At 38.8% G+C, this 115,698-nt stretch overlaps 8 protein-coding genes across 15 annotated transcripts; 5 read left to right on the top strand and 3 right to left on the bottom strand.

Annotated features, from left to right (window-relative positions):
- Positions 1-204: 204 nt before the first annotated feature.
- Eip78c (Ecdysone-induced protein 78C) lies at positions 205-88,160 on the top strand. 2 transcript variants are annotated; one of them, XM_076374734.1, is made up of 7 exons: positions 205-622; positions 71,490-71,614; positions 83,310-83,451; positions 84,616-84,983; positions 85,587-85,886; positions 86,261-86,657; positions 87,346-88,160. In XM_076374734.1, the coding sequence occupies exons 1-6, from the start codon at positions 340-342 to the stop codon at positions 86,651-86,653; spliced, it is 1,611 nt and encodes a 536-aa protein (XP_076230849.1). In that variant the 5' UTR covers positions 205-339; the 3' UTR covers positions 86,654-86,657; positions 87,346-88,160. The 2 variants fall into 2 exon arrangements, with proteins under 2 accessions (XP_076230849.1, XP_076230848.1); XM_076374733.1 differs by having other exon boundaries at positions 85,569-85,886.
- Positions 88,161-94,845: 6,685 nt separating this feature from the next.
- Positions 94,846-96,950, bottom strand: LOC143177462 (uncharacterized). Its single transcript, XM_076375370.1, has 5 exons — positions 96,811-96,950; positions 96,327-96,701; positions 96,154-96,257; positions 95,723-96,048; positions 94,846-95,634 (listed from the first exon to the last, which is right to left on the bottom strand). Exons 2-5 carry the CDS (start codon positions 96,519-96,521, stop codon positions 95,168-95,170), a joined length of 1,092 nt encoding a protein of 363 aa, XP_076231485.1. The 5' UTR covers positions 96,522-96,701; positions 96,811-96,950; the 3' UTR covers positions 94,846-95,167.
- A 43-nt stretch (positions 96,951-96,993) lies between these two features.
- Positions 96,994-99,489, top strand: LOC143177463 (putative protein phosphatase 2C T23F11.1). Of its 4 annotated transcripts, XM_076375371.1 has the most exons (6): positions 97,005-97,140; positions 97,236-97,292; positions 97,936-98,138; positions 98,385-98,590; positions 98,659-98,884; positions 98,959-99,489. In XM_076375371.1, the coding sequence occupies exons 2-6, from the start codon at positions 97,270-97,272 to the stop codon at positions 99,288-99,290; spliced, it is 990 nt and encodes a 329-aa protein (XP_076231486.1). In that variant the 5' UTR covers positions 97,005-97,140; positions 97,236-97,269; the 3' UTR covers positions 99,291-99,489. The 4 variants fall into 4 exon arrangements, with proteins under 4 accessions (XP_076231488.1, XP_076231486.1, XP_076231487.1 ...); XM_076375373.1 differs by lacking the exon at positions 97,236-97,292 and having other exon boundaries at positions 96,994-97,140; XM_076375372.1 differs by lacking the exon at positions 97,005-97,140 and having other exon boundaries at positions 97,245-97,349.
- Positions 99,490-99,543: 54 nt separating this feature from the next.
- On the bottom strand, positions 99,544-104,699 carry Arfgap3 (ADP-ribosylation factor GTPase activating protein 3). 2 transcript variants are annotated; one of them, XM_076375364.1, is made up of 9 exons: positions 104,674-104,699; positions 102,349-102,533; positions 101,858-102,049; positions 101,636-101,767; positions 101,508-101,540; positions 100,851-101,156; positions 100,468-100,742; positions 99,988-100,327; positions 99,544-99,903 (listed from the first exon to the last, which is right to left on the bottom strand). In XM_076375364.1, exons 2-9 carry the CDS (start codon positions 102,421-102,423, stop codon positions 99,646-99,648), a joined length of 1,611 nt encoding a protein of 536 aa, XP_076231479.1. In that variant the 5' UTR covers positions 102,424-102,533; positions 104,674-104,699; the 3' UTR covers positions 99,544-99,645. The 2 variants fall into 2 exon arrangements, with proteins under 2 accessions (XP_076231479.1, XP_076231480.1); XM_076375365.1 differs by lacking the exon at positions 101,508-101,540 and having other exon boundaries at positions 104,674-104,698.
- Positions 103,036-104,428, top strand: Alg3 (Alg3, alpha-1,3- mannosyltransferase). Its single transcript, XM_076375368.1, has one exon. It carries the CDS (start codon positions 103,036-103,038, stop codon positions 104,344-104,346), a length of 1,311 nt encoding a protein of 436 aa, XP_076231483.1. The 3' UTR covers positions 104,347-104,428.
- Positions 104,700-105,023: 324 nt separating the features above from the next.
- On the top strand, positions 105,024-107,094 carry LOC143177461 (zinc finger protein 277). The gene is made up of 9 exons (XM_076375369.1): positions 105,024-105,051; positions 105,158-105,380; positions 105,446-105,623; positions 105,700-105,902; positions 105,981-106,143; positions 106,227-106,436; positions 106,510-106,652; positions 106,714-106,815; positions 106,888-107,094. Exons 1-9 carry the CDS (start codon positions 105,039-105,041, stop codon positions 106,898-106,900), a joined length of 1,248 nt encoding a protein of 415 aa, XP_076231484.1. The 5' UTR covers positions 105,024-105,038; the 3' UTR covers positions 106,901-107,094.
- A 325-nt stretch (positions 107,095-107,419) lies between these two features.
- LOC143177458 (uncharacterized) lies at positions 107,420-113,570 on the top strand. 2 transcript variants are annotated; one of them, XM_076375367.1, is made up of 11 exons: positions 107,420-107,535; positions 107,601-107,789; positions 107,886-107,948; positions 108,012-108,159; positions 108,264-108,450; positions 108,514-108,664; positions 108,769-108,958; positions 109,026-109,219; positions 109,296-109,441; positions 109,530-109,677; positions 109,945-110,081. In XM_076375367.1, the coding sequence occupies exons 2-10, from the start codon at positions 107,616-107,618 to the stop codon at positions 109,648-109,650; spliced, it is 1,374 nt and encodes a 457-aa protein (XP_076231482.1). In that variant the 5' UTR covers positions 107,420-107,535; positions 107,601-107,615; the 3' UTR covers positions 109,651-109,677; positions 109,945-110,081. The 2 variants fall into 2 exon arrangements, with proteins under 2 accessions (XP_076231482.1, XP_076231481.1); XM_076375366.1 differs by lacking the exons at positions 107,420-107,535; positions 109,945-110,081 and adding an exon at positions 113,415-113,570 and having other exon boundaries at positions 107,616-107,789.
- On the bottom strand, positions 109,694-114,138 carry Mei-9 (DNA repair endonuclease XPF mei-9). Of its 2 annotated transcripts, XM_076375363.1 has the most exons (11): positions 113,841-114,138; positions 113,629-113,753; positions 113,382-113,498; positions 113,154-113,310; positions 112,917-112,984; positions 112,663-112,842; positions 112,388-112,568; positions 112,152-112,304; positions 111,952-112,065; positions 111,739-111,887; positions 109,694-111,665 (listed from the first exon to the last, which is right to left on the bottom strand). In XM_076375363.1, the coding sequence occupies exons 1-11, from the start codon at positions 113,868-113,870 to the stop codon at positions 109,931-109,933; spliced, it is 3,009 nt and encodes a 1,002-aa protein (XP_076231478.1). In that variant the 5' UTR covers positions 113,871-114,138; the 3' UTR covers positions 109,694-109,930. The 2 variants fall into 2 exon arrangements, with proteins under 2 accessions (XP_076231478.1, XP_076231477.1); XM_076375362.1 differs by lacking the exons at positions 113,382-113,498; positions 113,629-113,753; positions 113,841-114,138 and having other exon boundaries at positions 112,917-113,090; positions 113,166-113,302.
- Positions 114,139-115,698: the final 1,560 nt, after the last annotated feature.

The raw sequence follows: 115,698 nt of genomic DNA, 5'->3' as shown, positions 1-115,698 counted from the left end.
CTCCCCATCCGAGGGATTCTCCCAGAAACTCGTAAAAACACTGGTAGCAGTGTCGTCAGGGGATAGCTACCTAGGAAGACACTGTAAACAAAGGAGCCATCACCAGTTTCGACATAGTCGATACCTCGAGATTACCCCCGCCCAAGGACTCCCTTGCTGGAACGAAAACACTGTAAACAAAAGAGCAACCCTCGACCTCGACGGTGTCAGTAGCGATGAGACCGCGACCGCGGGAAGATCGAGACGCAGATCGATTCGAGTAACGGGCGGAGTGCACGCGAATGGTGGCCGCAGTTGGCATAGGTGCACCATCGCTGGCATCAGTTTCCTCCCCGTACAATGGACGTTTTCAAAATCGATCAGTCGCTGAGCGCGGGTCTGGGTAGCGCCCCGGCGCCAGACACCCTTACGCCGGAAGTGTCGTTCGACGCCGGTAGTGAGTTCAATCTGAGCTTCTTCGACGGGCCAGAGGAGAACAGCACCCAAGGCTTCAGCGACCCAGGATCCGTGGGCAGCGCCAGCGCCTCGCCGCCGCCAGGAACACCCGGGAGCATCCCCGTGAACCCCCCCAACGCCGCCCTACCGATAGTCCAAGTGCCCTCCGGCATCGTCATTAAGCAAGGTTTGTTTCATTTTGTTTATTTTTTTTTTTGCCGATCGATTTTTTTACGACCCCGAGTCCCATTCGTCACGGGACTCACGGTTTACTGTGTTTAGTCTCTTTTTCTCCGTTCGATTTTGTCGACGATTTCTCTCGTACCTCGAACTCTGTTTTCATGGAGTTCGATTGTTTTTTTTTTTTTTTCTTCGATCGGTAGGCAAGTTTTTACGCGTATGCGCGCAGGAAACATCGTTACGTGGAGTGTCGCAACGTTTCCGCGTCCGTTGTTACGTTTTCTTGCGCTGTTATGAAAGCGAACTAGGGTAAAAAGCTACGCGCACCTGGCTACTTCATTACCGCACGAGGAGAGGTGTAATTGAGTGATTCGATTTCATGGTTGATGGCTGTGGCTTGAAGGGGGGAGTAATTTAGATGTTGTTGAAAGTGAATCGAGTGGGCGGGTGGTGTTTGGGATATTCGTAGTCGGTTTCATGATAGATCGTTCAGCTCGATCTTTATGAAACTATGCAGGCTTGTAGAGTAGCCAAGAATATTTTGGCACGTGCTTCTTTTATTCACCGTTGTCCTCGTTTAGGGGGTGAAAACGCCTGGCAGCCTTAGAAGTTGGAAACCTATTTCGTTCGGGATGACTGAATTTGTCAGTAAAACGTACACAATATTGCAATATCAATCTTTTAGTTATAACTACTACTTTTCAAAATATTCGACCTCAAATGTAATCTACTTTACAAATTTGCATGGTATTTCATTAACATGAGGACATCTAACTATCTCTCATACATCTAGAGGATGATCAGTTTAACTGGAAACCCTCTGAGTGTTGGCAGCATTCATTATAATTGCTGTTAGCATTGTAACTGCTGTCAACGCTCATTAGAGGGTTTCCAGTTAAACTCATCACCCTGTATATCATTGTACCATATTCACTGGCATAATAATCCTGATAAATTGTTCAACTTTCTTCGCAAGAAAAAATTACGATAGGTGACCTCCCCTACCTAGGGAATCCTCTTCTCAACTTCTTAGGGAGAGGGATCTCGGAAGGCCTCGTTGCAGCCGCTGAAACTCAAAAGTTCCAATTGTTCTAATGATATCGTCTCCCGTTTTGCAATTTAAATTCGCATCCGCGTTTATTCGCGTCTCTAGACGTCTCGCGAGGGGGACAAAGAACGGCGCGCACTCGCAAAGGTTACGATACAAATTGGAAAGGTCGTCGGGCGTTTCGCAATGCTCGCAATTCGTCTTGCGCGGAACGCTATCGCCGATATCACTGCACAATCGCACAATACGAGCCCGCGTCGCGTCGGCTACCTTCGGCCTACCGATTTCTCTTTCGATTGAGTTTTCTTTCCCCGTCGCCATTGTCTGGAGGAAATATCGGATCAAGAACTGGTTTCTTACGTCCGCGCTGTGAATCCAGCATCTAACCCCCAACTCTCCTCTCCCTATTTGCAAAGAGAGCGGCTGACATTTCACTCGAACCGAGAGCGCACGTTTGCGACGCGTTTCATCTTCGTATCTGCTCCCTGCCGATCTGTTATCTTATTTGCGCTGGGAAAATTGGGCAGCTCTGGGTTACAAGAGATAGCTTAAAACAGATATACTTTAATACTGCAGTTAATCTATTTCGTGAGGAATTTTGTCGTCTGTGTTTTTCACCCTTTCTAGTTCTTGTGTAATTTAACTTTAGAACTCGTACAGGAGTTTATTTTATAAGGTTTTATGTAGAAAAGTATGAAGATTCTTCTGAATATTTCTAACTCAGTGTTCTGACATTCAGACACTGACTACTGAGTAATTTTTCCGAAATTTACCTGTATTAAAGTAGCTTAAGGATAAATTTTGAACATTTATTACGAGTGTCTCAAGGAAGCTTCTTTAATGTAATGCATATGTCACCAGTGACCCTCACGATACTCACAGAGGTATATGTGTATATTATGGTTTTCAGAGTTTTAGTTGCTTCACCTAATTTTTATGAAATATGCGAAAAGATTGATGAAACCTGTTTCTCCAGCATTGCACGTCAATGCACAAATGTCAGTCATATCACTTGTTAGACTCCTAACGAGAGCAACGTTTCTCGAACACTCAGGTCCTCCCTGTTTCCCCTGGTACACAGAGGATTTTTCCGTCGAGTATCCGTGTCCACGGTGGAGGTCGCCGTTTAAATTATGCATTCGTCTAAAAGGTTCGTGGCGTCGATCTGATGGCAACTGCCGAAAATCCAACTTTGAATTTCAATCTCGAAGCGGTCAAGGTCTGGCGCGCTTGATTCTATTCGAGACTATGAGCGCCCCTCGAGGGGCACATTAATATACGCAGTGCTCGATGTCATCTCAGCCGAGTTGCGAGAAATTTCGTTTCTTGGGAAGCTCTTCTAGTGTTATTGTCGAGAATCTTCGTACTAAAAAAATTTTCTCTAGAAGTCCAATTGTAAAAAAAGCTCCATCAATTTGTCTGTAGTTTGAAGCTGTGACGTGGAAATCTGGCTTATTTCCTGGAATCTATCTACGTTATACCTATATATCTACGTAATTCGTTCGTCGAAGCTTCCCGAGTTTTCGCCCTTAAACTTTCCAAGAAACTTGGCCGTCTCACCCTCTCTCTATCCTGAACAATGAACTTTCGTTCTCTTATGAAAGTCGGGAATTCACTTAATCATCGCAGCCCCTGCGGTCCTTTTTCATTCCAAAGTCTCTCTGACCGAGAAGGGAGGTATTTCGAATTTCGCCTCGGAAAAGTCAAATGTCATTAGTAATGACTCATTACCAAACGTTTATTAGTGCACTCGAGGTCGAACAACCAGGATGAGCAGTATTAATGACGATCCTTTCCTTGGATTTTTCTTCTCTCTGTGTTCTGCTTCTTGGATACTGAAAGGATCGACCTTAATTACCTGAATCAAACCGTGTAACGTGGCGATCGGAGGAAGAAAGTCAGCGGTGAATTACAAAAAGTCTTATCTCTTAGTTCTGGTTATTGTTTTGTAATTCGCTAGTAAAGTAGGTAATCATGAATTCTTTAATCGCTTCGCGTTTCTTCTTCTAACTTTCCTTAGAAAGGATAACGAGCATTGTTCTACTTTATTATAGAGGTAAAAAGTAGTCTACATTGTTACCATTTCTCGATTAATACTCGCAAGAAGTTCGATTTAAAGTATTAAACTAATAGTTATAAACGACATTAATGAATCCTTTGTAAAAAGATCGATTAAGTACCGGATCAATAAAGAGCAGAAAGTAGACTCTAAATTGATAAAAGAAGTGTACTATACAGACCATAGTTATTTCTGTCAAAATCAATACAAAGTTTACCAGAACAATTCAGAACGTGGTCTCCAAAAACTCGAAATAATACAACTCATATTGTCAACCACGCCCATGTTTGAAACCAGTTCTACTGTATTTATTTTATTACGTAAGCCTTTCACCAACATGTCGTGAACAATTGAGTTTTTCGAAAACACCTTCAGAAATAATAGGGTTCGGTATGATTCGAAACGTACGTGTATGCAATTTCGTTCCGAGGTGCGCGTAATTCACGGCAATTTGACGAAAGGATAGGCGTAGTCGTTGGAACGTGGAACCAGCGGCGATGACCGTTCGCAATCATTGGCGTCCTGCTCGTGTCACGTAAATCGTCTTCCTGGAACGAAGGCCACGAGAAAGTTCGTGCCGCTGGTTCAGTGCCACGGTCACGCTACGTGCGTGGCATCGACACCGACGAAAGTAAACTAAATCCGAAGGATTACGCAACCCCGTTTTAAAAGTCGCTTAATGTACTGCGTTGACCGCCTTCTTTTTCAACCTTCCTTCTACCATCATCCTCCCTGAGATACTTACCCGATACTTAAACATTGTTCAATTAAAAGTCTATCTTAAGACTCTGTGCTACTAGAATCCCGATGTAAATTACATGGATAGAATATTTGCATATAAATTATTTTACGGGTTTACAAATCTCGGAAAATTGTGGTACGAGGTTTGAATTTTTTATTAGGGACTGGTATTTCGATGTAACATTCATTTCGATAATTAGTTGGTTTTGGAATATATTAAATATCTTTTGAACTTCAATTTATTTTGAAAAATGCGACAATTTTTTCTGGAATTTGAGGGTTTGCCTACTTGAGAAAAACCTATCTAGCAGAATAGAAAGAGAAGGTGTAATAATTTCGCTAATAACTTCACTCTTCAGTAGTAAAATTCAGTAGACAGAATTTAGATTATTCCAAAATAAGTATTTTCCAGGTCCATGTGTATTATATCTTCCTTCTTTGTTGAGTAATTGTTTGTCCCAGAATTTAACAACATTTACACATCACAAAGCTGATGGTATAAATATTCAGTATTCCAACGAGGGAGTAATTATTTAAATAAACTTGGGTTTATTTAAAGGGATCGTTTACCGCGGTCATGCGTTTTAAATAATTACTGACTACTTCCGAGTGTAGTAGGTATAGGTAAGCACTGCAAAACCATGGGTCGAGTTAACACGCTTTATTAATATTCATGCGACCAGATACACGTTCCTTGTCTTCGTATGGCGTTCACCTTTTCGATACATTTCTGGATTTTTAACGTTTATCGGTGTCGCAGCCGCTGGTCTGTTTTGATATTCCAGTTTCTTAGCCAAAGAAAGCAAAACGGGGACGGCTTTCAAATTTATTACCCTTGCAAGAATTCGAGCTTGATATATTATTTCACGCTTGGTCACGTCGCTACAAAGAAAAGTGGGTTTCGCTAAAAATACGTGAAACGAGAGTGGCAAGAAGAATCAATGTATTCGCTCCTAATTGAATTACTCCGAAGTTATCACCCACAGATACGTCTAAAGATATACGTATAAACTGATTCAGTTGCCCTACTTATACGAATTTAATCTTCTATTCGCGTTCAATTGTAAATATCCTTCAATTCCCGCGGCGTTATAGACAAACCAGTTCTTGAAACCGATCGTCCTGTATATTGTCATTCGATAAGCGCAACTCGACGCTGAGAATCTCATTTGCTCGTTAATTTATTCATTTAGGTATCAGATTATCGAATTACCGTCAATGGTTAACGAAATTATAGTGCTCGTATAAATTGCCCGCAAACATCGTCCCAGCCGATACTTCTGTTTACATTCGCGCTATAAATGGTACCCGCGTTACTTCATTTCCCTATATAATTATCAACCGTTGTGTAATTATTTAACTGCCATGCGGTCATGAGCGACCATCGTCCTATTATTTACCCTATGTGAGAAGAGTAATATCATCTCGTATCGCTTTACCGCGATAGGGTGGCCAACAACGTGCACCAGGGAAACAAAGTTGATTACCCAGATCGGTATCTACTAGTTATCCCACTGCGCCGTGTGATAAAGTCGATTAGTTTCTTCACAGTATAATTACAGAATAAAAGGAAAGGGAACATCTCGCTCAGGGTTTCCGTAAAATCGAGGAATCGCTAACTGCGCCGGCGCTAGGTACGCAGAGGACGCCACGATCGCAGCCTGCGCCGCGATCGGGCACGTACCTGGTGCGGGCACAGAGCGAGGAGCCAGGGCAAAACGCGCGGATATTAACGCGAGGAAATATTCCGTGCACCGGCAAAAAGTGATGCGGTATTCCATTATCCTCGTCGGCACGATGCAAAACCGGTCGAAATGATTGGATTTTTATCTCCCATCTCGCTCGCTACCTTATCGCCCCTTCTCTGTTCGCACCAAGCCCTGGCCACCGTGCGCCTCTCTCGTTTCCTCGTCTGGCTCGCGTCAGAAAGAGACGACAGACGCGCGCACACGAACGCGAATCGCGCCGCGTAGACGCATGTGCGTACGCGAATGTGTGCGCTGTTACCGTGTGACTCATCCAGGTACATTGCACCCGGTACGTGTCCGGTACAAGCTCGGGCTCGGTACGCTCGACGCGCAACCACGTCCAATATTTCCCGATTTTTCGTCGCAGCATTGTGCTTTCGATTCACGTACCCCGCGGTGGTCCTAGATAGGATAATCGTTGCTTGTTTAGGGGAATCTGGGGAATCTCCGATCGACTTGACGGATGTTACACGGTGTCTTGCAAAACTTTGGTAATACAGACATTTCTTCTTTTTTTAATTTTAGAATTTTGTAGGGGAGCTTGAGGAAAAATTACTTGATTTTTTTATTGAGGTGAAGTGTACAGTTATGAAGTTTTAGGAGAATCAGAATTTTCGGAGTACCCAGTTCCACATTTTCGGTGAGATAGTGAGAAATGGAGAGTATTAAGGTCCGTTTATGGAATTGATGAGTCGAGTTGAACGATTACACTGACGAAACACGTATTGATAGTGTTTTATCATTTGTAATTGTGCATTTGTGATTTTTAGCTAATATGTATAATATTTGCCCGACTCGTGTTCGGCTCGTCGGTTGCATAAATGGACCTTTATTCGTGTCCCACAAGAAGTCCCATGCATAGCTTTAGGAGCAGTAGCTTCTAGGAGATTTCTCCTTAGAATATGAATAGTACCTCAATTTTTGTATCACCGTTAGCAGAGTCTCAAGTTTGAAATTAAATACTTCCTGATTATTGTGGAAACTATTTTCCTAGTGGTTTGTAACATTTCTAACCGATATTCCAAAACAGGGTTCACTCAAAACGCGACCCTTAACACCCTTTATAACATTAAGAAGAAAATGGTGTTCCCTTTGGACCCTGGACGAAGTACTCAGTTTCCCCTAGATCTAGTTCCTTGCAAAGGTGCTCGCAGAAAACGAAGACATCGAGAGCGGTCGACTTCGCTCGTAGCGGCGCCTTGGGAATCGTGTGTGAATTATTAAGAGTCGCCGAGGCGTGTGGTAAATACTCCGCGATCCGTCTTCCTCGCTCCTCCTTCGACTTTTCAATGCTCCTCGAGTGCGTCTTCTTCTTGCCAGTCGGTTTCGTTTGCCCGCTCCCCTTGCTCGTTCGCTTTCGTCTTCCGCGCGTCTCCGTTTATACGCCTGTCTTTCTTTAGATCGCGGCAATGCCAGTTCGCCTCTCCCTCCATCGTCTCCTCTCGCTCGAACGGTCGTTCGAATCCCCGTCGCTGCTCGTTGCACCTCAAGAGCAATGAACTCTCGGTAGGGTATATCATCAGTGAAGTGATGCTACCAGTGCGCGCGCGTGCGCTCGTGTGCGTGTGCCTGTCAGGATTACCAACACTGGCGCGCACGGGCCGTTTCCATCGCACCTTTCCTCTTCCTTTCTTTTTCGCTGCATACGCGTCGAATAAAATGAAATCACGGCGCACGGGGGTATACGCGATGCGCCCTGCGCGATCGACGCGCACGCAGCGGGCAAACGGGCACGTGTAGAGTGCGCACGAGCGTAGACCACGGTGCCTCTGCACACAGGCTCGTTGCGTTGTTGTGAAACGATTGACCTTCCGGGTACATTTTAACGAGATAACCCGCGCGCGGTAATAATAGTCGAGCGTAGGTGTTCGCGGACTCGTAATTGAAAAGAGAATTTTCTGCGTTGCCTTCGCGCTGCCGCGGCAATTTCCTCGCGCAGGGCCCGCCTGCCCGGAAACCGTGATCCATTCTGCTGCTTTGTTTAACGCTGCGCTCAATCTTCCCCGACAGCGCGCATAAACAGTCTCTGTAATATTGCGTTTCGAGTAGATTAACTCGGAGGATTCGCCCGCGAGAAAGTTGCCGGCGGTCGTGTCGCTCCGGAGAGAAAAATAGCGCGCGAAATATGCACCTCGCGTTTATTATATCACAGGGCTGCGAGAGAGGAAGTTCTGTGTAGCGATACTAAAAGCGCGACTATTATGTAAGAGTAATGTAATTGCTTTCAGATCGGGCTCGATGGAGGAGGGGTTGCGTAAATATCAAAGATTATCGAACGTTTGAAATTGATTCGTATCTGGAACGGTAGTTCCCCGTGACGTACGAGACTTAACCACACGGTGGCGATGCTAATGGCGGTGCAAGTGGCACTACAGATCTCCTTAGGGGAGGAGGGAGAATCAAGCTGGTGTCGGTACATAGTGCAGCGCCATTGAACTGCCTACTGTATAGAATGTAGTGGTCATGCAACGGTAAAATTAAGGGAAATTGATTAAGATCGGTCGTTTCAAGTGTATCTGATCGAACTTGTACATTCCGACTTCCTGGTACCAGCGGCAGCTCACGTTCACTTGTGCAGCGCGCATCGACTCGCTGGTCTATAAACTAAAATTCACACATTTCTGTGCTAATTTATTGCAGCCAACTTGCTGACAGGCAGAATTTTGATATCTAGAATCTTCAAGGAAATTTCCATCAGTCGTTTCACTGTAAACCTATTGGCTATACCTTTAAAACCTTAAGGTGGGTTATTTATCTCCACCATGTTTTGGAGTAAATAAGTCTTAAAAAGTCTGAGAACATTTATGTAACTTCTTTAAGCATTCTACATACGATATATTCGATAGCATGTGTCAGAAATTTTTAGGTGCAATTCTACTCATTAAAAGTAGACGAAAATAAAGATAGACGAAATTGCATTTCAGGTTTCGTTTTCGAGTTATTGATTATTGAGAAAAACTGTGTCTGGCTCGGAACTTATTCTACTTACTTTTTGTGTCTGATTCGGGATTCGTTCTACTGGCATTTCTGTGCCTGAGTCGGTGTTTATTTTACTGATTCCGCTGTCTGGTCTGGTTAGTGCACGCCTGCAGTAGAATAAGTCCCAAGTCAGACATACCTCTCGCAAATTTTAGACGCTTCTGCAACAAATAGTAACTCTGAAACAAAAACCCAAGAGCAAATTCTTCCGTCTTGATTTCCTCAGCCTCTTAAAATTTGTGACACTTACTGTGGAAAATTTTGTATAAAAATTGCAATAGTAATTTTTTTAAGTTCAAGGAAACACCTGTTATCTACTCCTATTAGTTTCCAAAAAAAGCATAGCCTTGGAATTAGCCCACATAAAAATAACCAACGTCTGCAGAGTAAGACTTAATTCTCCCTCCGAATAAAATATGTCACTGAATTTATCCCCGCTGGCAAAGGAATTGGCACCATTGGTCCTGCAGAAACTGCAATATTTAAACGGAACCGCGGACCAGCAGTTCATGCAGACTGTTGGGCACCCTCATGAGCATAGTCACTCTTCCCGCAATGGGATCGTTATTCACGAGATAAAAGGCTGGCTGGAGGTTCTCGTGAAGCGATTTCGTTGCACCGACGAAAACTCGTTCGGCAGGCACAAATAAGCGCGTCGGAATCGCACGTGGGTCTCAGCTTGTGTACGTTACATCACACATATTACGTGTCGTGCATCGTCACGCGCACACGTACGCGTTCGTCGACGCGTTAAACGCACACGAAGAGTGATTATTTCCTTTCTTGCTGACCCGCTGGTAGTCCCAGCCTGTTGTACACTTGTTTTTTGCGCGGTGCCACGTACGCGCACATCCTCGGCGGCGACACGTACGCGCGCGCACGTTTGAACTGGTCCCAGCGTGTTTCCCTCCTTGCACCCGTGAACGACGAGGAGGACAGGAACAAGGGGAAGGGGGAGGGATGAATCGTACGTGTATGGGTCCACCGTGAGCGAATGCTAATAATATTCACTTCCTGTAGCTCGGTTATATTAAATCACTGCAACCGCCTCTCCCGCTTTTCTGCGTTATTACCGTTTTCCTCCACGCATTAGCATTGCCTCCTGCCAGCACCGACTCGCGCACGCGCGCGCGCGCGCTCTCGTTCACCGTCGAGTGGAAAGGTAAAAGAAACCACGTTTCCTCTACGCGTCCTTTTCTTCCCCGCCTGACCGTCGCACGCTACTGAGGCTTTTCGTTATTCGCGGTATCGTCGATCAGTCGGCGCTCCCTTTGCGAACTTTATTTCCATCGCGTCTCGCTCTACATATTTGCCGTTCCGAGCGTGGTATATAATGAAGCAATTTGTGAAAATAACGACCACGTGTTTTCGTAGTCGGAGAAAGCCTGGAAAAGATATCGAAATATCTTGGTCGAGTGGGATGGTAATTTGTATCAGGTAAACTTTATTGTTCCCACTCAGCGCGATTAATTATTCATGAGGGGCGAATTTCTAGATCGATACTTCACATTGATTTGTCGTGTCGCTGGTGACTGGTGTATTACTGTGTTCCTGTTTTCCAGCTGCGATTTTATTTGAGAGGGACACTCGCTTATCTTGCACTCCATGGCCATTCGAATTCCATTTGCAAGTACCTCCCGAATTATCGGACCCTTAATAGAATGTTGAACGCTGAAATGATCAAAAACGAACATTCCGAGCCTGGAGCACTCGATTTCAAAATGCGACCCTCTCACTCGAAACGATCAAACGGAATCATATTTTTTATCTCGACTCCCACCAGTTGGCATTTCCGGGCGATCCGGTTTCGCGTACTTGTCCAACATCGACGACCAATTTTATTCGTCCCCCCGTGTGATGTCGATAACATGTTACTTTCATCCCCTTTTTTCAAAAACAATCGGATTAAAACTGCACCGAAGCTGCTATTGGTTGATACTGGAGTTAAAATCGGTACTTGTTTGGCACTGAGCCGCTGCTAGAATCAGCAACCAATTGACTAGGGAAATGTGCGAGATTTCAGAGGGTGATTGCAATATGCGGGAGGGGTGATAAGCCAGTAAAATGTAAATTTAGAGAGGAGCGGTTGGCAGAGATGGATGTCTTAAGGAGGGTTCGTACTTTTTATTTTATTCACAAGTCTGTTCCACTTTGCTTAATTCAGCAATCGTTTTCTTTGCATCATTAATTCCCATGAGCAGAAAATAATCAATGGTTCTTTATTAAATATTTTGAACTTTGGGAATATCATGATGAAGATTTAGGTGAAAATCGTCGTAGACCGTGTTGAATAATATAGTAGTTCTTCGGTAATGTTTCTATTAACAGTATTTATTACAACTGTATATTAGACTAATTAATCTGACAATAGGTAAAGTATCTGATGTATCTATAAGTGGAATACAAGACTGAATACTCAATGAAAATGAGATCGTAATAATACTACTCTTAAAGAGAAAATCCTTGATAATTTAGTGGATGAAAAGGTCCTATATTTGGATGAACAAGAACGAATCTGCTACAAGGCTGTCATCAAGGGGATGTCTAGTAATTCCTGAAGGGCTCTCAGGAAGTTAGTCATCCAACAATCATATTCACTGCAATACTCTCTCACCCTCTCATAAATTATTCCTACAGAGAAATCAGAATCAAGGTGACGCGCAATCCCCGGAAATAGAAAGAAAAAAAAACAAAACGAGGCAGGTCGAGGCGCAGTGGGAGCCCGCCTTTACATCGCATGCGTGAACACACTGCCCCAGCCGTGGCCGTGTGTGCACGTATACGTATCTAGCGGTAAGGACGCAGGCCTTGACCATGAATACGAGTTGGTGGATTGCATAACTATAGTTATGTGCGGTGGCACGACGGTGGCTCTCCCTGCGACTGCAAAACGTGTGTCAGTGCGCCACGCACACGCTCTCCCCCCGTGGTGTGCTGCGCGCGCGCACACGTGGGTCGATCGACTGTCGAGTCCTCTCGTGCAACGAGGCCTCCTCGTGTGCTGCACACGCGAAACGATGCCTCGCGCAAAACCGAAGGTGTGTGCGTGACTGGCGGATACACATCGCCGTGAGGTGCACTGCACTCGAGGCGTCACGCACTCGCTGGCCCGCGCGCGAGCGTGCACGTGACACGTGCACCGATCGCGTGTACGTACACGCTGTTACATGCGCTGGTAGCCCCTTGCCCACACTCAGCTGTACCCTCGCGCACGCAGGAACGAGCGGTATTGCGTACGCAGACGTAAGGCTGCGACCTTGCCTTTAAGCTTCAAACAGCTGTTCGAGGCGGTGTTTTGAGCCTTCGCGAAATGGAACACGCTGGGGCGTCGAGAAGGTCGCATCGACTGACGGGGGTTCGATGAGTTTAGTCGGAATATGATTGTTGGAAACCCTAGTGAGAGATGTCGATCGATTATACATGAATGATGATAATAATATTTATTCACAATTGTGCGGGTGTAGTACCCTTCATTGTAATACATTAGTAAAATAATAGATAAGTACGGCAGGAGAGCATTACAGTTAATGGTTTAGTTATGCTATGAAGCAGTAGGAGCTTCTGACTTGTCTTTAGATCTTCTAGCAGGTTTCACGACAGAATGAGCAATGCTTTCTTCTATCGGGACCGACAGACATCTTTGGTTATTATCTCGTCACCCGAGCTTTGTTTATGAGCTCAGCTGAGACAGCCTGGCGGTTATTAAGGAATGAGCAGACTCATTTACGAAACTGATGTATGAGTTGCTTCAAACCAACAAGTACTTGTTAAAACTCGTTCACAGTATGTGCAGAACTTTTGGAAGAACAGGAAGAGCTCTTGAAGTCAAGAATTGTAGAAATAATAATATATTTCTGCACTGTTTTTATGAACAACGATTATAACTATACAGGGCTTTCGACAGCAGGTTTTAATTTCATGTTATTAATTGTTAAAGATGCACCTACAATGCGTGTAACGTGTGTCTGACTTAGAGACTTATTCTACTGCTGTGGTACAGGAGCTTGGCCAGGCGCAGTGGTATCAGTAGAATGAGTCACCCACTCAGACATATTTCAGTTGTATTCTAGGAGTTTTGTCAAAAATTAATAACTTGGAAATGGAGCATCCAAGCAATTTCTTGCTGAGATTAGGACATGAATAATTCTAGTTCCGTACGAATGTGTGCTTTGCAATGGAAAGTGTGGTATAGAAGTTGTTGTAGAATTTCGTTTCATGAAACGTTTCACGAAATGTATTTATGAATCACTCTTCTCAGATTCCTATTATACGATGGTGTTATAATTGATTCTCAAATATAACTTGAAAGCTATTTCCATCGTTCCTAATCTTCTGCCTCTAAAAGTTCAAACCCCATCAACATTGACGTTGATCTATTTTTGGTTTCTATAAAAATACCTAATTCAAGGAAGCATTATTCACTTGCATTTTGTTCTAACTTTATCCAACCTCAATTTAAACCAAACATAATATTCTGAAGAAGCAACTCGTACTTTACTTTGATAGCTCTAATGTTAATGTACCCAGAGACGTGTGCCCACAGAGGCTCTTACAATACTCTCGCACAAATTATGCTACTCATGACACGGAGAAACATCAACGATAATTGTGTTTCTCTAATCTTTGAGAATCTCCCGTCAGCTGTCACGTTGATGGATGAAGAGTTACTCGATGGAACGTAATGATCCATGCAGAGGCGCGCCAACTCGCACGCCGGGAAAGCGGACGGTCGTGAAAATGAGAAAATAAGAGCGACGAGTAGCAACGAAAGGGACCTGAAAGTACTTAAAGTAACGTGAAAAGATGGAAGGGAACGACGGGCAAGGAAGGGCGGGAATGCATTTAACTCGCGGCATTCAAAGTGAATAGAACCCTTCTTGAATGGACAGAAGATGTCATACGTCACTCCCCTGTTAAACGCTTGTCAGCAGCGCGAGCTAAAAGCCGTTTTCTTTTCTTAACGTTGGTTAATAAATTCTCATCGATACTGCACATCATGACCAATAGCGTGAGCGAAAATATTCAGTTTGATCCCAGTTTATAGGGTGTTTCATAGATGTATATGAATATGAATATACATGTATATTTGAATACAAGAAAAACTTCCTTTCGAGTTTCGAACATTTCATGACGTAAAACCTTGCGAAACTTGAGATGCAATACTTGTTAATATTTTCAAGGTTTCTCAAATTTAATTAATTTCCAAATGTTTTAGACTTTTTTTCTGTCATAATTGAAGATACATCTGGAGACACGATTTTTTCTTTACTTAGTGGATAATTAAAATAATCAAATTTTTGACCACTTATTTCTGAGACACCCTACATATTAAAATCGTTTCTATCTGTATCCATCTACTGTTTCCACTTGGCTGGATGAAAATTAGGAACTTCTGTCCGCGCGAATCAGCCATAAATTACCGTGTATCGCGTCACCCCCTACCTGCTAATTCTCACGCTTAGTTCCTCGAACAAAAATCTTAGGGGAAGCAGTCGTTCCTCGTCTCCTGTCGACGTGAGTTATCGGCTGTACCACCCACCGGTCCTGATTTTCCACCCACTTGAACGCACCTCGGACCTGCCCCCGCATAAATTCACTCTCTCCCCGATTGTTATCTGCAGGATGTTACGGCCTAAAGTTGCTCGCGCCGAACAAAGAGCGATTCCCCAGGTGAAAGAGAAAGTCCGGCTGAATTAAGACGTTTCTATTAAGCAAGATTTACAAGCAATTATTTTTCACTTAACCCTTGACGCTCGATTAATATTCATTCAGTAGCAAGGCTCCTTCCAGCGGAAGCAGTGTAACAATGATATACTATGTATGTGACGGACGTCAGAAGTTATCAGATTTCAAGGAAATAATATTATTGGAGTCTATTTGAGATATAGTATCGTTGAAATGCTTTAAGATTCTAAAACTGTTTAAAGTTAGCAATCAACATTTAGAATGTTTTGTGAGACGAGTTTATTATTCAGTCTCTTCTGCAGCGGACTTGTATCATGTGATAGCAATTTGCCCTCAGGCAGAACTCAAAAGTTATTTCTACTACACTGAACTAGATCCGAAATTGAACCAAATCTGGAGGCTACATCAAGTTTCACTTCGTGTCTAACTAATTAATAATTGGACTTTGAAGTGATGAGTATTAAAGCTCACGTTACCTGAACAACCTACCTACATAATGCTTTGCAGCAAAAGTTAGGCCGAGCAGTTACGGTCAAATTTTGAACACTCCTTCTGAAAGCATGGAGCAAAGTTTGTCAGTATTAATGACCAGTAAAAGTGTCAGTGTAGCAAAATTTAATACTCGACGGAGTTAAATAAACTCATTTCAACCGAAAAAAGCGTTCCTCTCCAGTAACTATAAACAGGATACCAGCGCTTGATTACTTTCTTCAAACGACACTAGCCACATGTAAGACAAATGCCTTGAAAATCAAAACCTCCGCTGACATTTGCAATCAAAAGCCGTCTTCCATCAATGCCTGCCTCGAAGCAACAGATCCACTTGGAAACCGTAAAGGTTCGAAAAGCCGCGCGTTAATTCACGTTATCGTCGGACATCGCTGATTTTCCACCTGCACGCACCCAGTTCGAGCCGACGCGCATAAATTTGCCCCACCCTCTCTCACGATGGCTATCAACGGGAAGTTATTCGACGCGGTTTCAGCGGCGAATAGCCATGATTCTTCATCGGGAAGAGAAACGAAGCCAAAGGGGTATCATTTTCACCTATCTTTGGTGACCACGACGGTCGAAAGGCCATCCATCGCTTGGGACAGCTTTCGATCCGTCGATTCGTCCGTGGATCGAGATATTCGATGTAAATAATATCATATAACAGTATCACAAACATGATGGTCCAACAAAATGTTGGTTCTTAAAATATTAATATTTTTTTAGTAGCGTAAATTAATACTGTGATAAATTATTCAGATTTCTATGTTTATTTTTCCATTATAGAGATATTTAAAATTGCAATGGAAAAAGATAGCAATTGTTTCAAATCTTCAACTCCTTTCACTTAAGCTACGATTACATTAGGCAACTTTTGGTCGGTGAATCATTCAACCAGAAACATACGAATGAACTAGTTCTAATCGAGCGATCAAAAATCACCTGACCTTGATTACAATTGTGCTTACACAGACAATTTTCATCGACTTCAGGTTGATCAACTCCGTTACCCGACCCTGTCTAAAGTAAACATACCTTAACTCTTCATTTTCTCCTTCATATTAACGACAATTCTAAATTGAAGTCTCCCACGAGCAACAATGTTCAGTACCACACCTAAATCACTAAAATACCCTCGCCTCTGATCCTATTAAAGATACACTATCGAGGAAACACTGTGTACCAACGTGTTCAATATCGGGATGGGGGAAAGGTGGACTGTTCGCGACGATGATGGCCGCGAGAGTTGTAACGTTGCGTCGAAGGAGAAGGGAAGGCTCATCAAAGAGGCATTGAACTCGGGATTCCGTGCGAGGACCACCGGTGGAATAAGAAGCCAACTACTCGCACGATTCGTTCATTCGAAAGACGTGTGCGAATCACCGGTTTTCGCGGTGGTACACGCGCGCGCGTCAGCGCCAGCGTCAGCGCCAGCATCGCCTCGTCTGGTTCGACGGTCGAGGAGCTCCCCGACTCGTCTGCCACGCGGACAGCTCTTCCGTCTCGAGTTTTGATGGACGTTGATGTATTAAAGGGTTCAACGAACGGCACGGAAACGAGGATTCTCTTGCGGGAGATTCTCTTTCTGCTCGGGAACGCGAAATCGTTTCCTTTCCATTGTGAACCTGTTTCCGGTTGCAGCCTGGAATTCGCTCCTCGACCGTTGCGGCTTCGAATGTTACGCGTTCGTTTCTTCTGCGATGGACGGCGAGCGATGCTTGCGAATGAAGGATTGCCCTTTCTTTTTTCTTGTTGCGGAGGAATGGGCTGGTTGGTGATGGGAGATGGATGAAGAGTATGGAGATTGTTGCATAAATGAGGACGGTGCCTGTTAGCTATTTCAGATGTTGAGATACTCGAATTTTTTGCTGGATTGATTTAAGCCCCGAGATTCATCCTTTTAGCGATTCTTCTTTTACGGTCTGCAGAGACAGCTGTCCATTCTGTCTGTCTTTCTCGATGTAGCAGCCGTTTTGCTAGATAATGATTAAACTGAGGTTTCCTGAAGTGCAGCGCGCGTAGGTTCGCGAAGGGTAGTTTTCTTTATAGCTTTGTAGTATCTTTGCTCATTGAACAGCCATCGCATCTGAGAGTGCAGCGTCATCGATAATAGTTTTACTGGACGTTCGGAATACAAAGCAGCATGCGTGCTCGTTGAAATTGTTGTACACAATGACCGAAAGCCCGAACAGGCGAATCACGTAGCCAGCTCGAATCAGGCATTCTCGGTACGTCACGGTGCATTGCAGCGTGCAGGGGTCTGCTGCTAATTTAACGCATTAATGTCTGCGCGAATCGAGGAGCCTTTAAATTTTAGGCATTGCGATTTTATAAGCTGCTTTGCAGCAAGAGTATCGAACGAAAGTGAAATCTCAATCTAATTGAATTCGATTTCAAATTGAATTATTTCCAACGCCAACAGTACCCTTAAAATAACCAGAAATGAAATTTCCCGATAATCTATACGATCGATGCACTGTCGTACATTATGCAACAGAAAGTTTCGATAGGTTTTAAAACACGAGAATCATTCTCGCCCATTAATCATTTTCCATGACGTTCGAATACGCAACGAGACACTGTTGGCAAAACGATCGAACACGTCCTAAGCAGAAAACGATAGACACTAGAGAGTCCATAGCAGTCGTGAAAGATACAAAACGGTCAATCATGCACCTGCCGTAACGTTGGTCATCGACCAATGCACTCGATGCATTATTATCGAGCTAACAAGCGAATGTAAGCGAACCATCGTCTTCTCTTCGATCGTCTGCGTATCTCCGTCCTCCTTTCGCCCATTCAATCACAGAGCTACCGTGGAATCGATCGCTGGAAAGTGCCCCCTCGCCGTCTTCCCTAAACACCACCTTCCTCTGCCGTAACGAGCAAAACTTGGCGAGGCGCTTCGCTGCAGATCGCTCGTGACGTAATTTTCGAGCGCGGGAGGATAACGAGCGAGAAGCTGTGTCTCTGTCGATCGCGTGCTGGCACCCTGGATCTAGAGAAAGGTCGTCGGAAAGGCGTGGATGAGGAAAAGTTATCAGACTTGAAAAATTCGGACCGGTTGGTCTGGTTTCATGGGTAACCAATCGTGCAGATGTTAACAATGATCGCTCGAAGTCATTCCTACGTGACTTGTTTCTATTCTGTCTGCTGCAATGAGCTCGCTTAGATGAAGTGTTCGTGGAACGATTGTCGAGGCGTTGAAACAGGAGGCTTGGGGGGTTTTATGCGGACTTGTCTGTGAGAGAAATTTGGATGTATTAAGTCGAGGTGTATGAAAGTGCATAGAAGTGTTTGAGTAATGAAATTATTCGTCCTTACTGTTTCATTTAGAAGCAGTTGTACACTTAAGATTTCTTCGATATTAATTGAGAGATACTTTGAACATTTAATAAATTTGAAACTTTAAAGGTTTGTAGAGTCGAAAATGTTTAAAACTAAATCCTGTTATTTATTTCGATTTCTACGATAAACACATTTGCATTCATTTACTGACACCGTAAGACTGTAATTAGATGGCTATCATGTTATTGTGTAGGGTCGATAGATTGCACGCGTAAGTGTGAATATCAGACACCAGGTGGTAGTAACTTGTTCTCCGTACTTACAGTTAGTTTAGTTTACATTGAGATTTACAAACGAAATCAATTTAGTATAAAATAGGCATCAAACACTCATACTGTTGTATTTTTACTCTGCAACACGCTTAGGTTCTTACAAAACTTAAAATACCATTCCTACGTGTAAATGTGTCGTGTATAACGCGCGATAGTGATAAAATTGGCCGCAAAACTCTAAAGTGTTGCGAGAAGTTCCCATTTGACATTGAGAATAACACGCAGAAGTTGCGGGACGGATTAATTATTCAAAGTTTGCCTAACTAGTTAAGCGGTTACGACCCGACAGCACGTCATGCCACAGCCCCAACGAAATGGATATAACGTGTAGACGTACTATGCACGTTTAGCAACCTCTTTGCGATTAGTATCGTGACTATTGCGAGTTTGATCGCGACAGAGGAAACGTTCGCTTAGTTGCATCCATTAGATTGCTATTTCTGCGAACCACCAAATATAGATCCCTACTTCTGAAACAAAGTAGATGCTCCGCGTTCATGCGCGAGGCATCTTAAATCCAGCTGGCTCGAGGCCGTGCTCTGCATTAGGGAAACGGCATGCAACAATGCGAGAGCAATGGAAAGCAACGTTCCAGGAAGAGCGTTCTCCGCGATTTTTCCATTCCCTTGAAGAAGGAACGTTGAATCCCACCGAGGCAAAACAAAGGCAGGGAGCGAAGAAAAACTCCGCTGGGTGAATCTACGCGACGATAACGAGCCAATCCTGTTTCATGGACCGCAGAACAGCCGGTATCAGCGATCGGACGAGAGTCATCCGTGCGATTCGACTGCTCGATCAGAGCACTCGTGCCAGTTTGCAGATCTTCCTAACAAAGAAACCAGTCCCGCGGATTAGAGTGTCTGCGCCGCGACAATTCGTTACGCAACTCGGCTAAGTGAATCCTCGGGACTTTCACGACGTCGCACGGTTGTTGCAGCCTCTCCCTCGGCGTCGCAGGTGATTAACAGTCGAAAAAGAAGCGTCGCACGGCCAAGCGTCTCTAGCGGTGACAACGTCGGCGACGTCGTCGGTTCCCTAGGCTAGTCACCGTGAGGTGCCTTAATATGGTTACGTAAGGAAAGAGTCAACGTTACACCGCGGTGTTTCAGCGAGGCATGCATACACGATCGCTTCGTATAAGCCATAAGCGGTTGCGCGAACACGGAAGAGAACTTACGTCTCCTTCGCTCCCTTTCTGTCGTGTCTATCTCTCGGCCTGCCTCTCCTGATTTCCTTCTCTTTCGACGAAACGATCCGGCAGATACGTAACGCGACTGGTAAGGGATCCGGGAAGAGACACGCTTAGAAAATCAATCCCGATCGGTCTCGCGATTCGCTCTGGAGCGGAACTTTTTTGCCTGAGGGTTTGGAGGTAATATGGGCAGAGGAGGCGAAAGGATTCTGCAGTTGAAGTTCTGGGATTTGTGGATCCCTGAGAATTCGAAGGAATGACGGATAAGGAGGATATATTTTGAGTAATCTTGTTGATCTAGGCCAGCATTCTAAAGATGCAATCCGTTGGAGACCTTCGAGATGGATGCTTGAAATATAGTATCACTAGAAATGTTATTTGAAATTTGGCTTGGTGCATGCAAGCAAACACTTTCGTCCACTTTGATTCGTGTCTTCGAGGAATCAAAAGCAAGCTACCGGCACATGAATGAGATCCAAAAATACGTCTCGCTAGAAATTCCTCAGAGAACTGTGGACCTACAGCAAGACACGCTATAGAATGTTGAACTGATCTTCGAGTACTTAGAAATGATGTAACTGATATTTCATTCATAGCTAACCTTCTATAGGAAATGATCTCAAATAGCCATTATCTGATTCCTGAATGAAGAGATGACCGATTCAGATGCCTAAATATTCCAAGAGCGTCACATTTCGTAATGCTTCAACTTAAGTGATACGACTGTTGAGATCTGAACAGACCTGACGCGCATCCAATTCTTCGAAGGCATGCATCTCAGGAGGCGGGACCCTCTGCAGAAACTTTCGCCGTTTCTGCATCTGGAGGCAGCTCCTTTGCCAAACGCTTCCCTGAGATCGATTAGTCACCAAGCTCGTAACCGCTGCTCGTGTCTTCCATTAGCGATAGATTCAAACCGATTCGTTGGCACTGCCCGAGGTCTCGGTAGCCCGGCTGTAGGTATTCCTGCGGACGTATAAGGTATCCGACATTAGCAACGGTGGAAAGGCGAATCCATCAAGGTATCCATCTAAGAAACGCCCGGTATCCCATTTCTTCCATTCGTTCTACGCGGTGGAAACGTATATTTCAGTAGCGTATCATCTTGTACCGATGCAGAAGCCACTTGCCGCTTTTACTCCTTCGCCGGCTCACGTAACGCATTCTCTCCTCCTGCACCCCTCTTCCCATTTAACCCTCTACTCAGCAGCCCCCCTCCCTTTCTACTCCTCCCCGCTTCCTTGGTCCCCGTTCCCTCAGTCTTCCCTCTTTTCCCCCTTTTCTTCTTTTCCCGACGCGGTGTGTAACAAGGGTGTGCAGGTGTGCAGAGCTTTCTATCTTTGCTCTCGCGTGCACACACGCGCACGAACGTGCCTCCGTGAACAGTCGCGGATTCATACACGGTGTATGCCACGGAATCGCACGCGATTCTACGCGGCTCGCTGCCGCCATCGCTGCTCGACCGATCCCTCGATAACGCTGTAAACATCGCGCGAGAAACGCGGAATTAATCCTCCTCGCGCACGTCGATGATAACATCTCGCTCGCTGTTTTCGCATTTTCCGACTTCACGCGGAAGGGGCTTAGGATTTCAGGATTCAAGAGTCTCTGTCAATCGTTTGCTGTCGCTAGGGTTCACTGAATAGTAGGGACTTTATAAATTGACTGAAGTGTTCCCTAGATGATGATTTACCTTACGACATGTTTCGAAGCAAGCGAGAAGTTTGAGACCTCGTGAAATTATTTTGAATCTCTTTGCTCTTTGAAGATGGAATAAGAGTCGAAATGATTCGAAGTGGTTTCACGAAAATGTCACAGATGTTAAGTTCAAGTTATCTGGGTCTCTTTTAGAATTTACAAAAGTATTCTAACTAGCCTCAGTTTAATAGAGTTAGTAAGAATTGATTTAGGAGATTTAACAAAGTTGCTGTAGTCAAACTACCTTTGTCAATTTTATAAAGCTCCATAATAGATTCTACCCTGCTTAAATCTACTTAGGAAACTTTTGCAAGATCCGTATGATCATTTTTTCCGTGTTGATCCCATCATTTTACTACTCGCTATGCTGCTACAAATCAACTACTAAATAACAGTATCCTTTTAGTTAAAGCACCAACTCGTTTGCAAGAATGAGACACGAGTGTGAACTCTTTCAGCAGTTTAAAATTAATCTACATAATTCTCTATTAATCTCGACATGATCTTTTTTGATTAAAAAATCTTATGAAAGATAATGAGATTTAGCCACTTCATTCATGAATACGAAGGACACAGGCCGATTTGGAAGAGGGTAATTCATCAGATTCGCGATTCTCACCCTATACATTGAGCGGAACGATTCCGTGTGCACGTCCACAGATATGCAGGCATTCGCGCGCGCGTACCCTCGTGATTAGTGTCCCCGTGCGTCGTCTGCGAGCTTACGTCGTGATCCATGGCCTGTCCCAATCTATGCTCCTAAGGCAAAAGGAAGCAAAGCGAAACGCGGGCAAACACTCGGCTTAACCCAGTGAGGGGGCCTCTGCTACCCAGAATAACTTGTTCCGCATTGCATTATTAGACGGTTATTTTGGAGCGCGCCTCGCGATGACTCCTTCGAATAAGGATCTCGCTTCCTTTTATCTGGTCCTTTGCGTGATCTGTCTCTCTTATTTTGCCTCTTCGAAAGTCACAACAGAATCTTCTATGAAATTTTTTAAAGTCTTTTTACACGGAGCAATTGGTGGGTGATAGAGTTCATACTTGAATTGTTTGAAATAAATTGGAATCAAGTTTAGTTGAGTACTTTATTGAGGATTAATTGATGGTTCCAAAGGATTCTAAATGAAGTAAGGATTATTAAAGGTTAATATTAACTACATAGATGAATTATTTAAATTACTTTTTATTAAATAACCTTATTCTGGGAAATAAATGTATGGATATTGTTGATTAATTTAATTCGCTGATTATTCATTATGGACATCAATATAAAATATTGCATGGCTACAAATTTATGCGTAATATAATTAAGGATTAATTAATTCCTAACTCCTGCGCAATAATATCCTCCAGTTAAACAAAAACTCAGGCATCTAGGTCTAAACTACAATAATAATCAGATTCAAATAGCGGGATTTTCAAAAATACAAAAATCTAAAATTCGATGTCGTCAGCTCATTTGCCCATTGTCTCCTCTTAAAGACCAATACAGTTGGAAGTCTTCCATATCGCACAGAGACGTCTTAAAAATATTTTAAAGACATTCAGTAAAGTCCTAAAAATGGCCAAGACGTCCATGTAGTGTGTCTTTAAGCCGTCTTAAGACATCCAAATTATGTCGTAAGATATTCAGACACAAAATGGACATAAAATAGACGTTTTCAAGACATCGTATACTATCCACGCTATAACTGTTTCACCGACGAGAAGTTCCTTACTTCTTGAATGCCTACTTCCCTGAATATCCAAATTCCTTCTGGCTCTGTTCAACGATGATTTGCAACTTGCCAGCTTCTCTAGAGTCTCCTAACGCGCTCTCCCAAACATCGTTTTCTCTTTATCCCCTAAGTATTATTCCTCTCGGTGCGATCACGGCATAACGTGCTTAACGTTAAGCTTCGTCAGCCAGGCGCATGGGTGTGGCTGGCGCGGATCTATGGGAAATGGCAGAGGTTAGAAACCGCGCAGGGAGAGAGCTCTTCGGCCCTCGTACACGTATGCACGGATCTGATACACTCACGGTAAGCAGTATATAACATTACACGGTATCTGAAGTGCTCACCGTGGGCAAAGGCCAATTCGAGCAGAGCCACGAGCGTGAGGCCTCTTCTTCTTTTTTGGAGCAAAGGGACGAGAAAGTCCGACTTTCCCATAGGCACTGTTCTGTGCGATTGCCCTCGCAACACTGGCTGATTAATCGATCGACGATAGTTTTGGAGTGAAATTGTGAGCTGGATCGTTGCTCCGGCTATTCACGATCGCTGTTCATGACTGAAAGGTGGCGGAGAAAAATGATCTCACGGGGCGAATTATTTGTCAGGTTTTCTTGGAGTACAGTGCATTGGGTGATCTATTATTAATTGGTCTCTGTAAAGGAGAGGATTGAGAAAGTCTTGAGAAAAGGAGGTTTACCATTTTTGTTCTCCAATATGAGTGGTCAAAGTTGCATGTCTTGAATTTCCAGCGCGTGCTATTTAAATGACGATTTATGTACTCTAGAAAATAATAGTTTTGATATACCTACCTATTTGTGATTATATTGCAAAACGAGGAAAATCATATACTTCTTTATTTAAGAAAAAGGTCATTATAATCTAGTCTACTTATACTAAAACAACAAATTTTATCTCGTAGACTTCAATTTAGGTCCATACCCAAATTACTTGAAAACGTGAATTATCTTATCTTACCTTGCTTGTTCCAAAATTTTTTACGACTCCGTATACCTGCAGAGATAATTTTAAATACGATGAAGTATTACACAATAATGCGGTGATAGCAAATTTCGTTACGCAATTTTATTGCGCAACAGTAACCGTACATTATTATATTATATAACGAAATAGCACGTCATGGAATATCTGTTTAGAGAGCAATTATCGATCAAAGTACTTTCAGTTTTCCATTAAAACCAGCGTACAGGGTCTGCTTTCTTTTTATCGCGACAGATCTGGGAGGAAAGCTCGCGCGTGCCGCGGAGTCGAGTGCAAATTAAATCGATTTGCGTTAATTTACTGAATCCGGCTGTGTTAAACGAATCGGCGGGAATTAACGAAATAGGATCGTCGCGGCAGCAAAACGAGGCCGTCAATCAGATCGATTCATCGGCGCTAGTGGAAACAGAATTGCCGTGAATGCGCGGGAACGGTTTTGCGTAACAAATGAAATCTCTCGGCGGTAAAAGTTCGAGCTGCGGCGATTAGAATAAAAGTGGAAAATGAAATCGATCAGAAAAGCTGCGCATGACGTGTCCCACTCGCGAAGAGGACACCGAATCGCGCCAGAATCTTGGAATATTTCAGCCTATTGAGCAGAATCCAGCCATTATCCGTAGTTACGTTAATTAATCCTCGTTAACCCGTTTGACATCCTGCGTTACGTAAATCAGATAGAATACGTCGATTTCAATTTAAAAAGCCACTTTCACGGTAGCTATGCAACAATGCCGTGAACGAGCGTTTTCCTAGTGTAACACAATCTCTTAGCCCGTCTCGCGTTACAAATCATTTCATTATCAGCTTGTTTAACGTTACAAACGTTTCGACATCCCTACAATTAAATTAACGCTGCTTCTCCATCGATAACGCCTGCTCGCGTTAATTTCTCGTTAATTAATTATAGAGGTTCGGTGGCTGGTGCCGCGGGATGAAAGCGGGACTCGTTTTAAAGATCTGACGGAACAAAAAAGCGTGTCACGAATCTCGCTTTCGCGGCTACCATTGTGCCACCCCCTAGCGAATTAGGCTGAACGAAGGGGGTAAGCGGTTAATTCGCGAGCCGGTAGAAGCTCGACATTATCACGGGCAGAGGTGAGAGGAGGATCCAACGACGAGTACACGGTGACGTTTCTTTAGACTGGTTTTATTCAAAGAGCCCTTTTCGCCCGAGGATATACCGCGGCACAAAGTGTCCGTCCGTGTACAAAGTATCTGCATATTAAGAGGGTTGACGGGGCTGCCGAGGCTCCGCGAAAAAAAAGGAGCTCAAGAGCCGTGGAATTACGAGCGAACTATGTATTCTGCGACGATGTCTATCTATCTCATTTACGGAATTTAGTTGCGCTGATAAAAGGGAATGGCATTAGCGCGGGATGGGAAAGCTTTTGTGTGTTTGGTGTGTGTAAAGAGCGTAGACGGTTTCTGGTGGAGGGATACTGCTTTGAAATTGTTGAATATTCGCTGGTGGGATGACGTAGGTCGGGTAATAGGATTAGCGGGTGATAGTGTTACACGTGAGGTTTTATAAGATTTCAGTTTTGTAATATACTTAAGAGCGAAGAATGATGTAGAGAGAACATTTCCTTTTTTCGATATACTTTTTTTAGGGTAGCTTGAGCAAGATCAGTTCTATCAGCTTATTAAAATTAAACCTGTATGTATAAATATACTGATTCGATCAGTGCTGTCAATTTAACTTGTCAGTTTTTTGACAGATTCGCTTATAGCAAGACTGAAATTATCAACAAACTGCTATATTGATCTTGCATAAATTGTCCTCAGAAAAAATTGCAAATGTTCCCTCTATATCTTTCTTTCCTATAACATAATATATTTTGTTATTTGTTTTTAATATATATGTTAATAATTCACCAAAAAGGTGAATATTAATGTACCTCTACATTTTTCAAAAAGTCGGTACAAATTTTTCAAAATTACTCATAATTATCAAATGAAAGAAAGTGAAGAGAATAAACTAATATTAATAAGATCTACATATATATTCATCAGAAATCCAGCACCTATTAATAGAGATATAATTTAGAAATATCGTCGAAATTATCCTGACCCACATTTGGATCATACATTGATGATCCCGTTAATGCTTGAAAATTCTTGCACATAATAATTCACTTTTATATTTTTATTACAATCTAAAATTTATATACGCACCTCGCTCTGAAGCTAAAATCTCCCATAATAATTGGAACTTTCTTAGTTTCAATCTCCATTTCAATCAACGAATACAATTAAGTGTATAAAATTACTTAAAGTAAAATACCAGAAATTCTTTACTTTCTCTGATTCTTTTGCATTTCTGCTTAGCGTCGAACCTTCTTACGACCCAAACAGAAAAAGCCCATCGCATCCTCTTACCACATTATGTACCTACCAATCTCAGTGTAATTATCAAGCACCTCTAAAGTGCGTCTAATCACTTTAATAACCCCTTCAATATCTCAAGAAACACATAGAAGAATGTTTAGCCAGCTCGCCTAAGTTTTCGATGCCGCAAGAGTAGCTTATCCACGGTGTGCATTTAATAAATCGGCGAAGAGGATGTTGTGGCGCACGCTCATGGCACGGGAGTCGAACCCGGAAATCAGGACGATCTCGTGTTCACGGTGGGTCCTTCACGTGACGTCACGGACTGGTTCTACGTGTTTCACGTGTGCGCGGCTGCCAGTGTGCGTACGTGCACGGGCCCCATCGGTGCTCGCGCGACGAGCTCGCGAGCGCCGATCGTCCGGGTGCCAGCGATTCAGGAAACTGCAGCTGCAGCTGCAGCCAACTGCGAGAGCGGTCATCGAACGACAACATCGGCGACGATGCCTGTGACCAAACGTAAATCCTGCCAGGTGAAATATAGACAAACCGAGCAGAAAACACCTGAAGAAGGGACGCTGATCCGCGGGGGAGGAAAACGGGGAACAGGAGAGAGCAGGATTTATCGCGTCGCGATCGAAAGAGATGGAGAAACAATGGTACGTGCTTGTCACGGGAATGGCCACTTCGGATCGCTTCTGAGCGAGTTATTTGACAGTGTCCAGAATCATGATTTTGTATTTCGGTATTTAAGGGGGAGGAGGGAGATTGCTTTACTGAGGGATTAGGGTTGGAGGAGTAGCGTCTGATGCTGGGTTTATGGAATTTTGGTTGACAGTTGGAAGCTACTAGTCTTTTTTGACAAAATTGTCTCTCAGTTTTTATTATGAAAGAAAAATTATCAAACTTGTAAAGTAGTAATAAAAAATCAAGTCATATTAATACCGAAGAATTTCGCCAAATAGTATAATTCTACTCAGAACCATAAAATAATTTTAAATGGACCAAAAATATAAATTACTCATGAATTTTCTCCTTATTGAATCTTACTTTCCTCATCCTTTCCTCTACCCCCTCTACCCCACCTCCCTCAATCTCAGAGTTCTCTACAGAGACAGTGATTCCCTCTGTCCAGTAGAGAAATATGTTCCACCTTGTCTATTCTCCGTTATCTCTCCACTTCGACAAAATTCCTCGCCCTTAAAAGTGAAATTGCTCGTGCCTCGATCGGCCAGCGTTACTCCAGATCGCGTCGTTCGGGATACTCGCGATCATCGAGGGGTAGGAATCTAAAAGAGAGCTTCGAAAGAGCAGAGGAGCAAAGGGTGGCAAAACAAAGGGAAGAAGGTGGCCACCAGGTGCTGCATTCGTTCGGGGCACAAAGGAACCGCTCGGTCGATCTGAAGCGTCCGATGAATCTCGAGGCGCGTCGCGATAGGAAAAACGCGAACGAAAGCGTTCCTCGCCACGGGACCCCGCGTCGTTTCGACGACGTGATGGAACTCGGGCTCTCAGGGGAGAAAGATCGTGGACGATCGAGTGACAGAGACGAAGAGGAAGAGGACCAGCGGTGAAAAGGTGGCAAGGTGGAGCGAAGAAAGAGACGTTGGGCTGAACGTATGAAAAGCGACGAGGAGAGATTAAAAGTGGATGAGAGGGGGCTGGAAGAGAGAAGAGAGAAGAGTAAATAGTGGAGGGGAGAGGAAGGGAGAAAGAAGGGTTACGTAATGCTGGGTTGCGAGGGATAGATATAACGAGTTAATTACGCGACTGCGATCCACGGGATCAATGCACCGAGGAGAAAGAGAAAAAAACACGAATAAGGAAGAGAAGAGAGAGGGGGATCGAACCGGACTGGATCGACGATCGAACGCGCGACCAATCGATGACGAGATTCCTCGTTGCATACTGCGAAGATGCTGCTCGCGCCGCGCGCTTAAGTCCATGGGGATTAATGGACCGAACGGTGTCCTATTATCCCCCTTTGCCTTGGGATCCTCTCGCTTTGCCTCTCAAGCTGATTTCGCGTTTCCCTCTGCGTCGGGGGAAGCGGAGGACGATGACTAGAACTTTGACACCCAGGATCTTACTTCTCGACGTGAGAGAGATCTCGGGAAAGCCCCTCTGGTTCGGGGGAAGGAAACTCTGCAGCGAACTCGAAATCAGATTTAGAACGATTGTCAGAGTATGGACGTCTCTGACAGCGGATGCGACACCGAGAATCGCGGAAGCTGTTTCTGCAGACGTCGCGAAGAAAGGCGTTTCTTGTTCGATTTAAAAATGCAGTATGTCGTGATACTTGAAGTTGATCACTGAATTATGAGCAGACTGAAGCGAGTCTCTCTGTGTTATTTTAGAAATACTTTTGTGGAGAATGGTTTCTGTCTGTATGGAGTCATAACTGTTTTTGTTAAAAGTGCTCCGTGTACTTTATTTTTTTTAAATATTTGAAAATTTAGAAAGTTTTAATTTTGAATATTTGAAAATTTAAAATTTTGAATATTTGAAAATTTTAAATTTTGAATGTTTGAAAATTTAAAATTAAAAATGTTGAATATTTAAAAATTTTTAATTTTTAATATTTGATTGTACTTTAAATTTATGTGATCTGTACACTAACTTCTGGTCTTCTGGAAGGTATTTTTCACCACAAATAGAGTATGCAGAGTAAAACCTAAAAAAAAGCTTCGCAGGATTAAATTAATTAAAGGCCCCAGTGAAAACAAAGACAGGGTTATCGTGAATGATGAGAGGGAAACAGAATCTCTCGTTTCACAGTAACAACGTCAGGATTCTCAGGTTTCTTGGACGACACGGCGAAAATTGTCTCAACTTTGTTTGCAAGTCTCGATCCGTTCTCTCGCTAGAATTTTCTGCATCAAATTTCCCTCTCTTCCGAAACGAACGAAAATCCCTTTCACGAGAAATCGACGAAAAAACGTGTCGACCGATATCGGACGCTTTCCCGTTAAAAACGAAGCTTTTACGTTAATGGAGTCTACAAATAACGAGAAAAAACGGTGGAGAGCCATGAAACAGAAGCATTAGGTAAACCGTTGATTGGACATTGTGTAAACGCTCGGTAAATTGAAGTTCCATTGAAAAATCCAAGGGAACTTATTACACAACCCAATCAGCGGTCGTTCCGCGATCGCGAAAGTAACTGCTGGCCAACAAGGCAAATGATCTTTGACGATGAAATATTCGTTTCCTCTTTGGCCAGCGTACCGCGAACGTTAACTTCGCCGCGCGCGCGCGAGTGTCCCGAAAGACACACACTGTAACGAGAAGTATAAATTCCGATGGGATCGGCTCCTGCAAAATTGCAAGGAAATATCCGCGTGCGCGTGTGCAGTCAGCTGTATCGATGCACGTATCTGATCCCTTTCCCGTGTGTGCCCGCGCGCGCGCGCTCCCGCTACCCTATCTACATACAGCGTTCACGAAGTTGGTGTGTATTTTATTGAGATCGGGCAATTTCGAACGGCTCTTGCCGGCTGCACGCGGAAGCGTGTTTGCAAATGAAATGCAAACGTTCTGGAGCGGTTGCGTCGATTAGCTTTGTAAACCGCGCGTTTAACCCTCCAGCGATTTCGCCTAGTCATTCCGATATTTTTGCATTAAAGTAGCTGTCGCGAGATGAGACACGGGATGTGATTTATTTCAGGACATATAGAAGCGTAGCTAATTTGAATAATTCTATTAATTTTTTACTTATAAGGATGGAATTGTGTAGAATATAGTGGTAACATAGAATCAAGAGTAGCTTCGTTATGTAATGTGATTCTAATAGGTCGACCGCAGACCTTTTACGTTTATGGGAATTTTGAATGTGTAAAAAGCTGCAGAATGGTTATTTATATTATGCAAAGGTATACAAAATATGAAAAGTAAAAGGCAGATTATGGTATTTGAAGTGTGAAGTAAATTTTTATTCAAGCTCCATTTCTTTGGCTGTGTTTATGTATTTACATGTTACTCCTGCGTAGTTTGCTAATGGAGTACCTTTGTTATCGGAGCTTTTCATAGGCTAATAAATGATTCTTTATGAAGTGCCCGCCTTCTTCACGCTCTCACATACTGTTTACTCTCTATCAAAGTGTCAAACATTCATTCCACTTCTCGTTGGCACTCGTGGTGTTTGGCATCGAACTCTGCATACAAAACCTTCAACTGTGTCCGCATTGCGGAACGCATTTCGTAACATCTCCAGCATTCTTTAATTCTCGCAAATTTTCCCCTAACGACATGCATCTAGAAAGCGTAAAATGATTTTTAATTGTTTCATTAGCAACTTTATCGGCGAATGCTACATGTTGAAACTGAATCGCTTTTAATATGTATCACTAGATCCATTTATCCGTAGGTATTATTTTGTCTTTCGTTTTAAAATCGAAACAAAGTGCCAATTACATGTTACAGTCATAAACACAGAAATTTGTTTTTATGAAGAATTTATATTTTTCCTAAATAAAACAGAAAATTCATGAAAAATTCTAACAGAATATTATTCCAACTCAACAGAAGCGAAATTGTATCCGCTTATAAAACAGTAGATAATGTATGAGAGATTGAAAAGCAAATTACTTTTACTGTATACCTCGAATCCAACGCATTGAGATTCACAATCTCTAGCATTCAATCAACCGCGTCGAATTTTCTATAGCAGAGAAGTTCATTATCTTACGAGTTCCTAGGAAACAGAGAACAGAAATTTCCTCGGCTGGTTATTATTTCGAATCACGCGATGGAATGCACGATGCGCCGTGCACGCTTCCTGGACACCCTGTGCATCGGTTGGCGGGGATGCGCGTCCGCCCGAGGCACCATATGTGCAAACGATTTTCTGTTGAACGCGTCCCGAGGGGATTTGACTTACGTTCCAGGCAACCCCCTGTTCATAAATCTGCGTGTTGTAATGCTCGAGGCGCAATCGCAATCACTTTGTGGACGGGGCCCGCGGAATGCTTTACGGTCGAGTTAATGCCGATATCAGGTATCTGGCCGCGCACGAAAGCGACCAACCATCCTGCGGGATCTGTCTCTCCTAGCATTTTCCAGGCTCGCCACGCCATGGCAACGCAGACGCGCTTCGCTCAAATGTCCGCTAATTTCATTAACGCTGATCGAAGATCGACCTTTGGTCAGACGTTGTTCATCACTGGACTGCCGGTTGCATACGCTCGATGATGGATTTGGCGAATTTCTTCTCCTTGTGAGATTATCGTGAGAAGTAGAGTTGTTAATCTGTTTTTCAATTCTGGAGTTAGAGAATTTTAAGGCGATTTTTCAAACTTTAGAGGAGGAGAAAGGAAAGATGCTGTAATTTGATAATTTTGAAATCTGTAGAGAGAAAATAGAGAAATTGTGTGTGTACCTACTGGATATTGTGACTTTTTGGAATAGAAAATGAATTAGACTTAATACATCTTGGCTCTTAGTCTCAAATTTATGAGCATAATCTTGAAAAGAAATAGTACCTAGGTATGTCTAATTAAAAGCAAAAATCAATTATTATTCTCAAAGCAAAGTGAAAAAGTGGTTATGAAAGCAAGGGTGGAAATGACCCTATGCATTAACACTAGGGCTATTAATGTAAAATTGCTGACTTAAAATCATGAGTGAAATTAGCCTATTTCATGAATGTTCATTTCCCGAGATTTGCTGTAATATGCAGATCCTTGGTTCTCAAATTGGAGGGTCTACTTCAGGGGCAGTATGCACTCCAAGTTTCTTAACCAGGTGAAAAACTTGAACAGAATTTGTTGAAGTGTCGCTTTTCCAGCGATACGTTCACCCTCGAATAGCCCTCAATTAAACTTTTAAGAGCGAGGAGGGCATTTTTCAAAGAGCTGCAGTTTGCATTGCAAAGTGGGACGAGGTGCGCCGCGCGTGCACGCAACGTTCGTTGAAATAACTGGCAGATGAATTTGACTTACACGGTGGAAAGTATATACACGGTGAAGCTAAAAATTCATTTTTAATCGATTCCCACGTTTAATATTTCTACGTAGTTATGTTTATCTGGAGGTGTACTGTGTAATGACATTGAAGAAAGCTATGATTGCAGCTATAAGGTGAATCGATTCAACAAACTATTCTGAAGATTATCAATATGTATGAAGACCACCGAGTGCAACTTAAATGCAAATATCTTAGCAGCCAGGCAAATCATGACTGTCCTCCTGGGACTATTCTAATTTGTTAAAGGATGAAGGGTTAATTCATCCTGGTTCATTCTTCTTGAAGTAGATTATGTCTGTGTACGATCTTCCATTTTATAGACACCACACCATAGTTTTATTTTAAAGATTCTTCTCAATATTTTTGCAATACTTGTGAAATACTTTCGCATCGTTCAACTTAATAAACACAAGCTTTCTAATGATACATAGGATAGTAATTCTGCATATTCCTGCAGAGTTAATAATTATCATGAGAGTTTTGTTGCCATTATTACAGCAAGTTCTCTAAAAGGAAATTCACTGTGACCATAGCATATTGCAAACTCGCGGTGAAACTTCCTTTAACGCTCGGTAATTATGTGTACAGCTGTGAAGAGGGCCGTGTAAAGTTCTCCCTGTATTTACAACATGTGTACACGTAGACGCGTGGAATAAGTTCCCAATTAATCTCGGCGATTCAAAGCTGTCGGTTGGTTAGAAGCGAAGGAATCACGCTAATAGATGCGAATCTTGTAAATAGGCGCTTTTTCGAAACGACTCGCTCGTTGCTCTTTTGCATTCAAGCAAAGGCGTCTACCATGTAGTTTGCTCTTGAATATTTCAACCAAGAGGTCGTATACTTCTCGCCACTTTATTCGATCGCGCAAAAAGTTTAGACATAAAGAAGTCTCGGAATCTGGCTCGAAGTGAATTGCTTTAGAAACTTCGAAAGTCTTAATAAATTATAGATTTTTTAAATACATAGTACGTAATTACGGAAGGAGTATTGATGCTGCGCTTTCCATTAAATTGTTTTTATTCTTCTTATTTAGTTTGTTCAGTGAAAGTCGGTCAAAGGATAAAATAATTTGCCATACAAAAATTGTTAACTTAAGGGTAAAGCATTATCGGTAGTGCGCTTACTTTCCGCTATAAAAGTTGATAAAAGAACAACCTTGCCAGGAAATACGGTTCGAGCAGAAGTTTCCGTCGCTTTACAGCTGTACACTCGTTACTCGGCCGAGTCACGGATATGGCCTTATAAAAGTTCCGTCTATACGAACTTCTCGATGCTGAATCGATATCGTAGGAGTTGTATTGCTGCATCGGTGCGTGTGCAACGGTCGTATGCCGATGGAGATCGCGTGAATGAGCAATTATATCGTCACGCCCAAGGAATTTCGAGTAATGTTGCTTTCGATTATTTATTCGTCGAATTATCGTAGAAATTTGCGATCTTCATCATACTTTTCTTTTCGATCGAGTTACATCAAACACTGTTGTTTAACGTGTTCATAAATTGAAACATTAGGAACATCGGATAAAAAGACTAGAAATTCTTCTTTACTTATGTTACTGATAAACGTATCTTTGTCTGTATAATTTTGAAAAATTTGAAAATTTTTAAATATTTGAATTGTTGCACATTTGAAAATTTTTAAATATTTGAATTTTTGTACATTTGAAAATTTTTAAATATTTGAATTTTTGCACATTTGAAAATTTTTAAATATTTGAATTTTTGCACATTTGAAAATTTCTAACTCTTCAACTTTTTCAAGAAGGTATTTAGAAAGTGAATGTTACGCTTAGAAAGCTCTTTTCCTCAGACATAATATTATGACATATTGATAGAACAGCAAAATTAGAATCGACAGAGTTCATTTTAAGGTACTCAATCGGGTAATTTTAAATTCCTCAGTAAGATCACATTCGTGCAACGCTAAAAGCATAAAAATAACTTTATAATACCCTATTATTCACACACGATTCTACAAAGTAGGAACTCCCAATATACGTCAGAATTCGATGTCAGTCATAACCATTGCTCCCATTACCCAAAGTACTCGCACAAGCGATCACGTACTAAAATCAAACGTCTACCACTTCAGTTCCCAAGGTGCTCTCACAGGATTGAAGCCCGCCTCATGAGATCCCACTCAGAACGTAACGTAAATGTCCCAGTACCTAAACGCTTAAGATATCAAATGTCCCAGGAAGTAAACACCCTAAAACTGTACGTTCTAACATTTTAATTCTGAGGTTCTAGAAACTGTGGGTACTATTCTATGACACTACTTTTTATTTTTAATTAGGCTACCTAATACATAAGAATTTAAGCCTCAAAATTGCATAAAATGAACGTCAGTGTTCAGGTATTGGGAAATGGTCAACTATTGGGACAATTATCTTGTTCCAATCGCCGCCTACGAACAGCCGCGCGGACACGATTGCTCGCGATCCTCTCGCGAGGAACCAGAACACGAGTCTCGTCCACATTTCCGTGACCGGCGCATTAGAAAGCGTTTCACCGATGTTTTCACGGTACGATCGTCGTGGCTCGGTCCTCGTGAGTTCGTTTAACGCCTCACTCTGCGAATCGGACCGCCGCAGCGCTGCAACCGCAAATTACGCGATGCTGAACTTTACGAGCGCCGTTGCCCCGCAAGTAGAAAGTCTCTCTCGTTATGCCCAGAATCGCGATCGATCCTCCTCGCCTAAGCGCGACTAGAACGGTTCTCCAGGACGAATCGAACCTCCTCCCCGCCATTTCGCTCCCTTTGGCTCTCTCGTTGTTACATAACGCAGGAAAGATAAGGGAACACGTTCAGCACGAGTCGAGCGAGGGGAAAAAAGGCGGCGGCTATCTGGATGGAATCGAACAATGGCGCTGTTAGAGAGCCCGAACCTTCACGTAATATCGAGCTCTCTGCATAAATAATAAGCGCTCTCGGCTGGCTAAATGTTACGGCAGGGCGGACCGCGCGAGCGTAAACGTCGAAGAATGGACGATTTTCAACGTGCGTCGACTCGACCGAGGAAGAACAGGTTTCTTTCTATCGAATTCATTTCATTTGGTGACGCTCGTCGGCGTCGGTGAAAGTTGGCAAATGAGATAAAAGTATTTAATGGATTGTAAATCGCTAAATGAGCGTATGGTTACGTACCACGGTTTTTTCTGGGTATCTTGTTAATTCCTGGTGGAAAACTTTTTCTGTTCAGAATATGCCAACGGGATAAATATCAGTTGTTGAGAAAACGTCTGGAGTACATGTCAAATGTGTCTGTCTGGAGGAGTCGTTCTACTGATATTGCTGTGTCTGATCTCACTGCAGTAGAATAAGCCACCAAGTCAGACGTATGTTGTCAGACATATCCTAGATGCATCTTTAACAATTAATAACTGGGAATCGAAGCCTCAAATGCAATTTTGTTGTTCTTGATTCTTGTCTTATTTTAACATGTAGTATCACTCTTACGAAATTCCTAATTTAGTTAGTGCAACTTTATCTTCTACGCTGGATGACAGACCTAAGTTTTTCTCAAGAAAGACTAGTTCCTTCATTATGAATTTTCATAGGAAGTAAATTTCTCCAGCAATTATTCTATTTCTATGTTTAATTCTTACCTAATAGTTTTTTAATTCTTTTGATAAATTTGGTTCTTGGGACACTCTTGCAATAGTGCAACCAATTTCGCAGCTTTATCCACCTTTTCATTTTTTATTACATTTGAATATAATGGGCCCATATAAATAATACGCAGAGTAAAGTTTTACTAAAATATTAATTTTCACGAATGTAGTAAATATTACTTATAAAATTCTAATTCTTGTTCGAAGTAATTTGTCGTAAACCACATCTTCATACTTTCGTTTCTCTGGTTAAAATTTAAGAGTGTGTATTAGTGGTATCGAAAAGAGAATGGGATTTTCTCCTGAATTTATTTTCTAGATTTACTTCATCATATAGTTTTTACTGCGCCTTAGTGCAGGGTATTTTCGTTCAATTTTCTTCAAACGCCTGCGTGTTTCATGTCGATAAAAATGTCGACGAATCATCGATGGCTAAACGTGTGTATACTTAAACTTGTACGTCTGCTCGTGCAGTGAAACGAGCATCATGAAAAGCTACGTTCGCAGAGAAATTTATACCTCGACAAAGAGTTTCATGGAATGCACTGAAGAGTACTCGTAAAACTTTTACGTTAAAATAAAGCGCTAATTGATTATTTTCTTCTGCACGCATTACACCGGTAATTTATTCAACTGCATACTGCACGCTGTACGATTTCCAAGAAACATTTCATGCTTACTATGTATGCTTTTAAAGGTTCCCCGACATTCAGGGAAAGTTACAACTTCAAAAGAGTACGATGGTGTTCGACCCTTGCCTCTGTTTCTACTTCAACTTTTACAGCCGTTTTAAATATTAAATATCACAATTTCATGAAATTTTAATATTCAGTTAAATATGGGTTACTATAAATACAGCAAAGGTAATACTTGAAATAACACAGTCTTCCAAATTAATAATTCATATTGTGTGACATAATAAATATATTAAAAGCACAATAATTTCTGTTTAACTTAAATATTAAACAAATATTAACACACTGTCGATTGTACACGTTCTACAGCAACAAACATTCGCAGTGGGTTATTTTTCATAAACTCGTTCAAAGATAAATGAACTCGTCATCGGTCAATACCAATCGAGCAGCAAGTAACGAGTTAATCCGTCATCGGACAATAATTAATTAACAATTTTTTCTTCTCTATGAAAATAAAACTAGAAGTTTCGCTAATGATAGTATAATGATAATACCGAGATAAAACAATCTAAATAAGTACTGAGTCCCGACTCAACGAGGTACATGGGGGCGAAAGTCGAAGGGTGCCCGCAACACCGCGTTCGATAGAAAAATTATCGACAATAAATAGTCGTGGGTTCTCTCCCGTTCACGATAAATCATCGCTAAACGACCACGGCGTTGCTGCTGCGGTTGCTGGCTGTCCTGTGTATCGTTTCGATCGTTGCTCCGCTCTGGCACCGACAATTAATTCTTACCGATGCGGCGCTTTGTAATCGATCCTTAATAGACACGGCGAGTATTTATCGTGCCTCGGTTTATAATTAAATGCCGCGATCAGTTGCTTAATGCGAGTCGACGGCCCTCGACGTATTTATTACCGTGATCCCAAGTCGTAGGCGACTCTTTTGCCACTGTGCTGCGATTTATGAAATCTTGTAAAATCCAGGATATACCGATCTTTCGTTTGAGTCATTTTGCTATTTGAAGGTCTTGGTATTCCAAGGTTCAAGGGTTAGAAGATACTTGGAATACCTGTTTGGAAAATTTAGAGGTACTGTGTTTTGCTGACAAGAAAAGGCCTGGGACCAATAGCTCTGCATTACTGCCAGACCTCTTGTTGTCAGAAGAGTGTTATAGTACATATGGTATAGGTGTATTTAAAAGTCTGTATTTTTATTTTTATTCGTTTTTTAGTAGCTTAGTAGTACATACTCCAGTATCTGAATATTTCTACACTTTAGTATATCGATACCTTGGTAACTCAGTATACTCGAGTTCCTGCTATACCAGCATTCTAAAACCCCCAGCATTTGTAGCCACAGAATCACAATATTTACTGGTTCACTTCCAGAAAGTCTCTAACCACCACAATACATGTATAATAAAAATACTGTCAATTACTGTGTGCTACATTTTTATACACATGTATCCAGATACAGCACAGTTAAGCTAAGAATACTTGAGTTTATTAAAAAAGTCTAACTCTTTTCAGTTGAAAAGTGCTGCATCTTGTTACAAGAGAAAACAAAGGAAGGAAGGGACACAGCAATCGCCAAGCATACAGTAATTAGTAACCCTTACCCTAACAGATTAAGGGTGTGTCCACACCCTCAGACTCATCACTGCCGCTTCACTACTAACGAATCATCCATAACATCACATCAACAGTAGAAATCAGCTCTACTTCCTCCACTGATGTCCACTTTGGATCGAATACAGATGGAAACAGTCTTCACCCCTTTCACTCTGTATACATCATCCACGATAGAAATCCAAAGCGTAAAGTTGAAATTCTCCCGTGGCTGACTCGCTGCGGCCGAGAGCGGTGCCTCGGGTGTCGAGTGTAGAACGACGATACGGAACGTGAATAACGGGAATTCGAAGGTGAATGCTCGGGCAAATTGCGAATTACGATACGCAGCGTCGTCTGTGCCGCGTCGGTTGTGTCTCTACACAAGTTGGGGCGCAACACGCATCGGCGAGTAACCGAGTAACCAGTAATTGACTTGGTACGAGACCGGGGTCTCGAATGTACGCAAAGCAGTATCCCCGAGAGAGCGTTGGGGAACGTGATCGCGGAGGAAAAGGTGGAGAAAGCAGGAGAAGGAGAGAGAGGGAGAGGTAGAAAGAGGCAGGGAGCGAGACGTGACCGGTGGAAACGAATAAAAATTTCCGCCGAAGGTTTCGCCGGTTCGCCGTGGAATTTCGAGCGAACGTCGGAAAACGCGCGGTCTCGTGGCGTCTGCTAAGAATAAATTCTCGGGGAACAGTTCCGTGGGGGAGCTCGAGGAATCCGTAATTCGCGGGGCTGCGGCTCGCCCTAATCGCTTTTCTCACCGCTCCCTGCTCGTTTTGATATAATTCTCTTCCCTTTTTTCGTTACCCTCGGCAGCGTAAATGGGAATGTTTCTTTACGCTGCTGGGGATTGCGTGGGATGATACATTTTTTGAAACCAGAAGTTAAAGCCTATATTAAATTAGTACACTTAGCTGAAATGAATCTGACCGCATTGACTCTCTCTATGTTTTTCTTACACGAAATCTATTGAACGAGGGAGAGAGAGAGATAGAGTGTCAGTGCGGCTAGAATTCTTTGAGTTGGTCGCATATATATGAATTACAGTTTTTCCAAAGTTTTAATAATTAGAAGTATGTAAATTAATTGACTTTTCTTCATAGTTTTTAAGCATACAATCAACTCCCGAAGTGGGTCCCACATGTTATGAAACACCCTGTATATGTATAATATTTTAAAGAAATTTCATTCATTTTAAACTCTACCTAAGAAAAAACATTTCACATGCATCATCCTAATAATTCAAAAATGACAGTTCACGAAGATAATTAAAAGAAAAACGAAACTAAATATACGAATTTTTCGGAAGGTGATAAATGCAGGGGAATTAAAAACGAAATGTCCCCTTCCATTTCATGGATGATAATACATATTTCTCAAGTATTTCACGATAGTATGGATTTATCTAAATCCTGGTCCCACGCAGACGATGGTCTGAAAGCGTCAGATATTCAGGGAAAATAAAATCTCGATCTGAGAGGCGTGCTGGCATCGAACACAATAAAACCAATAATCCAGGTTCGCGCGACCAATGCAACGCGTCGGATATTGCAGACCATAATGCAGGGGATGGCAGGAGCGTGGGTCTGTATAACGGAAACAGAACGAAGACTCTAATTCCCTGTTCAACGGGAGATTATAGTGTCAGGATCGTTTACTCTTTAACCCATTCTGTGATTTTACCCGAGAACGCATAGTCGTCTCGTATCACCCTCAAATTTAAATGCTGCATAATTTAGGGAATGAGAGACATCAATTTTAAAATGAAAAATTTTCTGGTTTTTTTTGTGTGGTTGAATTTAATTGACAGAGTGATGAAGGTGCGTTACTTCAAATATTTTAATATTAGAGAGACACAGTTATGACTGAACCGATAATGAAAACGTAGGAAGGTAAGTCAGTGTCTCATTAATTTTTATTTGACACAAGCCGTTCCTTTTATCAAAATTTATCTCTTACAATGACATAAAGGTCACCTTCGAAGACGAAAAAGGGGCAGGTAGGAATGCGTAATATCAAATCTCATATTGGATTGTATGAAATTTATTCGAGCGATTTTCCAGAATAATGTGTCCGCTGAAAGTTATAAGGGTTCCGCGAAGTAGCATTTCGAATATCAATGGACAGTTCGCTCCATTTCCACTAGAATTGAACTCATTTCCCTCTATACTTTACATATAGTATGCACCCCATACCAAAGAACATGGAGAAGGGACACCGTTAATTCTTTTCATGCGGTTAGGGACAAGCATGTGCTTATGTATATTCAAATTGGTGAATGAAATTGTAATGTTACCATGGCGCCTTCTGTTGAATTGTAAATGGGTAATTTTCGCGACTTACTTAATTCAGTATCGCGCGCGGGAAATATAGAATATTTAATAAACTGTAGTACAATAATCTCTCGTAATGAATAATTTAATTAGAGTATGTAAACGTTTCTAAAAGATCAAATGAACGTTGTTTTTAACGGGAATCCTCTAACGAGATGAAAAATAGATATCTGAAATGAATGAAACCGTAATATAATTTCACACAGGAGCCTCTCTAATACTGCAATTAAAATTTATAAGTAAGCAAGACGGTTATAGATACACGTAATTTTAAAAAATGTAGATAGAACGTAAAAACGAAAGTTTTTATATTGCTAGCGGTTTCATTACACTCTTCTTTAATTAATTTCAATTTCGTATTATATAATCGATGTTATGCAATAGCGACGAGTACTTGTTGATTCTAATAAAAAGGAGTCACATCACGGTAAAAGTTCCTTACACGAAAAAGTGAGACTATTCTACTTCAGTTGTATCTAAATTTTAAAATACTGGGGTTATTGAATTTTAAATATGCCTCATGCCAATTTGAAGGTACACGTTGATCTAACAAAAGGAAACAATTACTCTTGCACCCCTTTTTAATCACTCGCGTTTGCTCCCAGGGAACAAGCTTCTTACATTCGTGAAATGATTATCAATAATTACTAAAGACATTAACCTTCGTCTCTTGAGAACTTTTTACATAATTTTATCTGATAGTGATTTAATAAACTATGCCTATAAATCTTGGAATCGATAGGAGAATGTGCATTGCCATCAGCAATGGTAATGACTTGTCTTCGTTACTTGCATAGTTATTTGCACTTTAAAGTTTTATTATAAATATAGGCAATGTTGTGCATAAAAACTGTGGTCATAAGATTATGTAAAAGCTTCGACATTATCAGAAGTATATATACATACAACTAACAAAGTGTCTACGTTGAACATTGCCTATATTTATGATAAAACTTTATAGTGAAATTTCTCAGGAACAAAACCCCATTTTGACGAACAGCATGAGGATTTTATTACATTATGTGTACATTACAAATTATATCCAGTCTTATTCTAAAAGCGACTTCCCCGCCCATGGGCTCTCCTTGTTAGTGGAACTCATCCGAAATTTCTTTTTTTCTTCTTTATCCCAGAAATTGAAATTTGGACGCCACGCGTATTTTGCACGGATCGTCAAGGAATTTCGGCAGTAAAGTTCGCATTGCGGCGGCCCACGGATAACTGTCCAGCGAACTCGGCTGCTTGCTTCCGGTCACAGACGGAAGCGGAACTTAATTAATGCGGGCTCGTTACGCGCTACGAATATATACACCAGGCTTTCCAGAATTTCAGATTAAACCTAACTGCTGGTAGCTATACTTTCCTAGGGGAGTTCCAGCTTCTCCTGATAACGTCAGACTCCTTCGGAGAGTCTAATTAATTGCGAGTTACGCTATCGAATCTTTGGGGAAGGAAGCAATATTGACTATCGATAATTGAGACTCTTACAGCGATAAAAAATGCAGGGTCTGTGGCATGAAGTCGTTGAGGAGAATCTGTAATTCTATTAGAGATTTAGAGGTACAAGATAAGTGAAAGAGGAAATATATGTGCTTCAGCGTGAAAGCGAAGCTGCAATCATGTAGATATCAATTTACGATAAATGATTACAGAGAAGTGCGTAAATTTTAATTAAATATAATACAGTAAATATTGGTTTAACCTTCTATTATCTTAGAAAGTTTGTATCTGTGTATTAAAATATTAACATTAGCTTTATTGTACACAGATGGTTGTGAGATAAAAGTAGAGTGCAAGAACGAGACTTAGCAAATAGAAAGCATGGTGAGTGGCTCTAATGCGTAATTACACCATTAATACACAATTTCTTCTCGCGACTCATCCAAAACCGCAATTAACAATTATCAGCAACATCATTCCAGTAAACCATAAATTCACGACTACATAAACCCGAGACTTTTACAATCGACATCGACAAAATCGCGAACAAAGGGGATTACCGAGCCGCAAAATACCTTCCCCTCGTACAGGATTAAATTATTGAAAGCATTAAAGGGTCGCTAAGATCGTTACACGCTACTTCGGCGAGAAATCGCTTTAGTGGCCTGTAAAACGGTGCAACTAAATGACAATTAAGCGGACGATTTACATCGACCTGCAACGAAAAACGAAATGTTGCATCCAGCGATAAAACGACCGTTTGGATTCGAGTTTTATTCTCATACGCCGCGCACCGACGGCGTGTGGCGTTCATTAATTTTTCTTTGAGAAGGAAGTGGCTGGGTCGTTAAATAACATTGTCGGTGCATTATCGTAACAGCAGGTATATGCATAATAAAAACAGCTACAATTGTGTACGTTGTTGCGATCCCGCGGTGTACGTAAAAGGCATCCCTCCTTTCGGGATCTTGGCGTTCCTAGCAATACCACGGATTCCAGCTTTTCCGTTAATGAGAATAATTAGCAGCCTCCAGTCCCTCTCCCCCTTACCTCCTCCCCTCACCCAGGAGGGGGTCGTTGTACTTGCGTATACGACTTAAGGTCGCGCTAAAGTCTCCATTGAATCGAACGTGGGACTCGCTCAGCGCTCTCGGTTTCCGGGATCCTCGAGATTAAACCAGCGCGAGCCGCGTTGGACCATGCGCAAAACCCCGTGTCGTTTAATTACCATCATTTGTTAGTCTTCCCCCTTTTCCACGGGCTGAACTTTATCTCGTGATTTTTCGACGGGAACGGGCTTACTGCATTTCATGTGCTCTGTCACTGGTTTGCTAACGCATGGAACTGAGCTTGTTTTATGGTAACTTTTTGTTCGTGCGAATGTGTGTTTAGGAGAGGGTAAATGGAAATTGAGGATAAGAATGGTAGATAAGCTTAGGAATGGTCTAACGGAAGATTTCCTTTGAAATAATTGAAATATTTTCACAGAGTTTATTGGTCGTCTGAATTCTTCATTTCCTGGAGATTTCTGAATATCAAGCTTAAGGGGGTCTTTTTGTTATTATGTATTGAACAAGTTGTCGATTATTCACTAAACGTGAATAAAGAAGTGATCGAAATTCTCGTATTAAAAAGTCTCATGATTTCTTTGGAAAAAATTCTCGAAAAGGTCCTCGTTTTTCGTTTTCTCAACTACAAGACTTCATTAAAGGTAGATTTGATAAGAAATATTTTTTGAGAGTTTTATGCAGACAGGACATAGTTTAACTCTTAATTGCTACACCTGTTAAAACTTAAGTAACCACTATTATTTTTCATGTTGCCTTATTATTGACATAAATGTGGCAAATAAAAAATCAAAATCAATTGTTCTTGCTTTGCATATCAATAATGAAGGAAAGGAAATAGATATAAATAATTAGTAGCGGTCTCTCAGACCGACAATTGTAGTTAAGGGTTAAATTTAACATTATTCGAGTTGTGAGCTCAAGAAATCCCAGTCTTTATAGTGATCCTATAGTCAAGATGAATACGTATTCTTCAAGGGTTTCTTTTCCCAATATTTAACTTTCTGAAGAAGAAATTCCCTAGACTCTTTTTCAGCTCTTCTAATTTGCCTCTTGACAGGGTCTTATGAAGAACAATAAATTGCTTCCGCTGAAACGTCTCTGGATACTTTTGTTGAGAGCAATCAATCGACTTTATCGTTTCTCTTGTAACGATGGATGAATCTGAGCTAGCACGAAATCCTGAAGTGCGATTCCCCGTGGAATATGCATAAGCCCGCGAGAAAATTGATCCAGGGAGCGCAACTCGTGCCGACACCAGAGGTCGTTTAATTGGCAGGTCGGCAATTAGGCGATTAATTAAGCGCGATTAAAGCGTAACAGGAGGAACGAACGGTAGACTCTTCTTGCGTAATAATACTCGTGGCAGTGAACCTGAAGCCGAGGCAGCTGGTTTCTCACGTCGACTGCGAGAAGCGTGTACGTGCGGAAAAAGCCGACGATCCTCGTCTGTGATCCCCTTTCTCTTCAGGATTTTACAGTAACTTGGAATGTACATTTTCTCTGCACTTTAGCCTTGTGGTAACGATGGTGTAATTATATTACCTTGAAGTAATATATTTCACTTCAGCAAGAAATTGAAACACACTTCCTTAGTCCTTAGGCAAGACGGTTGTTATGGATACTATAATTTACTATTTAGGTTTAGTAGATTATTTTTGCATTGTTATTAGCTTTCACTTATCTTGAACTAGTTTTGCTTGATCTTTTCTAAAAGATCTTATGTGTTTTTTTAATTCCCTGGGGGGTTATTTAATTGGAATTTGTTCAGAACCTTGGTAAGAGAGGAATCAAGAAAAATAAAATTCGAAAATTCAGTAGGTATTATCTTTTATATTTTAAGGTAAAATAAATTCTTAGAGAATTGAAATAAAAGAGGGTAAGCCTTTAACGACTTACCATTAGTAAATATATACCTACACACTTTTCATGATCATCGTCGTAATTCGTCGTTGACCCCCATCCTTACTCTTACCTCCCCATATGCTCAACAGAACCCTCATCCTTCACAGATAATTTATATTATCTGTTCCCTTCACTCGATCTTTCTATTCTCATTCCGTGTCCCATATTTAACCTTTCGTGTCAGCAAAGTGAGCCATCAGTCAATTTTTCTCATCATTTTTAATCCAGTCAGGTATCATTCGTTTGTCTGCATTTTCCATCCTTTTTAATCCAAACATTTCGACGTAAATTGAAACAGGCCAAGGTCGTTGGAGGGTTGTTTACCATTCGAAGCAGAATTGATAAGAGCACAATGGTTTGCGTTCGAATTTCGGTTGGAAGCCAGTAGCTTTCGCACATTGGGAAAGCCAACGTAGAACGCGTTTTGCTTCCACCGATTCAACGTCCGACGCGAAATTTATCGTGATTGGAATATCCAATCGTAGCTTTGTTCGCTTTTATGTAATTTAGTTATAAGATATTTATTATATAATTTATTGAGACACGCTTGAGAGGCCTGTTGCGCAACTGCCAGCACGAGGCTCGATTTGCCGCGTGAATACGCGTACGACACCGCTCGGAGGCGTTCTAACGCCTCGACTTGTCATTAGCGTTAATCCTGCTTTTTTATGCGCATTTTATGCGTGTACAATATTCGAGGAAACACGAAGACGCTATTTTAGGATCCCTTTGCTATATCTAGGTAACGAAGAACGTCGATATATGTATTTTTGCGACTTGGTCATCGACTTCCTCTTTCTGCGCTCTTCGTTTGCATAGTTAGCAATATGATGATAAATATTAATGCTTCAATATTTTGATGCTCAGAATTTGTATACTGCTCTTCTGAATTATAAAGAATATTTTTGTTGCAATTAATTGTACACGTAGAAGCACGTGAAACGAACTGAAAAAATCGAAATTTTGAAAGAACTTTTTTTGAGAAAAAAAGTCGAAAAATTAGTAGCAAAATTTCCACCGAGATAATAGAGAACTATTTTAACACTAGTAATGAAAAGGATAAATTTTTGTCAAGAATATCAGCGTTTTAGTTCAACCATTGAATAACTCTATCAAAAGTCCTAGCAGCGATAATATTAAAAACCATTTTTTACATTTTCCTTGCCATTTTTCACCGACAGTCATACATTTTTTAGCCCACGCCCTGCTGATATATTTACGAACTTTGCGCGGCAACGTCACCAAGATTGCGGTTTATATTAGACCATATATCTCTTAGAGTTATGTCAACTTCACTGGTGGTGTGAATCAAGCTACGAAACGAGCTCGTTTGCAGCATTCGGTCCCCCGATTTTTTTTCCCATTCTACGTTGCACTTCCACTTTACACGTTCCGTTTCGCAGTCACTCACCCTTGGCATTGCATTGTCACGCTATCGACTTCCTCTCTCACACTCACTCCTCTTTTCGTTGCCATACACCAGCCTCAAATTTCTTTTTTCCTCTTTTCCTCTTTATGTACTTGTGTGTAGTACTTTTCCTCTTAAGGAAAAAAAGGATTCCTCCCATAATCGTTGCCACGGTTCCCCTTTTCCTCGCCCTCTTTTTTCGTTCTGGCTTTTCTGTATTCTACACTCTCCAGAGCGTACACATTTATCAATTGGGAACATCTGAGAAACGAGTGACTAATGCTTTACCCTTGTTACACGACGGCGCACAACTTATACTGGCATCCTACTAGCATCCTACGATGCTAGCTCGCCGAGGATCACGGGAGTTTATGTTAATGCATCCAGGAATGGGATGGAACACCTAGAAGGTAGAATTGAGGGTCGAGGGAACTTAAGCAACGCACAGTTACGATATTAATATTTATTTAACATTGCTGACCCTGTATCGCTGGCTAAAATAATTTTGCAGCTTTTACGTTCTTTTTTACGAGGTCTATCAATTCCTGCTTTTCGTTATCAGTCGAAGGTTTCTTCTTTCCTTTATATTTGAATATTTTTGTAACTTCGAATATTTGATGAATTATATCCAGGGTTGAATTTAGTACTTTTCGTTGCAATTTATAATATATTTAGAATTAGTAAATTTGGTTTGAATTTGTTCAAATGCTTGGATCGTAGCAATTATATGCCAGGAAACGAATATCTAACAAAGTGATACAAGTGAATGATTTCGCCGACGCTTGATATTGGCTTGCTTTTAGACTCACGATTCGTGTCTTCTTTTAACTCTTGGATGAGTAATGGATTAGTAATATAGAGGACTCATAAAATATAAGACTTGTATAAAATTTGAAACTTAATATTATTGAAAATTCCTATTTCTTCAAAAAATAACAGGTATTAGGAATTATTGAACAGCATAAATAGAAAATTTTCTTGAGGAAAAGAATTCTTTCCATCTTTTATTATGGACTGGCATCAGGCTGGGATGAAATATCGTGGGAGACTTGTTTTGTCTTCTACTCCTTGTCGAGGAAATGTTTGCGAAATCTTGGAGTGCTCCGCGCACGATGGTATGCATGCAAAAATATTTCTGCGTACTGTAACGGGAAGAAATGAACATGCAACTAATATTAGCTGTTATCGGATGACTTTAAGCAAGGGAAAAGTAATATTAAAAAACTCACTCAGAGTTTAAGAAAACTGGAAACACAGAATGTGTGCATCCAGAAAAATTTATTGCAGTGGATGTTTTATATTATATTTTAGGATGTCAGTCACTCAAATGTCAGTCATATTAAAAAGTAGACCTGTCTAAGTAACTTTGATTTATATAACCCACTGTGTTTCATTTGATTAATTAGACCAATTTACTAGTTCCATTAAACAACTTTTTTATAGATATTACTCAGATTACTGATATCCAATTTCTCTGCTGATTCATAAAAATAGAAAGACCCCTCACTTCTGAATCAGCCTTCCAATCTCTCTCCACACAAACTTCACTACAGCTCAACTTCATTCTACAAATAGTACCCAAACATCAGCCAACTGAATAGTATCTAAAATCCCACTCGTGAATCAAGCAAACTATCACACCTGTTCTTTTCCTCCTTTCATCGAAGTCGCCCCACTGAACCCTCCCTTTATTCAATTTCACCCATATCATCGAGCACGCCACTTGTACCCCTCTTTTCCAAAGCTAATATTTCCACGTCTCCCACAGTTATTCGGGAAAGCACGAAGCGTTTAACAATTATTTGCCCAGAGAGGTTTTCCCGAATTTCGCGGCTAGCGAAAGATCTTCCAGCCAAGGCGACAAAACGGAACGTCGTTTCCACGCCCAGAGATATATCCAAGCGCATTAGTGACATAATTTTCCTGGTGTTATTTCTGTAACGTGCCAGGGAAACGAGCGGAGAAGAAAGGGGACCGTGAGTGAGAGTCTGGCGACGTTGCTTGTCTAGGCCTCTCTCGTTTAGGCGAGTTTATCGACATCACGTTTCCGCGTTTTCAGTTGCACAACACCTGTTCGTTGCCGATATAATCCCCCTTCGCCCACGCTGATCGCGGGAGCGCGTGGAATCGAACAGACAAATCGATAGTCGAATCTGATTGGATTCTTGAAATCGACTGTCTTGAGGTGAATTTAGACTTTTCACTTTGAGTGATCATCCCAGGTGATTCATTCACAGTGAAAATGAAAGATGAAAGGTGGAGCATTTAGACCAGTGTAGTGATTGAATTCACTTCACTGGTTTTCAATAGGATGGCGAGTGGAATATTGAGTGTCAGAATTGAATTTATAACTTTATCGCTTGTAGAAGAATGTCGTGAAATATTAGGTTTACATTTATCACTGCAGCTTTATTGTGGATAAATTGTCCATTTGTTTCGTGAAGAGTAGAGTGAGGATCTACTTCCTTCACTGTACACTTTCAATTCTTACTTTAGAAAGATGAAATGCAGAGGAAAACAAACTTTACACTTTTTACTGTAGATGAACTATCCACGATGATCACCCAAGATGAAAAGTGTAAATTCCTCTTTATCGATTTTGTTCGATGAAATGAGGTATCGTTGGAAGCACAGAAGAATCTTAATCTGAACTTGATTACGATTTGTGTTTCCTCGATATAATCGAACTCATGCTCATAGTATCCCATTTTGTAACTAAAATTCTTCCACTAAATAATTTCAAATTACAGCGAATGTAACAGCGAGACTATAACGAGGAAATACAGTACTTAAAATCAGTTCGAATATTTTTGCCAAAAATATTTATTTCAAACTACAATGAAAATATTAACCAATGAGAATCGCATTCCAAACTAAACTGGTCCCAATCGTCTGTACTGTTAGCGTGACTAAACTCATTATTTCGATTCATTCTCCATTTACGAGTCACGAATGTGTCCATATAGCAATAAGATTTGTTTTAATGATCTCGATCGTCGCTGGAAGTATCATAAACGAATATCGTCCTCTACTTCGAGAGAAGTAACGTAAGTGCAGTTTGACCTATGTTTCCACACGGGACGCATTTTGAGCTATTTTCCTGTGTTCAACGCGAAACGTAGAATACACTTGCCGCGTTTCTACATATGTAACACGTGGCGCGGAATACGCTTCAGACCCGCGTGTCTACGTATGTAACGAAGGATCGTTTGCAACGCTCCGACTGACAATCGCCTACATGCGAGCGACAATCTTATTTGCATGATTATGAATCACGTTAACAGGAATTTGTAACGGAAGATGGATTGAAGCGCTGTGAAATTAGTAAAACAGAATGGGTTAAAGACAGCTTCGTTTAGGAGTGAAGTCACTGGGCAATGGCCTGCTAGAATTTCTGGGGAATGCGACGTGGCAGTCAACGCGTTAACCTTCCAGTGATTACGCGACTGGTAGCGTAATTAATCGCTCTAATACAATGCTGCTTAAGTAACGAATTCTTACAGTCGGTAAATACGTTGTTTAATTGCATATCAGAGGTAAAACACGATGCTTAGCGTTAATGGTGATCCAAACACAATGACAAATTAAATTTTACAGTTCGTAATTAGTATCTGCTGCTACAACTAACTTGGAGAATTCCTGCGAATAACTAAAACGACGGAAAACATATCTCTGTAAAGTCTCCTTATCGCAATATGCTATTGAGTGAAAGCAATTTCTTCGCCAGAGATCTCTGCACTAGAGAGTGGTTAATAATAGACGCAGAAGTATATGTAAATCGTGATTCACAGGATCGCTAAACCATCTTCGATTAACAAACCGAACCTGTACTTTGAAGATCACGACGGAGTTAACAGCTTCATCAATCGCAATCAAGATCGTCTCGAGTCGTCCTAACCAATATCCCAGCATTCAGAAAGCACACGAGCCTATAGAAACACATACAAAGTAGCGGCTGCATATTTTATCAAGCTGGCAGGCCGACTTCCACCCAGCCAGTCATTACGTCCTGCAGAATTCTAGACTCTGGTCTGGCAACCAGAGGCGTAATCGCGCCGCGACCAGGGGGCAAGGAAAACTCGAAATTACCATGGCCACCCGGTAAATGGTTCCACGCGTGAGACCGCCCGAAGATATTCCTGAAGCAACCATATATCTTTGGAATTGCGTAACGTGCGCCGACAAGGCGAAAAGAGAGAAAAAGGCGGGAGGTGGTCGAGAGGGAGGGAGAGAAAGAGAGAAAGTAGGAATCTCAGAGGGAGAAAGAGAGGAGAGGATAGAGAAGGAACTCGACGACTCTCGGCTCTCGTTGCGGCGAGAGATCGGCCGTAGAAAGTGCATTGGGAAAGCGAACGAGCGAGCGCATGAACGCGACCATAAATTATTTGTCTCGCCCGCGTATACACGCGGAATGCATCGCGTCGTTGTCCCTTCCATTTCGAAGATTAGCCTGGCTCTCGTCCTTTGACAATCGATAATGCTTATTACATCGTGATTCGAAAGCCTCGAACCGAGGTTTCACCGACTACTTAACCTGGCGAAGGACCTCTAACTCGTCACGATGCAGGGAGATGCAACTATGGTGCTGGAGGAGGAGGTACCATGATTAGGAGAAGTTAGTTTGGCTGGGACGTCGAGAGGTAGTTGAAGTATTAATGAAATCATGGTTTTCTGTTATGAAATTAATTTTTAATTTGTTTTCTAAGGGTAGATACATATCTACTTGAGTGTCTTTTGTGATTCCTCTTATTTTGGTAGCGGTGCATGCTGGTCAAGCAGTGATAAACAAGTAGTTCGAATCTCGATTTCAAAACGATTAGAAGCTTTTTTGGAGTATGAAGATTCGAATCACTTCAAACACGATTCGAAGTCTAAAACTCTTCAGTCTTGAAAGACAACTTGAATTTTTTTCAAAGTTTCTTTAATACTTTATATTAACAATATTTATTAAATCGATGAGAAAAATACATATTAAAAATACTTTTAAGATACTGAATTATTATCCAGTTCTCAAAATCTACTGAATCTCTTAAAAACTATTAAGACTTTCAAGACACTAAAACTTCTAAGACTTTAAAGACTCAAGACTTCAAGACCTATCGAAATTCAAGATTCAAGACTTGTCATGTCTTTCAGGAGTTCTGAACTTCGAAACATGTTCGAAGTGATTCGAAGTGATTCGAAGTGTTTCAGTTGCTATCGCGATAGCCAGATGAAGCACAGCAGCAGTAGAAGAAATCTCTCCGCCAGACAAATTCTACATACAGTAAAACTCCATTTATACATGAACTCGGCGGAAGACAATCTCTTTATTTAGCCAGGTACGTTCATATAATAGGTGTCTGCTGATTATCCCCACTACTTATAACATTCGCAGTACCTAGTCCAAGTTCATACAGTTGGAGTAACATGTGGAGTGTAATTCAGATAAAACTAAGCAGAAGTTCGCTACATTAGGCATGGCCCAAAATTTACTTCCAATAAATGGAGTTCAACTAAGTGTAATTCTACCATATGTACATTTCGCCTGATTTCTCATCGAAATTAACTCCATTCCTCCATTTTTTATTTCTATCTTATTTTGTCATCTAGAATCATCTCTCAACATTTCCGACCCTCTCATAAAAGGTGTTCGGGAATAGACCACGAAAAATTGAAGGGGTGGCGCAAGACGTTCCTCAAAGATCCTTCAAAGAGAAGAGCCACGAAAAGGCGAAGAATGTCCAGGCGCCAGAACCCCTGAAACGTCCGCCTAGACGGCGTCAATGGAACCGTGTCGTCTCGACGCGGCCCTCGAAAAGACTCCTCGAGGAAGCACCGGCCCTGGAATTGCACGGCTCGTCGTCATGCCAGCACGTATCGGCACTAGAGGCACACTCGCACACTGCACTCGTGCATGGCGGAGTCGAACGGACGGACGGACGGACGGACACACGGTCGACTGGAATACGAATGCTGTGACCCGAGCAAATATATGCGATGCGCGCCGCTTCCTTGTAAACAAGAGCTGCTAAATGCCGTGAAGTGGCTCTCTCGGGCTCGGGTCGAGGCCGCGTTCCAAACTTCCCTGTAAACCGTTCGTGCCTTGTTCCATCCGCGAACGCACCGTACAGAGAGAACGGAGAGATGGTTCCTATGCCTATTGTCAGACGACGTCGTGACACCAGGGCCTCGGCTGTCGCTAATTTGATTATTCTGGGACCGTGTCCGACTGTGCAGTTTCATGCTGGCGCGTCTCCTTCGTGGGCTGTGTAGAAGGTGATCCAAGAATGGAGGTCGATGTAGTAGTAACCGAAAGAGAGTGAAGGAAAGATTAGTTTTTGGTTAGCGAGAGTAGTTCTAATTTTGTTTCATTTTCTTTTTGGATGCTTGGCGAGGGGAACCTGGAACACAGCATTTGCCTCGAAAAGTGTTCAAGTATAGTTCTGGAGAATTTTGTTATAGATTTAGGTAACAAGTTATGTTATGCTATAGAAGGGTCTGTATCCTAGTATGTTAAGGATATTTAAGCATACAGGGTGTTTCATAACATGTGGGACCACTTCGGGATTTGATTGCGAGAAGACTATAGAACATCTGTTTATATGACTCTTTTTTATCGTTTTTAAGCCTACAATCAACTTCCGAAGTGAGTCCCACATGTTATGAAACACCCTGTATAATTGCTAAAGAAACTTATGTAGGTTTCTAGAAGAGTCCTTATTGTTGAACAACTAGACATCCGAGTAATGTTTGAATAGAACTAGAATTGAATACTTCGGGAAGATTGGAGAAATGTTAACACAGTATGACTTCTCTCTCCATGTCTCGTTTCTCTTTCTTTCGAAGAAGCCTCGGCTCTAGCCTTGGCAGCTGGAGTAAGACTAAACGATCGAGTGCACCGTTCCAGCGACCCGTGCATTTCCTCTCCGAGCAAGATTTTCGCAAATTTCCTCGTCGCGAATCGAGATGCGCCTGCGGCAGTCGGCGAGTAATGCGTTGCGTGTCGTGCTGCATCGCATTACATCGGCATTACATCGACATTACAGGGACGCGTACGTCTCCTCAGCTACACGTAGAGACGCTCCGCCACGGAACAGGAATCCTCGGTAACGAACCATCCATAGAAGTGCTTATTATGATAATGCATCGTTAACGCGTCGAATCCTTTCCCACGGTGCATCGATATTAACATTTTATCGCAGCAATTGAGAGTTGACTAAGCATAGTATAAAATACAAGGAGTGCATCCTTAAGTCGAGTTTCCCTCGAAAAATTCACAAAATGAAATACTGTCTTTGATTGTGCAACTAATTGTACGTAACTGTTGCACGAATTTCAAAGTGTTTAGTCAGCTGGCTGCTATACCCACTGTATGTAGTTTACTAGTTTCGTGTCACGCCACTGTGTAGACTTTGTACATTTTTTCACGCCACATTACATTATGTACCCGCTTAGTCTAATTACGTGAGCGCTGCTAATGTCATGAAAAGTTAGCATGCAACTTTGTTGCGTTTGGAAACAAATGTTATACAGATAGACGCTAGACAATGTGAGCAGTTACGAGTCAAGCGTAGCTTGGGGAATTGACAAATTTTAGTGTCTGTAACCATTTCTACATGTACACTCGAGGGAAATGAATTCGAAGGCAACTTTCGGGGATATATGAAATACGAATTCAAAGAGGTGTATGAGGGGAGTGATATCATGTAGCAGTTTATGCTTTAATTGTGATAGATTTCAAACGAAGACTCATAATTGCAATTCAATATTGGAACTCAATATCGCAATGAAACCCAAAAAATAAAGGATAATCGACATCTCACATATTTTTTTAGAATATTTCCTTACCACAAAAAAATAGAAAATCCTTCTTCACTGAATTAACCCTTAACCCACAGAACTATTCTAAAGAGAAAAAAACACTAAAATCAAATCTGTATTGATTTTCAATTAACTGAGAACAGGCACAACTTTTTTAACGATCTTTCGTGTACATTTTAACATTTCCTACGCGAGAAAGCACTCGCTAGTCTCTCCATTTGAGTTTAATCACGAGGCATTTAAGGTATCGCCGTTATTCGCGACAATTGGTTCCAAGGATCGCGAGCGCCAATTGACGTAGGATTAATTAGGCAAATTTTCCCAGAACTCGTTCTTTTCTCGACGCTCGAGTCCCGATTTAACGAGTCGACGTCGATCCCGCCGCGTATTTTCTGATTCGACCCAATTCTTTCCGCTCGTCGCCGAATATAAATTGCGATGCATAGGCGCTGTGCCCAGGAGATCGATAAGCTTAATAGGGTCTCGATATAACGTTCGGCAATTAATTCGACGTTTCGCAACGAGGAGTGTCCAATAAGCGGTGACGTTAAATATGAAACGTATCTCGATGGTTGTTAGCGATGCGCGTATCGCGGTAATAGGGTACTGCATCAGGGTGCAAGATTATTTCGGAACAATTGCAACTGATGTTCGTGGAATTATAAACTCCCAATATTGTTTGGAACCGAATGAAATTTCACTACGGATCTGTTGCCTGTCAAAACTGAACATTTCCGAGCGAATTCTGCTGTAGTAAAGTTAGGTGCAGCTGATATTGATTGATACCAGCGCACGCAACGTACGCGCATTATTATTTATTACAGCGTTTAAGCAGAATCTATGGTTGTATCTACCATGTACGTGTATCTCGTTCGGTGGTCATGTTGAAGGGAATTTTAGGTGGGAACCGGAAAATGTAAAGCTGAACAACACGATTTAGGGAGAATTGAGGAATACAAATTTAATGAGTGGATAGAGAGGCATGTGAATACGTTTCAACGAGAGAATTTATTCGGCAGAATGGTATTCCTAAGGCAGAGGTTCATGCAATTGCCTTTACATGTAACCAAATGTTCAATTTTACTTTGAATTTGTAATTAATAGGTAGACTGTGGAAATGGTGTTGAACTAGTGGACTTGATAAGAAGTGGTATTGGACTGGGTAGACTCGATAACGAGTGATATAATATTAGACTTGCCAACTTTTACGATGACTTTTACAAAGTTTGTGGTAGCTGAACTCACTAAGATCACCATTGACATCATATTTATAATGGTAAGATAAATATCCCAGTAACCATGTCCCTGTAGCTGAACATGAATGCCAATTTTATTTAATTTTAAGCTTAAATTCCTTATGCACTTAATTAAAAGTGAAAAATAGTATCACAGAATAGTAGTATTGTTCAACTACTGGGACATTTGACACCTTAAGCGCTCGGGTATTGGGACATTTACCTTACTTACTTTCACGTCCACAGTTTTACTCACTTTAGGGTCCAGCCACTATCCCCAGCAGTTCTTAGAAAGGGAGATGTATCACAATTTGATACTCACTACAAAGAAGAGTAAAAGAAAGGCTTGCTCTACGAAGCTGTGTCAGTTTCTTCTCATTCCCATGATCTTCATCAACTCTCCTCCAGTTGAGGCAGCGAAGTGTTTCTCACCTCCATTCAGGCCACCTTTCGGCTATCTTATCCACTTCGAATCCGCAATGGGCTCCCATTATTTAATCAACGAATCGTCTCGTTAGCGATGTGGGTCAGACACGAGCACGTTTCCCGGTCTTTCACGGTTGCAAACGTAAATCTGTGCAACGCGTTTCTGCTCCTCCACCACGCTCTCTCCTTTCGACTTCGTCTTACTTCCTGGCGTCTTGGCGAGCACGCGTCGCTGCCTCTCGACAATGCCTCTTCGATGGCTTTCGTGTACATGTAGATTAGCGTGAGTGATAACGATTCGCGCCGCGAATAGCTTCTTCATCTTAAGTAGAATACACTACACTCGAATGACTAGAAAGAGTATGTAAAAAAACATTCTTTCTTTTATTGTTCCCGCTTTCCTTTTTATTTTCTCGTCCTCTTAGCTTCTACCCTCAAAAATATAACGAATGTGTGCAGTTGAATGCGACCCCGTGGCAACTGATATTATATAATTAAATTACTCGACATAATTAATTGCCAAGAGGCATTCGCTACACAGGAAAATGTTCCCATGAGCGTGGCAGTTCTATCGGGTGGCCCATTAATTACTGTAGTTCTTAATTAATTAGCATCCTAACGCGATAGCCTACGGTATCTGAAACATACGAGACGTCTCGACGATAAACGTCTCGCTGACCGTTTTCTCCGCAGCAAAAACATTCCTTCGCGAGAGAATGTTAATATCAATTTCACTGTAAATAGCGTGCACTTGCGAAATGAAATCTCACGACTGAAAAGGGGTATCGGTTCTACTTCTGTTTATTAAAAGCTCCTCAGCAGCTGAATGAGACTCTTATCCAACCTTTTCGGATCGCGTTTGCAAGAACTGGTCTTTTTAGAAGTGAAAAGGTGAGAGTCTTGAGAAGTAATAACAAGTGGAACACTTTGCTGAAATCTGTAACTCGAAGCTGTTTGGGAATTTCAGAAGTTTATGCCCTATATTTAGGGCACCTGAGATGTCGCTAATTTTTGAAACGAGTTTGCAGGAAAATTATTGATTAAGCAACTTAAATTTGTAAACTTAAGTCACTTAATCGGTAAAGAATTTAAGTGGGTCTTCATATCTTCTGTACATAAACATGATATAAAATTTACAATTTCAGGATTCGATTAGTTCCATACAAATTTCATAGCTAAATATTCAAATTCACGTAAGAATTAAATCTATTCTATTGAGTATAAAAAAGAATTACATTTCAGAAGTCACTAAACCTTTCTCTTCACCTAAATTTACTGCCATAAAAACTGTGTAAACGAGTGTATAAAGTATCCATTCAACATGAGAAAGCCTCAGTACTCTCAACACTTAAAGAGATCGCAAAGAGAACACTATAGACGTTGATACCTCGAAGAGGCACTAGAAATAGCCGCCTCGAGTTTTCCCTTTCCGAGCTAATGAGTGTATCGGTTCCATGGAACGAGCTCAGCCCGCGAAATTCCCTGCTGAACACGATGCAGGAAACAGGCCCGCATAACGATAGAAACCGATAGCGTTGCATGCGATAATATCGTTGGTGTCCCGTCAGAGCGCTTATTCAAACGCAGCCGAGCTTTCGCCACGCGGCTGATTTCGAAACAAAGCCGAACGGATCCCGATAGTATCATCGATATATTATGACTTTGATGGATCATAGAATCCATTGTGGTCAGATCTGGACGCTTTCCAGCGTGGGAACGCTAGATATTCGTACACGATTTACAGAAACCGTATTTTCCAGGAGAAAAGAAAATCTGTGAAAAATAGTGGTATTACTCTACTTTCTATCTGTGTTTGAAAGATTTCACTCAGGTTTCTGTAAATTAGAATTTAAGCTAAAATAAGGGTAATGTCTAAGAAAAAGGAAATAGAAAAATAGTCGTCGAGTATTTAAAATATACAACTTAAATATCAGATATTAAAATTATAGAGGTTTGAAATATTAAGGGAGTTACTGTAAATGTAAATAGTTTATAATAAAATGACCGAACGTATTAAAATTCCTTTGGAAAAGATTACTCGAGAATCGAAATTCCTCAACCTGCTTTGAATCTTGATATTCAACGCCGAACCTCAGCCTGAAGATCACAGGCTTAAATTCCATCGATAATTCCGTGTTCCTCTACAGGTTTTACAATCCTTACAAATTGAAGCAAAGGAGTCAAAGTAATATCAAGACGCAGCAAGTCGTGGCTCGCTGTTATTGACTGAAGCACCGCAGAGAGGTTAAAGGGTAATGGAACCACTGAAGAGAGAGGTGATGATGTCAGGTGCAGAAAAGAGCAAGGACGCGCAAAGAGAAGCGAAGACGAGTAGCGTGCAAAGGAAAAAGCGAAACTGTAGAAAAGAGCAGAAGGAGGCTCAAATGGCTGAAAGTATGACTGAGAAAATACGGGAAAAGTGGGAAGAGAAGTGGCTAGTGGAATAAGTAACCAGACAAACGAAGAAAGGAAGCAAGGGAAAGTCGAGGGACAAACGCGAAAGTAAGTCGAGAATAAGAACTGAAAGTAAGAAAATGAAGAAAAAGAGCAGTCTCGTGTGAAAGCCACCGAGGTTAGCGACAAACAAATACGTCCATCGTTTTCTTGGATGTGTGTGAAGTCAAAAAGGCAACTGTTTCATCCAAACATAGAAAGTTTTTTGTGTACTTTGCCAACTGTAAACTTGGTTTTCTAATATTTTCGTGATTGAGGGATGAAACAATATCCGATGTACCCTTTGATGTAAAATTTCAGCTGCTCCAAGCAACCATGTGGATTATAAGAGCGCGTTTGTACGTTTCTGTAGAGTTGATTGAGGCTTTAGTTCTGGTAACGATGTTGAAGCGTGAAACAAATTCCATGCGATGCAAATTGGAACATTTACGCGGCGTTCTTTTGTTCGTGTATCACAATGGTGGATAAAGATCGCACGAGCGCAGCTCTGCCGTTGCCACGTCGCGAAATAGAATTTCATTTCTGTGTTCTTAAAACGCTGGTAGGTAAAGGCTGCTCATTAACGAGCGTTCGTTAACTATAAAACGATTGCTGCTGTTACAGCACTCTGCTGCTTTGATATGCCATTCAGTGCAGGCTTTTTACAAATACATAGATTCTATTTTCAGTTTGTGGACTTTGACTTGCAAACGTCATCGCATAGTTGCAACTAACTATTTTAGTGAAATAACTACATCTGGATTTCCATTGTCTCCTGAGTAAACTTGAATCGAAACTTAATTTGGGTTTCTAGTGCTTCTTTACTAGTCATAAGTCTAAACCAAACTCAGACTGAAATTAGCTTAAATCCTGCGAACCCGTAGACACGCTCTTCAATAATGTAGTAAGACTTCACATTACATAGACTAAAGAAGACGTAAAACTACTTCACCCAAAACAGACAGCCTATTTATTCAAAATTATGCTCTCGAATGTAAAAATGATATGAAAATCCTCCATCTCCTTATATTTCCTTAAGAAAAAGATACAAAACAATTGAATCGGTGAATTGAAGAATAACAGAAGTCCAAAATTAGCCATTTTCAGATAATCTCAGAACTATATCTGGACCTCAGAGCCGAAATGTAACTTATACAAAAAACAAGTAGATTCAATGCAATCTGACTCCGAGTTAGGATACATAGAATTACACGCTAAGACCCAATATCTTCAAATCTGATTTTTTAGATTTGTACTGTTATTCATCGATGAAATTCAAAAATTCTACTCAGACCAAATCAAGCTTCCTCTCTTTCAAGTCTAAAAAAATCCTAGAACATGAAACCTCATTCCTGAGGGATATCCCACTACGTCCATACCGCAGCACGCGAGAAGGCCGCAGCGATTCGTTCATTTCCCCACAAAAAGACACGGTGTGGCTCGTGAACACATGCTGCACTCCAGAAAAGCAGGATCCTCGGGGAAAGAAATTTTCCAGAGCTGTCTGGCTCGCTAGAATCGTCATTTTACTGTCCCGCGTCCAATCGATGCCTGTCGTTCCCCGCGGCCAAGGCAGTAAAATCCTTGAGTGGCGGGGAACGCGTCGAATAACCCCCGAAAACGGTTCACCGAATATTCGGTCGGCGGGGAATAAAACCGAGCTGTTTACGCGCGCGTGTACGTGGCTCGTTCACTGCCGCGCCGGCGAAATTTCATCTCGTTTCACTTCCGCCGGATCCTAGTCTCCATTTTCGGGGATAAACGACAGACAGAGCAGAGCTTCTGCGAAACGTGGACACGTTTCTCTGCTCGCCCGCCGATATATCGAGCGGCTTTCACTTCTTCTTGCGTAATCATGCCGCGGCGAGAATCGTACGCGGTTCCCTTGCGAGGAGCTTCGCTGACTTTTAGAAATTTTTGCGGTTTTAAGGCAAAACTATGTCACTTTTTCAAAATATTCAAGTTAAGGGCTTAGTTGAGATCTAGAGTATAGAATTTGTATTTTCAGAAAGTAGAAAGGGCATTAAAAGAATTTTTTCATCTAAAAATAAAGGGTCAAGAAGACATGAGACTATGAGATAGTATTGAAGCTGAAACCTTTGCAATAATAATATAAATAAATAAAAATATGTAATTTGCTTCGTTTTGATTTATCACAGATTTTTTAGACGTAATCTAGACGCCATTAAAACGTCTTATGAATGTCTTATAAGACGTTCTAAAGACTGATTTGTAACTTTGGATGTCTCACAGATATCTTTAGAACATTTTTAGGACTTCACTGGATGTCTTTAAGAAGTTTTTAAGACGTTTCTGTGCTATACGAATAGGTACTTAAGAAATCGAATCTAATTATAAGTAAAAATTTGTTTCAGTATTTTTCCGCATTTCTATTATCTCTACTACTCTCTGGGAACCCAAACAATTGTTATTCACGTTCCCATTCACTGCTCTCAATTACTACATCTGCATATTTTATAATCCCTCATTTTCCCATCAGATTGTCAAGAATAAATCAATTCATTCAAAGAATGAACGAAAAAGAAGGAAATTGTGTAAGGGGGTGAAGCTACAGGAAATGTTACACAAACTGGTCCAAGAGGACTCCCCCACGTGGTAGTCGTAGCATCGCGACCTACTTCGAGGATGCAAACCCCGAGATCGCGAAGGAAACAAGAGGGAAACCGAACGAGAGACAGCAAGCAGGGCGAGAGAACAGGCCGAGCTTACTCTGCCAGCTTCCGTACGAGCTTTCGAACTCGGCCGCTCAAAGCCCCCTTGAATATATGCAAGCACTCTGGCGAAATTTATGTATCATATTCTCAGGGAAGGAAAACTTCTCCGCGCTGTTTGCTGAGCGTGTGCGCCAGACGAGAATAATATTTCGCCCTCGAACGATCGACGACAAGAATCGCTGGATCCCCTCGATATAGCGCGATGCTTAGGGGTGAGTTTCTCCTTTTCTACTCTTGTCAAACATACATTCTTGGAAATGGAGTGTGATTCTCGTAAGAGGTTTATATTTCAGGTGATTCTTAGTGAAGATGATTATGAATTATAACAGAGCTCTTTTATCCGAATTAAGAGGGACAAAAGTGTTTGATTAAAAAATTGTTAAATAGTAGAACAATTATTTTTCTAATATTAAGTTTTCTCTATTCAAATAGAAAACGAGAGACAAGTTTCGTAATGTTTAAGAATCCTATATCTTTTTTTGTTATATAAATAATTCTGTGGATTTGTATTCAGCTGTCAATATTGAATTCGAAAATTCCTGAAAATGTATTTCTGTTAAATCCAATGGAATTTCGTTTTCGAATAGCGGTCTTTTCACTGCAAGTAATTTATTGCCCAGCAAAATGCAAGAATCCAACCGCAATATCGACTTCAAAAAGATATAAACCTAAGAGAAATGTTCTAGGCGAGACTAACGCATAGACAATCAACGATCTTCTAAAAAGCGAATCGTGGAAGATGAAAACGTATACCTCGATTGACGGTGAGTATGCAGAAGAAACGTGGACAGGATTTCCTGGCGTATTAATGCCTTGTTACATTCTAATTCGTTACATAATATTATAGCGAATTAGACATAGAAAACGTAACTTTAATACGGTAAATTCCAATGCCCGATATGATCGTACTTTCACGAGCCAGTGTCTAAAACTCGATCGACGGCGCAGAGTCACGTATTACGTATTGGCGATCATATTACGTGAGTGCGATACTTTCGTCGGTCTTTCTTCGCGTAGTATCGAGGAAGTGCTTCGAGATGACGACACTCAACGCTTATTTATTGCGTCATATTAGCGAGCCCATACATGGAAGTGCAAAAAGCTTCCCTTAGAAGGTGACAGGATTCTAAAGTCTCTCGATTTTCTTCAGTGCCAGGAATTCTAATATTCACAAAATAATAATAGGATTAAAATCACATTTTTTAACAAGTAATCTCAAAGTCGTCTCAAAAGAGAGTCACATATAAATAATTTTATGACAACTTCTAAATTTCCCCATTTTTTCACAATCAATCACTAACCACGTGCTTCAACCATAAAATTACAAATTTTACAGAAAATGGTGTTGGTCCGTTAGACTTCTCAATTACTGTATGTGGATATAATTATCGCCATTCTAAAGGTCCCAGTAATATCTGGCACACTACCTAGCCACCCCAAAGCCTAATAAACACGTCAAATAGCTTGCCATCATTAGCAGCAGACTGTGGGAAAGATCAAACGCACGAATTGTCGACAGAGTAATGAAAGTAGAGTGCAGGATAGACAGCGATCGTCGAGCGTATGTGCATGTGCTAGGCTGAGAATAAAACGTTGGGAAATGATTAATTTAGCAGGTTTCACCCCGGCAATTTCGATGCCCATTGCTCGATGGTCAGCTTCACACGGCCGTTTTGGGTTGCTCGTTTTAATGCATATTCTATGTCGAATCGGCGCACAGGGCCGTGTATAAACGAGTAGGCGTTGCGCCAGGGTCCTATACATCGATTCCTCTACGTTGCAGCAGTTTGCCCGCTTGTTTACCAGCTTCAGAAACTGGTGTATTCTTGCGAGCAACAGCTGCTTCCTGACGCGGAAGATCCCTGTCACGGAGGGCATCAATGCAATTCCTGTTCTCTGAATGGAATTTCTGACCATGTACTAAGTTTCCTTCGTTGATAAGTTGCTCAGATAGTACACGACGTCTTGAAGATGTCTATTTTATGTCCATTTTATGCCTGAACGTGTTACGACATAACTTGGACGTCTTAAAAACATCCAACAGTGTGTGTCTTAAAGACTTGCGAACTTTACGTTCATAAGGCGTCTTATAGACGTAATTTGGATGTCTCTAAGACGTCTTATGAATGTCTTTTAAGACATCCTAAAGACATACTGATTTGTAATATCAGACGTCTCAGAAACATCTTTTGGATACTTTTAGGGCTTTACTGGATGTCTTTAAGACGATTTTAAGGCGTTTCTGTGCTATATGGGTAGTGACACGGAGTATTGTTTGGCTGAAAATTTGAAGAAATAAAATTATTGAGTAATGATATTTACATATAAAAATATTTATAGGACTTCTGTAGAGTTGTGGTTAACTTTTTACTAAATTGTAGATTTTAATTTTAAGCGAACTGAAAGAGATTGAAGAATGGAGATTATTTTAATAGGTAGCTGGGTTTTGAAACGTATTTTGTATATAAAAATTATTATTGCAAGGAATAAATTGAGACAAAGTTGAATAGAATTATCCTCCGACTTGACTAATTGCACGTCGATAAACATGAAATAGAGAAATCGACAAGTGAAACGAGCGCAATGTTTCCCACAAAAAAAGAATGGGAAGTCATTTCTGATGAGATTCAGTCTGCAATTAAGAAACAGGCAGATGCATCAGCAAAAGTTAATGAACGTCGAAGTATTAACATCTGAAGGCCACGTGATCAATTTGTAATATGTACAGGTGGCAGATAAATTTGTCTTACTGTGTCTTGCCTCCTGTCTTCCAGTAAACTTCAGCTATTGCGAGATAAATGCAACAGTGTAATACCTCGGAGTGCTAGGCTAGCAATTGAACGATTAATGGTTTAATGAATAATAAATATAGCCTGTGGGATTATTCGTTAGTCGATAAACGATAAATTTCTATCCGTGAAAATTGCTAGAAGACACTCTAGGAAAGGTGAAGCGTACAGACACATCGACTTCGTGCATACTGAAAACTTGTATTACGTAGGAGGATAAACGAGTAAAGTGATAAGTGAAAACTTCGTCTTGAATAAGGAAAGAGGAAGTGAAAGAACATATTAGCACTGAGAAAGCGATTCTAATTGAACATCCAAACGAGAACGAATAAAAGCATGAACACTAGCGAATGAATTAGTACTTCAAATTTACATTATTCATTTACCTATACTACTTGATTTACCTTAAGAGGATACACCACTTTGACGACTTGAAGAAAAGGATCATTTTTTCTCACCATTAATTTTAATTTCACATCTGTAGAATATTTTGACGACAATTTAATCACGTACTCTTATGCAGAATAATATTTGAACCCCTGCATCGCATTGTGGCTGCAGTCCATCTATTTCAAGCTACGCGTAATATTAATTTTAAATATCTCAAATATGAAAACACTGTTATTAACCTTCAGTTCATAAACCATTTAAGCAAATGTATCCCATGAATATACAATTACAATCGATAATACAATATACCACGCGCAGCTTTTAACAGCTCGCTACGGCACACCAGAAAGCACACTTATTTTTCCATCACGTGAGAGCTCCAAGCTTTAATCACCCTTTCCTCATACGAATACCTTGCCATTGACAGTATAATTTTACACAAATATTATCGATAACCTACATAACATTACAAATAAAGAATTGAGTCAAATCGCAAGACGAGACGAACATCGCGCAAGAACTGAAAAGACGCGAGCATCCCACGTTGAACAATATTCTTCGCCTCTCATCCGATCCCGCGAGGTTTTCACTCGAACCGAATGAAATATCCCCGTTGTACGCGCGCACGTACACCGTGTCCATCAATTCGAAGTACTCCTGCGAGGAGAAAGTTCGCCGGCTCGTACAGCCGGTCAGAATTTATAAGCAGAAATAGAAACTGTGCCTCTGTTCCGCGGAATATCACCGACGGTAAGTGAAATGTTAAGTACTGTATGATCACAGGATAGAATATACGGTGAACTATAAAAGATTTACGGACGCGCGGCGATACGAGCCAGCGCGGGCAATCAGCGCGCGTGAAAGTGCGCGAGGACGCGGTGCTGCGCTTCGATGGGAGCTCGCTGCGAGACGTTGAAATAAGGAACAGAGATAAGACGGAACGAGGCTTGCACTCGACAGAAACAGATATGTCGATCGCCGATGGCTGAAAGTCGAAAGACCATCGTTATGCAACATGGGAAAATTGTGGCGTGGGATATTGCGACAGATAGAGTTCTCTATTAGTAAGAGTAGGTACTGTTCAAAGGGAGCAGTTTTCTATTTTTCAATTGAGTTTGAGAAACTTGGAAAATTACTTTCACTAGATTTTTTACTTGGAGTACGATTTATAAATACTGGGACACTGGTGGAACTTGATTAAAATATACAGGGTGACTCATTTGAAGTTTCGCAAATGATTATCTCCTAGACTATAGCTTGTTTCAAAAGATGTTTGAAATGAAATTTGCTCTATTACAGGGGAGAAGAGAGGAGAAGGCATCTGATGATGGTTACAAATCTTCTCTAAAGCTGTGTCGGTCAAATTGCCACAAATCACTTGCATTCAAAACACTTAAATTCAAGTAACTCGACTAATCTGAACAGGGCTTAACTGGCCGTGTTTCAGCGATTTTAAGAGACTGTATTTGTACTATAGCCTATTTGGAATATGTTTTACAGTACTAAAAAAACGAACTGTCACTACAATGATTGACCTTAAGCACGAGTGTACAAGAAAAATGTGCCATATTTCCACTTTCAACGAAATTCCACGTTCAGTAGACAGAGCGTTAAAAGAGTCTGACTCTTAACTTCCCATTCCCCTGTCACGCCCATTTTTCCTAACTAACGTGAAATTGAACCGCTGCATGAGCAGCTCCTCTGGCAATTTATCCAACAATGCGTCGTCAATCTTCGCCCCTTTGCATAGTCAAACATTTGTCAGCAATTTTATTACCTCCCTCGGACTACCTTCCGAACTGCAAGAGCTGTTCCCTTCGCACGAATGGAATATTCAACGAAAAGAGGGCTGCATAATTAGGGGTGCACCGATAAACGATTCAACAGCGCGTGAGGGGCGCGTTCGCACGCCGATACATTGTAATTTATTGCGCCCCGCGGACGGACTATAATTTCAGAAGACGAAGGCGGAAGTGGGCAGCAGTAATGGTGTACACGGCGACCCGTTCGCCGAGCCTCGAGGTTTTTCGGTGCTTCTTCATGGGAATTCGTTAAGGCCGTACCGTATTAACGACGCCTTAAACGGTCGTGCACGAATAAATTTGCCCGCGTTCCGAGCTTTTTTCGCCCGAGCGCGAGCTCGTTTCCGCCTTCGACGACGAGATCTTCCATCAGCCAGGGAACGTTCTTTATGTAAATGCGCCATTCAAGCGCTGCTAACTCTCGTCTTAATCGTACGGTTACGAGTGATTTATCTTCACTTCTCAAATATTTCGTTTTTGCACTGTTGCGTGTAGTTTAAAATAATTATGAGGTTCTCGTGTTGATGCGTGGAGAGGGGTGATTCATGTTTGGGGTTGTAAAGGACGAGCCGAGAATTTTAAGTGAAGGGAATCTAAGAAAAACGTATGTTTAATCATGTTTATTTAATGAGACTCTGTTGATTGTTATTTTGAGCTGTATTAAGTTTTGGTAAAAATGATTGATACAATATAAATATGTTAAAGAATAAATTTGTTCAGTTGAGATCTTAGGTATTTTTATCGTATTCTTTATTAAACTGTTTCTGATACAAAAGAAACAAGATTAGTAGAAGTACTTTTATGATGATTATTATTTAAAATCTACAAAATACTGTTAACTTAAGGGATAGGTATTGTATAGAGCTAGTAAAGTTGCATCTTGAAGAAATGTGGATCTATAGGGTTACAAATTAGTCATAACTACTAGCTGAATCGACGTATCCCCTATATACGAAAAATTACTAGTATGCCAAAATGTGTCTGGGGTGCAAACTTACCAGCTCTGCACAGTATGTAGCCTTTTGAGCAAACTTGTTACATATTTATCCTGGAAAAATTGTTTCAACTCAAACATAACAGCGTTTAAATCATCATTTTCAAACTTAAACTGTATACAAAACTATGTCGTTTTTTGAAAATTCTGTGCAACAGAGGAGTAGCCTAAATTTAACATAATATCTGAAGTTGTGTCCTCAAGAGGATCCATAATCATTTCCTCGAATAAGCTCTCAAGCAATCCCCACCACATAGAGGCAAATAAAGCTCGATTACAGAGAAATCTCCCTGCTCAAACGCCAAGAAAAACTTGCATCCACTTCTGATCGCGTTTCCACGATCAGAAAATCGAAGTAGAACCCAATCCAGAATGGAGGAGCAAGGGGGTGGCTAGACGTTTCTGTGCAGGATGTGTTCGTCATTGTCATCGGTGCAGCAGGAGTACCGTTCGATCCCGAGCACGTTACGGGCGTCATAAAATCCCATCGTTGGACGCAGAGTCGCTGGATCGGGCCCCGTTTCCAGACGCTGCAATCATCCACTCTCTTCTCCCTCTGTCTCCCACCCAGCGATCTCCTTCGCTCTCCGCCATCTCGCCTATCCTTCCCATCGTGGCTGCTGACTCCTCCAGGCCCCCGTCCCTCTGTTCCTCTCCTTTGTCCGTACGACCTGGGCGCCCGTAACGACGTCTTCTCGGGCAGGGGTTTCACGAGAGTCCAACGGTATATATAATGTTGCAGACTGCACCTATACGGCTCCCTCTGCTCTCCCTTTTGCGGCCGGCCCCGTTTCGCCTTTTTCCTCTTCCTTTTTCGCTCCGTCCCCTGTTCCTGCTCCGGCCGCGCTCGCCTCGCTTCCTCCCCGACTCGTGGTTCTGTAACGGTGACGCGGGCTTTCCGTTACACGAACCACCGCGAGGCTGAGGCCGCAGCCAGCCTTTTCCCTTCCTCAGTGGCATCGCGTTCCCGTCCGTTCCGTCCGCTCGTCGTTGCATTATGGATGCAACGGGTCGGCCGCGGACGAAAGAAACGAACCGCTGGACGAACGTGTCCCTCTGCGTGCCGCCTAGGGACCACCGATAGTGGTAGGACTGATATCCCAGGAATGTAGTGACTTAGGCGAGACCCACTCAAATGTCGTGCTGTGCGATACCCTTGGGGGTAAAGCCAGGGTTGGGTTAAGGTTTTGCGAAGCTCGGGGCTGGGAGGATTATAAATATCCTTATAAAGAATACCCTTTATAAGGATATTTAGAAAATCTGTGTTTTTGAGAGGAATTTTATAAAAGGTAACTGTGTACCTGAGAGCCAAGCTGATACAAGTCCATTTTTGTTCAAAATTTCGTTTTTTATAGGATCTTACTGTTTTTTCTTTATTTTATGGTAATAACGGGAATTTAGTTATGTTGCGTTAAGAGTGAAGGAAATTTAATAGTGTAAACTACTTTAAATGCTGTGTTAAGAAATGGATCTGGTTGAAATTGCATTTGTTTTTCGGCTCTCTTGAAAAATAACGAAAAGGAACTTCAATCACGTTGGCTTTGAGGTATAGAATCATTTTCAATCCTTGGGATGGAACAAACTAAAAAGCTCCACAGTAGATGTGACTTTTGAAGGAAACCACTGTTTAATAAATTGGAAATAATTGTTTTCTTTAGTATTTGTAGAAACTTATTGTAGTATATGAAAAAAATGAGGTCCCTTAAGGGGTGAGGTCGGAGGCTACAGCTCCTTCCCCTTAATTGAAGCTTGGATAAAGCTGCCAAATGTGTTCTCTGCTACTTAGTTCGGGGCTGTATCTTATTTAATCACGTTTACTTTCTTAGCCTCCACACAGCCGCGAGTCCTCGTTAAGATAACGCTGCTTAGGGTTCCAAAAAACTAGTACCGTTCTTGAGCCATTCTTAGGTGCTTGACCTATCACCGAGACACTCATTGTAAGAGACGTTAGAGACTTAAACCCCTTCTGTTTTTACGAAGTCACTAATGCAATTCAATTAAAGTAATATTAAATAAATATCAGTATTTGGGTGAATAATCACATGAGTACCAACGATTTCGTTGAATGGGTATTAAACATCGATATCCTCGTGAAGCATTAAAGGGGTATTTATTCCATATAATATTGCTTTAGTATCGCCAAAGGAATATCAGTATTGAAAATTAATGCCAAGTGCTGTCAGGAGTTCAGAAGATGTCAGCAGGAGGCACAGGTGCAAGAAGTATGCTCCGCCCACTACACGCACTTACAAGGAACATCACTTTAGTACATCTTCCGAGCATACGAGTAGAATATCAAAAAATAGTGGACGCGTATTTTTTGTAGGTACTGATATTCATATTTAGGGGGTTGAAAACCACCCCCAACTCAAAAACTCACTGCCATCTTTTGCACTCCCGTAGGTACCCACTTTCATATTAAATCATTCGAGTATCACCACTAATTTCATTAACTGCTGCCACCGCCCTCTTCCTTGCCCTCCAGGCAGACCCTCCCCTTTCCTCTAGCGTCTCCGATTGCTTCTGCTCTTTCTCTTTATTTGGATACAACGCTCAAACGCCCTTTTTCTCACTTCTCTTCCTCTTCCTCTTCTTCACGTCTACGCGTGACCGTTTTCATCGCGCGCTTACGATGCCGTTACCTCCACGCGCGTCATCCCACGTTTTTTGGTTGTTAGAAGGAAACCTTCGCCTCGACGAACCGTGATCTCATCTGCTCCGTTTGGAGCGAAAGACGTCGCGAACACGATGATGTAGCCTGTTTATGGGGAATTGGCGGCTCTTTTGGAGAACCCGTTGCTCGGGGAGGATCGCTCACCTTTCAGGGAGAGACGAAAGTGGCTTTGGTTTTTTGGCGGGAGGGAAGGTTTTGCTACCACGTGGAGTGCAGAGTGGTACCTGTACTGCAGAAGGGTGAATCGTGATGGAATATTATGTAGACAAGTATAGTGTTGTTTTGATGGAAGCTGGAAACTTAAAATCCCTTAGAGACTTCTGGAAGTAATAGTTTGTATTATAGTTAGGAGTTTATTGAAAGGACCTCGTTTCTATGATAAGTTTGCACTGGTCACTTGAGTTTCTCTTCTCACAAGCTGGGATCAGTTGAAAGATAGTTCTAGGAAAATACTTTGTGTGTACCACTGAGCTTACATCGAGGCAACACTGTATTATATTGAAAAAATTGAGACGAAATTTTGAGCAACTTTGGGATATAGGTAAAGATTCTCTTAAAAGCTATTACGTATTTTGTTATTTATATAGTTTTGTGTATACGATATGATATCCAGAAAAATGCCTACATATACTGGCAATGTGATTAGTAGTATATCAACACTAGAGCAGATAGTATTGACTGTCTACATATACTCTACGTATCTTGGAACTAGAGTAAACGAGTTCTACCTTCATGCATCCCCACTCACATCTGACAAGACATAAGCAAGTAACCAAGCACACAAGTTAGCTTGAGTAAACCTTATTAACCAGCAACAAGTTTAACCTTAGAAGCGTATTTCTCGTTACATGCTCTTTATCGATGAAACATAAACCTACATCAAGGAAACACTATACTCCAAATGAATGTTTCTTCTTCAAACTTCTACTCTTTCTGCAACACGAAATTAAGTTACCCCATACGATCGAATACTTATTAATAAAATTCCACCACGATTCTAATTCTACCACGATCTCCAATCCACCTAAAATTGATTATTTAAAAACTCGGTGAATCTACGTGAATATCGTTTCATTGCCACGAACGAATCAATAAGGAGGTGTAGAAACTTTCGAATGGTCATAGAATTTTCCACAAAGAAAGATGACGCTGCTTTCGTTCGAGATCGTTGCGTTGAGAGTTTCTGTGTGGGTTTCTTGCTTCAGCGAAGAAGCAAGGAATAGTTTTAGCGCAACGTTTTCCTACTTCTACGGATGACGACCACGTTACGTAACGTAGCTGCCTATTTTGTTTTCCAGAACAACACTACGCGGCCGCCGATTCGAACAGTTCGACGCCCGCGAAGAGTTTCGTGGCCTGTAGAGTTTGCGGTGACAAAGCGAGCGGTTATCATTACGGCGTAACCAGCTGCGAGGGTTGCAAAGTGAGTATGCTACATTCAAATGTTCTCTCGTTGCATCGATATTTCGAAGGGATCACGGTAACCCAAGTACTGTCATTTTGAATAAATTCATCTTCCTCTTCCTACTATTGCAATCGAAAAGAGGAAGCAACTTATGGTTGAGAGCAGTGACGTTTGAATCTGTTTTTACTATTCAAAATGCAAAATCCGAGGAACAAGATCACTTTATTGGCTTACATGTTATCTAATATCGTGCACAGGATTGAATGATAGCGATTCATCGTGTTGAAACCAATGAAGTTGAGACATGTGCCTCTTAACGCTCTTTGGGTCTTTATCTGCTCCCAACTGTATGATCTGGATTTTATTGTTCAGAAGTTTTAATTGAATTTCGGAAAGAAAATAATGTTGGTCTCTTCATTGTTTAAATAGTTGTTTTTTCATAAGAAAGTATAGAAAGTTAATCACGAAATCGTGAATACGTACACTTTATCCAATAAAGAAGTTTCACCTCAGAAATGTTTTAGCGAAACTTTCTGTATCGAGAAACAAAATGATGGAACGTAAAGTTCTTATCCCGAAGCGTTCTACGAACAAGATCCCTCTTCGACGCATCACTTTCAGCGAGAAAGTTGTCGATATTATAAATACAATTTTTCTCTTTCATCAAGTCTGTGCATTACTGGCTTCGACTCCTTTCGATCGCTCCCCCCTTGCTGTTCGCTCTACAAATACTGCCATCATGTCTCTTTCTTTCTATTTCTTTGCTGTTCGCTCTATAAATACTGCCATCACGTCTCTTTCTTTCTGTTTCTATTCCTCTTCGTTTTCATGTTTTCTTTATATTTCCTGCCGAGTCAATTCATCTGAAATTAACGTTTTACGCGGGAGAATTTACGTAATAGAATGCTTTATTTTCAATTTTTTGCTCTTTATTTTCAGTCGTTCTATTTTTCTATCCCAGTTTATTCCTCACGTATGCATTTTTTTAACACTTCGTGTGCTCTCATGAATCTCTAATTTCCCTGTCATGGATTTTCTCTACAGCTTCCTTGTCCCCGTCTGTTCACCTCCCTTCATTACCACAAGCACTCACGCGATCGATCGTCTTCCCACCGAGTCGAGAACGATACATCGACACGAGGTAAATTTATGGTCGGCGAGATACGTCGCCTATGATCAATCGTATTTTATTAGTTCTCGCTAAGCTGTCTGGCAAAAAAGCAACAGCCTCGTCTAACATGGTTGGGAAGGCACAAGACAAACGATAGGTCGATATCTCCGCGAGCAACACGTTTTACGACTGAAAGTTCGACCGCTCGAAAGTTCATTACGATTTCCTTTCGCCTCTTCTTCTGTTACGCCACTGTCGAGCCTCTACCACAACGAGGAAATCTAACTCATTCGTTCCTTATCACCTGCCCGCCTTATAATCGTGCTCGTTCGTTTTTGCAACGAAAAGGGAAAAGGAGAACCGAAGCCAGAAACGAAATCATTTCTCGTAAAAAGGGGAAAATTACTTGCAAAATGAGCTGCAGCTCCTTGGAGATGTTCTTCCCCTGGTGATGAAAGAGGAAATATTACCCTGTAATGGAAGTTTTTCAGTCGGTGAAAAATGATTCTCCGCATTTCATCAGACAGCATCGTCAACGACCCATAATAATCCTGTAAAATGTTATTTTCCTCGACCCTCGAAGTTGTGCATTGTCTAGCGTCGTTATTAATCGTGCACACCGCACCTCTTGACACTAACGTTTGACTGTAATTAACGGTACCGACGCTGTCGATTCGTCTATCGAAGGGTAACAAATTGCCTCGGCCTCATGAGCTTGCGAAAGAAGTCGACAATTGTCTATAAACACTCTTCGACGTCTATAGATCGTTACTGGCGTTCCAGGCACGGTAATAATATTCCATCAACGTTTTTAATAAAAATGTTAACCTTATTGGTCGGTACTTTCTGTAGTCATCAAATAGTGGTTAATAGTACGCTTACCTTTTGCTTCTTTGATGGAAGAAACGGAGATCGTAGTTCGTGAAGATTTTTCGATAGCTTACTATTTGATTTCAAAATGTCTTTTCAATAAATGAGGCAGAAGGGTAGTTAGAAGTTTATAAAAATAAAGGAAAAAAAAGAGATGATTAATTCAATTACTTTATCTAACCACCGAATTCGGTATTTACTGTTAGTGAAAAATAAATTTCATTTCCGTTGAGTGAAATTAAAACAAATTCCATCGAATATCAATAAATGGAATGAGTCGGACGAGAAATAGAAGCGGAAATAGAATTTTTTGATTGAGGTACCAACTTTCCCAGTGAAAATACCTCGCTTCATGAATATTTTCACAACGATAACTACTTCAAAATGTATCACAGACGGAACAATTCACTGTTCTAAAAATGGTCTATGAATGGGATAAATAAATTACAAATATAACGATTCTATTCACGTCAATTTTATTAACTTTTAATAGTATGACTGAAAGCATGTACTTTAATATAAAAATACGTGTATGGATAAAAGAAGACTGTCCTCATCCTACACTAGTGTGTATTTCACCAAACCTTACCAAATGATTCCACACTATCAGCTACTAGTACAACCCTCAATTAGTATGGTACCAGTATTAAAACATAATGTGATACAGTGGCTGCTTTCCATTATCGAAAATAATTAATAATAGTAAGGAGAGAATTCACGACTTCTCAGTTCATTATCGTCCATAAGTAAATTTCTGATATTTTACACAACTAATATTAAAAGTGAGTCATGTCAGTTAAGCAGTAACTCAACACTCACTCAAACGTAAAGCCTTGTTCAGATTAGTCAAGTTACTGGAATTCAAGTGGCTTGAATACAAATAATGTGAGGCAATTTAACCAATATGAACGTGTTATATTACTTGACTTAGAATACCCTTTCAAACTTCCAATGAAGTTGACGTCTTTCAACTTTTCCTTGCCTTAAAATACACATCGATTGATGTGTACCATGACGTAGATACACTGCTACACTGAATTCAGGCCACTTGAATCCAAGTAACTTGACTTGTGTGAACACAAACTTAATATCAAGCTACTCGAATACAAGTGTCTTGAATTCAGGTAACTTGACTAATTTGAAAGAAGCTTTAAACTCGATTATCAATTTATTCATCCAACTACCTGACACTCACGAATACCTGCGACCCCCAGCGAAGAGGGACGAGAATTCCATCGACTGTTCCATCGACGAATTTCCACGGAGTCGAACAAATGACTAGGACGTCTGAAAGGAAAATCGAGAGGAAAAAAGACGAGAAACGATTCGGTGAAATCGCTGGTTGGTTCGGTATTTCCCGGCGGGACGCATCGCCCCGTGAAGAAGTGCACTCGCGGGGCCGAGTCGAGTCGCTCGCGTTGTGTACGTGCCTTAATCTTCGCGGCGAGATGCACATCCGCCACTGTGCTCTCCACTGGCTGAGATTGAAACACGGAAGCCCTAAGGCCACAGTTAACGGTGAATTGGTACATTCTCGCGCTCTTACACAGACGTGCGCTCCGTGTCCCGCTCCGTGTCCCGCGCCACAGCCGTGCACGGCGCAGCAAACACAGACACGCGAGCTCGTCCGTTTCCAATATGGCGAAATTAATTTCCCGGTTGGGAAATGAATGCGGGTTCGTTGCTCCTCCTGAGTCTCGTGCCACTTGGTGCTTTCGTCGACGGGATTTATAAGGTGTTCGCGAGCAGGGAAAGGGTGGAAGGAAAAGATGGGGGCTGGATCTTTGCAAGCTAGTTTATTCGAGACAGTGGAAGATACAGGGGGATCGATGCAGAGAGAGAAATAATGGGCTGTTTTTGAACGACTGAACTATTTGTCTATTTGTTTGTTTATTCGTTGAAGCTGGAGTTACTCTTTGATGAACGTCACGTGACTTTGCAGAAAAAACAAACGAGAATGAAAAGAGGAAAAATTGTCCTATCTTGGGATTTCATTCCTCTGGTTATTTAATGATCTGTCGTAGTTGGTTCCTCGGTTTTATAAATATGATAGAACTCGTTATAAAGCTGAGGACTCAATTGTCAGTGGTCACTATTTTCCTTATTATTAATTAGTTTACGCGAAAGATGGATAAATAGATAATTACACGGCGATAACGTACACGATTCGTTCATTAAAGAGCAGTAATAGCTGCATTTACCATCGTTTGACATCTCGGATGAAAATGAGTAACGAGCGTCTGACTATACAGAGACCGTTACTACTTGCGCCGCGTTCTATAACAATTTTTCCGCGGCTGGTTCGCAGTAAACGGATCGAAAGGTCTTCCATTGCACGCAACACGTTTATCGCAAATAAACCTACGTATTTAATGCACAGTATTTGCCATGGGAAGCGTTTTGCGTGGAAATAAGAGCAGGATTGATATTAAATGACGATTTATTACGGTTAAACGTTTCCCGAGCGCAATGCAACTGAACACAAATATTTTTTGACTTCTAATGAAATGCAATTAACAATCGAGTCAACCGTTGGATTCAATTGCTAATATTAATCCTATGGCGCAGACGTTTTCTCTGGTAAAACCATCACAAATAAATTGTGAAAATTAATTAATTAATCGGATTAACGGAAGCACTCTGAGTTTGCAAGTAATACCGAGAGTCAAATCTACGAGTTGCCTCCATGGAGAAGGTTTAATGCGTTTCCAGACGGTTCAGCATTTCTCTCCACTCGTCTGATTAAATGTAAGCCTTTCTACTGGCCAGGGACATTGGCCCCTTCTAAGCCTGATTTATTGCGCGTTGTTCCACTACCTAGCGCGTCTATCGAAATTCCTCGGCGGAAGAATTGATTAGCTTAAACGCAATAATTTGTAATCAATGCCTCTGAGGTGATTTAAAAATGCAATTACTTTGAAGATTGTTACATCCCCTTAGATTTTTTGTCTGTATACGAGAAGCTCAAGGAATGCGTAAATAATTGATACAGAAGAGAAAAATGTAAAAAGAGAGACTGGATAGCGTATAAGGGGAAATGGGGTATCAATGATCAAACATATAGTACACTCGCCATGATTGAAAATATTTTCTGTGATTTAAAAAACTAAAATATTAAAGTAATGAAACTGCCACGTAAACAAAAATAACTGCAAATTTAACGGTCATATTTCACTTTACGTTCGGTTACAAATTACTAAATTGATGATTTCATTTATTTTACATTCACATTCTCTCAGTGCTGTATCCAAGCACCCCGTTCGGGAAATTACGCAGCGTTATTTAACGAATCGACCGACACTAAAGCTTGCGCATAACGTTAATGCGTTCGCCTGGAAATTAACAGGCTTGCCCTCGGAATAAAATCAGCATCATTGTTTCCTAATGCAGCGGAAAGTTCGATTCATTTATTTCCCGATTTAAATTCACCCGATACACCGACACGCGTTTCAATCACAAGAAAATTTGCATACATTTTCGCCATTTACGCAGAGAAACATTCCCAAACTTGATTTTCGATCATTGATTCCGCCCTAGCAATACGGTATAACAAGTGGTCCCTCATGGTCAGGCGAACAATACAGTATCGGTGAAAAGAACGCTTAAAATTTTAACGATAACAGAAATACCAAAATACCTGATTAAATTGGTAATGCCAACGATATACATACATATAACATGAATGTTATTTATTTCATACGTTCAAAATCACACAGTGACCACTGAGGATACTCTCAATAACGAATAAAATAATAATATCTATGATCTTAATTCTTCATTAAGTCATTTTTCTTCTGCAAAAAAATATAAATTCTATCTTATCAAATTTCGATTAAAAAATAATTTCAAATTTTTTGTAAATATGACTTATGTCTTTTCTCGCAAACATAGGTTTCTATTGGAGTAGCTCCGAGTTAGTTGACCGTCGCTATCCTTCTCACTTCTCGAAAGTGACTTCATCAAGTGTCTTCAGTGTGACGAATTTAAAGTAAATAAGCGTGACCTCTCTGAACGAGACTCTTTACTCATTATGTTAGCTTGTATCGTATATCGATATCTCATTTATACTCATTTTTTATTACTCTATCCATTTACCCATTTTGAGACAAACGAGTCAGGGAAAAGGCACACTTGAGAATTTCCAGAAGTAGACCACCCTAGATAGCCAGATCTGATCCCAAAACATAGTCAACTAACATGGAACCACTGTATATGCATCTTCGTTACAACCACACATTTATCTACAATATAAAAATATACGATCATATTCAGCAAAGGGACTGAACAGAGCCAGACATCAATGCCATTAAATCTACCCCCAAAAAAACATCTTTGAAACGACAAAGGGATCCTTCATCCCTCTAAAACGGCCAAGATCCTTCGATGTTCATAACCAGGGTCACGAAGCGACGCGGAAAGCTCTCAGATACGTTCGTCACGTGCGCGTCACAGCGCGCACACGCTCTCTCCTCGTTCCCACGAAAGCTCAGAGTCGAGGACAAACCTCTCCCATCGCGGCTCACCCCCGAACAGAAGTGTTTATTACTCGCCAAGAAGCCCCGTCGTTGGCGTTCGAGGTGTGCAAGCTGATACAACGTCACGTATCGATTTTAGCAAGGAGCCGAGGTCGGGCCGCGGCGTCGAATGCTCGTATTATTGACTGTGCTAGGGTACAACTGGTCGCCTTCCGCCCTCGTCCCCCCAGCCCCTCTTGCGTTTCGCGATATCGACGGTTGTGCATCGTCGTCGGTGCAACGCTGCCGCTCGTGCAGCTTTCATTAATTAATACCAGTCGCCAATAGACCAATAAACCGATACGGTTTGCCCGCAACGAGTGGCAAACGCGTCGAACCACCCCCACACGTCTCTTCCATTATTTCGATGCTTTCATTATTCCGATACACCGCCACAAGAGAACTCTTCATCGGATGTCGCTTGTTGTCTCTGTTATCCCACCGTCCCCACCGCGGTCTCCTCTTCCTTTTTTTCAATTACGTTCCATATTGCCGCAGATCGCTTCCGGTTCTCTGGCTCCTCGTCAACGAAACGGAGGCGAGAAAAAGCGAACGCACCGAGATCGCTGTAAGAATGCTCGATAATACTCCTGATGCGTTTCGTGAAATGAACTTAATTGGTCCCTATCGACAATTCATTCAATGATAATCGCGGCAGACTTTCGGTGAATGGGAAGAGGCTAACCTTATCGAATTTGAGATTAGGTATATCACATGTCCCTAGATCCGGTTGAATACTCGCAGAAACTTACCCAGAGAGGAGGGATAATTTTACAGAATTAAACCACTCGCATACAAATGCGTTCTAACTCGAGATACATCGAGCAAATAAGGAAGCAGAATATTCTGGGCATCGCTCATTAATCAATCGCGCAACGGTTCCATCGCAACTGTATTGACCTATACCCGACACTGTTTCTCACGAGTGCCCTTAACCACTTATCGAGTTAATTTCACTGAAATAAATTGCCCCAGTTCACTTGGATGTTTTCGTTTTGAGGGATCTGCATCGACGAATAGCCAGGCTAAATAACTCGACCACGACTAAAATAACGCTCGACGTTACAGAAGCTGGCGAGGGGTGGAGGAGGATCGGCGCGCGGCAACGCTCTGCCATCGGTTTTTATTAATTATCGAGAATTAATCCGAACACTAGAAGCGCGCGGGCGCGCTGGCCTCTTTTGCGCTTGGCAAAGGGCGGCGAGTGGAGGCCCACGATGGAAGTTCTGGGTCGTTTCTACGCAGAGCACATTAATCATAATACGTCGCTTATTAAACGAGCCGTCCTGTTGGCCGCGGCAACGAGGTCAACCCCGACTCGCGACGAAACACAACCCCCCAGCCGACCGTCGGTTAATTTCGAGGTAACGTGCTCGTTGTGCATATACGTGTGTGCATACGCATATCCCGCGGTATATTACGCTCCATATACTCTCCCGTTACAATTAGCTCGGGCTCCGTGCTGCCATAAGACTCTTTCTTCGCCATCTGCGAGATTTCCAAGAAACTCGGCCACGCGAGAGTTTCAACCAGATCTGAATCTCGAGAATTAGAGGTAACTGGAAGTTCTGTACCTGGAACTTGGAAAAACCTGATCGTAATTTGGAGATGTCGGATGCTTTAAGGAGCTTGGAGAAGTTACAGGATTTAGAAGTTTTGAAGGTTTAGGAAAGCTCGACTTGGGGGATTTGGAAAGCTTGACGAGGTCAAATAAATGGGAGAAGAAATTGAGAAGGAAACTGTGGTCCTTGGAGAAATATTTGTACCTACGAGAAGCTGGGAGAGTATCTGAAGTAGAGCGTAAAGGGGACCTCGAAGAGTCTAGCAAAAACGAAGAATTTGGAGAAAAACTCGAAAGGGTATATGAGAGAGATATAAGAGACGAGGTTGTAGAACTTGAAAGATCTGAAGGAAAGGAACCTGAAGAAGGGCTTCAAGGAGACCTCGAAGAAGTTAGGACAGACTTGGGTACCTTGATGACTCTGGAGAGAGGTTCAAAGAATTTCGTAACCTTGTTGAAGAATACTTACAAAACTCTGAGAAAGAGAACTCTACGACGTTTATGAAGAGGAATTTTCAGTAAGAGGAATTTGAAGGAGGAATTCTTCAAGATCTATTCAAAAACATAATTCTGCATAGTATCCTCTAAAATAAAAATTCTCCATTTACGATTTTACACCCAATGATCTACTTCAAACTATTTCCGATAGAGCCACATATAAGGGACCAAAAGTAGCTGCGGCAGGGCCAAGAGAAATTGCAAAATATCGCTCGAGGACAGGATCGATGCAGCTTTCAAGGATACCGGATACTCGCACGATCGGCGATTAATTCTCCCCGTCTGAGCCTGAATTTAGGGATCGTAAAAATGTCGTTTGCGAAGAGGAACGATAGGAAAAAAACGAGCTTTCGAAAGCGCCAAGATAGTCCTGTATAGCCATTACCGCAGCGTTTCTGGGACCTGCTATCCCGCGCTGATTTATGTGAGCCGATTCGTTTATCGCGATCTCCATGTAAACGCACAGTAAATAAACCATAGGAATTACCGGAATATGGAACAAACTAGGACACATTGCATACACAGCGTTTCAGTTTCCCAGAATGATTAAATGTCTTGTTGGACGTAACCACAATTTCTTAATGAATAACAGTACGATATTTGAGACTTTCTAGAATTCTTTAACATGAGATGTTTAGAAACGAAACCTTCAAATAATGGAGAATGTTTTTTATAAGAAATGTTAAGAATGTTGTGTGAGTTTCACCATTTTTTGTCTCCTGCTTTTAACCACTAGAATATGTTCTTACGAAAAAGAATCGTAAAATGTGACTAGGGTTGTTTTTGTTATAAACTCCCTCAATTGAAACATTAGATACAGGGGATTCTACAAAGCTCTGTTTATTGTGAAATAAGTAAAGAGTCCACTATCTCTACTTCCTATTTCCTCCATCCCACATCCTTCCTTATTCTCCTCATTGCAGTGCAATTTCCAGTGCAATTTCCAGTGCACCGGCGTTACTCTTAATCAGCGTCGCTCCTAATATGGTTGCACAGAAGCCTGATAAGAACACACCTATAATTGCAAAATACAACTGCACAGCTATCTGTTCCCACACAGTCTCCCTTATGCGCCTGTTAAGGATCAATAATCCCGCGAGATTTCCAAAAGTCCGCTTATCAGAAGCTTTATCGATCGAGCGGCTTCTGCATGCAAGGGAGTCGAAAAAAAATCGGTAAGCGATCTCGTCGCTGGCTTCCTACTTGCTGGTTCGTGCACCACGGAGTAAGCCTATGACTCACACAGCGGCCGATATCCTGGTGTCAGGTAGCGCCGAGAGATCGGAGGCTTATCTGCAACGAGTAGGAAGCGAATCTCGCGTAATTAATTTTAAACCGAGCCGCTGCAGTGGCTGCACGATGCCTGGCCGACCCTTTCATTTCTGAGTCGATTACCATCCTACCACTTAAAATCTGAATTATTTCGAGCATTTCCTGCCGGTGAATTTTTCAGCCAGATAAGTTGTGTTCTTTCATGTGAACAAAGCTTAAAAAGCTTTCATATTTGTGTCTGAACAGAAATGATGCAATCTACTTGTGTTTTAAATGACCCCCTATTTTTGGTCCTTAAAGGTGGGGTTTCTTACATTCTTGTCCAAGACTATTAGTACATCTGTATTATAAACAGTGATTGGGTAAAATTGAAAACTAGGGTAAGTTAACGCATAGTAACATTGAATTCTTCTTAAAGCTACGTCTACATTAGGCAACTCTTAGTTGAACAACCGAGTTGATCAATCTGAAGTCATTCAAAATTGTCGTTTCAAGTTTCAGCTTCGTTGGAATTAGGTTTACTCGTACAACTTTGATCAACTTCAGGTTGAACAACTCGATTGTCCAACAAAAAGTTGCCTAATGTAAAGGTAGCATAAGAGAGCCGTACTTCTGTACTTTTAAAATTAGAATAAAATGAGTTGCCTCAAATCGATTTCTCAGAAGGGTACGTGTGTTCCATTAATCATATGTTCAAGCTAGGTTTTTAGGGGATATCTTCCTGGAACTCCAGGTCAAACGTTTTTATTCCCTCGAGACCATAGACTTTCCCTATCGAAAGGAAACGTTGCTTACAATCGATCGTTCTTGGGAATTTTCGAATCGGTGCCAGCAGCTGCTGAATTATTTCAGCCCGTGGTAGATTTCTCTCTTTTGGCGACGTTCTATCTCTCTGGGTCAATGAGGTGATGCATAATTCAATTTTATTCCCCATCTTGCACGACGTTCTGAAGGAAGAATATCGACGCCCAATAACCACGTTCCGCAGATATCGTTTTTTTCCTTTCCCTCGTCAGTTCGACGAAATCTCATCTCCGAGAGAGAACCAAGAGCAAGCGGAAGCGCGAATCACGCACCACATGCAAAGTGTTTCGCCGCGAGGGTGCAATGAAGATCGATTGAATTTTTCTGAAACAAGGTTCACTTTGTTTGCGCTCTAAAAATTGCACTGTAAATTGAAATAATGGAACAATGAGAAAAAACTTGAACATTCTCTGTTCTTCATTACCAAAGATTATAATCTTTATTAAATGAATATAAATACATTACTCATCCCCATCAACGAATATTCAATTAACCTACTCCTTTATGCTGCAGAGAAATTCCTTGAATAGGTACGATACTTACTGTCAGGTGTAATAATTCAAAAGTGGTTTTGAAGTGGTAGTTAAAATTATACCAAATTTATTCAGAGTCAACTGAGGAACCAATCTGTTTCTTCCATCTTATCTCGCGTCACGCAACGAAAGGGAATTTCCTTTTCAAGCGAGGAAAAGGATAAGAGCGTCACGAATCGAGGGGGTTTTCGAAGCTCTAACAACCTCTTTTGATGCAAACACCACGGCACCTTTGAAGTTCCCAACACGCCCCAACGCGTTAACGCTTGTCAACGATTTTTTTCGAGCACACTTAAGTCTCACTACCACTGCTGCTGGTTACTGTTGACCACGAGGAGGCATTGAAATTACTTTGTTAGACACTTGTTATTCAAGCCAGCGACAACAGGTAGGATCTCGAGATTGTTGGTAAACGAGGTGTCCTTAATCGCACGCGTCGATAAATGGATGTGAGTGAAGGAGAGAATATTTCTCATAAATAGATTCTAGAGAAAGAAGCTTTTTCTGTAAAACGTGTAGTTGCTACAATGGCATTCTTTTCTTTTTCCAGGGCTTCTTCAGGAGGAGCATTCAGAAGCAGATAGAGTACAGGTGCCTGAGGGACGGCAAGTGTCTTGTCATCAGATTAAATCGGAACCGCTGTCAGTACTGCAGATTTAAGAAGTGCCTAGCTGTCGGCATGTCCAGGGATTGTAAGTAACGACTCACTTTATGGTACAAATTATATAAATATAGTTACAAGTAGCAGTAACAGTAAAAGTAACATTTTACCTCTTATAGACATTTTAAATTATATCTATTTATTCTTCAGATAATCGTAAATTCAATAATCGCGAATTATTCATTTTGTCACTGCAGGTTGCATTATACATATAATGAACAGTGACAGTACACTGTTACTCACTTATTTATTGTAATTTCCCGAGAAGAGATTTCAATCTCCAAATATTTATACGTTTGGTCGACATGGATTGCTAGCTCTCTAAAATTGATATTCTTGAATTTTGCATGCCATCTTCTATTTTTCATGAATAAAAATTGATTTAATACTGGAACAAGCAGACCAGAGGCAATTGTAAAACTATTGGTGATATTACTTCAGCATATTTTTAATTGAAAAAGGTATTACTCCTCGTACCTACTTCGTAGTTGTAACCACGTCTTTTACTTCCCAGAATTTCTGCTCTCTGTCGACGATGGGGAGGGCAAAGTAAACTAAGATGAAGTTGCGTGCATAATTAACGTCAAAGTTCTGCCGTGCAATATGCGGTCGTGTATAATAGCTAACCCTCGGAGCTTCTCGCTCGCAATGGCGGGTCGGAATCGTAATAAGCCCCCATATTCTTGTAATCCGCTTCGAGAGGATGTATTATACATTGTAAAGAGCTAAGCTGTCCGAATTCTACAGAAATCCCTTAAGTAGAACCCAGAGTTGGGTAATCTAAATTCCCAGTTTTGAGAAAAAAAGGATCAATAATTCCCTGACTTTCTAAATAATACTTCATATGAAAAATGCTTCCTCAGAAATCATTATTAAAATTACTCTGACCCACATATGGGTCATAGAACTGTGAACATATTACGATTCAGACAATTGTCCAGACAATCAATTGTATGCTACCTCCACTCATCTATCTTCACACTTTTTATATTCTTAATGAAATATAACAAAAGAGGTTCACTAGCAACTAAAATCAAATAAAAACAATGAAGTTTTTATCATTCGAAACGTCTTAGTGCTGAGACCAAATAAGTTCTAAAGTTATACTAGCAACTTGAGACTTACTTTTACATTTAAGTAACGCTGCTTTTAAGAGACACAAGACTCAACTTCCATCTCGATGCGCTTCTTTCAGCCGTGAGATACGGTAGGGTGCCAAAGCGTTCCAGGGAACGCGGCCCTGAAGACGGTGTACCCACCACTACAACAACAACGACAACAACCACGGGTGTGCAACATCTAACCTCCCCTGGCGCTGGAAACAACAACAACAATAATAATAACAATACCACGAGCCAAAACAATAACAACAACAATCAAGGTCAGAACACCATAGCATGCGTGCCACCAGCTGCAGTAGTGGAGGCGGATCAGTCAGACGCTGACGTGAAACAATTGGCCGTCTATGACGTGATACTTCAAGTCTCTCAGGCTCATCATGCTCACTGCGGCTTCACAGAGGAGTCCACGAGAGGCATCGTTCGGAAACCAATGATAATACCGGTGAGTTTATCGAAAATTTGGGAACTGAGTTAACGTAGATAAGATAGTGGTGGATGCGATGAGAAAGTTTTCAATATGTAACAAATTCTCAAATTGAAAAGTCTACTTAAGAGCAGATATAAGTATCTATGTTCTAAGGTAAAATAGTACGTCACCTATTTTTATTTTTGAGAAATCGATTTTCTGAAATTCAATTCTAGAGATCTTCTCAATTTAAAAAGAAAGATCCTTTAATCCGATCCTTTTCTATTTAAAATACAGATTCTTACTTATAGACTTCAATTAAAGCATAAACTCAAATTTCTTCAAGATTTAACTTATACCTACATGTATCCTTTTGCTTCCCAGCGACGGATATCTACTATATGATATTTAAAGTATCAACTTGTAACCATTGAATCAAGAATATTTTGATCAGTGAATGTATTTCGAGGATCCATCAATTTAGAAGCCAAATGGATTTCTTATAAATGGACAGAGTTGTCCATCCACCACTGAATTTGAATTAACGATAGAACCACATGAAACCCTCCTGCTGGAACTGGCAGCAAACCGCCTGTTTCTTTCTGTAATCCCGCTGATTAGGCGAGTACTTCTTCGCAGCCCGCCAGTCCAGAGGACCCAGAGGCGGCGTCCTCGACAGCGGAAACAGTCGAATCGCAAAGGATCTGGCTTTGGCAACAGTTCGCCACCAGAGTAACGCCGTCGGTGCAAAGGGTGGTGGAGTTCGCCAAACGAGTGCCAGGGTTTTGCGATCTCTCGCAGGACGATCAGCTAATCCTGATCAAGGTCGGTTTCTTTGAGGTCTGGCTCAGCCATATCTCAAAGATGACCACCGACAGTTCGATGACTTTCGAGGACGGTACTTATATCACTAGGCAGCAAATGGAATTGATGTACGAGGTGAGGATCTGTGACCTAAGTTTCGATTAATTGGCTACGACATGGAAAAGAATCTAAATGTAGGAAACTTCCTTCGCGTTCTACTTTTCGTGAAACATTTCCTCTAAAAAATCACTCTTTTCCATATCATGAGGTCAAATATTCAACTTGCAACGAAATTGAAATTCTGATGTTAGAATCACAGTTGTAATTAATAAACCATTAATTAAAGTCTTTAATTTCCCAGTTATTTGTTTCTCTATCTACTATCTCGTCAGAATTTGAACTTTCGAAGATAGTCTGAAGAGTAACTCTTCTCTTTGAGTTACTTCTTAGTGCAAGTAAGACACTAGATTTTAGTAACAAGGCATTAATCGATCAATGTGGAAAAACAGCCAGACTTTGTGTCCGCTTTGATGCAATTCACATCGGCCCTAAACGCCCACCAACTGACGGACACCGAGTTGGGCCTGTTCTCTGGAGCGGTTCTCCTGGGCGAGAGGCCGGGCCTGAACGACGTGAAGGCGGTACAAAGGCTTCAGGATCGTCTTCTGGAGGCCTTGAAGGTCCAAGCGCTACGGAATCACACGGTTCCCGGCGAGACAACCTCCGCTGGTGGCTGTTCCAACGTCTCGAGCGTTTCACAGAGGATACCAGAGCTGAGGACTTTGGGCGCTAGACACGCGAATCTCCTCGACTGGTTCAGAAGGAACTGGACCAAGCTCAAACTACCGCCCCTCTTTGCCGAGATATTCGACATTCCCAAGTGCGAGGAAGACCTTCAGTGAAGAGGTGATTTATTCTTTCTCAAACACTTCACTTTGCTCTGTTTTTCTGCACATCTTTCTTAAAGAATTCTGTCCTTACACGATATCACGTACATAGAAACTTCCAGAGGCCTAAAAATAAGACCTTCAATGAGGAGGTGATCTATTAATTATTCTCTTTTAATGTGTACTACATTTTTGGGATCCTTTTTTACCTCATTATGGTTCTTATTTCTTTCAACCACTTTCTTAATATTGAGAAAAATGTTAAATAATTATTGTTAGTATCTACATTTCTGATTCTTAGATTCTGTACTCAAAACTTATTAACAATATTCGTAATAATATGCTGGCAGTTATCATTGTTTCAAACAAGGTTTTTAATAGAAACGTAACAGGATTACCATTTTAATTTGCTTTATTTTCCTCCCTCTTACCCTCCCTTTTAAAGAATTCTGTCCTTCCACAATACCACAAACACAGAAACTACCAGAGGTCTAAAAATAAGTATGTTTCAACAGACTCCCTCCCCATCTCCTGGCTTATTCCGTAAACCATTTTATCGCTGTATTTTCCTCTCACACTCCATAAATCCATGTTTGCATTTTAATTCGCACCCCTGAAATCCAGCCTGTTTTGCAATTCAATTCGCCCCATCCGCTCGATAGCGAGAAAAAGGGGGCTGGGTTCTAATTGAGGGATCGTCTTTGAAGAATGTTTCAGAGTACATCGAGTTGATTCGACGAGAGCGAACGAACGGCCCTGCCAGCCAGGAGGGTAGAAGAATTCTTCTAATTGCCAGCGGTCATCGCACAAACTGACAAACCGCAGCTCGAGCCTCGGGAACGATTTGTTATCGCGCGCGATGGCGGCGATGCGTAGCTGTACGATTCGAATGGAACGAACGAGGATCGCTGATCCGTCACGTTTCTGGCGGATCGATCTTGTCGTGCGCCGTTCGTTCCACTGACGAACGAATGGAAGACGGATCGTTTCGTGGCGAGGGGCGCAGATCGCTGATTGGAACGCCCTAGCCGTCGTACGAAGGGAGAAAAAAGTACGTTAGCGAAAATATTTCTGAGATGAAGCTACTTCTAAGATTCCTAAGGCTCGATAAGAGATATACAAAAAGAGAGCTCTACCTTTGAGATTATTATCAAAATTGCAAGCTTGTAAGTGTTCCTAAATTCAAATTGCAAGTTTCAATTGGTCAGAGGATTTGTACCACTCGCCACGCAGTGTCGCGCAGGACACCAACGGAAGCCTTGAAATACTCAATCGACGAGGAGGAGACGGTCTCGCGTGGTTGGTTTCACGCATATCGTTGTTGCAATAAAGCGTCGCGGTGATCGAACGCCGCGTCGCGTCGAAAAGATAGCACAAAACCGTGATCGATATTGCGGGTGTCTTTACCCCCTGAGAAATTCTCAAGTAAATATATTAGGAAGTGGCAAGGATCGATCTGTGGATCGCAGGGACGAAGGAAGCGTTGCGGGTACCTGTCGAGACGGTTCAATCTATCGCGGGACACGCGGACATATCGAAAACGTAATATCATATTTTTGTTCCCCATAGGGTTATTGAATTCTTCACGTTCTTCGTTGGAAAGAAAGGAAAGCTGCGAATCGACAGGCAACTGCACGCTTAGAAGGGAACGCAGTGCGCGCGAAATGCAGGAAAGTTGCAGCTGCAACGCGGGCAGGTGCGTGCAACGCGCGGATACAAATGAACACTTCTATACATATTATACAGATATATACAGATAAATAAAAAAAAAAAAACGTTTCACGCTATAAAGCTCAAGAGGAAATCTTTATAGGACGTGTCTCCCTAGATGCATCCGCTACGAATCTCAATCTATGCAATCTCTATTTTTATTACTTGACAAGTAGCATAGTGAATTTTATCTTTATAGATATTGTTGCGTCGCTTCAGGGTATTCCACGGAAACCGAGGTACACGGGTATTTCACGAACGTGCTGTCCTTTCGTTCACGCTACACGGATTATCGATCGGTTCTGCGTATTTTTAATGTAAAACGAGGAAACGAAGGATTATATTTCGCGACGTGCACGTTACGGGGGCGAAAAGGAGGAAGGGGTAAAGGGAGAGGGAGATTATATTTATCGTGCGTGAAAGTGATTGTTACGTTGAATTGTTGAATTTGTTAATCGCGTTATCGGAGCAATCGTTTCCCTGATCGTCGAAAGGAATCCTGAAGTGAGCATGTTTCGAATCTTCGAACTCTTTGAACGCTAATAATTCTCTGACAATGACTAGCATGTAATTGCGTATCGATATGTAATATATATACATGCATTCATCGTGAGAAAAACGGGGGAAGAGAGAACTAAGGTTTATCTAACTAGAAGAAATTAATGTTTTATCCTAGCGTCGTACTTAAATTAATTCAAATGTAACGTCAATACATCGCTATCGTTAAAAGGAGAAGGTAGGAAAGGAGGGTGAAGGAGAATGGTGAAGAGAAACGAGTGAACAGGAGATTCTATCTTCGCAATAGCTAGAAAGGATAAACGGAATTCCAACTCTAAGCGCTCACATCAAGTTGTGAATAAACATATCATACCTAATTAATAATATATTGAACAAAGAAGGGATATCATCGTTTAATATAATATAAATATGAGTCTATATATATTGCAAAAAAAAAAGTATATATATAAAGATTATAAATCTATATGCAAGATGAATAGCTATTACATGCATTATGTCGAACGAGCGTAGATCTATCATGGTAGGCCGTCTTTGCAATCGCTGGCACAAGAAAAAAGAAGAACCAACGATGCGTTTTTAAACATATTACACACACATGTGTCTGTGTAGGTGAATTCAATAACGCAACATCCTTCTCGTTTTCCAATTCCTAAAAGCGAAACTGTCGAACGTTTCTCGGCTCCTTTACAATCTACCACAACAGATCTGCGCCAGGAAGTGACGTAATAATAAAGGAAAAAAAAAACGAAGAAAAAGAAACACGCGCATTCAGCGAATCGTCTCGCCGAATATCTATTAAACGATTAAACTCTCGTCCTCTTCGTCGCGAGACACACGGAGGGAGGAAAATCTCAATAAAAATCGTGTCACTTGGTGTGTAATGTATGTATGAGAATTTTTAACGCTCGTGTATATAAATTCTACGACTCGAACGATCTAACGGCTGCCCTAATTATTCGCTCGCGTTAACTATAAATCATAAAAGAAAGAAAGAGATAGAGAGAAAGGGAGAACGAAAGTGAGAGAGAGAAAGAAAGAATGAGAGTGAGAGAGAGTGAGAGAAGTCGCGATATTTTCCTCCTGTGATATTCGAATTGCGATTCGTTATATTTTTTTTTTTGTTTTTTCTTTTTTTCAAAATTTCTAGTCCTCACGACTTATTGTTCACCGAGATAACAATCGTGTATTCTACAACACTCTCGTGAACGTTGTTGGAACACGTTAATCGAAACGGCCAAATACTTAATAACGATATTATTATAATGTAACGATTTGAATCGGTGACGACGGTCGATCGCTCACGCTAAAAACTCCAAAAAGTTTAGCTCCATCTCTTAAAAATCAGAAAACAACCATTCCTCCCTGAAACATGTACAGGGTGTATCAAAACTATAAATAAAATGAAATATAGTTATAGTTCTGAAACACCCTATATTTATCTTCCGACGCGTTACCATATTAAAACGAAACGTATTTTTCGAAAGTGGAGTGATTGACCGACGTAATCAGAAAACTTATCAGATTGATGAATGAGGTGGTAGTACCCATTAAAAGCGTAACATCCCCCCCACATCCCCTCCTCTTTCCCACCCTTTTCGTGTTCCGACCGAAGCGCAAGATCCACTCATTTCTCCGTTCCACGCTTTTCCCAGTCAACGCGCTCGAAAAGTCTCGTTTCCAGTTCCATCCACTCCTCGTCTCGGGTAAACGCTATTTTTTAACCTTGAGTTTTCGGTCATGGTGCTATACATAATATCTGTACATAATATATTTGTGGGAATCGTTGCGTAATATCAATGTACCATTATCATTAATATTATTCGAGCTAATCATACTCTTATTATGATTATTATTATTATTATTTTATTATTTTGTTATCATCGATTATCGATATTCTCATCAGCGTTACGTTTATTGATTGCGCGCTGACAATTGATTCGTCTTGCGCGTAGTTTACGTGTTAATCAGGAAACGCTAACAAAGAAATATACAAATGGCGGTTCCTTACATTCTTTTTCAGAGATAAAAAAAAATATATAAATATTATATATATACACACAAAATATATATACGTATATTCCGCCCGTATGAGAGAATTCTGCAATAATCACGATTTTTGTTGATATTGATTCTATGATTGTATATTTATAGATAAGTTGAGCTCAAGCGCGCGTATCTCGTTGCGTACGCTGTATTACGTGCATTATACGTACTCTTCTTTTTTATATAGACGAGATATTGTCTGCATACTATAACTATTGCCGAATGTTTTATAGAACGCAAAGCAACCAGCAAAATGAAGGATTCTCCGACCGGATACATGACGCCCGTTTAAACGAGAATGCGCGAATCATTTCGAATCGAAATGTCGCCCCGCTTTGAAACACGACCATGAACTCGAGAAATTGACACGTGAAATTTTTCCTGATCGCATAAGTGAAAATAGTCGTCCTGTTTCTGGCACGGAATCTGTGCATTTCTTTCGAATCGATTCATAATTTTGTGAAGCAGCCTATGTAACACGATTATATCGAGATGACAAAGGTGACAATGACGATGGATGATGATGGCGTGCCAAGCGAGGCGGGAATTGTTCTCAGAGACAAAAGAGAGAAAAGAAAGAAAGAAAACAAAAAATATAATATTACATATATATGTATAAAATAATATAAACGACGATAATAATATTAAGGTTAAATAGGTACGGCAAAACGACTGCTCTATACTGCTAAAGTACAAATGTTTCATTTTAATTGTTTTATAAAAAAAGAAAAGAAAAGAAAAAGGATATCGATTTGTTAGAGATTAGGTTTAATGCGTGCACGCTCGCGCGCGATGTACGTGTAATTATATTTATTTGTTAATCTCTCTGTCAGCATGGTAACGTGGCCCCTCCATGACACATGCGTAAAACATGTATTACACGAACACGCTCACTCATTTACAAATTACATTACTTCTCGTACACACAACATTTACACACACACACATCTTCCCTGCTGTACTTACATACTTACATAAGTCGAGTAATATACAGGGTGAATCATTTAACTTATCTAATTTTACAAATTATAAGTTTATCAACGATAGAGCACTTCAGTTTTTTGTAAATATCTCAGATTTAAACACCTTTCGCCTTGGATACCTTTCCCTATTTCGTTTTTGGTTCAGATAAATTTGAACTAAATAAAAAATATAATCAGATAAGTTATAGGATTCACCCTACATATTTGGTTTTAGCAATACAAGTGCATACAAATACACAAAAATGAAATTCGTCGTTTTCATTGTAATATGCACAGACTTTGGTAGTTTTCAATCCCAGTTTTCATAGACAATCACCTTAATGGTGTCTGATGATTGATACTCAATAGGGAACAAAAGTTGCAAAAATAGCAAACATAAATACAGCAGGTAATTGATACAGCGTTTCCCAATCAGTTTTACTTTTGTCTATCAACTAACACAGTGGTATATGATTAATCGGACACTTTGTCCTGTGTAGCAGAGCTTTTAATAATTGTATGATTGTATAATTATATGATCCTCTATACACTTTTATAAAAGTATTACGATTTTCTTTATTTTATATAAAGACAGAATGATTTAACAACTAATCAAAATATATTTCAAAGGTAAATGTTTTGTAAATTAAGAAAATCTTAATATGAACCTATTAACCAGCTGTGGACACAAATATAATTTGTTTTCTTTAAATCAATATTACTTAGATAAAATAATTCTTCTACAGGTGAAAAATTTTCCTAAAGTATGTGCATAATTTACAGATTGGGAAACGTTCATTTATTTTATCAAGGAACGACAATAATACGTACTTATTACCCATTTAAGAAATAGTAAATTATTTAAACATGTGTAAAATTGTAAATATCATAATTCAATAGCTTTGTTCCTAAAATGATAAACATTACTTAAAGTATTATCTTCGTGAATACAATGTGTTTTAATTCATTTGTGCTCAATATATTAAAAACGGTCCAACAATATCAGAGAGAGTAACATTTTAATTTGAAAGACTGTCAGCAAAGAATGTAAAATATTTTTCTAATGAAACATTGTCCTCGTTTTGATACAAACCATACAAATACTTATACATTAAGAAAGGATCGTACAAAATCAATCTGAGCAAAGGTGAATTAAAGAAACAAGATTATTCTTTGTACCATAACTTCAATAAACGCGTTATTATTGTCGTTGCTTGATTCAACCACACAGTCGGTAATGTATTGTCATTTCATAGATGTCCATCAAATATCATTTTCAATTTGTACGTGAACATGGTTACTCACAGTATCGTTTCATTTGATTACTAATTAGACCCATGGATTTCATGATTCAGGATCAAATTCGTCAGTCATTAGGTCGACTCCTTATCTTTCGTAGTTCTGTACATTTTCCCTACTTCCGATTCACATTGATTTCTGTGAAACGCTTCACATTAAATTAATCTATCTTTTTAAATATCAATTATAATAATTCTAAAAATTATGTGTCACTTGCAGTTAAAAGTACAGCTAAACTCGATAAAGAACGATATCAAAATTAATCGTGGAATGTTTGAACACCACTTCCGGGTAATTCTATGTATTGAAGCAATCGCAAAAATACAAAACATCAATGAATATTTGCAGGTAGGGAAAACAACGATAAAGAGAAGGCGAATAGCGATAAATAAACTGTAACAGTGATTCCCAAAATCATAATTCGAAGGCTGATCGTACAGACAATGCATAGTAACGATACTCGCGATGCGTCGCGGATGAAGAAAAAGAAGAAAATACGTCTCTATCATGCATATCGTCGCAATAATCGATTAATACTTTATATTTTTCCTGTAAGACAAAAGTCTGTCCGCTTTGGCTCTTTGCGAACTCGCATATCGATCCTCGATCGCTATTTTTGTAAATCTCCTATATTAATCGATTTCGTCTAATTGTAAGGTTCAAGCTATCAACGGGAATGTTTTACCGTAAAATTGTTTGTGACGAACCGTGGTCAAGAAGAGAATGGTTCGCAGAAAGTTGTAACATTCGGACAACGTTTGTCGATGATAGAATGCTAACCATTTGGGTGCAGGGGATCGCGATCGCGTTCCTCGATGCTCTCGCGGGAAACGCGAAAAGCGCGTCGAACGCTTCTCGCATTTCTTCCTTTGACGAACAGCTGTTGAACGCAGCTAATTGTCGCACGTCCAGCAGTTGTCCTTTCATTGAGAAAATCATTCGTGATTCACTGTTATTTGATCAGTATCAATTAATAAACTTTTTAAATAGTGTTAAACTATAACGATAATCTTTTTTTTCATTCACAATCCCTTCACATTATCCGAATCCCCGGCACGTCTTCTGTCTTTTACGAAAATACTCTTTGCACTCAAATGGTTCGATCGCTGATCAAATACGAATACGGCAATAGAACCTGTTATCGTGATATGATCGTTTTGTAATGAGAAGCAAGCGAGCCGAGATTATCTGAACGAAATGGAAAAAAATCGCAATAATTTTAATTTTGAAATGAGACTGGTTTAACCAGTAGTAGATATTAAATGGAATTAAATCTTGTGTGTACGATAGAAATATTCGTAGACCAGTAGGTAACGTTAACGTTTCTCAACTGTCGTTAATCGTAACTTTCCTTCTTTATTCTTCAGACTTATTCGCATTAGAGAAATCAGTTAATATGTCATTTGTCTAATTGATTGGACGTTGATGTTTTTTTAAAGTCAATGTCAATAGTATTTCACTTTCGACTTGATTATGTACTACGCTTATTATTTAAATTTATAGGTTAGGTTGAAATTCTTTTTAACAATGGCTCATAAACAAATTAGATAAAATATGCTTTTAACAATAAAAAGTTTTTTTTATTTCACAGTTTTCTTTATTACAGTTACTTTTAAATTCCTAAATTAAATATGATATATTATGGAGAATGATATTTTAGTAGTACAAGCATACAAGAAAAATTATTTTGTATGAAAAAGAAGGATATACAAATATTTCAAACAAAATTATAACTTCTGAAATATTCAGTTAACATTCTAATAATGAAAGTATACATATTTAATTTCTTAAATATAATAGTAAAATGTTTTCTTTCTATTATTTTTATATCCATGCAAAATTATAAATTTATACTTCAAATACAAGATAATTAATTGTCTGTTACCTGTAAAATATTTAAATGAAAGTTTGTCAAATCTGTATGTGATTCAAAATTTAAATACAACCAGATTTAGAAGTAATATTAATGAATACTATTTAGTGCATAAAATTAATATTATTCCTTTTTATGAGACTCTATCTCTGACTCATCATTTGAGTTTATTCTGAATTGCTCTATATATGGAATATCTTCTTTTCTCTGCATTATTTCTTTTTCTACACTGTGTGGTAAATCTACTCCAAGTAAGAAAGACACTGCACTTTTCTTAGGCATTCCAGCATCCTTTCTTTTTTTGCGTTGTAGTTTCTTAGCTCTTGGCTTCCTTTCCGACATATGTATCTTATGAATATGTTCTTGTGTCTTTTGTTTCGATGAAAACGTTTTTTTGCATATATCACATTCATATTTTTCTTCTAAATGCTTTACTTTTATATGATTAGTTAGATTGCTTTCAAAATGATAAACTCGACCACATCCTTCATATGGACAAGGTTTGACTGGTCTATTGTCCATATGTATTCGGGAATGAGCTTTTAAGCATCTCTTTTTTAATTGTTTACCACAAATTTTACACGCATAAGCTAAACATAAAAATATATATATTATTTTAAAAAATTTACCTAAATGCTAGTTATAAAAAATAGCAAAATTAAATTAAAAAATACTCACTGTGCGTTTCCATATGAGCACAAAGCTGCAACCACTTTTCAAACACTTCATTGCATTCTGGTACAGTACAAGGATAAGATTTGTTTCTTACTTCATGAGCTGCTTTATGTTTTTTGAATGTTCTTATGTGCACAAAAGATTTATTACATTTATCACATTTATGCAATTCTCCAGTATGTTTTGACATATGCGTTGCAAGTTGATACTTTTTAGCAAAAGTTTCATTACATTCCTTACAAGTCAATTTACTATTATTACTATGCTTATTTTTATAATGACGTTTTAAATTGTCTTGATTACTAAGAAATAGTTGACACACAGAACACCTGAAAAATAAGGTAATAGGAATAGAGATAAAAATAAAAAAATATATTTCTAAAAAATATATCTACAATTTTAATTACAAATTTCATAAAATAAATTTTATTTACTTGTATGTTTTCTTTCGAAGACTATGGGTTTCCATGTGACGTTTTAAGTGAGAAGAGTTTGTATAAGCTTTATCACATCCAGCATGATTACATTTGTAACTTTTCTAAAATGAAATTCAAATAAAAAATTAAAAGTGTGTTATAATAGAAAAAATAGAAACAGAAATTTATACCTCTCCTGTATGAAGTCTAATATGTCTTGCTAAGCGAGATGGCCTATTAAAAACTGCATCACATCCATCATAAGTACATTTATGTCTCTTTACAGCCTTTTCTCCCAGAACAAGTGTATTAAGAATTTCATTTGGCACACCATTTTCAACTTTTAATAAACAATTATTGGATTCTGGTGTTCTACCTTGCCCCATTGTTTCAACTAATTTCTTCTCATTTACAGATTTAATAATAATTACTTTAAATGTTCCGTAAAAATAGTAATATTCGGAATCTACTTTTATACAATAATTCTACTTTTTGAGAAGTTAAATCCCAAATGATATACTGTCATAACCTCTTTTTGAAAAACTTTTCGCAAATTATTTTTTTAACTGAAACCACATAACATAATAGTTTTAAATGTGAATATTTCAAATTATTTCATGCATGTGTACATACATGTATAAAATATTGTTGCGTTAGTAAAACATGAAGAATTACATTGTAGAATTCCACAAAAACACATGTCGAATGTCAGTTGTTCGATTGGAGCATCACTTGACGAACTTTTTTTTTTTACGTGCATGCTCACTCAACTAACCGTCATGGTGTGATCAGCTGTTAGTGCATTTAAGATGAAATTACAACTTTTTAGAATAATTTACGAAACCCAATTAACAGCGAGACTCTGCATGGCCGAAAACGAAATAAACAGGATAAAATTACGGTGTCGTGAAAATTGTATGATAGAATAAAATTCACGAAAGCAATAATAAAAGCAATAGTGCACAAATATAGGTTAGGTTCGCCTCTATTTGACAGCATACGAAGGTGAGATCTGATTGCCAAGATTATATAAATAAACCAAGCTGCAATGATAGATTGTATTATGTATTTATATATAAGAGCAAATGTTATTTTCGAAGGATATTTCCGTAATCTTGAATTTTGGAAGATGCGATGCGTATGAAATTCTACAAGAGGTTAGAATATCATCGGTGCTTGACGTTAGAATTTTATTTCCTTTGCATTTTATAAACGTAGGTGTAGAGCTTGTATAAATAAATATACTTGTATAAAGATTTAAAAATTATTGTAATAATTTTACAGTATTTGACAGTAACAATAAGACAGTATGTTACAGTAGTGTCTTTACCTCTTGCAGTCTTGTGTCTAAAATGTCACGAGTTTCAATACTGTTCTACTGTGTTCTTATATAAAAACCTTTAATCTTCTAATGAAGTGTCTGTGTGCTTATAATTAAGTGACATTTCCTTATTTCTACTCGTAGAAGGTATTGTCACAGTTTAATCATTAAAATTTACAATATTTTATATATTTCTATGTAATGATATAAGAGATTAATAATAATTAAATGATTTAATTTAGATTCTGTGGTATACACATTGAAAATAATTAAAAACTGCAAGGGGTTTAGTTCCTTTTATTTTACTTTATTGCGAAATTATATTTTTTCATAAAAGTAGTTGCTTATAGTGATTTAAGCAAATTGCTGACTTATGTTTATTATAAAAGTAAAATCATTTTAATGCAAATCTATATTTTGTATGGAAACATGGTTTTCCTTTAACTAAATAGATAATAGAATGTTAAATATGATCTTAGAATCTTTGGAACAATAATGGGGCAAACACTCTGTGAACCTATAACTGCTAAGAAATCAGCATGCTGCAGAGACTCAAACTATCGAGTTGGCAGTTCATGTATGCAAGGCTGGCGTACTAAAATGGAAGACTGCCATGTACATATACTTTCATTACCTGATGATCCTGGTACTGCATTTTTTGCAGTATATGATGGTCATGGAGGTAAGAATACAATATATAGATGAAGATTTTAGAACAGTTAATAAAAATATTATATTTGCTTAAAAACGCACACAAAATAAAAAAATACCACTTATTTTAAATGCAAACTAACTTATAAAACAAATTTTAAAAATATATATCAGCAGAAAACTTCAGCTTCCATTATAACCAGTGAAAAGAAGAAATCTTAATAAATATATTTATCTATAAGTACTTGCTCAATGAAGTGATAGATAATATTAATAGGTGCTGCAATGGCACAATATGCTGGAAAACATCTTCATGAGTTCATAACTAAGAGGAGTAACTATAAAGCTGGCAATATCGTTCAAGCCATACAACAAGGTTTCTTGGATTTGGATGAAGCAATGCAAAATGATCCAGCCCTCAGAGATGAACCAGCAGGAACTACTGTCATAGCTCTTCTTATTAAGGATAATATTATATACAGTGTACATGTTTTTTACTTTGTAACATTTTAACACATTTTCTTTGTTTCTAAATTACAAAATTTTTGCAGGCAAATGCAGGAGATAGTAGGGCAGTAGCAAGTATCAATGGTAATGCAGTTCCCCTCAGTCGAGATCATAAACCAACATTGAAGGATGAGCGAGAACGAATTGAAGCTGCTGGTGGTTGGGTTGAATTTAACAGAGTCAATGGTCAGCTCGCATTATCTCGTGCGTTAGGTGACTTTATGTTTAAACGAAATGACCGTAAATCGCCACAAGAACAAATTGTGACTGGTATTGTCATTGATTATTTAAAAAGAAACAAGATTGTCAATAGAAAGCATTTGTATCAATATTAATATTTACAGCATTTCCTGAAGTTCAACAGTTTCAAATAACAGAAGATTGGGAATTTGTTGTTTTGGCTTGTGATGGTATTTGGGACGTAATGACGAGTAAAGAAGTAATTAATTTCGTCAGAACACGTTTGGTCAAATCGAAATTGGGGACAGGACAAGAAAATGATACGATGGATCCAGAGGAGATTTGTGAAGTGCTTATGAAACATTGTCTTGCGCCAGACACTTTAATGGGTACCGGTTGCGATAATATGACAGTAGTTCTCGTGTGTTTTCTTCATGGAAAACCATATTCCCATTTCATTCAACGCTGTAAGGAAACTATTAGTACAAATCTTTAAACATTTAAATTAATATCGTATCTCGGGCATCTTAAATTTGTGTTTCATTTTACCATGTAATGAAGCAATCACGTTTCATTATCGTCATCCTCGATGGATCATAATTAGAGAATTGTAAAATTTTATAGATTTTGGCTTCTTTACAAAACTTTGGCAATGTAAACTTTTTAACAAAATTAATTTATAACTAAACCACTTTCGTTTGTTGTTATTATTAATGTCTTGTTTATATCTTAAAAGAGCAAATTATAAATAAGCTGAATTATAAGCTTTTATTTACAATTTCGAACAATGGACAAGGATTGCCCAGATATAAGTTTTATAACAATTTTAGTAAAATGCAGTAGATTTCCGTTCAAAGTCCATAGCGATCCTGTAAAGACGACACAGCTGCATTGGCAAGGGAACTTAATCTGCCAGCGACCTTATTCACCCCTTGACGTACACTTTCTTTGACGTCATCTAAATCTACAACTCCAGCTCTTCCACCACTTAGACGCATCGACAAAGAAGACGTGGGAGACGTTGACGCAGAACTTCCTGTGCCAAAATAGTCGGCTGATGAAATGCTAGACGAACCTTCGAAACGACGTAGATTGCTTTTACGTTCCCACTGTAATTAAAAATCCATGAAATTTGATCTTAAGTAGGAAATGAACTGTGCAAAGCATTGCTATGGAATTATGTGAAAACTTACAGAATCATCGCCCTTGTTATCCTGAAAATACTGATCTGAGCTAATAGCCTTGGCACTACCAAATTTCTTTTGTGCTTCTCCTTCTACTGTTGTTGTTTTATTATCATTCTTACTACTGTTTGATCTATTCGATGGGCCTACTCGTTTCGGTGGTTCGAGTTCTGCTATAACAACAACTTCTTCGTTACGAGATTTAGATAAGGCCTCGAAATATTCACCTAAACTAGCGAGAATATTTTGTTCTATATCTTCAGTTGTTGGTTCAGAAGCAGTTATAGTTTTTGAAGACGTTTCCTGAGTTATTACCCGCATATCGCCGAGTGCAGAATGGCTAGCACCGCTGTAAAATATTTATTACATTACCAGTATATTTTGTTAAATTATTATAATAGTATTTGCTTTCTTTTAGAAAAGTATTAATACGTGTATCTGTTATTTAATTATTAATAAAGAAATTTATATGAAGAACGTAAATATTACCTTCTTGTGTTGAATCCCATACCAAGACGTTCGGCTTGTGTCGCTTTGGATGGATCCAAGTGTTTTGCTCTTTCTTCCACTTTTTTCGCTTGTTCACTTAAATTCTGTTCATATCGGTAAGCAAGACGTGTGGCAATTTCTTCTTGCTCCTCTTTTGTGCTTTCTTGATTATTTTTCTCCTGTAATTCTTTACCAATTTCAGTAATGCTCCTTTCTAACTCACTGAAATTTGTCTTGACCCTTTGAGCACCTAAACTTCCAGTTTTCTTTCCTAACTAATATTGTAAAACATATTTTACTATTAATAAATATTGTAACAAACTATGGCTAATGCTTTTATGCTATTTTGTTATTGAGTATATGTACATCAGTTATGTACTTACACCAGGTCGTTTGTTCTGGACTTTCCTCATTCCTATAGTAGGTTTCCTCTCAGATAGTGAATTTAAAGTAGGATCAGATAATTTAACTGTTGGTCCTAAAGAATTAGACACTGCTTCTGACATAAGTTTTTCACCAGTTTTTTCCATATTATCGCTTTTTAACATAGAATTGGAGGCAGGAACTGAATTTTCTTCTACACATGTGGATGACATATTATGGTGTAAGTCAAAATTCTCATGTTCTTTAAAAAAATCAACTTCATTGTGTTCCTCTAATACTGATACTGGATTCTCATCTAAATGCAACTATAAAAAGACAATACTTAAAAAAAGATTGCTTTGAAATAGTGATTAGACATATTTACATTTGTATACATTTCATTTCACATATGTGTACATTAGGTGAGTTAGTTACATAATACAAAGAACTTTAAACAGCTCATAAATATATGAAACTATGTGACAGGTGTTGTATGGACTACATGAAAATGAATGAATATCTCTGTAAAAACAATTCTGTCATTTTACGACTGTTCAGAGTAAATCCAGCATAAAAGTATTTATTTGTCAAGTTTGAAAAGCTTTGTCAATATAAACAATAAAGCAAATATTAGTAAATTCAAGATTGTGCTTTGTGAAAGCAGTTATACAGCTCACCATTTTCTTATTTTTTGTTGTAGGTAGAAAAACCTATAATTACCACATTTATAGTTATAGATTTTCTGATAAAGTGTGATATATATTCTGCATAGTTTAAACAGGTATATGAAGGTTACAAACTTTACCTTTGTTCCATATTGTCGCATTGCTTGAGCAGATGCTTGTGCCAATTTTTCTCTATATTGCATAGCAGCACGTGAATTATATTTTTGCTGTGCATCTGTTGCTGTACAATTGTGTTGTGAAAAGTATTTCCTCTAAAACACAATTACGGTATTGCACTTATTCTTATTTATCAACAAATAAAGACAAGTACTATTAACAAAGTATAAACTGAAAGAACTAACAGCATTTGCATTTCCACCCAGTTGCATATTTCGTAATTGCAACCATGTCCAATTTGTGTCAAGTTGAGTTGATCGCACAAATGTCAAATGAACTCCTAAACCTCGATGAACTGCAGAGCAGTCGATACATAAAAAGACACCATAGGTCACACTGGCCCATGCTGGATTCTTTGCATTACAATCAAAACATGTCTAAAAAAAAGGTCAAAATAGAATTTTACACCCACTGTACATTATGATAAAAGTGAATCATTTATCCACTAATAAGGTTCACGAATCATTTAAATGGTGTAAACTAATTGTTTACATCACTCATTTAAATGTACATTCTGTGACATGTTTCACGTAAACGAGTACTTCCAGGAAAATCACAGGTTGGAAATAAAACCATGACATTGCATTTAAAATTGTTATTACATTTAATACTGTTCGTTTTAATATTATTTCATTACTTGGCATCACAGTACAACGTAGCAAATAAAAAGACGAACCTTATTTGTTGGAATAGCTCGCAATCTTTTAAAAATTTCCTCGATATCACTTTTACTTGGTGCTGGATCTGCCATTTTTGACGTGTTGTCAACGGCCTCGCAAAGTATTCTGGGACGCGTGGCGGCGATCTCTACACTTTACACAGAGGTCGCTTTCGAGTTTCGACTTCCAGTTTTATGATCCTCTTGAGAAAGTTAAAATATGATTTTGAAACATGCCATAAACATGATTAAAATATAAAATGTGATATATTAGATTATTTAGAATGATTGGATTATTATTGTGGCGACCAGAGTTTGAACATGTTCGAGCGAGTTGGAATACCCGCATCTAAACGAATTCAAACATGTCCGAGCGAGTCGGAACACACCCAAACGAATTCGAACATCTCTAAGCGAGTCAGAACATGTCTAAGCAAATTGGAAAACGTCCATGCAAATCCAAATAAGTCTGAAGAAGTGGAACATGTCCGATGGAGCATGTATTTGAGATACAAACGCTGATTAAAATATATGAGCTTTCGAATATTTTTGAATTTCTCGATATAATCAAATCTAATCGAACTTTCGATTAATTGAAACTAATTGAATATTTTTCGAGACACGTTAATTCAACGCGCATGCGTAGAAGTCGAAACTGTCCTTTAAACTTTTACACGTGTACGATGTATGTAAATAAGTAATAATATGGCGCCGCGCAGAGACACACGTTCTAACCTCAATTCGACAAAGTTATCAAAAAAAAACGCCAGAAATTGGTACGAAAATTATTTAGCATGGAGAAAATTGGTTGCCTTATTCACAGATCCAAAAAAATTATTTCTAATTGGGAAAATGTTCATTATACTTGAAATAATCCTCAACATATTGGTTATCGAAAGAGTACCATATACAGAGATTGACTGGAAAGCATACATGCAAGAAGTCGAGGGCTTTTTAAATGGAACATTGGACTACTCGAAACTGAAAGGTGACACTGGACCTTTAGTTTATCCAGCAGGATTTGTTTACGTATTTTCTGCATTGTACTACATCACGGAATATGGAGTAAAGATAAAAATAGCACAGTATCTCTTTGCGGCACTCTATATAATACTACTTGTATTAGTTTTTAGAATTTATGCAAAGACAAAGAAAGTTCCACCTTATGTCTTGATTATTATGTGCTGTACGTCTTACAGAGTCCATTCTATATTTACTTTAAGACTTTTCAATGATCCAGTTGCAATGGTGCTATTGTTTGCAAGCCTTAATGCATTTTTGGATGATCAGTGGTATTTGGGAAGTATTCTTTATAGTTTAGCTGTGTCAGTGAAAATGAATATCTTATTATTTGCACCAGCGCTACTTGTAGCTTACTTGTGTAATCTAGGTTTATTTAAAACAATAATACACTTATTTATATGTGGTTTCATTCAAATAATATTAGGTCTGCCTTTTATTCTTCATAATCCACTTGCATACATCAAAGGTGCTTTCAATTTTGGAAGAGTTTTTGAATTTAAATGGACAGTAAATTGGAGATTTCTCCCAGAGTACATTTTTGTTCATCCATACTTCCATGTGTCACTATTGTTGTTACATATATTGACCTTAGTTTATTGTATGCCAAAATGGATAAAATACATGAAATCGTATGCAAACTTAAAACATGTAGAAAAAAGTTTGCAGCCTCAATTAAGAAAGAAAGAAAAAATAGATATGTCTACAATGAGTCAATTATTTATTTTTCCAATGTTTGCTGCCAATTTTATTGGTATTGCATTTAGTAGATCATTGCATTATCAGTTTTACGTATGGTATTACCACACACTGCCTTATATTGCATGGTGTACAGATTATAAGACTGTTATTAAATTGACTATTTTGGGTATAATAGAATTGTGTTGGAATACTTATCCAAGCACCATCCTCAGTAGCATTTCATTACATTTATGTCATTTAATGCTATTGTATGGATTTATTAAAAACAAGCTTGACAGTAAAAAAGAGAAATAAATGTGTTGGTATGACATGTCTCTACTTTTCCTTGTCTCCTTTCCAAATAATAAAAAATGTATCAATGGACTGTTTTATATTGTAATTATTAAAAATAAAATGTATATATATATATATATATATACATATATATTTAAAATATAAATTGACTATGTGTTATAATTTTTATATCCTTTAATTATTAAAAATTATATTTATTTTGTTAACAGATTAAAATTTTCATACGAAATATTTCATACTCGTATTTGCATAAATTGTAATTTTTATATAATATTTTAATGATAACTTAAAACAATAATTAATCAATTTGAAATATATAATACATACCATGTCACTGCATGCTATAAATTTGTATAATTTGTATCCAACACGACATTCCTATTTTGACAGAAACGAAACATATGATCACACTAGATCACACGTGATTGCGTGATCTGTTGTAAGAGTTGGGGGTTTTGAATAATACACGAAATGTTATTAAATTTTCTTGTGTATTTGCTAATTATTTACTATAACTAACAAATTTCCTACAAAATTAAATATAAAATCAATAAATTCTTTGTCTTAAACAATGTAATTTAAAATATATAAACGTTTTGATATTTAACCTCTTCTGATATTTTAAATAGTAAAATTAAATTGTGTACACTAGTGAATTTAATTTATTAAATTTCTTTATAATTCCAATAGTTATGAATTTCAAAGGTACATTGTATATATTTTAATTAAAATTGTTTTTATGAATACTAGTTACATAAATTTATATGACTAAGTTTAGTTAGAAAATAATTTTTATATTATTATAATATAGGAAAGTATGATGATTTACTACATATAAATGATGTTTCTAATGAAAGTAACACTATATATAAATCTCAATTTGTGGGTTTAGACAATAAACCTTATTCTATAAAATGTCTTTTATGCGATATCAAATTTGTTCTTCCTGAAAATGAGAAAGATCTTTTAACTCACATATTTAAAGAGCATCGTTTAGTAATAGGAGATGTTTGGAAGATTGCTAGTTTAAAAAGGTTTGAATTTTTTCTATATGACTTGATTTATCAACATTAGAGTTCATAACAGATATTTATTATAGTTACATACATTATTGGAGTGTTAAATTTAAGGAAGAGCCATTCAGTAAATACTGTACAACACTTTTAATGGATTGTACACCTGATGGAAAACCAAGTAAAAATGAAATATATTTTTTACTCTCAGATTGCATCCCAGAAGATAAAACATTAAGAAATGAAATTCATACAGCTAAATTGGTATTTACTTAATGTATATAACTTTTATAAACTTCTATTACATATCAACAAATTAATTTATTTTTTATTTTTTAAGGAATGGGTTTTATCAGAACAAACCAAAGAAAGGACAGATACTAACTTTAAACGTGGTTGTATTTTTTGTAGAATAGAAGTTTCAGGATTGCGTATTGCATATGTAAAACATTTAGCACAAAAACATAATCTATATTTGGGAAAGCCAGACAATTTAGTTTTCATAGATGAATTTTTAGATAAAATTCAAACTACCATTGAAAAGTAAGATATTTAAAGCATATTTTAGACAAATATGTTTCATTTAAATACTTACTACATTTACAAATATTTGCTTTTCAGTTTGATATGTATATATTGTGAAAAATTATTCAAAGATCGGACAGCATTAAAAGAGCATATGCGTAAAAAACTTCACAAACGCATAAATCCTAACAACAAGGAATATGATAAATTTTATATAAATAATTATTTGGAACCTGGAAGAACATGGCGACAGAAGGAGGTATTTCATTATTAAAAATGTTTAATAATAAAATAATACAATAGAAGATGTAACTATCTTATTGCAATTTTTAATATATTTAGACGAATTTAAGAGAAAATGATGAGGTAGACCAAAATAGTGACAATGAAGATGAAGAAACTTGGTCTGACTGGAATGATGAAAGCATTGATATAACATGTTTATTTTGCAATTACAGTAATAAACACTTTCATCTTGTTCTTGCACATATGAAAACAGATCATGATTTTGATTTCAAAATTGCATCTAAAGATTTAACATTTTATCAAAAAGTGAGTTTTATATTTAAAGTGATAAATATTATATTTGATAAATAAAGTTTTAAATGTTATAATTTTAAAATAGGTAAAAATAGTGAATTATATAAGGAGACAAATGCAGGTACAACATTGTATGTTTTGTGAAACAAAAATGGACAATGTATTGGAGCACATGAAGCAACAAAATCACTTCAAAATACCCATACAAAAAGTTTGGGATCAACCAGAGTCAGTAATTCACACAACATTGAGTGATTACATTTTTTTTATTAATACTATAAAATTTCAGGTTTTATTTTCCTTTGTGTGAAAATGATTCCTTCTTGTATAACTTGGATACTAGTAGTAGCAGCGATGAGGAAAGCGATATTGAAAATACTGTGGAAGCAATGTATGTTGACCTTACGTAACAAATATTTTCTCAATTTAATATAAACATAATATCAAAATTACTTATTTTCAGGAAGAATTTATGAGCAACTTTATTGTAATTGGTAACGAAAATAAAATATTTGTGTCTTTTAGAACATGCTAATCTAGTATATATGTACATACATGAAATTTTTTGTTAAAGAATAGATATTTTCATTTTATAAAAAAGTGTTGTATATAAATATTCACAAAAAGTTATGTAACGTAAGAATTTTAATTAGGAATAAATACAAGAGGATAAAGAAAATAGTGATTAAATTATCAACACTATATGTATGGGACAATTCTTATATCATAAATGTGAATATAGCTTTTAAATAGTGTTTTATCTTTATTCATATTTAATTGTACATATTTTTATATCAAGTTACTGCTTGAAAAAAATATTAAAAAGAAAATTAAAATTGATTACATGTAAAAGAATGCAGAATAAGGTTGAAAGTAGATTGTTAAAGAAGCACTGTTGCCTAAGTTTTAAAGACAATGATTGTATTAGAATTAAAGTAGTTGGCATTATAAATACAGTTGCTTTCCAAAAGGCTAGAATATGTGCAGAAAAGTTACATCAACATTTGCCATTTAAATTTTTGTCACCACAACTTATAGAAATGTTTCAATTAGATTGGCACGAATACATTCAAAAAACGAAAAGGGTAATGGATTATTATCTTTGTAGCCAGTTAAGTATATTATAATTACTACTGATACGTTTCCACTTATAATGTGGGTACAATTATATTTTAGAAAATTGGAGGTAAAATGTGGATATTAAGACGAACTGTAGCTGTTTTTATAAATGATGAATTTCTTGGCGACGACTTAGATTTTTTATGTTACATAAGTGAGTCTTATATTTTTAATTTACCTATTGGAATAGAATATTATGAAAATCTTGCCACAGAACGATGTAAGCGATTTATGGAAAAATCTAAGGTAAACTTTGCAATTCATGAATTATTTCACTGTTTATTTGTGCAATATTATAATGCATTATAAATCACAGAATAATATGATGTTATTAAATTGTAGAGAAAGTATGTTTATTTTACGTTTACTATAGATGGTTCTATGATTGGTTCATTTGTCTTTATGGTAAGAATTTACATCATCATTACATAACATATATCTACTGAATTTAATTTTGTATTGATTTAGTTATATTCCGATTTGTTACCATTCACTTGTCAACACTTTTTAAATCTTTGTACTGGATTTGATGAAGCAACAAAAAATTATACAGATTCTTACTATGTAAATAAATATGTGCATCGTATAGTAAAAAATGGATGGATACAATGTGGAGGTAACATCCAATGTTCCTTAAATAACTGTTACTGTGTTTAGTGAAATTCTTATTATTGTGGTCCAATTTTAATTGTAAATTATGTAAATATTTATTTATTGTAGGTTCTGAATTATCTTCAGTTCAGAATTCTTATAATGTTTCTATAATACCTGATGAGTCATATTGTATTCCTCACGATCGTCGTGGAGTCCTTTCAATGGCTAATGAGGGAAAACATTATAATGAATCTCAGTTTTTTATTTGTTTAAAATCTAATCCTTGGATGAACTATTATTATGTTGCTTTTGGGTAAGATAATTAGTTCAAAATGTAATTATAATGTAGATGTTAATTGCCACTATATGTACAAAGACAACTCGTGGATGGTGCTAGAACTTTAAATAAATTAGAGAACATTACAACATCTTATGAACATCCTACAAAACAAATAGTAATTTCACATTGTGGAGAATACATTTTTGGAGACGAATCTAAAATGGAAACAGAATCAAAAATTTTCCTTGTAAGTATAATTATTGCTATGAATCATTAATTTCCTAATTGTAATTGACTTCATTACATTTTAGTATTTAGTTTGATTGTGTTTAACCGATTTTTTAATTTTAGAAACATGAGCCACCAGAAAGCATTGAAGGCGAAGATACAAGATATATTCCTAGTGCATTTGACTTTTATTCTATCACACCATGGCTTGAAAATATTGCAGATAAAATAGATGTTCGTGATACAGCTTCAGTGTTATTAGCAGAACGATACTTGAGTGGTCTTTATTGTCTCTCAACTGACTATTTAGCAGGTACTTGGAAATACTGATTTATTTATAATAGTTATATTTATACATGTAATTTTGCTGGTTTTTATAGGAATGGATATGCGCTTGTATGAAGTGATTCGTCCAATTGCTAGAGATAAGTATGATACCGCAACTGCATCCATGCTTCGCGAATTATTAATGAAATTTCACCCTGATGCAATGACTGAACAAGAAAAATTACTGCTGACATCAGATGTGTCTAAAATTATCTTAGCATATATTTTTTACCATAGAGATACTGAGGTAAATTTAAAATTGGAAGTACCCAAACTTTTATCAAACTATTAAATAAGTAATATTAAATTAATAATTTATCTAGTTTTGTATGAAACACATATCACCTGACACTTGTGGAGTTATACATAAAATATTAGAAATTGCACACCAAATAGCACTGAAAGCTGTTGCACGAACTAAACAGGAGTCATCAGTTTCACGTAAATGTGGAAATTTGAAAGTTCCAAAGTATGACATTTGAGTTTTCCATAAAAAAAAAGAGAAATATTAAATGAATATGTTCTTAATAATATTTTTATTCTTTTGAAAATTGTAGAATATTTGAGGTGAAACAAGTTGGAGACATTCTAATCTCAGAAGCTTGTATATCATTATTACAAGACATATTAACTGAAGCTATACTATATTTGATAAGATCTCTTGATATGCAAGAATAAAAAAAATAAAAAATTCACATGTTATAGGTATGTATCCTCACAGTATAACTGTGACAATTTTGTATTACTATATGAAAAAGTTTTTTTGTTGTAAATTATTATATTAAATTTTTAATAAATTACAACAGATGAAAATATTTTTTATATTTTATGAAACATTATACATGCAAAATTCTTCTTATATCACGGTAACTCTTAATATACGACACATTGATTTTAAGTTTAAAAAAACAATTTAAATAATTAATATGTTTGAAAACAATATATCTCATTCACATTATTATTTAATTTTAGAAAACAGTCTTTTCCCACGACCTCTAGATGCAGTTTTCTTACCATTTGTTTTTGTCTTTTCTTCGGCTGGAGAACATTTTTCGTGAAACGCATTGTACAACATTTGTGCTTCATATTTATTTTCGATCATTTCTGCAATTTCTTCTTTTGTAAGTTCATTAAGGTGATCTAATGATTGTCCTTTGCTTAGAATTGCTTGTAAATTTTTTGTGGTAACACCTGGTAGTCTGGCAACAAAATCTTGAATACGTGTATTATATTTTTCTATCGCTACTTGCTTATTCTCTTCCATTCCAATTTGAGCAGCCTTAATTACATCTGGTTGATCTCTTCCTTGTTTTAATTCTTCAAATAATTGAGCTGTCGCATGAGGTCCAGGCGACCATACAAGCTTTAATCGAGGGAAATGTAAAGTTAACAATTGGAGTTTTGAAGTTATAAACATGTTTTGTACATCTTTACTAGCATAATAATATCCTTGAAAGCAGAATGGTTTATTTGGATCAAATTCTATTAAAAGCATTGGTTTAGCATAATATCTTGTCATGGAAATAGCTTGATTGTATAATCTGCCACTGTTTAAAGATCCAATTAAATCTGAAATACTTTTTCTTTCAACACAAATTTCTGGCGATAAGATATAGTCGCCAACCTGTAATGTTACAGGATCAATTTTCATTCCTCGTGTATAAAGTATAGCAGGCAATTCACTTCTAAATTCTCTCATGTCAACTATTATTGTATCAGAAGTTTCAGGTTTAGTTGGTAGTCCACCTTTTCGTGTGTTTTCCGTAACATCTGTATCGTTTTGTACTTCAAGACTTAAGCAATCCTTAGTTTTACCATCTTGATCTTCAGGGATGACCATTGTAGTTTTACTATTAATTAATGTATGGAACGCTTCCTTTTCCCGTCGCAATGCTGTAAGATATTCTTGTTCTTCTACAGAATCTCCATAAATTAAAAAATATATTTTCAAGTCTATTGATGGATTATTGTTTTGGAAAACTTCAATTTGTCGGACAGCTGAAATATCAGCAAAGTACATGATGATATTACTTGGCATATGCTCTGCTAAAGCACGTTGCAATGCCATTGGATCTCCATTTTTTTTTAAAGACTGTATTAAAATAATAGGCGCACTTGTTGTTATGTTAGTTAAGTCTAAGTCTGCAATTTGTGAGCAATCTTCAAATAAAGTCTGATTTTTGTTTTCCTCTGAGGAATCAGATTGACTTGCTTCATTAACTTTTTGAGTTAACACATAAGCGTCTTGTTCTTCATCTGTATCATCCTTAGTTTTCTCCTCAGATGTAGGCTCTTTTTCTACATTTTTCTCATTTGTTTTTTGCTTTTCTGTATGAGATAATTTCTTCATTGCTTCATAACGTAAATATTCATTAGGACCCATAGTTAAGTAGTTCCGTAACTGATAACATATGTTACGATCATGTACTACAATGAGAATCTTTTCAGGATCTCCATTTTCCGCCTTTTTACACTGATGCTGAATTTCAGATAACACTTCCGATAAAGCTGTCCATTTTGGATTTGCTTCTGGCTTCAATTCATCCTTTTCATTGTAAACTCGATTCCTTGCATTCTTGAATAAAGTATCCACAGAATCTAACATCAACCAACTGCTTTTTACCGCATATTCCATAGTGCGTAAACGGTTTAACATTGAATAAAATGATACACAATCCTCGTATGTTAAACACCTACACATTTTTATTTATTTTTGTTATTAACAAGGAAGTTATTTATCATTATTTCATGTGTATAAATACTTACGCGAGGAGTGCTCGTAATGTTTTTAAATCAGATAATAATTGTTTTGAAGTAGAACTAAGTTGATGCCACATAGGATCTAATTGCGATTGTAGCTGCTTATGGAATTTTTTAGCTATTGCATTTTCAACAGTTAATTCGTCTAAATCTAACTGTAACAAGAAATTTCAAATGAGTTTTGTGCACTTTGATATGTAAATAATATTTTATACTTACATATTTATTAAGTCTTTTAAGTTCTTTTATAACATAGTTCATTATATCAAGCAAAGCAGTTTGAATGTTCACCATTTTTGGTGTAATCTTAACATGTAGTTCGATAACTTCAGGCTAGATAACAAAACGTTCAATATCATCTTTAGTTTAACATTTGTATTGTGTTATATGACTAATTAATAATTATGGAGTATAATTACCTTGTGTTGGCTTAAACTATTATTTACAAGTGTATGAAAACGTGGCCATAAATATAATTTTTTGACAAACAAAGCTTTCATTACGCGTTCCACCTGCATATATCCAACAGTGAATGCTAACGCAGAACTAGTAAATGCTTTGATAAATCCAGTCTATAAAAATTATTAAATCAGCAATAATAATATTTTATAGAATACTGTATAAATACTCATTATTTTTGCTTTTCTATACATACCTTATTATTTTGCCTATATAAACGTAGAGCAAATGCTGCTTGATATGAATTTAAAATATTGTGTGCTCTATATACAAGAATTCCAGTAACTAAGTTCAATGGAACTCTGTTTTTTAATAAATCTACAACAAGAATTGGACCTGACATAAATAAGACCCCACCTTCAAGATACATTAATTCCCTACAATAATTTAAAATGCAGCTTTAGAAATCAAAATTTTTACTTAAGGACGAATATTTTTGAAATGATTGAAGATAAACTTTTCAATACAAACCTTTCATCAGCAGAGCATTCAGAAGTTACAACACGTGGTAACTGTTTTAATCCAAGATTTTTTAATATATCAATAAAGTATTCTTCATCATGATTAGTAGTCCCCAGGACTATAACCAAGTTTCCCGGATCTATATAGGCTCTTAATACATTTGCAAATACAGTTTCTATGCCAAGTCCCCTTAAATAATAAGAATTATAGTGATACAGATATTTCATAATTTATAGATAACAAAAGGGAGAAAAGATATTTACTTTGCAACAACTACAAGTCCATCCTCATGAAGTATTTCTAAGAACATTTGATTCTCGTACTCTAACATGATTAATTAAAAGTATTCTATACTACTACATACATCAGAATAAGATGATTAATAGGTAATCTAAAAGATACCATATAATAGACGTTGAAATCGAAGTAGTTTGTTTCTGAAATAAGAATTTATTATAAGAAATTATATAGGGACAATTTACACTCATATAATTTTGCTTTTTGACACATACCTCATTCTCATAATTTTTATGAATGTCTGTACTTCTTTCGTAAGATATATTCTCTGTATCTGTTGTTTCATACACTAAAAGAATGTATGTGCTATTTTCATGTGATGGATGTCCATAAACTCCTATACTAACTGGTCTTTTAAAACTAAAATTTATATCCAAATTACAATTGAGTTATTGCTTCTAATTTATTACATTGAATTATTTTTAATATACCTGTCAGGAATAAGAATAATATCCTCTCCACAGGTAGCAGACTGAAGACAATATTGATCAGGCTCATAGGTTGGTTTTGTTATTATTTGTGAAGCATATAAATCTGCATCACCAGTTCTATTGAGCGTTACATGTAAGAAATAAGCGTATCCTTAGTACCTTGTACGATTTATACAAAGTTATGTTCACACTAATGAAATATAAAACACCAATAGTTAAAATAATATGATTTTAGTAATTCACTTACTCTGACGTTAATATTATTTTAATAAAACCTTCGTAGGTTAAACTATAATATTTATATGAACCTCCTGCAACTTCATCAGTTATATAATGTAATAATTTATCTCTAAATGCTAGGACATAAGGTATCTGTTGAAACAAAAGTATTCAATTACAATATAATATATAAAAAGGGTTAAAGGTACGTTACAACAAGTATGTTAAGAATTTTCTTACCAAAATGATGAAGACAAATATATCCTTCATATTATAGTATATTTTAACATGATCGATATGCAGTAATTACGTATTTTATTTTATGTCCTCGCTAATTATCACCCAGGTGAAGTATAACGCATTAACCTTTCATGTACACACATATGCAGTGTTTTAATAACACTACAAAATAAAGTTATGATTACAATAATATTATTAAAATAAATCAATTACCAGTTAATCTAATTTATTACAGCAGAGGAACACATAATAAAAATATAATAGAAAACATTTTACATTGAAACGTTCACGTCCGTCTATTTGCGTTCATACATTTAAATTTAAGGTTACCCGGATGAGCTTACATTAAATACATGTATACTTTTCTAAATAATATACATGTATGTATGATTTCATAAGTATATTATGATGTAAATGCACGTAAATATGTATATTCATTTTACGTTATTTACGTAATGTTTGGCAAGTGTAAGAACGAAATTATCAATTATGTATTTAAGTACAGTAACTTATATCTATACTATTATAGTGTTACGGAAAGATTTTTCACGTATGCTATTCTAATAAACCAAAAATCAAAATTTCTATACTTTTCTTTTCATTAGAATTTTATTGCTTTCCAAAAGTACATACAGCCATTCTTTTAGCTATTTTCAAATAGTAAATAACAGGTATTTCTACCTTATCGATTAGATGGCGCGTCATATCTATTCACATTTATTTGAAAAATATGTCAACCGGAAACCGTTTCTAAGTGCATTAAATTCTATTATTGCATAATATTAATAAACATTTAAAAAATAATTCCTTACAATTAGTTAAACATTTGATTTTAATTTAATTGAAATGTATAGAAATTTTTTAGAAACAGATTAGAAAAAAAAGGAAACATTAAATTTGACTTTTAAAGTTTTACGTAGTGAATTGGCGCAATTCTGTTCATTTCCGGAAACTATTGTGCGCGGTTTTCCTATAAAATTATTTGCTCCGTAAAAAACGCGTTAGATGATTTTAAAAATCTGTCAAATCAAGTTTAATTGTAGTAAGGCTATAGTAGATATGCTGTTGGAGTATGGACGTAATAATTTTGTGAGTAATTTTGGCAAAATATTAATTATTTCACATCTCAATCTCAGGGCATACATCCATTGATGGCACACGATATGTAATATTATATTATTCGAAAAATAATCGAATTTGCAATCGGCCTCTCAATTCTAAAATGCTTCCTAACCCGTTACAAATATTGACAAATATTCTATTTGTGGAAATAGGGAATTTGTACATGTCGTAGCGTATCTTCGAAATTTTGAAATTGTGAATCTCTAGCGTCAGATTAAATTAAATATTTACTATATTTTGCATAATAAACGTACGCTATATATTTCGTTAATAGGATAAAATGATGTTTTAGATCGCTATTCAAAGTAATCATACGTTAAATAAATTTTTACATAAAATGCAATTGTAGTATTGTATTTGATACATCTTCAAGATGGCGACAATGCTGTTACCCAATAATATACGAATATTGAATACTGAATTAGGAAAAAGCTTTCTATTATCTTTCTGTTTTTCAAATGCTAAATTGAACTAACAATTGTAATATACATATGTAGTAGATACATCATTTTCGCGCGAAGTAGTCTTTCTACCTCACGCCCCCATTAAATTAATTATAAAATTTATCCGTATGAATACATTGTTCGAATAACCTACGACAATGTTTAGCGCGTATCAAAGCTCTCGTTTAAAGACCCCTTGGGTACTCGCACCTAAATAACTCTTCATAATCAAGCACGATATCCGGTGCATCACTATTAGGAAACGAGGTATAATAATTACCGTTTTGTAATGG

This window comes from Calliopsis andreniformis, chromosome 3 (assembly GCF_051401765.1).
Source record: "Calliopsis andreniformis isolate RMS-2024a chromosome 3, iyCalAndr_principal, whole genome shotgun sequence".
Lineage (NCBI taxonomy): Eukaryota > Metazoa > Arthropoda > Insecta > Hymenoptera > Andrenidae > Calliopsis > Calliopsis andreniformis.
Note: the sequence above shows the minus strand (reverse complement) of the source record. Positions and strands in the feature narration are given on the sequence as shown.

What these genes read in the sequence shown, in the direction of transcription:
- Eip78c (XM_076374733.1), top strand. Translation starts at nt 340, where the DNA reads ATGGACGTTTTCAAAATCGATCAGTCGCTGAGCGCGGGTCTGGGTAGC. An exon ending in GGAAACCAATGATAATACCG is followed by an intron (nt 84,984 to 85,568) that starts GTGAGTTTATCG and finishes CCCGCTGATTAG; the next exon opens with GCGAGTACTTCTTCGCAGCC. An exon ending in AAATGGAATTGATGTACGAG is followed by an intron (nt 85,887 to 86,260) that starts GTGAGGATCTGT and finishes GTGGAAAAACAG; the next exon opens with CCAGACTTTGTGTCCGCTTT.
- LOC143177462 (XM_076375370.1), bottom strand. Translation starts at nt 96,521, where the DNA reads ATGGGGCAAGGTAGAACACCAGAATCCAATAATTGTTTATTAAAAGTT. An exon ending in TTAGACTTCATACAGGAGAG is followed by an intron (nt 96,258 to 96,326) that starts GTATAAATTTCT and finishes ATTTCATTTTAG; the next exon opens with AAAAGTTACAAATGTAATCA. An exon ending in CTTCGAAAGAAAACATACAA is followed by an intron (nt 96,049 to 96,153) that starts GTAAATAAAATT and finishes CTTATTTTTCAG; the next exon opens with GTGTTCTGTGTGTCAACTAT.
- LOC143177463 (XM_076375371.1), top strand. Translation starts at nt 97,270, where the DNA reads ATGCGTATGAAATTCTACAAGAG. An exon ending in AGTATATGATGGTCATGGAG is followed by an intron (nt 98,139 to 98,384) that starts GTAAGAATACAA and finishes TAATATTAATAG; the next exon opens with GTGCTGCAATGGCACAATAT. An exon ending in ACAAGAACAAATTGTGACTG is followed by an intron (nt 98,885 to 98,958) that starts GTATTGTCATTG and finishes TAATATTTACAG; the next exon opens with CATTTCCTGAAGTTCAACAG.
- Arfgap3 (XM_076375364.1), bottom strand. Translation starts at nt 102,423, where the DNA reads ATGGCAGATCCAGCACCAAGTAAAAGTGATATCGAGGAAATTTTTAAA. An exon ending in TGCGACAATATGGAACAAAG is followed by an intron (nt 101,541 to 101,635) that starts GTAAAGTTTGTA and finishes TGGTAATTATAG; the next exon opens with GTTTTTCTACCTACAACAAA. An exon ending in ATAACAAGGGCGATGATTCT is followed by an intron (nt 99,904 to 99,987) that starts GTAAGTTTTCAC and finishes TTTTAATTACAG; the next exon opens with TGGGAACGTAAAAGCAATCT.
- Alg3 (XM_076375368.1), top strand. Translation starts at nt 103,036, where the DNA reads ATGGCGCCGCGCAGAGACACACGTTCTAACCTCAATTCGACAAAGTTA.
- LOC143177461 (XM_076375369.1), top strand. An exon ending in ATTCAAACTACCATTGAAAA is followed by an intron (nt 105,903 to 105,980) that starts GTAAGATATTTA and finishes TTTGCTTTTCAG; the next exon opens with TTTGATATGTATATATTGTG. An exon ending in AAAGTTTGGGATCAACCAGA is followed by an intron (nt 106,653 to 106,713) that starts GTCAGTAATTCA and finishes ATAAAATTTCAG; the next exon opens with GTTTTATTTTCCTTTGTGTG.
- LOC143177458 (XM_076375366.1), top strand. Translation starts at nt 107,616, where the DNA reads ATGTGGATATTAAGACGAACTGTAGCTGTTTTTATAAATGATGAATTT. An exon ending in CAGAATCAAAAATTTTCCTT is followed by an intron (nt 108,665 to 108,768) that starts GTAAGTATAATT and finishes TTTTAATTTTAG; the next exon opens with AAACATGAGCCACCAGAAAG. An exon ending in TTTACCATAGAGATACTGAG is followed by an intron (nt 109,220 to 109,295) that starts GTAAATTTAAAA and finishes TAATTTATCTAG; the next exon opens with TTTTGTATGAAACACATATC.
- Mei-9 (XM_076375363.1), bottom strand. Translation starts at nt 113,870, where the DNA reads ATGAAGGATATATTTGTCTTCATCATTTTG. An exon ending in GGACTTGTAGTTGTTGCAAA is followed by an intron (nt 112,843 to 112,916) that starts GTAAATATCTTT and finishes TTATTATTTAAG; the next exon opens with GGGACTTGGCATAGAAACTG. An exon ending in TATATAGGCAAAATAATAAG is followed by an intron (nt 112,305 to 112,387) that starts GTATGTATAGAA and finishes TAATTTTTATAG; the next exon opens with ACTGGATTTATCAAAGCATT.